This window comes from Camelus bactrianus, chromosome 23 (assembly GCF_048773025.1).
Source record: "Camelus bactrianus isolate YW-2024 breed Bactrian camel chromosome 23, ASM4877302v1, whole genome shotgun sequence".
Lineage (NCBI taxonomy): Eukaryota > Metazoa > Chordata > Mammalia > Artiodactyla > Camelidae > Camelus > Camelus bactrianus.
In genome coordinates this window covers 29,720,293-29,850,000 of record NC_133561.1, presented here as the reverse complement: position 1 = coordinate 29,850,000, position 129,708 = coordinate 29,720,293, and the positions used below count along the sequence as shown (strand labels likewise).

The window sequence follows — 129,708 nt, the reverse complement described above, 5'->3', positions numbered from 1 at the left end:
ACTGATCATGTTCCAAGCAACTCAGCACATAGCTGGAACACAGTAAATATGTTAAACTCCTCACCTTCTGAGCTTTCTTGGGGTGAGATGGAGACCAGGACGGGGCCAGGTCACCAGTCCCTGAGCCCCAGGAAATCCTGCTGGACCTAGCATCAGTTTTGTGGACCTAGTCTGAACCCTGAAGTACCCAAGGTTTCCGGGTTAGCTGGATTGCATCTTGTATAACCCTCTTTTGTTTGTAAAAAGGGAAAAAAAAAAAAAAGAATTCTGGCATCAAATTTATATTATCTTTCCACTTAGGGGAAATGGTTGGCAGAGGAGAAAAAAGATTGCGACATGTTATCAAGAAAGAGGGCTAGTGACCACGAAGGAGATTAGATAAACAATTCTGTTTTATTTATGCTGTTAATCATTCACTGGGCCAGCAGAGTCTCTGCCCATCCATTCCTCTTTGGCTATCCCTGAACAGCCAACCACATGGCTGAAACTCAAGGACTTTTTGGTGAAGCAATCACTCGCCACCTTCAGGGTATTCTGGTAAACTCTTATCTGAGGAACTAAGACAGATCAAAGCAGATTTCTTCCTTAAGAAACTACCCAAGGCACCGTGATAGAGTCGTCGTCTTCTTCCTCAGCTACCTGCAGGTCAGTGGATTATTTGGGGTACCTTGGGGGAAAGGCTGGTGGTTTGGCCTTTTAAGGGGTGCAAGATTAGAAGGATAAGTCAGAGACAAAAACTTGGGAGTGTTTTCAGCAGAAATCTATGCCGGAGTACTGCACTGGGGGGGGGGGCAGTGTACCTTGAAAAGTACTTTTAACCCCTATTGAGCCTCAGTTTTCTATATATAATGGGGAAATGTAAATGGGGAAATAATAATGCATACTAATAAAATAAACTGAAGCAGAAAAGAAGAAGTTACTCTTGTTATTGCATTTAAAAGTCAGGTGTGTTGGTTTGTTGATTTTTTTTCACCATCTTTCTACATAGGGGAGTTGAGGCAGGAGGTAAGCCAGACATCCCAAAGGGAGTGACAAGGGACCTGGTTTTCACAGTCTACATTCTGAAAATTGGTGCAGTTCTCTTTGGAGATGCTGTTAACCCCTCCACATCCATCTCCTCCACCATCAACAGCAAAGACCTTTAAATCTGATAGTAAGGAGAACATGGATGAGCCTGCAGTTAGTCTCTGACGCTAGAAGAAGCCTTACTCATCCTCACCTCTTTTCCCTCCCTCCCTTTTTGAATCTGGCAATACTGATTAGCCTTATTTGTTGAAATCCCCTTCTCCCTTGGTTGGGCAGAATGTAGTACTGCTACTCTGGTTTGCATTTCAGTTTTTCAACCACTCTTCTGTTTGCTGACTCCCTAAACGTAGTAGTAAAGATAAATACAAAGTAGAGTGCCTGGAAGAGGAAGAGGCACCAAAGAAGGTTTGTATTAAGTTATATTATGTTGAATATAATATGGGCACAGAAGGAAGCAGCTGATACAGAGACAAAGAGATTTTAGGAAGGAAGGGAACAACTTGGAAGCAAGTTCTTTCTGGAGTCTGAAAATGATGTGATTGAGAATGCAGGTGTAAGCCAGGAGACACTCCACCTGAGGCTGGAGGAAAATATTATCCTTTCCAGAGGTATCTGAAGTTTTAAAAAGGGAGTTTAGACAACATAAATACGCTAACTTAAAAAGTAATCTCTAATAGGAGGAGAAATTGGGAGGCTGAGGATTTTCCCAGAGCCTCTCAAACTGTACAGCCTTGGCATGTGCTCATGCTGTTTTCCACAAGAGACTCTCCATGTTGACTATAGTTGACTTGAGTTGGTTTCAGTTCTACAGGAATTGATGTTATTGAAATATGAAGGCATTCCCTAGGGAAGTCTTAGCTTTTCAGTGGGCAGTTACAGAATTCTAGACTTTGTAGGAACTAGAAAGATGATTCAAGTTTAATGTCATCATTTTCGGGATGAGAAACTGAGGTCCGAGGAGCTGCTTCAAGATCACAGAAATAGACTAGGATTGTTGGGGCTCAAATCCAGGGCTCCTCGGCTCACAAGTCCTAGCCTCCACCTCCATATTCTGTGGTCGGCTGAGTCCCAGGCAGGTTCTGCTGAGGGACCGCAGTGAGTCGTGAGGATGAACTGTAAATGCTACACATGGCCCACTGAGTCACCACACGTCCCAAGAACCAGTAAGGGAAGTCAAATCACTGAATCATCTCTTCAAAATTTACGAAACACTTCAGATTATTTCATTTGGTCCACAGTAGGTATGTAGTCATTCTCATCCTGAAGATAAAACAAAGTTCAGTTTCATTTACTTCCCATTTACTGGATAACTATTATATACCAGTTAATATTATGTTAGAAACTGGAAAGTTGAATAAACAACTTTGTCTCTGTCTTTAAGGGCCTGGCAATCTATTTCAGGAGGCAGAGGTGAATAGTTACAATACAATGTGGTGTTACAGTGAAAATGTCAGTGAAGTACTCGGGGACCATGGAAGGGACTGACATTTCTTGGTGGGGTTGGGCAATTCTTCACCAAGGAGGTGGCCTTTGATCTGGATTTGATCAGGGAGGAATTAGAGGTAGCAGCTTTCTTGCCCAAAAGTCATCTTCTACAAATGCTTGCAGGTGTTTAGAAAGTTCCAGGATGTGTTTTGGGAAAGGTAAGCACTTGCACGAGGTTGAAGCACAGTGTTTTAAGTGAGCAGAAGTAGAGGGAGTGTTGGGACTTAGAGAACTGGGGACCAGGGGAGTTTTTAAGGAAATCGCTTTTTGGGAATTGTAACAGCATCCGTGTAGAAGCTGGCTTACAGCTGTTTGGCGGCTTTTGCAGTGGTGTAGGGTGGGAGTGAAGGGAACTATGAGAACCTAAGCCTGGGCTATGGAAGTGGGCGTAGGAGAGAATGACAGAGTCTAGTGTTGCTGCGGACAATGTGACAAGGCTTGGTGACTCTGCATATGGAAGGTGGCGAGAAAGCGGAGGCTAGGATGAGTCAGGTTTCTAGTCTAGGAGACTGGGTGGAGATTATTCCCTTGGCTGAGACAGAAAGCAAAGGTCAAGCAGCCTTGGAAGGAAGACAGTGCATCTAGTTTGGGATACGTTGGATTCAAGGTACCTGGGAGATGCAAATGAAGCAGTGGGAAATACTGATCTGAACCCTGGGATTTATTATAAAAAATTAAAAAAAATTTTTTTGTGTGTTTAAATCAGAAATCTAAGAAGTGGTTGCCAGGGCCTGGGAACACGGGAGAAATAAGGAGAGTTTGATAAAAAGGGTATAAGCTTTCAGCTGTAAGATGAAGAAAATTTGAGGATTTAATGTAAAACATGGTGACTATAATTGATAACACTGTACTGGATAATTGTGATTTGCTAAGAGAGTAGAACTTCAATGTTATTTCCAGAAAAAAACGTACACTTACATGTGGAATCTTAAAAATAAAACAAAAAAATGAAACTCATAGAAAAAGAGATTAGATTTGTGATTACAGAGGAGGGGGAGGGAGGAGGAATTGGAGAAAGGTGGTCAAAAGGTACAAACTTCCAGTTATGAGATAAGTAAGTGCTGGGGCTCTAATTTACAACACAATGACTACTGCTGACACTGCTGCATGATATACAGGAAAGTTGTTGAGAGTTAATCCTGAGAGTCCTCATTACAAAGAAATTTTTTTTTTCTTTCTTTTTATTGTATCTGCATGAGAAGATGGTTGCTAACTGGACCCATTATGGTAATCATTTCACAATATATATAAATCAAGCCACCCTGCTGTATGCCTTACACTTATACAATGATGTATATCAATTATTTTTCAATGAAGCTGGGGAAAAAAGATAAACATGTGAGGTGATAGATGTGTTAATTATTTAGATGGGGGATGGAAGTCGTTTCTTAGAGTGTATGTTTGTCAAATCACCATGATATACACTTTAAGTGTCTTACCATATACACACTTGTACCTCAATAAAGCTAAAATTAAAAAAAGACAAATCCAAGAGTCAAAAGTTTCAGTTTAAGTCCAGGATTGCAAGGGAAAAGTGTAATACTTTCTTTTTGGATTTGCAAAGAAAATTCACAAGTACTTATAACTTTCAAAACCAGAAATGTTAATTTAGATAGTATCCAAAACAAAAAGTAATTCCCTGAGATAACCAGCCAGAATTACAGACTTTTTCAGGGTTAAAGGCTCTGTTCACGTGGCAAAGAAACAATCACCTTTGTTAGACAGAACGTTTGCAAGTCAATGTCGTGATGCAGGGATCTGCCTGCTTTTCTGTAGCTGTCGGGGAAGAGAAAGCATTTCCTCCTTATTTTGCTGGGATTGCTTTCATGGACTTTCAGAAAGGTCCGCAGTCCTAAGGCTCAGCACTGGGATTTTACGAGTTCGCAAGAAGAGTAAAGAAGGCAAGCCTAAACGGCTCAAAACTGACATATGGGAAGTAATAGGGCAGAGTTAGATTTCTTATTAACAGTTGACTTTATAGAGCATGTAAGTTTTTGCACCTACAGGAGGCAGTTGGGCCCAGAGGTCTGTGGGTGATGGTCAAAGTCTTGGGGTAGATGAGTTTCCCCCAGGAAGACAGTGAAGGTAAGGGAGGAAGAAGCCCAGGACCGGCCCCCCGTGGCTTGTCACAGAGAGTGTCACTGCTCTGTGTGTGGCACTGGGTCTCACTATGACCATGGGCCACAGTGAAGACCAGACCGATGGCTTCTGGCCCAAGTCCAGCGTGCTTTCCTCTGCACCTGGGCTTAAAGTCCCCTGGTATTGCAGCCATCCGTTGTTACAGTCATTATAATTTTATAGCATTATTGTGGTGATGCTTTTGCTCAAGGAGTTCTGGTTCTGTCAGAATCGCATTCCAACACCAATTCTGCCACTCTCTTCGCTGACATTTCTTATAAATATTTACTACTTGCTGACCGTGCACCAGACCAAAACCCTTCTCAGCTCTTCTGGGAGACGTGAATAGTTATTTTTATTTTGTGAAAAAGGAAATTGAAGCTTAGTGGCGCTTAGAGGGCTGAGCGTCTTGCCCATGGACACACAGTTCCCATGTGGTGGAACCACGAATGAACCCACATGGGTTGAGTCTGACCCCAGGGCCTGGCCGCATACTGTCCTGCTGTGTCCCCCACACTGTGTCTGCAGCCCTGGTGCAAGCCTGTGTGATGTAAATCTCTCAAAATAGTGTAGGGTCTGTATGTGCAACTGCCTATTAGCTCCTGTGATAATCTGTGATTTTCGTTTATTCCTTCTCTCTTTATTGTGCTATGTTGTATGGTTGAGGTTATGATGACTTCAGGTTCTAGAGGAACAGACTAGAGTAAAAGCTCACGGGTCTGGTCTCGTTAAGATAGCAGGTGTGCCTTGCTTTTAAAATCAGCCCAGATCTGGCCTTGACAAAACACTGTAAGAGTAGATATGGACATGGAACAGTCATATTTTTTCTTTAAAACATAGTAGAGCATTAGGTGCTTTTGAATGTGAATTCAACAAATATTTAACTGAGCACTTTGTGTGAGGCACAGTGCTGGGTACTACGTAGGGCAGGGATGAACACAAACCCGCCTTCTGACTTCAAGGACCTTGTGGCCCAGTGGCGAAGACAGACTTCAGATGTCAGTGAAACCAAGTGAGAATCAGCGTTATAAACACTCAAGTGTAACTGGAACTTGGAGACTGGCCTGGAGGCTAAGAGGGAGCATTGGAGAAGGGGCTGCTAGAATGAGCAGGAATTAAAGGGGAAAGGGTGAGAGGGAAGATGATGTGGGCAAGTACAGGGGGTCAGAAAGTGTTTGGAGCTGTCAGGGATCCAGGTTATCTGGACTGGCTGGATTATGAGGGATCAGACCAAAATACTAAAAAGTTAGTCATCCGAAGCCAGTTTAGTAAATGCCAGCTCCTGAAGGATCAGTTCACTGAAGTCAATTTGCTGAATTTATCAAATTATCAATTTACTTAACATCGTTCTAAGAAATAATTCAATTTGAATATATTCAATGGTTATAAAAGTTCTTTTTGAACATAACTAAGGAGCATGTTCTTTGTAGCAGCATTTTAAGTATTTTTGCTCAATTTCCTGATGCTAAGGATTTAATCTAAGGCTATGCTTTTATGAATATGCTCATGAATATTTTTCTGATCCTGTTCAATGTATGTATTTTTCTTGTGAATATCATGACAACTGCAACAATTCACAGGGGAAATTTTCACTTTGTACTATTACCCTCTTGTTGGGAGGGAGGGAATTAGGTTTATTTATTGATTTATTATTATAATTTTTTTTACTATAACTGGAGGTGCTGGGACTGAACCCATGACCTCATGCATGCTAAGGATGCACTCTGCCACAGAGCTATACCTTCCCCGTGTACTATTACCCTCTTGATTTTTTTATAGTCGAATTCTATTTTGCTAACATGGTGGTATTTTTTAAATCTCTTTCTTTAATTTCACTGAAATTCAATAAACAAAACATCTACTGATATCAAAAGTGAAAGAAACTGACTCCTATGGTTTTTATAGTCTATAACAGGTTTTACTGGATGGGAGAAATTTATCATATTTTGTAAATTTCACAGAAGACTTAGTGGGCTGTTTTCATCATATGGAACTTGCCCTACCCCCAGCTGTCTCCAGTTTCTTCCAGTTGCTAGGGCAGAAGGAGTAGAGACTAGGCATCAGGAGGGAGGTGCGGGGCAGAGAGGAGGAAGCAAGAAAGAAAGGGGCTCAGAATGATGGTCCTGGCTCCTCTCACCCTCTTTAGGCCACCTCAATTCATTCAGTACAAATTCCGCAAACGTATTGTTTTAGTAACCAAGACATTTGATAAATTGTTCAACAAGTTGAATTTATTTTCTGGCAGAATTGTCCTAGTGGCCATGTAGAGAGCTCACAAGATAGGACTGTGTGGGGTGGAGTTGTCCACAACTGACAGCAGGGGGAGGACTGAACATTAGAACTGAGTTCGGAAGGAGAAGATTAGATAGTCATTACTCAGTGAAGAGGTTAGGCCCCTCCACGTAGTGTGAAGGGCCGTTATGAACTTTCTTCCCCCTAAATGTGCGACAGGAACATCTTAGAGGGAAATATTGAGGGGGCTGCCTTTATCTAAATGGCTATGCAATTAGTATGAATTACAGACACATGGGGAGTGTGGCATCCTCTGGCTCTAACAGAAATATCGGAATAAAAGGTGAAATTCAAAATTTTATTGGGAGTTAATTTCATATATTCTTTTGAGGACGAAGACTGTTTCTAATGTAAATTTAAGATATATTCTTTTTTGTGTGTGTTTTTTTTTTTTTTTTTTTTTTTTTTGCAACGGGAACAGGAGTGTGGTGAAGAGATAAATGTCCTTCATGATTTTGCTTTAAACAAGTCTTCAGATAGTCTGATTAAATAATGAAAGGACATTTGTCACATAAATCCTTCTTTTTCTTTACATATCTCTATATACCTACATATATCTGTATCTCTATATAAAACCATGTTTTTTTTTTTTTCCCTCAGAGCTTTAAATTGCTTGATGGTTTATTTCCTCTGTGGATAGTTGTCATGAAGAACCCCCAGTGTTGTACATAGTGATCCAACTCCCTTTCTCTGTCTCATCATTTCCCTGCTTTTTTGTTTTGTTTTGTTTTACATTTGTTGCCTCTTGCCTAACTCATCTGCCGTTTCCTTGGTCAGATCACTTCTGTGGCTCACCTTGCCCATCAACAGTCTTCTTAATCAGTCTCACTGTTTCTTCTCTCTGTTCACTTCAATCTGTCAGATATACATCTGCTATGGTGACCTTAAAGCACAATAATGTGTCACCCTAAGGACATGTTAAAAACAAACCAGCTAAAACTAGAATCCAAAACAAAACACAATGGCTCTTTATTCCCCAACCAGTAATGTCCATAAATTCCTCAACTTGGCCCTTACATCCCATTCAGACACATCTGTGAGCTGCCCTGCTACTTAACAACCATCTCCTCATCTCCATTACCTTGCCTTCCAACTGTATGAGTATTATCTACCACCCCCTCAGTTGGCCCTGTGTCCGCTTCTTAACTTTCACAGCATACCTAACTCAGGTTCTGCCACCTCCCATCTCTCCATGGAATTGATTTCTCTTGAGAGCAGAGCGCTTCCGCAGAGGCTAACACTCACTGCTTTGTGTGGTGAGACCTGTGCGCATGTCTTTTCTTCCACTCTAGGCTATAATTTCTTGAAGACATGGAGCTCCTAGCATTCATTCCAGTGCTTTATGACAAGTAGGAAGTCAATGATTGTTTATTAAATTGAGTTTTCTCAGCAGAAACGTGTCGGAGAAGCATCAGGCCATACACCCCTGAAGAGCTCCGATTATGATCCTTCACAGAAAGGGGGCCATGGCATCCTGGCGCTTCTCTAGGCTGTGGGGGGTCTCTGACCCAGCTCTGTTCCAGGTGATGTTGATTGCTGCTCTGTTGGCCACTGTTCTCGGTGAGTAATGGGGAGACAGGTTCAGATTGTCAGCAAATATTCAAAATCATCCTCTTGTTCACTTTCAAGACTAACAGAAACCCCTGCTTCAGCAACAAAGAGTTTTTTTTTGACCAGGAAATCGGAATTTATTTGGGATTTGGAATTATTTGGAATGTAGGGGGAAATTGCTTTTTACCTATAGAAGTGGCAGCTCTGTAGATTCTTCCCTCTAAAATTTATTCTCCAGGAAGTTCCAAAACAACCTGTCTCCAACCATGACTTGAAACGAATCTAAATTATCTATCAGCTTGATTGAACAAACTTCACTGTCTGTGGGTTGATCCAGAATGAAAGGGGACGTATATACTTCTACTGTGGCTCCTGAAAGGAGATCGGCCCGATATTTCATTCTTGCAAGCAAGGCAGGATTAATATTTTTATGCTTCTAGGGGTCCATGTCTCTTCCTTCCTATCACCCAACATCCAAACGGTACAAAACAGTACCAATTAGAAATGTTATTCTTATCCATCTTTCAGCCACCCAGTTTCCGTTCCCTGAGGCAACCAACGTTACATAATGTTACTTCAAATGAAATAATACGTTACTGTTGAGGAAAATTGTAGCACTTCTGGATTTGCACAGATACATCTGAGTCAGCAGATATGGGGAATCTGATAGGTTGATGAAATCTACCATCCTTTTAAGAAAAAATTTCTGCCTTTTATCATATCATTTATCATTATTATTGTCATTGTCAGTAATTAACAAACATGTATTATTAATCACTCACTGGATTCATTGAACAATGGGGATCATAGGAGTTACTATTTTTCTAGATTAGAGAAGAAAAGAATGGTTCCTGTCCTAACATAATGCTACTCAAACTTTAAGATGCTGTGTCCCAGGCTATAACTTTTGGCACTTTTGTCATTTTGGTGTCCAGGCAAGTGTGGTACTCCACCCAATTTACAGTTTGCTTCTCTGATAAATCAGTTGAATGAGACAGAGTTTGAAACTGGAACTTTTCTGAAATACAGCTGCCGCCCTGGCTACACTAGGACCTCTTCAAGATCTTATGGTCTTACCTGTACCTCATCAGGTGACTGGAACTACAAGGTCTTCTGTGTCAGTAAGTATGAACGTTTATTTTTCTTATTTGTGCTTTTTCCTTCTTTGCAAAGTTATCTCAGGCACTAAGCTTTATGAATGCAAATGGGTGTTTTTCATCACTAAGAAACAATCCAGTTTGTCAGTTACTGGTTTCAGTGTACATGTGTGCCACTTTTTGAAAAACATAAGCAAAAAAATGAATAAAACAAAAAATGGGAGCTACCTAGTTGCATTGAGTAATAAGTCTATCCTTTACATCTATTCGATAAGTACTTTTTTCCAGATGTGAACTACAAATTGAATTTTAATGCATTGAAAACTAGATTCACTCTTTACAAAATTATAAAAAATTATGTTGCTAGAAAATAGCAATGTGGTTTTCAAAGAAACCTCACCCAAAATATCTGCTGTGTTTCAAAGAAGATGCTATGGTTCACTCTTGTTGAGAATAAATTCTGTGATATTTTTCTAGAAGTAAAGGTATACACGTACAATCTATACCTTTTTGTTGTTGTTCCTTTTGTGACCAAGGACATGTGCAGTTTTGAGTGGCTTAAGTTCAAAGTACATGCTGGAGACGTAGAATGGCGTTTAGCTGCCTGGTGTTGAATCCTGGGTCGTAGATTCCATGACTACAGTGATCAGTCGGCCCTCTTTTCTAAGAATATCTAAGAATATGTGAAATCACTAACCATCATTTTAATATTTCTCTCAGAGAGACGATGCGGAAACCCAGGAGAATTACTTAACGGGCTAGTGACAGTTAAGACAGATTACTCTTACGGATCAGAAATAGAATTCAGCTGTTTAAAAGGGTGAGTGTGAGCCAATCTAGAAGGAACACTTTCCTTTTAAATTAATTTTTAAAACTAGCTTATGTGTTCATATGTTCAAAAGTAAAAATGATGTAAAAAAAAATGTATACACTGAGAATTCTCATTTCCGTTCTATTGCCATCTACCCCGTTCCTTTTTGTCCTTAAGCAGGGATCCACTTTTACTGGCTATTCATGTACCTTTTATACAAATACAAGCTAAGAAATTAATACATATTTTTATTTTGTACCTTTCCAATTACAAAAGGAGTTTTGAATCTTGCTTTATTTTTTTACTTACTAATATATCCAGGAGATATTTCTATGTTTGTGCTTAGAGAGGTTCTCTCTCATTAATTCCCTTTTACAACTGCATAGGATTTTATGGTGTGATGTATCATGGATTAAGAATCTCTTTGATGGAACCATGAATCTTTCGCTGTTCTGAACCGTGCTCTAATGCTTTATCTTGTACACATAGTTATATCTGTAGGGTAAATTCCCAGAGTGACATTCCTGGGTCAAAGAGTACATGTACTTGAAAATTTGACGCTAAAGGAAGATAAGCATTATTTTTAACAAGGCCTTTTGGTACAGATTTCTCTTGGCCTCAACACCTCATCTCTGGTGACAAAAACATTCTTTCCTCCTGGTGTAGAAAAGGCATCTTTCGCATGGGATTTTGCTCCTCTGCTTTCAGGAAGGAAAGAGGAGGGGTGTGTCAGAGTGCCCTTAAAGTTGCATCTGCTGCCTTTCAAGTGCCTTTAGCTCAAAATAATCCTGATGCTGGAAGTGGCATACTTTGGGGATGGTATATTCTGCCCCGTTCATTGTAGTGTTTTCTATTGTTTCTTCAGGAGTGTTTCAAAGTTTTCCTCACACAGATTTTTGCATTTCTTGAAGTATTTAAACCTGGGTATATTATTTTTGCTATTTTAAATGGATCATCTTTTCATTATATATTCTAACATTATGTATATGTGTACACTATTGATTTCTGCATGTTAAATTTATATTTAAGCTAACTTTCTGAATTCTTTTATTATTTATAATAATCTTTCAGGTGAATTCTCTTGGGATTCCCCAGTTTGCAATCATAGCATTGCAGATAGTGATTGTTTTACCTCTTACTTTCCATTATCTTTCCTGTCTACTTATGTCCATTATGTTACTCCAGGACTCACCCAGAGAAATATAATTATTTAATCAGGGATTTATTTACAAGGACCTAACTTGATACAATGGTGGCCGCTGGTTAAACAGTATATATAGGAGGCTGTTTCTTCTCTGTTTCCTACTTGGCCTGAGGTCAGCAGGGCAGACAGTGAAAAAAGGAGGTTGGGTGTGAGGTGGGTGATGTAAAACCAAAATGAGACCTGCATGGGTGAGGGGAGCACAGATTGGAAGTCACAGTACAGACTAGGGTATACCCACAGGTCTGGACCGGAATTCACATTGTTCTTTCACTGCCTCGTAGCCTTCAACCTAAAAGTTGGGAACGTGTTGTAGGAGAAGTTGTTGCCCTTGACCACAGTGCTCATGAACTTGGATCAGAAGCTGGAGTATGTGAAGGGCATGTCCTCTAGGAGCTGCGTTCGCTGTAGTTCCAGCTGTGCCCTCTGCCAACAAGGTGACAGAACAGAGAGGCAGCAATATGTGTAAACTAAGGTCACATCTTGTGCTCTGTTCTGACCTTTCAAGCATAGAAAGAATTCGGCTACTGATTCACATCCGCCATCTCTTCTGGGCCATTCTAACTTGGCATTAATGGAAGAGAAAATTCCAGGAAAAGCATTTTCAGCTTAGTGACGCTGACACAACACAAATCTATCATAGTCCATCCCTTGTCAAATTTGGTGTTCATATGCACTTTTTAAAAATTAAAGTATAGTCTGTTTACTGTGTCAATTTCTGGTGTACAGCATAATGTTTCTGTCACATGTGTACATACATGTATTTGTTTTATATTCATTTTCATTAGATTTACCACAAGATATTGAATATAAATAATTTCCTGTGCTATACATAAAAAAATTGTTGTTTATCTATTTTATATGTAGTAGTTACTATCTGTAAATCTCAAACTCCCAATTTATATGCAGTTGTTTTAACCATACTTAGCTTAACTTCCAGATAAAACCAGTAGCAAAATTATGCTTCCAGCTTACCTAATGCAGCATACAACTCACAACATGTGAAAGCATGCTAACTCTCCCCAAAAGACGATGCTCTTTGCGCTAAGTCATACTTCCCCTTTAATATCCTGCAATTTAAACACTGAGATATAAAGTAAACTACTATTAACACATCTTATTTCGATGGTAGAGGGATGAAAAAGGTAAAGAGAAAATAATGTAATTCAAAGCAAATCTATTCATATGAAAATAAGTAGAAGTATTTATAACGATTCTGGTCCTTAGTTCTACAACTGGTCACATGGTCGTGGTTGGTATTTATAACAACCTGCTTCTATTAGTCATTCATTGCCTGTTCCCTTTGCCCTCAGCAACCACTTCATCTGATTGTGGTTCTTTGCCTAATGGGATCACTTGAACCGATATTCTTGCAGAGTCTGGGCTGTTTGCAGTCCTGCCTGTATAGACTGTGTCGACTTTAATTAGAGGGCATGAAAGTAGTAAAAAGAGATGCCCCAGGGAACCTCTCGCCTCCCAGACATGCATATTATCACCATTGTTGCTTTTGAGCGATCCAATTTCTTACGGATAATCAGGATTAATCACCCTAGTCAGGAAAGTAAACCTGATGCCAATAAGGATTTCTGACTCTTTTATGGGATTTAATCTTTGACTGTCCAAAGACACTATTCTTTAATCTTTGAAATCAAGTAATCCTACTCTTAGTTGTTTTGATATGGACCATTTGGTTCAATTTTTTGTTGCTGTGTGATGTGCAATTTTAAAATGCAAATTAAGGTATTATTTTATTTCTAACATTCACCTGAAATACATTTAAAAACAGTTTTATTTTGTTGTGTTTTTTGTTCCTTCTCCAGATTGTCCAGCTAAGTATATATGGATTCTCTTTGGCTTTTCATCTATAGCTAACATTTTTTTCTCTAAATTTTTTTTATTATTGTTTCATTTTGTTTGATTTTCTCATGTTTATCTTGTTTCCCTTATTGTGTATGGCTCCCAAGAGGGAAAGTGAGAAGATTCAGAACTAACATGCTGTTGGAACACCAAAATGTTCCTATTGGAATAACCAGAAACAATACTTTTCACTTGGTTTCCTGGCTAGGTTAGAAAATTACATTTTCAAGAAATTTCAAAATAAAGAGATGCTTAATTCTTCTTGTTAAAATTTTATTTTTCTTTATGTTATTATTCAATAAATTTCAGGGCCTCTTAGATTGCTGAAGGTAACATTTACATTAGTATTCAATCACTTTGTAGGTTTATTGCTTGATAATAGCACAATTTGAAATTATACTAACAATGCTTTCTTTTTTTCTGTTACCATAATTCATATGGAGCAGTAAGACAAATTGAAGAAAGCTTAGGACTTGTCAAGAGCTATAGAAATGGGGGTCATGAAGAGGAAGTTAATTGTGTATGGGAAAGAGCAAGCATCTACAAATCAGAAGGGGGCGGCCAACCAGAGGGCAAGAGAGTTTGGGGCCAGTAATCTAGCTGGTACTGTCATCTCCCAAAAATCTACAGAACACATTCAAATGAGTCTTTTACCCTACACTGTCCTGCTTGAGCTCTGGATGAACTTCATGCCTGACATCTAGTAGATGTCCAATAATAGATCACAGAATAAAAGAACAAACGAACAAACATGCACATCTCATTGCAGTGATGGAATTTTACCAAATGGAGTTTTCAATGGGAAGTGTCATCTGAGAAAACATTATTTCTTCATTTTTAATACTGAATAACAAGTCCGTTTGTTCAGACCCCTTTATTCAATTTAATTTATAGTACATGAATTCCATTAAAGTCTTTGATCATATTTTATTCAGATATGTCTTACTTGGCTCAGCTACTAGTTACTGTGAGATCCAAGATAAAGGAGTTGGTTGGAGTGATCCTCTCCCCAAATGTGAAAGTAAGTAAAGATTTTTTTCTGACTTGACTATCAGTCAAAACCATGTTAGGTAATAAAACTCCTATGTGTCTTGGCTGCCGTTAGAATTTGCATCGTGAATGTTAGATTTGTGAGGATGCCTTCCCTGATTATTTCTTCCTCTTTGCTCACTCCTCTCAGTTATCAAGTGTGAGCCTCCTCCAGACATCAGCCATGGGAAGCACAATGGTGGAGAGGAAAATTACGCATACGGCTCTTCTGTCACCTACCACTGTGACCCCGACTTCTCAGTGTTGGGCCAAGCCTCCATTTCTTGCTCAGTGGAAAATGAAACAATAGGTGTCTGGAGTCCAAGCCCTCCTACCTGTAAAAGTAAGTCATGATGAGGAATTTTGGTTTGAAATCTTTGTTTGGAAGACAAAGGAAGGTAAATGTACTGGGGGAAATGAAATGATTCAAAGACAAAATATCTATTGCAATGACACAGTCATTTATTTGACAAACTGATACTTACGAATGCTCTACCGGTATTTAGTAAAAAACAGCACTGACATCTCTCTGGCTTTGCGAAGTAAAACTTTTTTTTAAATTAAAATATAATTGACTCACAGTATTATATTAGTTTCAGGTATTATACATAGTGATTTGATATCTTTATACAGTATAAAATGATCATCATAAGTTTGGTTACCATCTGTCACCATACAAAGTTATTACAATGTGACTATATTCTCTATGCTGTACATTACATCCTCGAAATGTATTTATTTTATAACTGCAAGTTTGTACCTCTTAATTTCCTTTACCTGTTTTGCCCACCCCCTGCTTCCCTTCCTTTTGGCAACTATCAATTTGTTCTCTGTATCTATGAGTCTTTCTGCTTGTTTTGTTTTTTAGATTTCACACATAATTAAAATCATATGATACTGTCTCTGCTGACACTTCACTTAGCATAATACCCTCTAGGTCCATCCATGTTATCACAAATGGCAAGATTTTGTTCTTTTTTATGGCTGAGTAATATTCCGTTATATGTCTTTTCCCCGTTGTATACACTTGCCTCTTTTATCCTAGAATAATTGACCATATAAGGGTTTATTTCTGGACTCTCAATTCTGTTCCGATTATCTGTGTGTCTGTTTTTGTGCCAGTGCCATATTGTTTTGATTACTAAAGTTTTGCAGTATAGTTTGAAATCAGGGACTGTGACGACTTTTGCCTTGTTCTTTTATTCTCAAGATTGCTTTGGCTACTTGAGGTCTTTTGTGGTTCCATATAAACTTTAGGATTATTTGTTCTAGTTTTGTGAAAAGTGCCACAAGTATTTTGATTGGGATTGCATTAAATCTGTAGGTTGCTTTGGGTAGTATGGACATTTTAACAATGATAATTTTTCCAACCCATGAATACATTATATGTTTCCACTTTTTGGCGTCATCTTTGATTTCTTTTATCAGTGTCTTGTAGTTTTCAGAGTACAGGTTGTTCACCTCCTTGGCTAAATTTATTCCAATATATTTTATTCTTTTTTGGTGCAGTTATAAATGGGATCGTTTTCTTAATTTCTCTTTCTGTTAGTCTACAATTAGTGTATAGAAATGCAATAGGTCTCTGTATGTTAATTTTGTATTCTGCAACTTGACTGAATTCGTTTGTTAATTCTAATAGTTTTCTTTGTGGCGTCTTTAGGGTTTTCTATGTACAGTATCATGCTGTCTGTAAATAAGGACAGTTTTACTTCTTCTCTTCCAACTGGGGTGCCTTTTATTTCTTTTTGTTCTATGAATGCTGTGGGCTAGGACTTCCAACATCATGGAGATTAAAAATGATGAGAGTGGGCGTCTTAGAGGAACAGGTTTCAGCTTTTCATTGTTGAATATAATATTAGCTGTGGGTTTGTCATATATGGCCTTTATTATGTTGAGGCATGTTTCCCCTATGCCCACTTTGTTGAGAGTTTTTATCATAAATAGATGTTGAATTTTGTCAAATACTTTTTCTGGGTCTACTGAGATGATCATATGATTTTTATACTTTGTTTTTTAATGTGGTGTACCATGTTGATTGATTTTTTGGATATTGAACCATTCTTTCATCCCTGGAATAAGTCCCACTTGATCATGGTGTGTGATTCTTTCACTGTATTGTTGAATTTGACTTGCTAATATTTTGTTAAGGATTTTTGCCTCTATGTTCATTAGGAATATTGACCTGTATTTTTTTGGAAGTGTCTTTGCCTGGTTTTGGTATCATGGTAATGCTGGCCACGTAGAATGAATTTGGAAGCATTTCCTCCTTTTCAACTTTTTGGAATAGTTTGAGAAGGATAGAATTCACATCTGGTCTTGGACTTTTATTTGTTGGGAGTTTTTTTTTTTTTTTTTTATTACTGATTCAGTTTCATTACTAGTAATTAGATTGTTCATATTATCTATTTCTTCTTGAGTCAGTCTTGGAAGATTATGTGTTTTTAGGAACTTACTCATTTCTTCTAGGTTGTCCAATTTGTTGGTATATAATTATTCATATTAGTCTCTTAAAATTGTTTGTGTTTCTGTGATACTAGTTGTAACTTCTCTTTCATTTCTGATTTTATTTATTTGGGCCCTCTCTCTTTTTTTCCTGAGGAACTTGGTTAAACATTTATCAATTTTGTTTATCATTTCAAACAACAAGCTCTTAGCTTCATTAATTTTTTTCCTATTGTTTTTTATAGTCTCTATTTTATTTATTTTCACTCTGATTTTTATTATTTCCTTCCTCCTACTAACTTTATAATTTGTTTGTTCTAGTTCTTTTGGTTCTTTAGGTGTAAAGTTTGATTATTTGTTTGAGATTTTACTTGTTTCTTGAGGTAGGTCTGTATTGCTGTGAACTGCCCTCTTAGAATTGCTTTTGTTGCAACCCGTAGATTTTGAAAAGTTGTGTTTCCATTTTTATTTCTCTCAAGGTATTTTTTGATTTCTTCATTGATCCAATGTAGCATGTTTAGCATGTTGTTTAGTCTCCATGTGTTTATATATTTTTCCATTTTTTTCTTCTTATAATTAATTTCTAATTTCATATTGTTGTGGTTGAAAAATACTTCAGTTTTGTTAAATTTATTGAAACTTGTTTTGTGGTCTAACATGTGATGTATTCTGGAGAATATTCCATGTGCACTTGAGAAGAACATGCATTCTGCAGTTTTTAGATAGAATGTTTTGTGTATATCTATTAAAACTATCTGATCTAATGTGTAATTTAAAATCAGTATTTCCTGATTAATGTTCCATTTGGATGGTCTATCCATTGCTGTAAGTGAGATGTTAAAGTCCCCTACTATTATTGTGTTACTGTCAATTTCTCCCTTTGTACTTTTTTAATATACAAATTTTTATTGAAGTATAGTGAGTTTACACTGTTGTATCAATTTCTCCATTTATGTTTGTGAACATTTGTTTTACATATTTAGGTGCTTCTATGTTGGGTGCATAGATATTTATAAGTGTTATATTCTCTTCTTGGATTGACCCCTTTATTATTAGGTAATACACTTCTTTAGAGCATTTTGTTACAGTCTTTGTTTTAAAGTCTGTTTGGTCTGATATGAGTATTGCTAGCCCAGCTTTCCTTTTGTTTTCATTTGCCTGGAATATCTTTTCCCATCTCTTCACCTTCAGTCTGTGTGTGTGTTTAGCTGTAAAGTGAGTCTCTTTTAGGCAGTATACAAAAAAAATTTTTTTTTAATCCTTTCAACTTCCCTATTGGAACATTTAGTCCATTTACATTTCAAGTAGTTATGGATAAGAATGTACTTACTGCTATTTTGTTCATTGTTTTCTAGTTCTTTTTTTATTCCTTTCTTCTTCTCTTAGTCTTTTCCTTTGTGATTTGATGATTTTCTCTAGTGTTATGTGTTTGGGTTCCTTTCTCTTTAATGTTTGCATACTTACTATAGGTTTTTGATTTATAGTTACCATGATTTTTATATATATCAACATTTGTTATATGTATCGGTTTATTTTAAACTGATAGCCACTTAAGTTCAAATGAATTCTAAAAGCATTACATTTTTAATGCCCCCCATTCTGTTTTTGAATCAGAGTTTACATATTTTTATTTTTTGTATCCCTTAAACTACTTATTATAGCTATGGTTGATTTTTGTGACCTTTGTCTTTTAGCTTCTATACTAGTTTTTTAAGTGGTTGATCCGCTGCCTTTGCTATATATTTGCCTTTAACGGTGAAATTTTTTCTTTCATATATTTTCTTATTTCTAGTATGGCCTTTTCTTTTCTGTTTACAAAAGACCCTTGAACATTTCTTGTAAGGCAGGTTTACTAGTAATGAACTCCTTTAGATTTTCCTTGTCTGTAAAACTCTTTATCTCTCCAACTCTGAGGAGTATTATTGCTTGTAAGTTCCTCCCCGCCCCCCCCTTCAGCATTTTAAATTTATCATGCTGCTCCCTTTTGGCCTGCAAAATTTCTGCTGAAAAATTATCTGGTAGCTTTACTGGGGGGTTCCCAACCAGTATGTGACTGGTTGTTTTTCTCTTGCTGCCTTTAAAACTCTCTATCTTTAACTTTTGCCATTTTAATTATGATATATCTTGGTGTGGTTCATCTTGTTTGGGGTTCTCTATACTCCCTGGACCTGACTATCTGTTTCCTTTCCCAGGTTAGAGAAATTTTCAGCCATTATTTCTTCAAATGATTTTTCTGCCCCTTTCTTTCTCTATTCTCCTTCTGGGGCTCCATGAATGAAAATATTAGTTTGCTTGATGTTGCTTTTAAACAAGCCTCATTAAAAATTAATTTTTTCCTCTTTTTGCTATTCTGATTGGGTGATTTTTACTATTCTGTCTTCCAGATTACTTATCCATTCTTGTGTATCACCTAATCTGCTATTGATTTCTTCTAGGGTATTATTAATTTTATTTTATTTATTGTATTCTTCAGCTCTAATTGGTTCTTTCATGTATTTTCTGACTCTTTGTTGAAGTTTTCACTGTGTTCCTTCATTCTTCTCCTGAGTTTAGTAAGCATCTTTATGATAATTATTTTTAACTTTTTATCAGGTAAATTACTTATCTGCATGTCATTAGGGTTGTTTAAAATAGGGCTTTTTCTTGTTCCTTTGCTTGGAACATATTCCTCTGTCTCTTAATTTTGTCTGACTTACCATGTTTGTGTCTATGAATTAGGCAAAACAGAATGAGCACGGGCTGCAGAGGGTGGTCCTATCACACACTGCATTGGGGCTGCCTTTGTGGTACAGCTGAAGCTGGAGTGGGTGTGGGTGGGAGGGTGCTCTGCACCAGGGCCACCCTGGTGGGATGGCTGGAGTTGGAGTGGGCATGGGCTGGGGTGGAGGGGTAACCCACAGGCAAATTTAAAGTTGATTCTCTTTTATATTGAGTTTGCTGCATGCCCAGGAAACTCTCTAGGGCAGCTATAGTCTAAGTGTTAATTTAGCAACCATCTCAGCAATCCAGGTTGCCTTGATCTTGTGGCGTCTTGATATCAAAATGTGCTTTCACAATCTCTTTAGAAGAGGAAGAGAGAAAAAGCAAATTATCTCCCTTCTTTAAGAGCTTTGGCCTGAAAGTGATGACATACCACTTTGCATTGCAGCCTTTTGTCCAAAACTAGTAACATGTAGACCCTCCCTACCCTAAGGGAACTGAGGAATATCATCTTTTGTCTGTGCAGGAAGCAGAACTGGGAATACTGATTAGCACTTTTCACGTCAATCACATATGCCTACAGGGCAAGTGAAACCTACTAGACACCAGAAGTTCAACAGGACAAAGCAAAAAAAGTTGAGCCAGAAGAAATATTGTGGCTTTGCTAGCTTGCTAATCTAAGGCATCTTCCTTTGCTACTAAGCACCTATAGAGTATCACTTACTATTCTGAGTCCTCACAGGGTACAGTCAAACCAGGGGATAGACGAGCATGATACTGCAAACAGTTCCAAATGCCTGAAGAACTCTCAGGAGTTCAGAGTGAAGGTGAAGTGGGGACCTTGAAAGGGTTTAACTAGGGGAGCAAATGTGCTGCATCTTAGAAAGATAACTCTGGCTGCAGAATGGACAACAATTTAAAGTGGGATAAAACTTAACTCGTAGTCACCTGTTGCAACTATCCAGCCAAGTAGTGAAGGTAGCTTCAACTGTAGCCATGGCAGTTGGCCCAGGGAGTAGTTGAGGAATCAAAGAAGAACTAACATGGCAGGACTGTCAGGGTTTGATGACTGACTGATGTGGGGATGGGAGGCAGAGGAAGTTTGTTTTTTGCTTGTGATGGTGCAGATATCTCTTGCCCTGGCTGCTTCTTCATCATGACCACTGGCCACTGACTCACCACCAAAATCATCCAGGAGAGTCAGTCATTATAAGGGGAGGATTTGAGGACTTTGAGATATTTTTTTCCCCTGGATTATATACAGTGAATTTTTCTTGAGAAAGGAAGTTAGAGCCACTCATAAGCATCTCACAATTGAACCAACATGATGGGATCTCATTTTACTTTTAAAAGTTGAAATAAAAAAAAAAAGAGAAAGAATGAAATTAAAGTTGAAATTAAAAAAAATACATATGTATATAATCCATTTGTGTTTTTTTTCACACCTTTATTGTGGTCTGGTTCCAGTACAGTAAACGACACCTATTTCAGATGTGCACTTTGATGAGTTTTGGTAGATGTCTACACCTGTGAAACCACCACCACAACCAAGATAGCTAACATTTCCATTTGTCTTTTCTTATGAGTCTTTAGAAGTCACTTGTTCTCGGCCAGCAGTTACAAATGGGAAAATAATCACCGGATTTGGACCCACCTATACTCATAAACAGTCTATTGTATTTGGCTGCAATAAAGGTTTCATCCTCAAAGGCAGCAGTTTAATCTATTGTGAAGAAGATAACAACTGGAATCCTCCTCCTCCCATCTGTGAACTCAGTAAGTGTGGACCATGAAGGAATTTCAATATTTGGCATTTAACGATATCCAGAAACGCTGGTGGCAGCATGCTCCTGTGCCCGAGGCCACTTGAAATCACAGTAGAAATTTAAGTTGACATCAATCCCTTTATTTTTTTCTTGCTAGAAAGAAGAGTGATTTCATTACACTGTGCAAGGTTATATGACACCGCATACGGCTGCCATGTGCAGTTGTGAAGGTTGTGCATACTCCAACCTAAAGAGAGAAATTAGCATTGTAGACATTGTGGATTCGTATGTTTATTTCAACATTTTTCTTGCAGTTGACAGAAAATTGTTTTGTTCTAACAAAATCATTATATTACAATAATTGCTTTGAAAGCTAAATAGCAAAGTGTCCTGAGGGAAAAATGCCTTTTTTTCTAACTTGCACAGAAGTATTGTATAGACTATGATTCTGACATTCTAACATTATAAACTCATGTGGATCATTAAAAATTATCTTAGTAGTAATAATGATAACTTGGTGCTAGTCTAGGTACATAATAAGAATCAATTTAATGAATTCTCCCCAGAATTGTGGGCCCTATTGTTTCCCTCATTTTATCGATAAGAAATCTATTCACAGAGGTTATTTAAAATGTCCCAGAATAGGCATATCTATATAGAGAGAAAGTATTTTAGTGCTTTCCAGGGCCTGGGAGAAGGTGAGACTAGGGAGTGACTGCTAATGAGTACAGAGTTTCTTCTCAGGTTGATACAAAAATATCCTAAAATTGGAGAATGGTGATGGTTGTACAACTCTGCGAATATACTAAAAACCAGTGGATTATGTATTTTAAATGGGTGAATTGTATGTTATGTGACTTGTATCTCAGTAAAACTGTTAAAAAAGAACCTTACCCTATATGCCATCTTAAATGTTTGAAGAGAAAACGTAATAAACATCCCACTTGGCAGATGTTTTATATTTCCATATCGTGTGAACCAGTAGCATCAGGAAAGAGTAAAGAGGACAAGACGCAAGATTTAAGCTCAAAAGTCACTTGGTCTTTGGTTTATTCTTGCCAAATCCTTAAATTCAGTTCCTGAATCTGAACTTTATCTGAATAAGGGGAGTGACTTGTTTATTTTCTCCCATCAATCAAGAAACAAGGCAGTTAGATTTGTTTGCCTGCAACAGTTCTCCAGCCATATCTACCTTGCAAGCCCAATGCTTCGATTTAGAGACTAAACGTTCTAAAATCAATGAAGAGGAAGAAGAATGAACACTTGAACAGTTGGCACAGCAGAGGAGCCACTTGTTAGTGCCGTCAGTGAGAACCTCTCTGGTGCAGTGCACGTGTGTACACATGTCCATGTGTTTCCTGGTGTGGCTGACTCGTCAGCCACGGCAGGCTGGCTCCTGGCTGATTGAACACATGACACCCTTTGATAGGAAAGGTTCACTGATCACTGGTGCATCCCTAGTAAAAGTGTCCTTTTCCCTTGTTCTTCTGTTATGACCAGATAGTTGCATTGGCTTACCAGACATCCCTCATTCCACCTGGGAAGGATATATCTCCTATATGCGAGCAGAAGAGAAGGTGTATGAGGTTGGGACGACGTTGAGGTATTCCTGCCAACCTGGTTATAAACCCGCAGCAAATGAGCCTACAACGGTGACTTGTCAGGAAGATTTGATGTGGACCCCGAGCAAAGGATGTGAGGGTGAGTTTCTGTTTTCAAAATCTTTTTGTATATTAAATCTCCACTATGTGTTAGGATTTTCCACCTTAAATGAATATAGTTTTTTCCTCAAGATAAATTTTAAATTATATTAATTGAACACAATAGTGAACTTTCCAGAATGGACCAGAAAGGTCTTGGGAGTTTGAGGAGCTGAGAAATTATGATCTTATTCCAGTTCAGAATCAAATGAGACACAGGCACGGAAGTCAAAGATTATGCAGATTAAGTATGAGCTTCATTACTGATAAAGGTAGAATGGTGAATGCAGCTCACTTATTGCTAGAGTCAGACCTTCGTCACAGCCCTTTCCCTCCCAGTGTAGACTTTGGGGTGCTTGGTAGCAGGAAAGTCTATGAAACAGTCGTGAACTCAACCAGCCGCAGGGTGACTTGTGTCTCATGTCTCTTGAGCCATGGGACTGTTGCTCTGAAAGAGCTGGGTCTTGTTGACCTGCCTCCGGACGGCAGACTCACCTCTGCCCCGGTATTCTTGCCCCAGTAGGATGGAAAGGAGACCTTTCCTCCAGTCTCACTTGAGAGAATAAGTGAAGGGTTGAGAGACATGTGGTTGCCATTTTATGGGCCTCAGTGGAATTGACAACATGCATTTTTCTACGCATCTATCAGAACCTTGCCATTTTAGAGGTGAAGACACGGAGGCCCAGAATACAGGGAACTTTATCCCCTAGATTAGAATTTGAAAAACATGTGAAATGCACAAATAATTAAAAATGGTGGTTTAGATCTACCTAATGAGAGAATATTCATTTCACATTAGGACTTAAGGTTTAATTTGCAGTTGTTCAGACTCATTTTGGAGAAATAGAATAAAAGGTTTTAACAATATGACTGAATTAAAAATATGTTTAACAAAAATTATTGCCACCACTTAAATGACAAAGTATTGATTAGTATAAACCTTTGAGAATCCTCTTTAATGACTAAAAACAATGACATGCAATTAATACCTTAATTTTTTTCTGTATAAATGAATGTTTATACATGTTTAAACACCTACTTTTAAATTATATTTATTTTTACCCACTATGGTCTTATTGATTTAATTATTTAGTAAGGAACTTTTCAACCACTTCAAAGGCAGAAGTAAAATAGTATTTATCCAAGTTATCATAAAATCTGACTAAATAGGAATTTAGAATCATGACTTAACTATTTAAAAGTATTTCCTATAATGTAAAGCATTACATAAAAATTATTGTTACTGTTTGGAAACCACATGAATGTTGGGTATTTTTATTATAATTCATAAGCAAATGAGTGCTGAGAATATTTGAGTGTGCCTGAAAGACCCCGTTGTCATGCTGGTCAAGATACAGGTATGGAGAAGAGTATTTTATTCTGTTCTGATGTTTCCACTTATATCCAATGCTATCAAGTTCTATCTGAAAATATTTCTACTAATGAATAAAAATTATATCCCTGTATTAGCTCTTATTGTATTAAAAATGAAAGAATTTGAATAGCTAGTTCTCTTAAATTGGGCATCAAAAAAGAAAAATCTGGCCTTAAGCAATAATTTAAATCTATTTTTATGCGTTAGGTGTCAGGCAGCTACAGACTTTTGTGCATCTTCTTCCTCCTGTGACTGAAGAAGTGTAAGTTATTGGAGAGCTTAATAATGAGGTAACCCTAGTGAAGCCATAAGCAGATGGATGTTATTTCTCATTGCTCTAAAACAATTTTGAAAGATTTACATTCTCATTCAGGCTAATCCAACTTCTTATTTTGGAAGGATCCTAATGAAAATATTTAGTTGGAGGAAATGACCGAGTTGGAGTACTTGCAGCAAATCCGGGCCAGGGAGAGCAGACTCAATGTGTCTGTTTTCCCAGCCTCTCTTCAGTGTCTCGTGAGATCTTCTAAAAGTAGAATTTAGGTTTTTAGCCATAGGAGCCTTCTCATGGTGATTTTACTAATCATTAGCCTTCTTTCATATTTTTTAGAGGTATGTTGCCCAATACCAGACCTGAAGGATATCACAATCACTCATCGCAGACCAAGTGGCTTCAACAATGGCTGTGTCTATTTCTTTGGAGATTCGGTTTCATATACATGTCATGGGAAACGTACATTTAGTGCTAGATGCACAGGGGAGGGCACATGGAATCCCAAGACACCAGCATGTGAGCCAAGTAAGAGCTTATGGAATCATGCTATTTTAGATGTTTCTTCACATCAAAATGATGATTATTATTTTTCAATTGAAGTATAGTTGATGTGCAATATTATATCAGTTTTAGATGTACAAGCTAGAGATTCATAATTTTTAAAGGCCATAAGGTGATACTCCATTCACAGTTATACAATCGGCTATATTCTGTGTGTTGTACTGTACATTCCTGTAGCTTATTTCCTTTATACATACTCGGTTGTATCTCTTAATCCCCTACTCTTATCTTGCTCCTCCCAGCTTCCCAACTGGTAACCACTAGTTCGTTCTCTGTATCTGTGAGTCTTTTTCTGCTTTGTTATACTCATTAATTTGTTTTATTTTTTTAGATCCTACGTATAAGAGAAAACATAGAGTATTTGTCTTTCTCTGTTTGACTTTTTCACTAACCATAATACTCTCCAGATCCATCCAGGTTGTTGCAAATGGCAAAACTTCATATATATCACAACTTCTTTATGCATTCATCTGTTGATTGACACTTATGGTTCCTTCCATATCTTGGCTATTGTAAATAATGCTACTATGAACATTCAAAATGATGGACATTATTAAGGGAAAGTTTCAAATTAGGTCAAAGAGACTTGGGCTGGTGGGTTAGAACAATGAACATCTCAGGGAGGTAAGTATTGTTAACTGTCGTGCCTTCTGTTGAGAAAGAGAAAAATACCATGGTTTGTTCTCTACCATGCTTTTTTCATAATTTGCTTTTAGAATTTAGAGTTTAGGAAATGTGTAAAGCTGATGCTTTGTTTGATGTTGGTGTTTTTTATGTGTTCTACTTTTTTACCCCTAACATTGTGTGTGTAATTTGAATGTAGCAAATCAATTTGCAGTGAAAGTCCTTTACTGCAGCATCATTCAGTTGGAAAAATGAAAAAACGCTCGTTCCCATTCTTTTGACCCTCCTGGTGTCCTTTCTTTTTCTCAATCAGTGAAAACAGGCCACATCTAATAGAGAAGCTAGAGTTTCCAATTATTTCCTTTTGTTTCTTGGCATTTATTCTCTTTTCTTCCCTTCCTTCTGGTCCATATGCCTTAAACTGCAGTATCAGATCTGTCCAAATCTGTTTGAACCTGCCTTTCTGAACGTGCTTCTTTTCATCCTTCTCTACCTTTTATATTCTGAAACATCGTTAAGCTAGTGACTTTTTGCTTGTTCAGTGGAATTAACATGATGCCATAGATATGCTGGATCAATGTGATATTCTGTGGATGTCCACATGGTCATGATGTCTTCAGACTCTATTATGACAGGGACAGGTAAGTTATTACAGCCAAGGGTTACACATGCACATATAAGATTTTGACCCTTTCATGAGTGTGCAAACTATTTGTGACCATCTTTTCTGATAAGGATGGAAAAGAAGGCCTCTGTTGAATCAACAACCTCATTTATCTGAAGACTTACTAATCTGCTCTAGCAAAGATATCACATCTAGCACAGTGGTTACAATAGGAGCTAAACCTGCTGGATTTTCAGCAGTCCACTGTAATTCTCCAGAATCCCAATTTTTGTCGTAGACACACTGGTAAGCACATGGGGGTATGATGATCACTCCTGCACCTTTTGTTCTTTAAGAGTGGCACTCATTTCTCCCTTTCTCCTACCTCCTGGTACATGATATTTTAAGGAATTTACCCCCTATGCCTCAAGGGGGAGGGGTATAGGTAATATCAATGGCTTCTTCTTGGCCTTCATGGATATGACAGCTCTTACCCCACAGGCCAAGGACCAAAAATGGGGGTTGTGCCAACTACCAATTTTGTCTACTCTGTTTATACTTTCAAAGGTAATGGACACAGCCACCAGATGGTGTAATAGGGAGACCATGCTGGTTCCAGGTAGCTGTGTCAAGTCAAGCTCTCTGTCCAACAGTACTTGCATTACTGTGTGGCTTTCACTGCTGCACAGTTACCTCCAAAAATAGACATAGGTCCTCTGGGACTGTGGCACTCGGTACTGAGCGTACTTCCCAAGGTGTTGTAGCATCTACTCCTGGAAACTGTCTTTTTCTTCAGTCAGTGATCTCCAGACCTGACGACTGGCACAGGTCCAGGCACTGAGCAAGGGATTGTAACTTCTTATTGGACCAAATGCCATCAGTCTCCTGATCATCCACCCTCAGTTTCTTTTGATGGTACAGATGGGGTGGTGTCTCTTTACCCTGATGAGTGTCCCGTTCCATGAACCACCTCCAAAACTCTCAGGCACCTCTAACTGTCTCTCTAACTTGCCACTCATCATGATGATTATAGTACTTACCTTTAAAGAGTATTAGCACCTCTCAGACTACTACTGCTAAGTGTGAAAGTTGTTCTTTAATGGCCTTCCTGTCATCAGCTCTGGCCTTTGATATATGTGCTCCTTTCATTGGGAAATTCCTTATGACCTTGTTAATGTATCCTCAGGCTGTCCCAGGTAACAGAATCATCTGGTGGGGTTTCTAACATGTGTATGGCGTATCCACTCCAGATGCTCACTTTTCTGAGTCATTTAACCCCTTCTTCTACCACTTGGCATGGCAACTCCAGCGTTTGAATCTCACTTACTGTGGGCATCTGTTTGCCCTGCCTCTAGGAGGCATCTTAGGATTGTCCTTAGAGGTACTATGGCCCATCAGCATAATATTTTCCCTGACATTCCTGCGAATTAAATTAAATTAATTTATTTAAATTTCTCATGCACCGTTTGTGGATCCTGTCAGTGTTCCCTTTCAGAGAGATGCTCAGCACTGTGTCAAGTCTATTATTTCAACATGCAAGTCATCATTTTTAATCATTCTATCAGCTCTTTTAAAAAATATTTTAAAATGCAGTAAGTATATTTTTGGGGGGATGGATGGACAGATTTGATTGAGAGCAATGAGTCAGAGACTGGATTTATTTTGCATCCTTGCAATTTCTCCCAGATGTACTTGTCTGCATTTAGCCTGAAATCAGTGCAGTGGACCACTAGTACCCTGGGACTTCAGCCCAAATGGCTCCTGAACAGTGCAGTTTAGTGAACTTGTAGATAAAATGAAGCAAATCCTAAGTGCTTGTCATTCGTTGGCGTTTCTACGGTTCCCCAGCTTCAGGGCTACAGGAGGGCAGCACAGGTCTTGGGTTTGGCTCAGGGATCCTGTGGGCAGAGAAGACAGGGGGACAGAAGGGAGCCTCGTGTGAACCACACAGATTCTGGGGAGTGTTATTACACGCATTCTATACCCTCACGCTCTCTCACTTTTATGTCTCACCTCAAGGTTGTGATTCTCCTCCTGTCATTGCCCACGGACGCTATAAATTAGTCAGTGCATACTTCAGTTTCAAAGATGATGTTGTATATGAATGTGATGAAGGGTACACTCTGGTTGGAGCGAGCAAACTCACCTGCAGTGCTGCAGTCTGGTCCCCTGCAGTCCCTCAATGTAAAGGTAACTCCAGCTCCCTCCGCAGCGCACAGCTAAGTAGGGGGAACTTCATGAAAGGGTTCAGAGCACAGTTTCTACCTGCCAGAGATGGGAAAAGAAACATTTGACTTGACTTGATTTACTTAAAATACTTACTATATTCGGATGGTACCTGAAACAAAAAGTTCAGAGGGCACACAGAAACATTAATCTTCCCTACTTTTTTTCTCCCAGGTGCAAAATTCAGCCTCTTTGAGGCAGCCCCTATTCCTAGTTTCCTATATATTTCCAGAAATATTCTAGAAGTGGTCCATTTTATCTGAGTGTAACTGTGATCTGTAGCAAAATTTTCATGGAAATGTGGAATAATGAATATTATTTTTATTCTCAAAAGAAAAGGCAAAGCAATCAGCAGCACTTAAGTCTAGTTTATTCTTAATACCTTAGTCTCTCATATCCTTTTTTCTTAGATTTGCAGATTGCTTAAAATTATGTTTCCTTTCTAGCTCTGTGTTGGAAACCAGAGATAGAACATGGAATGTTATCTGTGGATAAGGATCGATATACTGAGCCTGAAAGTGTCAAGGTCCAGTGTGACCCCCGCTATGGTTTGGTTGGTTCCGAAAGCATCACTTGCTCAGAGAACAGAACCTGGTACCCGGAGGTGCCCAAGTGTGAGTGGGTAAGCAGTACAATTCAAGGAAGTTTCTGAGCTATCAAACCCTAAAAAGGGTGCCTCCCCCAAAGCATGTCCTGCTTGCCAGGATTCATTTCTGAGTCTTTCAAAGGAACTCTCATTTTTGCCTTGAAGCCCTCTGGTCAGATAAGAGTGGCAAGTCTTCTGCTCTCACTTGATAACAGGGAAAACAGAGCCCCCTGGGAGTGGAGGGTCTCAGAGACCTGGGGTACTGACTCCTAACTTTACTTTCCTAGACTATATGATACACTGTTGTTCCATTTCTGGATGGTCAGCAGAAATTGCCTCTGTCCCCGCAGAGGCTTTCTGGGACGCTGTCTCAGAGCAGAGCTGTGTCTCTCTGAGGAAGATGATGGTGGGGCCCACGGTGTTTTCAGGTTTTACTGCTCACCCACCAGTCATGCGGTGGGTCTTGGTCCTGACCCTGTAGTCCTGCCTTTGTCAGCATGAATCCTCCGCCCCCTTCACGATTAGGAGAGAAGCCTTTCAAGCACCTCACCATCTGTTTCTCCCATAGGTGTACCCTGAAGGCTGTGAGCAGGTACTTGTAGCCAGGGATCTCATGCAGTGCCTCCCAAATCCAGAGGAGGTGAAATTGGCCCTGGAGGTGTATAAACTCTCCCTGGAGATTGAAATACTGAAGCTTCAGAGAGACAAGGAGAAGAAGACTCAGGAGTCATCAGTATAATTCTTCCCAAAAGAGGGAGGAAAAATGTGCCTTGCTGCCTTTAATCCAATATGAATCACTTCAGTGTATCAACTTTACCATCTCTTTGGCACTAAAATGCATTGTAATAAATCTTCATATATCACAGCAATTTGTCTTCATGGTCATTTAGAACCTCATCAAGTGAGGGTCCTAGTCAAACTTATTACATAAAGTTGACAGAATTTTTTTTTTTTTTTTAGTGTAGGGACCTTGGGCATACGGACTTGGGTTCACACCAGTACGTTTCCCTGGATTGCCTTTACTCCACAGTTCTACACACACAAATCACTCAGTGGTCAGGATTTAGATTAAATATCAACATACTCAAATAACCTTGTCCACTGGCCCCCATTTGTAGCAGTCGTGCCCTTTTCTAACCTGCATGCACTTGGCCTCAGTAATCCTCACCTCCTGACTTTTGCCTCCCAGGAAGTGGGTCTATGTCTCATCTGATCTCCTTCCATCTTTAGGAACAAACTCTGAAAGCCCGATGAGTGGAAACCCAGCCGGCAGCCCCCTGTGAGCTCCCAAGTCTTTGATCTGATTGGTTGTCATTTTCCTTAATAGTAAAGTAGAATGGCTCAAGCAGCTACCCCCAAGGGAGGAGAAACCCCATATTGATCACGTTTGTCTTGGGGGTATTCTGGAGGCTTCTATTCCTTCCACTCACCACATTTTCCAGCTCTGGCATCCTCTGAAATCTCTCTCACATTCATATCTCAGATCCTTTCATTGTCTCTCTTTTGTACACAGAACTCTATGGGGAACATTGGCCTCTTTTGTTTAATGTCCCCAGAGGACTCCCATGAGGCAATGGTGTGTATCAGGCTTCTACTAAACCTTAGATACAAGAGAGGCTTGAACTGCTAGAGAAACCTACTTAACATGGAAAGTATCTATCCATGGTCTTCAAAACCATAATCCACTCCTGCTACTAGGAATTCCTTTTGGCTGATGTTTATTTTAGTGTCCCTGAGTCAAAGATTTATGAGGATATAGTTTCCTTGGGAGGTGACCCCAGGAATTCACTGGGAGCTAGTGGGTAATAAGATGTGGACGAGAGGACAGCCTCAAGAGGGAACATGATTGAAGGGACTATTATTGCTGCCAACAGGAGATCAGCTCTGCTGACTGCCCTCTGAAGGTGTGTGGAACACAACTCAGAATGTACTCTTGAGGATTAGCACCTGAGATATTTATCCACCAACCCCTCCCCTCATTGGGGCAGGCTTCTAGCAGCATTGTCTCCCAGGACTTCTGACCCACACTGTGGGCCAGCAGAGTACATTCCTGAGGACGGAGATGGTGGGGGCCGGTGGGACCATGGGATTGTCTCCAGTACCCTCCAGGGTAGGAGTATGGGTGGAGCACAGATGTCTTCTTCTACAGTTGCCTTTCCTGTATGGCTCCGTGGACATGCTTTTCTTGTCTATTACTTTCTATCTCTGTTTAAGTGTCTCATTTCTCTTTATCAGATCCCTGTATCACTTGCTTTTAGTTGGCTCTAGCACGATTCCCTTTCCTTTCTTAGAGTTAATTATTCAGCTTTTCCACTCCCATTGGACATTGTACCTAAGATGGTAGCTCTTGTTATCTGAATTTTCACAAATTGAGTATTTGCTAATCCTGCCTACAAAATGACTTATGTGAAATTTACAAATATGTAAAAAATCCATTATAGCAAATCTTGAGTTTCCCTTTTTGGCTTAGGGCATGAGGCTGTAGCATGAACTCCTGTGGTGCTTCAGACATTTCTCAATAGGATCACCTTTCTGCTCTCATTGTTTAAGTGTCTTGTGCACTTTCAGTGTCATGTCTCCATTTTATTCAATGAAAACATAAGGAATGAAAGTGGAAGAGACCGTCAAGAATGTAGGTGAGACTAAGGAGCCTAGAGAAGCCTCATCAGAAGAACTTACAAGAGGGGAACTGGTTCTACCTGAAGCTCATTGACTGTTGGTGGAAGAGGAAGAAAATGAACATGGGTAACTTTATGATAAATATTAAAAATAACTTTTAGAACATATAGAAAAATAATTGGCATTGCCTTATCAGGAGGTGGGCAAATTTATCACATGAAAAAACAAAACAGAAACAGAAAATGAATTATCAACATAGTCAGGTTAGCAGGAGCTCTATAACTGTAAGCAAAAGAAACCCAACAGATGTCCATTTTACGTCTGTGGCTTCCTGCAGTGGTTCCTTATAGTCACTTCCAAGGTCTGCATTGCCCGGAGGAGAGGATGTGGACCAGTTCCTTAGAGTTAGGTATGGACAGCTATCAGGCACTAACTGTTTCACTCACTGGCCCTCACTAATTCTCACTCACCTTCTCCCACCAGCAAGAGTGACTGTGTCTCCCCCACCACCAACTGTCACCACTTGCTACCAACCCTCACTCAGAAAAGTCTTCAATCAAACATTCTCTGATGTAAATCATAGAAATGTTTTCCTAGGTCAGTCTCCCAAGGCAATAGAAATAAAATCAGAAATAAACAAATGGGACCCAACCAAACTTACAAGCTTTTGCACAGCAAAGGAAACCATAAACAAAACAAAAAGGTAACCTACAGATTGGACTGGGAGGAAATATTTGCAAATGATGCAACTGACAAAGACTTAGTTTCCAGAATATATAGATCATACAGTTCATATAGTTGATGTAAAAAAAAAAAAACCAAACAATCCAATAAAAAAATAGACAAAAGTCCTAAATAGGCATTTCTCCAAATAAGTTCTACAGATTGCCAACATGCATGTGAAAAGATGCTCAACATCGCTAGTTATTGGAGAAATGAAAATCAAAATTACAACAAGGTATCAACTCACACTGGCCAGAATGGCCATCATTAAAAAGTCCACAAACAATAAATGCTGGAGAGGGTGGGGAGAAAAGGGAACACTCCTACACTGTTAGTGGGAATGTAATTTGGTGCAGCCACTATGGAAAACAGTATGGATATTCCTTAAAAAACTGAAAATAAAGTTACCATATGACCCAGTAATCCCACCCTTGGGCATATATCTGGAAAATCTCTGACTTGAAAAGATACACTCCAATATTCATAGCAGCACTATTTACCCCAATGTTCATAGCAGCACTATTTACAACAGCTAAAACATGGAAGCAACCTAAATGTCCACTGACAGATGATTGAAAAAGTAGATGTGGTGCATATATACAATGGAATATTACTTAACTATAAAAAAGAATGAAATAATGTCATTTGCAGCAATACAGATGGACCTAGAGATTATGATATTGAGTAAAGTAATTCAGACAGAGAAAGCCAAGTATCACATGATATCACTTATATGTGGAATCTAAAGAATGATACAAATGAACTTATTTACAAAATAGAAACAGACTCACAGACATAGAAAGCAAATTTATGGTTACCAATGGCAAAATGTAGGGGGAGGGATAAATTAGGAGTTTCAGATTAGCAGATACAAACTACTATATATAAAATACAGAAACACCATTATCCTACTTCATAGCACAGGGAACTGTATTCAATATCTTGTAATAACCTATAATGAAAAAGAATATGAAAATCTGAATATAAATGAATCACTATGCTGTACAGCAGAAACTAATACAACATTGTAAATAAACTATATTTCAATAAAAAGAGAAAAAAGAAGAGTCTTCAATAATTAAATAATAATTTTAAACATTACTTTCTTGCTTATTTACTTTGTTAAGTGCTATTTGAATCAATTTTATTTCTTAAGCACTGTTCATTTACATTAGAATAAATTTTTTTTGAGAGCAGAATGAAAACCTGTCATATTTTGTGTTTTATACCTTTGCATTCTGCATTTGTGAGGTCATATCTGTGTTGGATAATTAGATAACTGGTGTTTTAAGGTGTTATATATTCCAAAATAGTAGGTGGATTGTTACATATGAGCTCAACATATTTTTATGGGTATTTAAGAAATTGAGTGAGACAGAGAAGGGAAGGCAGCCAATAAGAGGTGCTTTGTCAGGTCACTTGTCTCTATGGGTGACTGGAATCTAAACCCATGAGGGAAATTATGAGGGAAACTATGAGGGAATGTCATACACCTGAGAGTTTTCCCTTTCAGAGGGCAAGGGAGCTGGGGTACTGATACACCATCTTCCATCACTCATGGATATTAAGTCTGCTTCTGGGAGGTGTAAATTACTTGGTACTTTTGACCTGCTGTGCAAGCTGTCAGAGTAGTCTTCAATGGCTCAGGGAAAGCTTGGGGAAAACAGAGTAGATACTGGTTTTTGGAAATTGCGCAGAGTGTGCTGAAATAGTAGGGCCCTGGTGATATTGACTGGAATTTGACAGTGACTGTTACAGACTTCAACAGAAGTGGATGCTCTTAAATCTTTATCCTAGTTTTCCTGCCCTGTCTTTGCTTCTTGGATTCAGATCCTCCTATTTCTTGATTTATTTTCTCATTTTACTGGAGCTACCTAGGAGATGATATATAGAAAGTAAAATATTGAGCTCCTGCAAGTTTGAAACTGTCTATCTGAACACTTGATTGGTATTTCTGCTGAATTTTAAAAACTGGGTTAAAAATAATTTTCTTTTCAAACTTGTAAAGCATATCTTCTTTGTATGATAGTTTCCAATATGGTAATGGAGAAGTCAGAAGCCACTTGTACTACTGATTGTACAGGATTTTTCCTTATCTCTATTCTTCCACAAGGAAACACATATTCTTTTATCCAGAGACATTTCGTTGGTGTAGTTTCTTCAGTGATTTTCTCTTCTTTATTTTTTTCTTTTTAATTTATGGATATCCTACTGGTCAGATTTAGGAACTTTTTGTCAATTCTATAATTTTCTAAATTTTCTCCTATTTCTTATACCATCAACTCTGACTTGCTCTTCCCCTCTGTTCTCTGAGGATATTTCCTTATATTTGTACTTTAATGATTTTATTAATTTTATAAAATGTTCCCATCATTAAAAAAAATATTCTGTTCTTTATGGATGTGCAGGCTACTCAAATACCCCAGAGGATATTAATAATAGTTTCTTTGGAAATTCTATTCACTGCAGATTTCTGTTGATGATGATTCTAGGTCTTATGTTAATTTTCAAAGGTAAGCCCAGAGAAGCTGATTTAAGTTCTATGTGCAGGAGGAGATTAGGAGGTGAGCTATTTTTTTTTTTTTTCTTGTTCTGGGCCATAGAAGAGGCCATTAATTGTTTCCTAGTATGTATTTCCCATACCCACTTTAAGTAATAGAACTACTTTTCACCCATTTAAGTATTCACAGGGTGAATGGCTCCCCAGCAAGAGCCTCCCTTGACCAACCTCCCCATGGGTGCAGCTTCCCAGTCACTTTTCCCATTTCCTCTTTCACTCTATGAGGGCTGAAATGCTGACAGGATGCTGGTGAGCTGGCTTTCACCATGCTGATGAGGACAATACCCTTGGAGATGTTGTAGCAACAAAGAGGAAGGGACCTGATCCCTGGATGACCTCTTTGGACAGAGCTCCTGACAATCCTGAATATGCTCTGCCTCTGGACTGTTCCATGAAAAGATATAAACTCCTGCCTTTGTTTCAGCAGCTAATGTTATGCTAACAAATTCAGAGGAATCCCAAAATATCAGGGTTTACTGGTGTCTTCTCTGCTGCTGTCCAATTTCTTCTAAGAAGGATCCTCCAGTCTCCTGTCTGCTTCTTTATTAACTTGAATTTTTACCATGTAAAATGGGATTACAGCGTCAACATTGAGTATTTACTTTCTTTTTTGAAATAATCCTCCTATCCCTAGAAAGTAGAGCAATTGCATTCATCTCCCTGTTTTATGTGGAATGTTTTTCCTTCCTCTACTATAAGTTCGTATTTGTATTTTCCTTAGGGGTTCTCAGTGCATGGTGAATATTATAACACAAATAAAGAATTAAATGAGATGCTCTTTGATACTAAAGCAGTGGATCAAAAGTTCAGTAAAAAAAATTTTAATTTCCAATAACTTGTTCTTGTTTCCTATATGTTCCTTTTAAGTATTACCCTGTTCTTTCATCATGGATTCAATATCATTTTTTCTGTCTCTGAAAATATTATATGTAATCTCTTTATTTTCTGGGTTTATAAGGAGAGCACCAGAGTCATAAAAAAGTCAAGAATAGCCAAGATAATCTTGAAACAGAACAAAGCTGGAAGACAAATACTACTAGATTTTAAGAGGGATTATAAAGCTATATAAATTAAGACAGTGGCACTGGTAGAAATAGAATCAAGCTAACTATGTAGCTGAATAGACAATTCAGAAATCTATATATAATTTATATTTACCTTAACCGGAAAAATTTAACTCTTCAGTGTGGTGGGAAAAGATGTTTTTTTCAATGCATATTGCCTAGGTTAATTGTAGGGCTATGTGGAAAAATTGTATCTTGGCTTCTACCTTACATTTACCCAAAATAAATCCAAAGTGGATTACAGATCTGCATGTGAAAGGTAAAAATAAATAAGTAATGTGTGTGGAAGAACATCTTTATGATCCTAAAGTAGGCAAACTTCTGATACACAGCAAAGTAAAAAGTTTTATAAAAAAGTTATGTTGTCCAATATCAAAACAAATATTTCTGTTTATTTAAAGACATCATTAAGTTTCCCCAAAGATGAGGTACAAATGGTAATCAGCACATAAAAAGATTCTCAGTGTTACTAGTCTTCCCACAAATCACTTCCCACCCACTGGAATGACTATAATTTTTTTAGTGGAAAATTACAAGTGTTGGGGAGGATGTGGAGAAATTGGAACACTCATACACTGCTGGTAGGAATGTAAAGTTTGGCAATTCCTCAAAAAGTAAGAGCTCTTATAGGGTGCGGACGTTCACTTCCGGCTATGTGCCCAAGAGCATATCTTCAAAAACATGTGTACGTGAATATTCATAGCAGCGTTATTCATAAGAGCCCCAAAGTGGAAACAACGCAACTGATGAATGGATAAACAAAATGTGGTCTATCCATACATGGCATACTATTCAGCCATAAAAAGGAATGAAGCTCTGACATATGCTCCAACGTGGACGAACCTTGGCAATATTACACTAAAGGAAAGAAGCCAGACACAAAAGACTACATACTGCATGATTTAATTTATGTGAAATGTCCAGAACAGGCAACTCTACAGAGACAAAAAGTAGGCTAGTAGTTGTCAGGGAGTAGGGGAGACAGGGAGTGAATAGTGATGGCTAAAGGGTATGGGGTTTCTTTTCGGGGTGATGAAAATATTCTGGAATTACACAATGATGATGGTTGCACAACTTTATGAACTGTAGACTTTAAAATGATGAATTTTGTGAGATGTCAATTATGTCTCAAAAAAATCTACTGAATTGAGCTGAATTGTGTCCCCCCAAATTCATATGTTCAAGTGTGAATTACTCTAGTACCTCAGAATTTAACTGTGTTTGGAGATAAGGTCTTTTAAAAGGTGATTAAGTTAAAGTGAGGTCTTTAAGATGAAATTCTAGTTCAAAAAGATACACGAACCCCAATGTTCATAGCAGCACTATTTACAATAGCCAAGACATGGAAATAACCCAAACGTCCATCAACAGATAGTTGGTTTAAGAAGATGTGATATATATATATATATATATATATATATATATATATATATATACACACACGTATATCATGGAATATTACTCAGCCATAAAAAGAATGAAATACTGTCCTTTACAGCAACATGGATGGACCCAGAGATTCTCATACGAGTAAAGTAAGTCAGACAGAGAGATACAAATATCATATTATATCACTTATATATGGAATCTTAAAAAAGTACAAATTAATCTCTATACAAAACAGAAACAGACTCACAGACATAGAAAACAAACTTATAGTTACCAAAGGGGGAAGTGAGTGGGGGAGAGATAAATTAGGGGTATGGAATTAACAGATACAAACTACTTTCCATAAAATAGATAAGTGAAAGGGATTTATTGCATAACACAGGGAACAGTGTTCAATATCTTGTAATAACATATCATAGAAAATACTCTGAAAAAATATATATAACTGAATTACTTTGCTGTTCAACTGAAACTAGCACAATATTGTAAATAAAATATACTTCAGTTTTAAAAAATGAGACCTTTAGGGCAGCACCTAATTCAACATGACTGGTATCCTTATCAGAAGAGGCGATCTGGACACACGGAGAGGTATCAGACACGTGAGTGTAGGGCGGTGACCGGGGGAGACACAGCCAGAAGGAGGCCATCTGCAGGCCACGGGGAGACCCGGGACGGATTCTCCTTTCCAGGTCTTGTAAGAAACCAAACCTACTATCATTTTGATCTCAGATTTTCAGTCTCCAGAACTGCGAGAAAATGACTCTCTGTTGTTTAAGCCACCCAGTCTGTGGTGCTGCGTTACGGCGGCCCTCGCACAGCAACACAGACGCGGTTAAGGGAGTGAGAGGGCAGGACACAGGCTGGGAAGTGACATTTGTCATATGTACGTCCAGTTAAGAACTTATACCCAAAATGTGTAAGAAACTCTTACAAATCAATCAGAAAAGTATAATGAACCCATTACAAGAATGGACCCTATGAGCCTTCACGAAAAGGGATATTCAGCTGGCCGATGACATATGAAAAGATGATCAACTTAATTTAGTCATCAGGGAAATTAAAGTGAAAACCACAGTGTCATTTTGCCCCATACCCAGAATTGCTAAAATGACAAAATACCAAGTGTTAACAAGGATGTGTTGCAGCCATAACTTTGAAAAATTGCTGGTGAAAGTGTAAATTTGTCCAACTGCCTTGGAAAATTCTTTGGCAGTAACTCCCAAAGCTGAACACATGCATGCTCTGTGATCTAGCAATCCCACTCCTAGGTTTTAACCCTCAGAAACGCACACATCTGTCCAACAATGGACACATATTAGAATGTTGGTAGCAGTGCTGTCTGCAATAGCCCCAAACTGGAAACTACCAAAGTGCTATGTGCAGGAGAGGGAATAAATTAATTGCAATATATCACATGATGAACTATGCCACAACAATGGAATGTATGATTATATGGATGAATTTCAAAACATAAAACATTTAATGAAAGATGCCAGGCACAGAATAGTACATACAGCTTTATTTCATTTATGCAATATACAGAAACAAGCAAAAGTAATCCACAGTGTTCAAAGTCAGAAGAGCAATCCCTCTTGGGAACGGGGCATAAGCAGGGCTATGAAGGCTCTGGTAACATTTGGTTACTTCATCTGGATGGTGTGACATGCGTGTGAGTCAATATATAAAAAGTCAGCTAGCTCTGTACTTAATTGTACTTTTCATGTATCACATATTTTAATATAAATCAAATAAAAAATTGCAAAGGAGGTGATCTTTCATACCCTAGTGATCTGGGGCGGTAATGGCAGGTTTTCCCATTTTCTTAGAACATTTTTCCAATAAGGCATTCAGATACTGGAGAAACTGCAATTTTCCTCCGTGTAGAATTCATCTTTTCAATGCTTTTATTGCCTGCCACTTTTGGCCTTCCTACAGCTACACCTGATGTCCCTAAGGTTACTAAGCCACCAGTTTTGCAGGACACAGCGTCTAAGTCCCAGTGATCAGATGTTTCATCTGTGCTGTTTTGGCTCCCTCTATCGGCTCACTGATTTTCACCAGGGCGGGAAACAATAGCCAGGGTATTAGATTTTATGTTTATTGTTCTCCAGATTATTCCACTAGATCAGCTCCTTGGGAGCTGAGGGCATTCTTATTCTGTATTCTTACAGTTCTGTTCTGTATCTTGACTGTGGTGGTGGATACACAAGCCTACATATGTGATAAAATTATATAGAATTGAAATTCACTCATGAATATAAACATTTGAATAAGGGCTGTGGGTTGTATCAATGTCCATACTCATTTATTTATTAGCTCATGATTACGCCCTTTCATGATTGGAGGAGGGAGAGAGTGCTTTCTAGACTTTAACCCCATTTTCATACCTTCACTGTGCCTACCTAGTTATCTATTTTACATCATTTAAAAAGTACTAGGTTATAGTGCATAGCACATACCTGGTTCAGATCCTGGCCCAGCCACTTACTGTTTATAAATTTTTTGGCAAGTGTTACTTAATATTTTTTGAGAAGAGGATAAAAAGATCTTAAGATTGTCGTAAGATTAAGTAGAATATTTATGTAAAGTGCTTAGAACATTGTAGGTGATTAATAGGATAGATAATTCAAAATTGTCTTCTAGTGAATTTTTTTCTAACTAATATTCAGTATTATCTTGGATTCTCCTTCTAAATTAAAGCAAATTTACTGTGCATTTAGTTGCTTTCCTTCCTCTCTGGGAGGCTGCAATTTGAGTATGCTATACTCAGTATTTCACCATCATTTACCCAGTTAGTGAGAGCCATCACTTCAGATTTTGAACTCTTATAACAGTCTGCAGCTGAACTTGGCGGGAAGGTCAACTTCAGATATCCCCCCAGATTCACTGTCTTCTGTTAATAAACATCAACGTAACTTCAAGTATTACTTCCCATGAAAGGTAAAAATTATGCCTGTACACAATTGTCTTTTGCCGCTTTTGTCAGAGATGTGACACAGGACTGGAAGTATCTCTTGGTATAGAATATATTCCAAATATTCTTCAAGTCTTCCAGAACCTCCCCCTCTGTATATTTCACCACTCCCGACCATGTCAGTGCATGGTGCATGCTGTCTCAGCGCTCCAGGCTCCACTTTCCCCTCTTCTGACGGATAGAACGGCACCAGAGGGTGACCTATTAGGTGTCTTACCTCAATCAGGAATAACAAGAAGGAATCTCCCCTTCAGATATTGTCTGAGTCATTTTTTCCAGGCCTGTTTGTATTTCTGAGTCTTTTCAAACTTCACTTTCCCCACTAGGCTTTAGAACTTTGGGAAGAAAATTTAACTTTCTCCATCAGCTTTTTTTTTCTTTAATATTTTTTGGGGGGAGGGAGTAGTAATTAGGTTATTTATTTATTTATTTATTTATTTATTTATTTATTTATTTATTTATTTATTTATAATGAAGGGACTGGAGATTGAAGCCAGGACCTTGGGCATGCTAAGCAAGCACTCTACCATCAGCTATGCCCTCTCCCCTCCATCAGTTTTTGTTTTGTTTGTTTTAAAATTTCATCCAACTGTGGGCAGTTCAAACTCATAATGAAAGTCGCAACTCTTCCAACAGGGAGTGCTTCTCAGGAATGGCTTCCTCTCTCATTAATTTCCAAACTCCCCTGGACTTAATGTTCATCCTGATCTAACTCAGGTTTTACGTTGAGGATGGTTTGTCGAAACCTCCCACTCCGAACCAAAGTGCTTAAAAAAACCAAAAATACAAACAAACAAACAAACCCTGTTTATCATGTTACTCAGAAATTATTTACATTCCTAGATGGCAATTTCCCCACTCCCACCACAAAAAGATTAGGGTTACACTGCTAGGTACTCTCAGAGTTCCACAAGGCTGCTTGCTCCTGGCATCCGATCTTGATAAAATTGAGGTTTCTTGTTGCCTTTGATTCAGTTGATTCCGGAAGCCCTAATTCTGCCCTCTTCTGCTCAGCTTCTTCGTGACTCAAAGCTCAGTACTGATCTATATGTTACCCTAAGGTTTTGCTGACTGTTGTGCAGCTGAACCCTAGTTTGGAGAGTGTTTCTGCTGGTGCACTCTCTTCTAGACATTTTTCTGGTGAAATCTGAGAACTTGGAGCTTTTGTTCGTGCAAGGTTGTCAACATTTGCCATAAGCCTTAAGCCAGGGAGCAAGTCCCAAGTTCTGTGCCGCCTCCTTGAAGTTCATCTCTTTGGGGTTCCAGCCTTGCTCCTGTGCCCCTCCAGCCTATGGGGTGAGAACAGTAGTTGCTGGTTCTCAGGGCCCCGGGAAAGCAGTAGAGAAGTGTCAATTAACACAGAAGGTAGTTTAGACTAATCAATTGCAAATGTATTCATTCTGTATGAGAAATTTAAACGTATGATCAGATTGAAATAATTTACACTACGTTGTGGGAGGTATCATACTTGTTTTATTAATACTAATTTTTATGGACAGTGAACAAATTGCTTTATCAACGGTTTAATAAATTATTTATTCATTTCCATTATAGAAATGGAAAAGTTGAATTCTAAAATATTTTCCAAAGGTTTTAATACTTTAAGGTTTATACTATTACCATTACTAGAAAAAAAACTGCTATCTGGTATAAATTTCTGGGGCTTTGCTCTAGTAAATGGATAATGAATTGTGGGGATGAAACACACAGGGAAAATATAGCCAATAATACTGTAATAACTTTGCACGGTGACAGATGGTAGCTAGATTTATCATGGTGATCATTTTGAAATGTAAAAAAACATCAAATATGTTGTACCTCTGGAACTAACATAATGTAGGTCAATTATGCCTCAATGAAAAAAAAAGAATGAATTGCAAGTAACTTTCCTATATATGAATAGGAACTCACATGTGCTTATGATTTCTTTATTTTTACATTAGTTTATTATCCTCAGTGATATTTTTGTTTTTGGCTGATTGTCATACATTTACCATCTATTAAGCAGGAGTGACACTGTAATTGTTATCACTAATTCTGAGAAAATTAACTAGAGTCTAAAGTCATAAGTTATGTGTACAAAAGTTATCTGTAAACAGTAAGGTATTTCATAAATGTAAAGTTTTATTTTTTGCAGTTGGTAATTTTCATAAATGAAATAAGAATGAAAAGATTTGACAGTACCTGTAGGACTCCATGGGAAATGTGACCTGAGCATTTTATTATGCTTTATATAAATGAATATCTATGCATTAAAGGTGAATTTTTATTAGACAGTATGACTTCTTCTTTTTCCCTTTAGATAATTTAAAACATATACAAAGCTCCATATACTTATTATTACCCAGCTTCAGCAATTATCAACTCCTGGCCATTCTTGTTTTATCCATATCCACACCCATATTGCCCACTCAAAGTTATTTAGAAGGCAACCTTAGACACATTATTTCATTGCTAAATATTTCAGTATTACTTTTAAAAGATAAGCCTTTAAAAAAACATAACCACAAACCCTTATCATATCTAAAATTCAATAATAATTCTATAATATCAAATATTTTAGTTAGTCTTCCAATTTTCCTCATTGCCTTATAATTTTTTTTTTTGTAAGGGTTTATTTGTTCCGAATAGAATCCAAATAAGGTCTACATGCTGCAATTGGCTGATATGTTTCTTAAGTGTCTTTTAATTTATAGAAAGCTCCCTTTTTCTTGTATGATTTTTAATCTGCATTAATTTCTACGAAGGATCCGAAAGTATCTTTATTTTGAAGCCAGTTGGTTAGAACTTGTGGCTTCGTGAAGTTCAAGGAGGAGGTTGTTGGAACTTCCAGTCTATAGTCGATCAGTCAGAAGCAGAGGTGATAACCTGGGCTTGTGACTGACATCTGAAGTGGGTATCCGGGGCAGCAGTCTGGTAAGGCTTAACTTGTGGGATCAGACACTATTTCTGGCTAGACAGTGTCAGAATGGAATTGAATTGTAGGACACCCAGCTTGTGTCTGAAGAATCTCTTGTTGGAGGTGTGAGGATCCCCTTTCTCCACTTAAATTGGGTTCAAGAACATCAAAAAGAACAGGGAAGCTGGGAATTGCGTTAGATGGGAAGGAGGATCAAGGGAATGGTAGGGAAAAACTGCATAAGTAGAGATGTGGGAACACAAGGCAAGATGGGAGAATGCTCTCTGAGCAGCAGTTTTCAATGAGAAAAGCCAGAAGAAAGTTTCAATGAGAAAACCCTAGGGTTGCTATACAGTTTTAAGCTTTTATTTACAAAAGACACAAAATTCTGAAGACTTTTCTTGTCCCAGTAAGATGTCTTCCCTAAAATCTCTTTTTAAAAATTATCTGTAGTTAACAATGTATTAAATTTTTAAGTTAAATTCTCCAATAAGGTTTTATGAAATTTGATACAATGACTTTAATATAGACTAAATCTTATTTTGTTATCTAAGTAATTAAAAAACATTTTCTAAGATTCTTTCCTATAAAAGATTCAAAAACGCAGAGTACTCTTGGGGTTGGTGTGTAAGGAGGTGCTTGGGGATTTTGGATTTGCACAATCCTTACCAGTTTTCACAGAACAATGTCTCTTTATCACAAATGTTTCTTTAGTAACTTCAGTTTAAAAAAAGACTCCTTCCCTGCTGACTCTAAGCTTTATTACTGAAGGTCCTTCATTGACCCCAAATAGCCCATTTTCTCCAATAGATCACTTCGCTGTGTGCTGTTTTCTTTAATGCATCTATTTTCGAACAGGCCGTCCCAGGTATGTGAACAGGAGAATCTTACTGACCAGAACTCTAGGCTTCGGTACTTTCTCCAATACACGATGCGCTTTTGCTCCATTTCTGGTTGGTCAGCAGAATTAACATGCTAGTTGCTCTTCCAGATATTTGGGGAGATACCCTTGCTGCTTATACCCCCTCTCTGCTTAAACTGACGCTGATTATTACTTAAGAACAGATATGGATTCAGATCTCAGGGAAACATCTTGCTAAGATCCTAAGTACTTTTCTGGGATTTCCTGCCCATCAGTCATTCCTGGTTATACTTCATTTTCCAATCTTCCTTCTTCCACAAGACTTCCTAAAGGAGCACACCGTTTACCAGGATGGGGACACTTTCTGAAATCACCCTTTTGATTTTCTTTTCCAGATAGACACTGAGGATTACAAGATAGTCTTGAAAGGCAAAATCTCTTATAGGGTGTCCCAAGCTCCCAGGACTCAAAAGTGGCCGCCCTGGGAGTTACGTAAATTGTTTCTGGAGACTGTAAAACTGGAGCGAGAAAGAAACAAGGAGAAAATTGCTTGAGGCTTTCACTTGGATATATGCTCAAGAAAGAAGCTGCAGTATCAATATACTTCACTGTGTGGGAGAGTTCTTTTCCTGCCACACTGACACAAAATACAGCATTTTTTTACCTTACTAATTTCTACAGTTGTGACTTCCTATTCTCCTTTGAATAGCTGTAGAATCTGTAGTGATGCTCACTCTGGCTATTGTTAGTTTGTGTCTTCTCTCTTTTTTCTTCCTGGCCAATCTGCCATAGATTTATCAATTTTATTGTTACATGCTTTATGGCTTAGAATGTGGCACTTGCTAAATGTTCCATGTGTTCTGGTAAAGACTGTGTACTTAGCTGCTGAGTCACACTTCCTATAAAAGTCAGTTAGGTAAAATTGGTGGCTAATCTGTCATTTTTCAATAGTTAAATTTTAAAAAGTTAAAAATAAACACATGAAATTAATTTTAATAATACATTTATTAAACCCAAATTTGCAAAATGTTCTCACTTCAACATGTAATCAATATAAAAGTTATTAGTGTAATAGATAACATTCTTTTCATCATACCGTATCTTCAAAGTGTGTTATGCATATTTTTATTTACAGTACATCTAAATTTGAACTAGCCCTATTTGAAGTGCTCAAAACAACATATGGCTAATGGCTACCATATTATATAATGTAATTCTAGATTTTCCACGATACAGATGTTAACAAATATTAAAATAAAATATATATATTTATGTTTTCATAATCCTGGGGATGTATTTGACCTTTTAAAGTATACCTGAGAATTGGGAAGCTGTAAAGAAGAAACATGCAGAGAATGCAATGCCAAATACAAGACAGGAGGATCTTAATCTATGGGTAGGATATGAAATATTACAGGAATGCTAGTACTGGAAGTTAAGGAGTAATCGAGATTAAAATAACTCAATTCTCTAATTCCTCCAGCTCTTGAAGATTCACATAGTAATGGTAAGTTACCAAACCTTAAAATATTGAGTTCTGATTTAGAAACTATTTCTACAATTGTGTACAAAAGTGACAGACTTTTATCTCAAGCCATACAGAACAGCCATTTTGTACTATAGACACCAGTGCAGATTTGGGGAACTAGAGATGGTGTAGGAAGGAGCTCAGGCTTCTGAAGGGTCCTGGGGGGAGTGGGATGAGTAATTGAGTGGATTCACCACCTCCAATCAGAAAGCTATTCAGAGGAGACTGGGTTGGAGACTCCCCTCTTATGGCAGATGGCAAAAAATGTCCACAGATGCTTCCTGGTCTTGTAACTACATCTTTAATAATCCCTTCCATTGTAGAAGCTTTACTCATCCCTTGTGGGCTGCTTTGTCATTTGCTTTGTCCAATGGGTCAAAAAGTAGCAAATATGATGCAAGCAGAGCCTTGCAAATCACTTTGTGCATTAGGATCCCCCCCATCCACCACCATGTGAATAAGCCCAGGCTAACTTGCTGGCTGATGAAAGAAATTTGCCCCTTCTTTGCCTTAGACAAAATAGGTAAAGAAAATTGAGAAATACAAACTTCTATAAGATAAATATGTCACAGGGTTGAACTGTACACTTAGGGAATACAATCAATAACATTCTGACAAATCTGTGTATTAACAGATGTAACTGATTTTATTAATCATTTCATAATGTATACAAATATCAAATCACTATGTTGCACACCTGAAACTAATATAATATTGTATTTTAATTATTACTTAATTTAAACATTCTTAAACGAAACAAAGCTGTAAGAACTTGATGTGGTCCTTCTCTGGACCACAGGGAGGTTGGGAGGAGGTAGGTTGGCTTACGTAACAAATAAATCTCAAATCTCAAGGGCTTTACAAACAAGGTTTATTTCTTGCTATCACACATACCCATCTTGAGTTGGCCCAGTGGGCTTTGCCTGGGGGCCCATGCAAAAGAAGCATCTGCTGCAGAGGGAAGGAATGGAACAATCATGCTGGCTCTTTAAGAATGCACATTTTACTGGAGGAGGAAGCAAGTCACTTTATGGGACCTTTAAAGGCACCAGGGAAGAACAACCCTTCTATGTATCTGGAAAGAGAAGATCAGAAACGTTGGTGAACTACACTAATGACCTTACTGGGAATATAGAAATTTCTAGCAAGTTCTATAATGTATATAGGCTTATTCTTTTGGGGTTTTTTGTGGATGTCAATCAAGGGCAATTTCTTGGCTGATCACAAAGGAAGCAGAGACTATTTTCACAAAAACAGATAGAGAAGCAGAGGCAGAGGGAGTCAGGAAGATTTATGGACCAGAAAACTCAACAGGAAAGGTATGAACTGCTGTTCAGGTCAAGATTATTTGTAAAAGCAATAAACTGAAAATAATCCAAATGTTTATCAATAAAGGACTGGTTTCAAATATACTGTGCTTATAAAAATGTAATTTACTCATTCACTTATTCATCAAATATTCAGAGTGCCTGCTATGTGCCAGGCAATGTCCTAGGCACTAAACATAGAGCAGTGAATATTAAAAAAACATTAAAATTAAATGTATCTATTAAAAAGAATAGGTATATTTTTATGCACTCATGTGGAAAGATTTCTAAAATGTATAAAATGAAAAAAACATGTTGTAGGACAACATGCATCCTAGGCTCCTATTTGCATAAGAAATTTTTATACAGATGTGTGTGTATATATATATATATATTTATATTACATACATTTACACACACTCTTATAGTGATTATCTCTGGGGTATGTATTTGGGGGATGGTTAGGAAGAGAAAGAATTTATTTGACATTTTATATTCATATAATGTGAGCATGTATAATATGTAGATTATATATAACATAATAATCTATTTTTTATACTTAATAATAGTAACGGATTATTATTAAATTTTGTTATTATTTTTATTTATTATTTTTATTATTTTATATTTTATTATTATTAAATTAAAACGTTATTAAAATTTCAAAGACTAACAAAAATTATATTTGGCTGCTAAAGTAAAGACAAAGAGAAGGCAGTAGCTAAAGCAGGTTAGCTGACGTCCGGTTAAGAGATGAATTGGCTACAACAGATGGAGGTGGCATAAAGGAGGCTGGGGTGGGAAAGTGGCCCGCGTTTCCTGATAAAGCCACAGAAGATGAGGGCCAGGGCTCAGATGAAGAAACGTCAGATTGGAGAATGGACGTCTCCATTTTACTGCGGATAAAAGGAAAGAATGGGTGGGGATGCTGTCTGGTTGTATATAAAGCGTCCTTTATTACAGCTTCTGTTTTCCCACTGAAGTATGAAAATGAATACATGTCTGTTCATGTGTGGCTGAAGCATTGTGCTGTGCACCAGAAATTGATGCAACATTATAAACTGACTATACAGCAATAAAAACTTATATATACAATTTTAAAAACCCTAAAAAAACCTAAAAAAAAAAAAGTAACTGCACCTCCTCAAAGAACAGGAAGAAGTAGGGAGGTTTGTATTTTAAGAAACTTAGAGAAAGATTAAAAATGTTGTAGAAATCTTACTGAAGGGAGTTACAATTTCCAGAGGATCTGAGTTGTGGTCCAGGTGAAGTTGGTGTCATAAATTTATAGTGGTACCAATCTGTTTAATTTTTATATATTTCTTCCCCCCAGAGCTCTGTTGGTGTAGAACTGAGGTCTGAGTCATTTAAGCTTTGGGTTTTGTTAAATGGACGTGATGAAAGGACCATGGGAAAAGAGTTTAATATACTGATAAAAGATTGGAATGTGCGCCACTGACTCTTGGTCTGAAGAGGGGCTGGTGATGTTGGGGGAAAAAAAGAGGATTTTAATAGCAGGAAACTATTCAAAATGAACAAACTGGAAAGACAAAAGTGTCGTCACAGCATGGCGTACCTGAATTTTCTATTCTTTAGGCAAAACAGTTGTGAGTAATGACCAAGTCTAGGGTGGCCATTGGAGAGGATGCTGTGTGTCACAGAGTGAGGAGATTATCACAGGAGATACAGAGTTCAAGGAACTAGGAGGCCAGGTCCTCACTGTGGGCATTTCCTGACCTTATATCTCTGAGTTTGGAAGCCAGGCCAAGGGAGTAGAGATGGGGATAGAGTGATGACAGGGAAGGTGAGGCGTATTTGGCAAGCATAATTCAGGCATTCCAGAGTCCCTTGGTCATACGCTATTTATTGCCACCCAAATCCCTGTGGGGTCTCTAATAATGAGATCCCTGATCTCTGGAGATCAGGGTTCTCTGCCTTAGCTCTTGCCTCCTGAGACCTGAAATTCCATCACTGGCCTGTTAGATCACTGCTCCAGGTCCTCCAAAGAAGAGGGCTCAGATGTTTTGCTATGAATCCGTTTCCTTTTTCATGCCATTTACCAGGTCTAGTTTGTGGCACAGCCTATTCACAATGGGGCACCAAGAGAGGATCAGGCCTCCTCCCTCCGGGAGGCAGCAGCCCTTGAGGGCTAATTGGTAGAGGTTCTACTGGAGATGTTTCCCTCTCTCCCAGGCTCTGCTTTTTACAGCCCTCCCTGCCTTCCCTGGACTGTTCTTATTCCAAACTTCAGAACTTCTATGACAGAGTCATCTAAAGTCATTTTAAGGCTTACGATGCAATTTCTATCTTTTATGAATAATGTGGGTTCTTGGGACGATTAGAAGAGATGGTGTTTTCAGTGTTCAGTCTGGTGGAGAAGGTGGAGGAAGTTAATGGTCATCCACATGGAACCTAACATCTGCTCCTAAACATCACCGAATGGTCCTGAATAATACTGGGGGCATTTCCAATCAAGGGGGTCTTAGCTAACGCTATTTTTTAAAAAATTTCTACCAAAGTAAAGAGGATCATGGTAAACCATATTTGATGACTGCTTACCCAGAACCTATCTAGGGATAACCCAAGCAAAAGGGCGCACTTCCAAAATGCTGAGTTGGTGGCAGGGTGGGGCAAATGGGTCTCTGGTGATGTGTGTACAGTTGACATCCTTCCGTTCACCACCACTTGTGACACACGCACCTAGGCCAGGAATGCATGCGCCTGTCCCTGCCGATGCATCCCCCCATGTGGAAAACCATCGCACTAGATCTCATAATAGAACAACTCCCCCTCCAGCCCTGCCATACCATTTTAGTGGTATAGCTACCAGAGATGGAACTAGTAGCCTCAGTACTTTGTCATTTGAAAGGCCAAATAGCTGAATGTCTATTGTAATTTCTGGCATCCCTGAAAGCCGTATCTAATCACATCTAATCAGAGTAACAGTGATGGTAATGTGTAAAAATTATGTTGTTTGGATTTATAGTCACTACTGAACATTTAAATATAGGTAGGTATTCTAGATGTACCTCCGGGTGAAAAAGTCTCCTTATGTGTTTTATATTAAGATTCTATTGATTCAAATGACTGTCAGCCATTTGAAGGAGATATATATATATAAAATCCATGTATTATTATAAATACGCCCTGTGATTAATGATGACTATTAAAGCTATTGATTGTATATACAAAAAACTATTTTAAATATTCAAATAAGTAGAGAAATAGTTTGACAATTGATATAAATACTGAGAGGTCATTATATAGATAACTCTAGGGAAAACATAATTTTTCATCCAACAAACATCTAATATTATTAATAATTACACAAGGCAGAATGATAGATTAGATTGCATCAAAGTGATAATTTTTATAAAACTTGATATAGTGGTACTCATGGTGTTAAACAAAATGACTTTTAATAGCTGTATCGAGTTATTTCATTTCATTTAGGCCACTAGATTTCTAAGAGCAAGTACTGTAAGGGGCTCAGAAAAGCAGAGTGGACAGGAGAATGTCAGCTCTGGCCACTCCAAACGTGATAAAATGGGGAACCTTCTAAATCATATGTAACATTCATGATAAATGATCATCAAGCTGAATATAATCACTTATTATAAGATATATGCAGAAAAGGAGAAATTAAGGAAAAATGAAGCAGCTCCCAAATATCTTGTGCTTCTTCTGATGACAGTTGAAGGTGAGGATCTACGAAGTGTCACGAAGAAACAATTTTGTAACCACAGGAAGCAGCTGCTGGCAGCACCGACAAATTCTTGTTTCTGCATGAGAATACCAAACTTGAAAAATTTGGAAAATTAAATATTCATAAGATATTTACAATAACTATTAAACTGTTTCGGGTATAATGTCTAATTTTGTTTCCTATAGCATCCAAACGCATGCCATGATATTGAGAGTAAAGATTTGGTCTGCATTTTATGCTTTAATTCTTGGACGTTGGCATTCGTGCCAACTTTGAGGTACCCCTAGAGATGCACTTTCCAAAGTGGTAGACTTCTAACTTAAAACCAAACTTCTGCTTTTCCAGGCAGAGTTCAGCCAGCTCCCAGGGGCCACCCTGCCATTTGCATAATGTCACCTTTCACCTCTCAAAATTGACTTTTTAAAAGCTCTCTTCAGTGCTCTCCACATTTGTGTTTACTGAACCGGATCAGACAAAATATATTAACGGATCCTGGAATAAATAATTCCTTACAGTTATCCACAATGCAGGCAGTAATTAGATACCGATTTGCCAGCACAGTGTGTGTTTTTTTTCTACATCATCTTTATCCTCTAGCTCAGAAAGCACCCATTTTATATAAAGTACTGTTTTCATCATCGACACTTCACCAAACCAGTGAACACCACCAAAACCTCAGCTTCTTATAAATACCTGATAAGATCTTTCTGGAAGACCTTCAGAACGTTCTCCACAAGGCCCAAGAGAAGTATGAAACATGCTCATTCAGTCACTCAGAACCTGAAGGGGAGGAACCAAGTCAGTAAACTCATTTCCTCTCCTTGTGCATTTGCAAAATGCCACGGTGGTGAGTCCAAATAGTTGACACAACTACTTCTGATCTTGCAGTACCCAGAGCCACGGGCTGGGACCACGGTCGAGCCACTGAGGCACTCATCTTTGGCATAATATTTAAAGGGGCATCAAAAACTTAATAATCAAATAATATTTCAGCACAATGTTTTTGAAAATAAAAATCATTGCATAAAACCTCATGTTGAACATCTCTGTAGAAAAATGCAAATCAATCTCGTTCCTGCTCAAGTATATGGCATCATTGCAATATTATGATTTATAGCAAATACATATTTTGGTCTTTAGCCACAGTTCTTGGCTCACAGCTCCCCAAACCCTTGGAATTTCCTTAATGATAAGAGCAATGGGAGAGGGAACCTCCATGAAAAAAATTAATAAGTAAACCTAATTACCTCCCCCTGCAAAAAATAAAAATAAAAATAAAAACTTAAAAACGAAGAAAGAGCAATGGGAGCATCTTTTGCTACAATATTTGCTCAATTGCCTTCAGAGCCTGAAATGGTTTTAGAGCCATAAAGGTGAAATGGCAGTCTTGTTATTTATAAAAAGCCTCTTTCAATCACATCTGAGTTTATGTTAGTGGGGTGGCTTTTGGAAATTCTCTAAGAATGGGGCCTGGTTGCCAGGGGAACCAAACTTGTGATTACGTGGTTTGAAATGTTAGCTCCATTCCCTGACTTCCAAGGGGGAGGGGAGGCTGGAGATTGAGTTCCATCACAATGGCCAGTCACTTAATCAAGCATGCCTATGTAATGAAGCCACCATAAAAAGCCCCAAATGTTGGAGATCAGAGCGTGTCTGTGTTGGTGAATACATGGAGATGCAGGGAGAGGGCATGGAAGCCCTGTGCCCCTTCCCCCATGTCATGCCCTGTGCATCTTTTCCATCTGGCTGTTCCTGAGTTACGTCCTTTTATAATAAACTGGTAATCTAGTAAGTAAAATGTTTTCCTGAGTTTTGTGAGCCACTCTAGCAAATTAATTGAAACTGAGGAGGGAGTCAAGGGAACCCTAGATTTATGGCCAATTGGTCTGAAGATTGGTGTCTAAGGGTTGGGGGAAGCCAATAAGACTGAGTCTAGTAGGACTATGAGACCTGATACTACCTCCAGGAGGACAGAGTCAGAATCGAGTTGCATTGTAGGACATCCAGCCGGTGTTGCAGCATTGCTTGGTGTGTGGAAGTTTCAGAAGTGAAGGAGTGTTGTAGTGAAGTATTGAGAGTAGGGGCGAGATAGGAGAAATGTGTTTTTCTTTAGTAAAGAAAATGCAAATTAATCTTATTCCTGCTCATCTATATACTGACATTACCTAGGAAAAAATGAGGTTCCCAGCCCTTGCTGGCTGTGTCACGTCTCCGGGGATTTTTGTGAGATGTGAATACATGCAACTCAAAGCAGTGACGCCAACCATCAGAAAGAACCAGCTGGCTGAAAATCCCTTGTATTTGGCAGTTAGAATATTGAAACCATAGAACACATGATGTAACATTATCATTGCCTGGAAAAAGTGATTTAATTTATTATATAAATTTAAGCATCCTATATATACTTCCAAAGAAACCCCCTGGTTTGGAAAGCAACAATAATAATGCAAATAAATAAATAAAACTGAAGGAAGAATATGAACAATGTTAAAGACAAAACACTTTCGGAACATGAGAGCCACAAATAAAAAAAACCCTAAAAATATTTCAAATACCATTTGATGACTGTGTTCCCAAAATTGACCACTAGCCTTTGTGAGCATGACTGATGATAATTTTTAAATGAACGATACTGGAATTTCAAATAAATTGTTATGCTACATTCAGTGTGATGTTCTCAATGCAGAATCTGGAATCTACTGTCGATTCAAATCGTGGGTCCTCCATCTACCTTCTATGTGTCCTAAACTCTTTGTGTCTCAATTTCCTTATTCATAAAATGAGGATTTAAAAACTATTATTTACCTCATAAAGTTGTGGCTACTAAACAAACAAATATTTATAGACCTATACTGTACTTTTATGGGATAAAAAATAGACAAAGGTTGTTGCCTTGTGGAATTTATATTTTGGAAAGAAAAGACAGAAATGAACAGTAAGCACAGTGAACAAGAAAACAGTGCAGCACGTTAGAAGGTGAAAGTTACTTTGGGAAAGAAGAGGAAGCGTAATGGGTAAAGGTGATTGGAAATGGTAGGAGTGGGTGGGAGGTAACTTAAAACAAGGTAGTGAGAGTAGAATTAAATAGTTTGAGGATGAAATGAAATGGATATAAGGTACTTATCACAGCGTGTAATATATTGTAAACAATAAACGTTAGCTATGGTGATGATGAGAATGCTAATTATGATTCATGAATCCTGTGTTATAAATTTTAACATAATTTAAGTATGCATTTTCTTCTTATTATTATTTACCTCATTTTCCTAAGTAAGTATTGGACTGAAATGAAAATAAAACCAATATAAGCTGGTATCAGTTATTAAAGCACAACATGTCAAACTCCTGTCCAGGATGCTCAGAAAACTCATGGCTCTAAGAACGGTCCAGCCACCACCCTGGTGAGATCCAGTACCTAGTGCAGTTGAAAGGTGGTGAACCCTCCTCAGGTGTGCTCTGGTCTTGCCACGATTATACTGAATAACTATTGTGACACGACATATATAGTAGAAAACACTTAATGCATTCTAAAAAGTGAAAAGCAGGCTTCGCAGATGTGCCCATGGATATGTGGCGGTTTGTCAGTTACCCTGGCAGGCGGTGGGGCAAAGCAGATGTCCCATTAAGAGAAGGCGGTGAGCACAGAGCGCTGTGATGTGCATATGGATGTATAAGAGGTCTGACAAGGATAGAATGAGCAACGTGAAACTTGCAGGCGGGACATGTCAGAAAATAAAATTGGAAAGATGCCACAATAAAGTTCTTTTATAAGTGTGAAGTTTGGAATTTACCCTAGGTTACAGAGAATCATTAATTTAAAAAGGAGAAAGAATATGATCGGATATGCAATATAGAAAGATTACTTTAGCTTCCTGCCTAGAAGATGATTCCTTGAGACAGAAGGGAGGAAGGAAACTTCTTACAAAGTTATTTCAACAGTTCATGAGACAACTGATGTGACTAATAACTAGATATAAATAAGCATGAATTAATAACCAACTCAGTGACCACTGTATGGGGTTAGTGACTTTGTATTGTGAATTGTAGGCAGTGAAATGGGAAAGGGAGACTGAAAAGAAAAAAAAAAAAAGAATTTCAAGATCACCTGAAAATGGCATCATTATCAGGAAAATAGACACCCTTTTTAGGATTAAGCAGTTCCATTCTAGGTCTACAAAGAAAAATAAAAGCAACACTTGAAGAGTTTTATATCAAAAGGAAGAAGAAAAATCGATTTCAGGCCATAGAGTGTTTTAAACTTAAGAAAGTTAATGACAGGGTATAACGGAGGGACAAGGTCCAAAAGGAAGACAGAGAAGGGAAATAAGAGAAATGCGTTCATGTGCGCTAAGCCTGACGTACAGGAGTATGGTTACAGACAGGGATAATCGGAGGCATTAATTCAGTGGGGTTACACTGAACGCATTCCACCTCCGTCAAGCGGGATGGGAGGCTGTCCAAGGGCGGGTTGAGTGAGAGACGTGGAGCTGTGGCATCCACATTCTACAGCAAGAAGTCACGGCGTGTCTGCTGGGGGCTGTACCTTAGAGACCAAGTAGATGATTCAAGAAAAATGCATACCTTTTGTCTCTAAAAACAGATGAATTACAGGGGAAAAAAAGATGAAGAGACAGAGGATTGAAAGTATGATCCTAGAAAAGAGTCGGCCAAATATTTTTAACTTTTGGCTCCATAAAGTTGCTTTCCTCCCACCCCTTCTCTCTCCCTCTTGCGTTGCTTCCAACCACGGCCTATCAGGAACTGTACTATGGCCGTCAGGACAGAGCGGGGGATGCACACAGAGGGTTCTGGGTGACTTTCCCTGTGTCACTGTTTTCCTTGGCTGTTTTTCTTTCCTGTTGTTACTCACTGACCACTACCCACCAGTGCTGGTTCCGATTTCCCTCGTGGGTGGTCACCACTCTGTCGATTCTACTATAATACGGGGTTCCACCCTGCCAGGGGCGCCTGCTCCATGCAGTTTCTCGTCAATAACCCCTCCACTGAGATCTGCTCCATCCACTCCAAGTGGATGAATATGTCCACAGGAAGTGTCACGTCTTTTAGTCTAATTTAATTCAGATAATCCAGCCTCTAAGCAATCATTTTCTTTTGATTACTAAATGGTAGCCTTGCTTTTTAAAAAAGATCTATGTCCTTCTGTCTATGATCAAATTCTCCTATAGACTGAGTTGGAGTGAGGGATATTGGTGTTATATCCAGCCTCTGACCGAACTTGAACTTTTTTTCTGTCTGTGGGCAATGTTCTGGGCAGCTTTTTTTTTTTTTTTTAATTGAAATGTAGTCTGTTTGTAATGCTGTGTTAATTTCTGGTGTAGAGCATAGTGATTCAGTTATACATACATATATTCCTTTTCATATTATTTTTCATAATAGGCTATTATAAGGTATTGGATACAGTTCCCTCTGCCCTACAGTAGGATCTTGTTTTTGGGCAGTCTGAATTATTATTATGATTTTTAATGTAGGTGTTAAACCTAGGCATCCAGGAACCTTACTCTCAGTTTCCGTCAATCGCTGTGGCATTTACCCTGAGGGACTAAATGGTCTGTCTTAATGTCCCAGAGTTCCTACAAAAATATATAAGTCAGATCCCACTGTAACTCCTGATACAAAAGATGTTTAAGCAAAAATTGAAGTCCAGTGGGAAATGGATGTTAGCTAAATATGTGAAGGTATGCTAGAGGCTATGACACATAAGCTCTTTAATTTCAGTGGTTTAATGCAGCTGAAGCTTCTTTCTTCATTTTGCAAAGTCCAAAAAGGTTGTCCCTGGTCAGTTTTCCTCCAGATAGTGACCTGGGGACTCAGGCTCCTGCTCTTGTGTCTCCATTGTCTTCAACAGATGGCTTCCAAAGTCACCCTATTCATCTTCATCAGACTGTCAGGAGGCAAAAGAGAGAATATAAAGAAGGGGGACCCGTGTATTAACCACCTCTCCTTCACCTATTTTTGTATCACCTTGTCTTTAAAGCTGTCTGAGCAGATGCTTCACAGCTAAAGCTGTTTTCTAAGAAAGGAGGGGATTCCAGCTCTTTGGTGGGCAGTCAGCCACCTCTGCCACACATCCAGTGAGTCAGATTTTCCTGGTCTGGGTATTTCCTCAGGAGTACTGTAGCCTGTGCTCAAGTACTGAGTAAGAGATGATACTAAATGTATTCCCGAGTTGAAAAATTGCAGGGGAGGTATGATGCGGGCGGGCAGGACCGCCTGCTTGACATCTCTACTTGGAAATCTTGTAGTCATCTCAAATTTAATGTGTACCAACAGGAGCTCTTTACCTGCTCTGTCTGCCATGTCTGACCCATAGCTACTGTTTAAAAGAAACAGTAGGCACAAAATGGAGTTACTTGTGCTAAGCCCCACATCAGCAAATCATGTCTTGATACTTAACCTAAATGTGTTTTCAGCTTCTCCCAGGAATGTGACTTTTAACCAGTTAGTCTGGAAATTCCTGGTCTGTACTAGTGAGGTAATCTGCTACATAGAACCCTACCTTCCTCCAAAGGAAGGTGACCTTGCCTGAAGTAATCCTTTATTTATGTCCTGGTCCCATCCATCTTCTTAGAGATTCTTTCTGTTTTCTAGATGGGATGCTGCCTGATTCATGAATCGTTCAATAAAGTCTATCAGATCTTCAAATTTGCTCAGTTGAATTTTGTTTTTTAACACTACCAAATCTCTTTTCTTTCCTTCATGACCACGTTAGTATCATTAGCCATCTAGGTCCCAAGTGAGAATCTTAGGGATCACCTTGATTTCTTCCCTGCTTTCAGATTCTCAGTTTAATCTGTTTTCATATTCTGTTGATTTGACTTCCAAAATCTATTTTAAATATTTCTTCCTTCTATCTCTTCTGCCATTTCTCTAGTCCAAGGATCATTATCTCTGATTTATAATAACTATCATAGCCTCCTAACTGTTCTTCCTACTTCTATTTTTGCCATCTTTAATTCATTTTGCATTGAACAAACCCAGAGACCTTTTTAAAATGCAAAGCTTATTATGTTAATCTGCTTAAAACTCCTGATGACTTTCCACTGCACCTAGAACATATTTCAAACACCATAACACAGTTTACGAGATCTTGGATGACTTGATTCCTATCTAACCCTCCAACTTCATTTGGACCCACTTTCTTGCTTGCTCCTGCCATGCTGGCCTTGCCCCAAATACACCCAACAGTTTCCTATCTCAGGTCCTACATTCATGTTATTCCTCTTCATTTTCTATTTCCTCGGACAGTACTTCCATGACCCTCCCAATCTAAAGTGAATCCCTCATTATTTTCTCCTAGTACCTTTCATAGATCTCAACTTATTTTGTAATTACGCACTTGTTCATTTACTCTCCTGTTAGACTGCAAATTCCATGAAGGCAGAGGTCATGTGTATTTTCTTCCTCAATCATATCTCAGTACTTATCACATAGTGAATGTTTAAAATGTATCTGTAGGAAGAATGAATGAATGGGTGGATTATCAGGAGCTATTGAAATATCTAGATTCAGGGTAAAATTGGGAATTGTATAATTATAATAGATTGAATGAAAAAATTTTTGATTGAGAGATTCTAGTGAGAGTGAACAGTTGGCTTAGTGCATATAGGAAAATGGAACATGTGTGGGTAAAGATAGAAGAAAGCAAGGGAATGGTTCAATGGGAGAGTGTGGAGATGGAGTTCAGGAGTTTTGGGATGACTAGGGTCAGAGTGTAGACATAGTCAGAAGTGCAGAGCTGATGAAGATCAGCAGAGCTGGAGAAATAGGAATTGCAGCATAAAGATGTCAAAGAGGACAACACAGTAGAAACAAATAGACCTGGAACATAGGTGATGTTTTAAAAGTGTTAGTTCATGAAGTGAATGAAAGTAGCAGGAATCTGGATGGAGAAGAAAAATGGGAGAGCAAATGTCATCCCTAAAAGCCATGTGGACAGTGAGCAAATTTACATGCCAGAAGTAAGTAAATGTAAGGATCAAGGGTTGGCAAGACTTCTAATAAAAATAGATGAATGGGTTGAATGGCATGACAGGATAGAAATTTCTCTTCTATCATAAAACAGATGGGAGTGGAAGGTGGGGATTTCACAAGGAAAAGCAAGCTGGGCATGAAACAACATCATGATAGCTAGGTTTCTGTTAAGATAAGAGGCAATCAGGGTGAGCCTGTTCAACAAGACCAGCTATGGGTTTGGTCCTTGTAGGAAAGTCTGATGATGGAGGGTAGAGTTGGAGTGGCTTGGCTTATTTTGATGGGAAAACAGAGGTGATGTTTTTGATTTGTTTGTCTTTGTTTTTGTTTTTAGGTAGTAACTAAGTAGCAGGGATGAAGGAAACTGAACGCTTAAGTAGCAGGCTGGGAATAAAATTCAGCACAAGGGCAGGGAAGAACAAACTAGAGCAAATCCTATTGGTTAAGAAGGTTGAGGTGGGTGGCAGGAAGATTCCAAATTGATAGCTTTATTCGTGTAGGCATAGTTTATTCCAAATAAACCCTCCTGAATTTACTTAGATATTTGAGAGCTGAGCAACAAATGCTTTCTAGAGCTCTTTTGTTTTCCAGTGAATAGAAAGCACTTCATTTTTGTCTGAATTCATGTTTATGAATTCGGTAGAGTCAGGAGGTCAGAAGTCCATATCCTGCTTTTCTCAGGCTTCAGAAGCCAGTGAGAAGTGGAGCCTTTTGATTCAGTCCATTCATCCTTGTTTTTAAAGGGGAGGAAGGTCCTGCCATAAGTCAGCAGTTCCTTTTCCTACTCATTATTTTCCTGAGGTTTGTCATGCAATTAGAATGACTGAACTTACAATGACAAATATTAATGACCAAATAGCTAATTCTCTATTTTTGGAACTTCAGCTTGTCCATTGCAGGCCCAGTTTCTTCTGACTGACTCCACTCTCCTTGCAAAGGCTCATGAAACCTTTTCAGATAAATTCAGGTTCCTGTGTAGGTTTGGGAAAGCTGATTTCATGAGACTAGAGTAAAGGAAAGATTTTAGTGATGGAAATCTTATACAAATAAATCAGTAGTAGTCATTTTATATAAAAAGTATAGTGGTGGAAAAGTCATCAAGCCTCTTTGCTTCAATAAGCACTCTAATGATGTTGCTGAAAAACTGGCCTCTGTATCCTGATGGCCAAATTGAGACTCAGAGACAGAGTTTGGGGAGAATTAGAAAAGGGTAGCTTTGTTGCTTTCCCAGGCAAATGGGGAGTCACAGCAGGCTGATGTCTTAGTGACTGTGAATCCATCTTGGGCTTGGTGTCCTGAGGTTTTACAGAAAAAACAGATGGAACAGAAAGGAAACTATAATCAGGATGTTTCCCAGGGTGCTGTATTCTTGATGAATCTTGATAAATCCACCTGACGTCACAGAGAAGCTCAGGAGGGTCTGTTCATTCTTCTGAGACTATCAGCCTGTGACCACCTTCCTGGAACACAGCTTCTGAGTTAAAGGATAAGCTATTCTGGGTAAAGAGCGTATAGGGGGTGGAGAGTGTAATGGGCACGTTGGGGGCTGTTAAGCTCAAAAGCAATTGAGCAAGTGAAGCAGAGATTGGCATTTGTCAGAGAAAAGAGAAAAATAAGTTGCAAGAATTTTAAGTCAGAATGAATCAGCTTTAGCATCAGGGAAGCCATTTTGTTAGTTTCCTACTCTTTCAGAGACATGAGCCCACTGAGGAGCTACAGGGAAAGAAAAATCTTGGTAATTTCCAGTGTTAATTCAGGAGAGGGGAATAGCTTATCCTTATTTTTATGGGGGAAGGTACAGCTCTTGAGCTGCCCTCACCTCCTTACCCACTCTCACTGTATGGACATGGGAGTGCTGTGTTAATTAATCATTGATGGTATTTTGTATCATTGAATCTTTACAGGATGAAGGCATCTTCTGGTGTGTGGGCATGGGAGACTCTCACCTAAGGAGCAGGGCCATTCAGGGCATCAGTCACTTGACTAAGTCTGTGTTTCTTTGTGTAGAGGTGGAAAATTTTCATCTACCCTTCTAGGTTTTTCTGGCTGGTCTAAGAACTAAATTGACATGACATTAATAAGAGAAAATTAAACAAAGGTTTAATAACATGTATAAATGGGAGAGACCCAGGAAAACTGAGTAACTCACCAAAATGGCCTAAGCCCTCACTTTAAATACCATCTTCAGCTAAAGACAAAAGAGGATGTTGGGGGTCGTGGTTTTGGGACTTCAAAGGGGAGGAAGGCAATTCATATGGAGATGAAAAAGCAGATGTTTGATAAACAAATGTTTGCTGGGCTGTGCAGAGACAATGGCACACAGAGTGGACTCTGATACGTCTCCACCACACCTAGCCCAATTTCTTTGTGGATATCTCTGGTAAAAAGTGTATCCCAAGAACAGATCATTTATCTAAATTCTTTGAGGCAGTTAAGGGAGAGGTGGTAACAAGAAAAACTTCCCAAGTCTTCTGTTTCTTAAAAATAATCATTCTAAATTAATCTTCATGCTAGAGAGACCATTTGAGGGGAGCAAGTTTTGCTGCCGGCATTGATCAGAACATAGAAGAAAGCCCTGTCAGTGTTTGGGCGAGATGAAGGGGAAGGCCCTGGGACCTAGTGGAAGCCCATCTCACTTGATTTTGACCACAGTTTAGCCAAGATGTCTAGAAGGAAATCAGCATGTTCAAATGATGTCTTGCACAGGAAGCAGGGCCAGCACGTTGTACGTCAGAACACAGGTAGAAGGCTGTAAATGTATGCCAGCCATTTACAGTTAAGTAAAGCCTTCTCAGACAGGGTGTAAAATAGGACAAGGTCTATAACTCCTGGGTCAACATCAGCACATCTAAAATGAGAAAATTGTAGTTTACATACCACAGAGTTTTCATGTACTTATGTATTTTAGGTTTCCTTTCTTTTCTGGTTTTAATTGGTGTTTAGAAAAGCTTTTGTGAAAGTTTCATTCTGTCTTAGCCATGCTAAGGGAGAAACAGGGAAATGAGTTTGTGTCCTCAATTTGGCCAAAATGAAAGGGCATAGAGTTCAAGTTGGGGTCAGTATAGGGTGGCAGAAACAACCAAAAGTTGAGGGCCTTGAGTAGAAGGTAGACTGGGAAGAGCAAGGCCACTTGGCCAGCTGTGGAACACACTTAAAAGTTCTTTTATAAAATGAAAGCTTAGAAGTACCCTACTTCCTTATATTAATGGATTTGGCAGTTCCTTTCCAGGCAAACCCAGACCTCTAAAGTATAAATATCATCACAGTCTTAGGAAATATTTATTACTGACCCTCAGCTGTTTTCATCCCAGGATACTTGATCACCAAACAGGTGGGTGAGATGATCTCACCCCTTAAAACAACTTTAAGTGCTTTGTGCAGAAATACTTGACCTCTTATATCTGCCCAAGACATTTAGTGAAGGAGTCACAAAATGGCTTCCCTGATGCTAAGGCAGCTCTAGGAATTTATCGTAATGAATTAACTTGCTTTGAGTTACGTCTGACTGACTAACGTGTTTTTCTCCTTGTTACTGCTATTATTTAACTTGCCTGAATGACTCTGTGCTTAGCAATCCCAACCTTATGATTTACGTCCTACCCTAAATAATTTGTACCCAGGAGCTGTTTTCCAAAAAGAAGGTCACAGAACAATAACCAAGGAACAGTCAGATCTTCCAAGAGCCAGAGGGATCAGACCAGATAACACCAAGGCCTTGGGCAACAACCACCAAAAGTTCTGGTGACATGAGATAAACTTTTGTAAAAGTCTCTATTGTTGGTTATCACCGATATGCTCCATCCTGTTTGCCTATATAATCACCAAGCCCCAACCCCAAGGTGGATTCACAGTTATTAAAGTATTAACCTCTTGTGGCTCTCCTTTGCCCGGCAAAGCAATATAAAGTCACTCCTTTGGTTCTCAAACTCTGTTTCAGAGTTTGAACTCACCTTTTGGTGTGCAGAGGCCATTTTTTTCTGTAACATTATTACAGTTTGAGCCTACCTTGTTAATACTTAATGTCAGTAGTTGCTTACCCTTAAATTAAAAAAAACAAAAACACTTTTTTTAAACGTGTACTGGGCTAATTAATGGTTGAATTTCTGTCACTAACAATGCATTTCTGATTCTCATTACTGCTTTTCTGCATCTTCTTAAAAGGATTTTTTTCCCACATGGGAAAAGATATCAAGCTGCATTTGTTTGTAACATACTTTCTGAAGTCAGGAATAATGGTAAATAACTGGCCAGTCTGTGGTGGAACACACAGTGGAATTGGGCCAGGGGGTCAGGAGAGGGGTGGGTATGGAAGAGTGAGCACATGAGTCACACTTAGGACAAACTACCTATGTCTGGTCTGCTTAGACTTGGTCACAGTTGTTTTTCTGGCCAGATTTCCTTTCAGTTTGTAAATGAGAATGACCTTTAAAATTGCCATCAAAGTGTCACGAGAAGAGTATCATTTCACAAGCTTTTCATCCCAATTTTAATTATAATTTATGTAAGTTCACTATTTTATCTGTTTTGCACTGTTTTCAATGACAGTGTGGCTGGAAAACATGTCCTGTCCCCTCCCTTCCTCTGAAGGTTGTTGCCAGGTTGAAGGATGAGAGTGGTGACAGCAAATGGAATGTCCCCTGGTAAGAGTGTTACTGGCCAGTCTTTCCCAGATGCTGCCTGTCTCACTTACTCCAGTCAGTCTTGTGAAGATTAACGAACAGAACCGCAAAAACAGTGCAATACTTGGACTTGTTAAAAAAACAAAATCCAACTGAGTAAATTTGAAAAACTAATTGGCTTTATTAAGTGACTCATGAATCCAGTAACTAAAAGTTTGCTCTGAGGAGATTTGCAAAATGGAAGGTTTGTGTAGGAAAAAATGTGGGGACAAGGAAGCAAAGAAAATATTTTCATTTCAGGACAGCTTTCGGGGCAGGGAGGGAATGCCAGGGGTTTTTCACTTAGATTGCTTCTTCCTGGGTTGGGTGGGAGGGAATGGAGAGGGCCCACATAACAGATTTACCACAGTGGGGCTGATGAGAAAATTCCAGAATGGCTGATTAAGACTATGTTTCTGGGGGAGGTCAAAACTGCAATTAAGTCAGGTATAAAGACTAGGTTTGGTGTCCTGGGCATTGGCGCTAGTGACACCATTGTGGGCCTGTGGGTTTCTTATTTGTTTGTTTGTTTTTTTCTCCCAAAAGACTTTGGCACGTAAAATGTTGAGGGAATCAATTTAGTCTAACGGGACTGTTGGAAGAGGTGAAGGGAGGAAGAATCTTTTATTTGTTAAGCAAATATTTAATGACAGCTTAATACAACTTTATTGAAGCAGGCATTACCAGGACATAAAGGGAAAGCTAAAACAAAGCCTCTTTCCTTTCACAATCCAAAATCCACCTGGAGAGGTCAGACACTGTAGTAGAATCACTAAGCGAAAGGTCAGAGCTGTTTTGGTTGAATGTCACTGCTATGTATGGAAATTCAGGGCTGAGAAGGAGACAGTTTTAGCTGGAAGGCTTTGTGGAGGAGGTGGGGTTTTAGCCACGAAATGTACACTTACTGATTGCCTCTTTCCATTGAGCAGGCCTAAGAATTTTGAATATTATCAGTTTTAAAGACCCACATTAGCCCAGTTCTGAATGGAGCAGAAGCGACATGGTGCTCCCACAGGTCAGTAGGATTCGTGAAAGAAGATCACCCAGAATTGGCATGATTATTTTACATGTGCTGAGTTCTACCGAGGCTCAAACCTCAGGAGAAAAACAGTTTTTTTTTTTTTTTTTTCTTTCAAGGGGGACTTAGAACACAGCAAAAACCTATCTTTGTGACCCTGGAAAGGTAATATAGCTGAACTTTTCCAGTTCTGGTGCCACCAGCCATGCCTGGAGCTCAGCCAAAGGCATTTTAAGACACCCAGAAACGTCTGGTGCCGTAGTTGAGAATTAAGTTCAGACATTTCTGTCCATTCTTCACAAGATCCTGCCCCATGTGAAGCTGTGGCAAGAACAAGCCTGCTAACAAGAGCAAAAGCCACACTCTTCAGATGCTGGAAAGAAATATGCAGAAAAGGGAATGTTCCTATGAGATTTCACAAGGTGGCGGGCACAGGGAGAGGACAGTCTAAGAATGGAGAGCACAAAAGGAAAAAGAACAGAATGATGACTAGTCTGATAGAGATTGCCTGTGAATTATCTCCAATCCCAAGAACAGTGATGGCAGGTAATGTTCTCAGCGGTATCTTAGTTCTTATCTGTGTACATGCCTTTTATTTCTCCTTTAACTTCCTCATAGCTGTAAAAAAGACAGCACATAAAGGTTTGAGTTATTCAGATGAGCGTGACATGTACCCAGCAAAGTACACTTTGTAATCACTTTCCCGTAAGCAACAAGGATGCTTCACAGAATCCTTCACAGCAACCCATATTTCTTTCCTGTAATATTCCTGGCATGTCCCAGAGGCATGAGCGTGCCCAGAATTCACTGGCTTCAGCATCGGCTGAGCCACTATGAGATGCCTGGTTTAAGGGGCTGTTTTGAGCCAAAATCTGCCCTCTCTAGATCTTTGCGCTTCAAATATTGTGGTAAGGGATTTCCCAGATGCATAGTAAGATATTTCCAGTTGAGAGAAAAATGTTAACTGAATCAGTGAAATGGAAGGATGTGGGTCTTGGTCAGCAGTGTTTTTTTTATGGCTCAGAGTCAATAGTAACCAGATTCTCAGCTTTCTAGCAATGACTGCTGATTTCAAAACATAAATTCATAAAGCATTTATATAGGTATCATATGGGTGTGCATTTCTTTCTTTAAATTCTCTCTTCTTTTTCCTTACTCATCTTCTTCTGGATGTAGGGGAGCAAAATTTGCCACAGCAAAATTTGTCTCTTTGGCATGAGGATTATTTTAGGCTGATTACTTTTAAGAAAGAAGAGTCTGGAAGTTTTTTTTTTCCCCCCACCTCCCCCTTAACTGTCTAAAAGAATTCAGAAGAGAGCTGCCATCAAAGATAATGTTGTTTTACACAAGAAAGACTCCTTTAAGTGGCACGGTTAAACTTTTGTTTACTAAACATTTGCTGAATTGTCTTTCTCCCAGGTCCCTGCCCCCTTCCCTTAGCTCAGAGTAGCCTATAATCCTGAATTGCCTGACTGCCCTTTGGGGCCTCATATTCTTAAGGATCCCCTTCCACACAAGACTAAGTTTGATTTTCTTCTATTAATTATACCAGCCAGAAGAACCAGGAAGGGCAGAGGAAAATGTTTCCTCTCAGGCATGGATATTGGTGTATCTATTTTAAAGAACTACAAATTAAAAATCAAACCCGCCCCATGAGTAAGCCATGAGAGTCACAGATGTTTTGTTTTGTTTTTTTAAATGGGAAAGTTGTTTTTTCCACAGATTTTCATCTGGTTTACAAATGACAAAGGACTTGCTCAGCATAATTCTCTTTGGGTGGGCTGGTCACACTCAGGAATTCTGGAGACAGGAAGAGGACACTATTTTTGCTCTGAAATGTTTTATATTTTGACTTTGCTTTAGCTATGCTTAAGTTAACAAGAAAATGAATGTTTTCGTGTCTTTTAGCAACTATATCGTCCTTCCTGCTCTAAAATAACACTTCCAGATTTTGCAACAGAATTCATCTGCAAAACAGACACAGTTTTGTGGAATGGGGAGAGGTTGCAAAGTCAGGAGGTGCTGACAGCATGGATGATAGCGTTGGTGCTGTCACCTGGCGTTTGTGTAAATTACATTTCTCTCCTTAGTGAGAACTAGACGGATTTGGGCATTTAGAGATGATCTCTTGTCTCATTATACCATTCTGTGGCCCCAGATCAATTACTAATTTAACAATGTTCCTTCTTTCTAGAAGACACCCCCTTCCAAGAAAAATACAAGTTCCCTGCCAGCTTTCCCATCTTTTCAGAAATATCGGTGGGGGCGGGGGGGGTGGATGTGGTGGGATTCTATAAACCACAGAACAGTGTACAGGACTTGATGTATCCAAAAACTTTATAGAAAATGTTAATACCGGCCTTATATCTTCAGTGGTCTGTAGTAGGGGTCTGTGGTCACAACTAATGGCCATGATGCTGATGACTCAGGGGACCCCCCCAGAATTGTCATGTCAGTAATTGTATTGACACTGATGCTCCAATCCCCCTGGATGTTACCAAACTCAGGTCCAGCTGCTGGAAATCAATTCTGAGAGGGAATTGTTGGTAGAAAGGATACTTGCTTTTAATCAGAAGCTGGCAGTCTAGGGAGACGGCAGACTCATGTCCCAATACCAACTCTGAAGATTCTGCTTGACTTGGAAGTTTCTAACAGGAAAAGGGTAAGTAATCTTAGTTGATCATTGAGATAGGGGATCAGACTCACAGCTGTCTCCCACTGCCTGCAGGCTTTTTGACTCCTTGTGATCTTTCTTTAGATGCCGTCTTGTTCACACAGTCTGTTCATGAGATTACTGGGGGGAAACCTAGGGAAAAGATTTGGTCACCTGTTAATTATTTATTCTTTATTTTCACGCCTTTGATCTATGGAAAGAACCAACATGTTAGGCAAGGGATTGTGTGATCAAAAGATTTAAAGGTGTGCTTGGGCAGGAGATGAGTACAGCAGAGGGGTTCCTGGTTTAAAGTTAGTGACAATATAGCTTTACAAAAGTGACAAAAAAAAAAAAAAAGGGTATCCTGCTGAGGGTGGTTTTCTGCAAAGAGCTGCTTACAAATCCCCAATCGGGTGTCATTTCATTTCTATGGGATTAGGGACGAAAATCAGTCTTTTGTAACTTCTTCATCCTGAGAAAGGGTGTCTAGGTCTTAGAGTGAAAGATAACAACACGGGCTTGAAGCACCTCTTTGCTGACAGTTTTAGTTTCTTGCCTATATATATGGGTAGAGCAAGCTATAATTATTTTGCTCCCCACAAAGATTTAGGTTATTATGCGCAATAGTGTTAGTCCCATGCCCTTAAGACCAGTTCTTGGAAATGTGCTAGCCATTTCAGTACTGCTCAAGGTGGAGTGGCTTTCATGGCTGCAGTCTGGTCACCATGCAGTTAGCTTTTTCCCTCTGTTGGCAGTTCAGTATCCACAAAACAACTCAGAAGTGTGCATCAGACAGTGAGTCTGTGACTCTATTGTCCTAATCATTAGCTGCTTGAGCCTGCTCTTTTGTGACTCAGGGAGGCCTGGGGGATTTCAGCTTTTCTACAAATAAGAGATAAGGGACCTGGAGGGGGCCTTTGTGCTTGAGGAGGCCCCTGCAGGGTTCTACTCAGTTCCATGGACACTAACACGGACACAGTGCATGTGATCCCACGCAGGAATTAGAATCCATGTATTAGCCTCAGGTTAATTGAAGACAAAATAACCCCTCTCTCCCCCAGGCTGCTGCTGAGCAACCTTGGAGCATCCCAAGGGCTGAGGCAGCCAGTTGGGTTGGGCATGCCATTTGACACATACACCACGGGGACTCTGCAGAGCAGTGCAGCCTATAATTCCCAGAGTGAGAGTCCAAGAGGGAAAGGGGGAAATAAATAGATCTTACCTGAAATACGTTCTAACCAGTCACAGCTCCCTTTGGAAGAAACCAGCTCAGATCTCCCCAGGAGTTACTGAAGTTAAAAAGAGTCCAGTGGTTACTCCATGAGGGTATGGCAAACATATAGGGAAGGTAAGATCTGAATGAAATGCTCTTAACATGGCCAAGGACATTGCCCCAGTAGGCAATTATCTGGAGGGAAATTTTACAGGTGTAGTCTGTGTGTAAGTGGGGTATTTAAAGTTTAGCCTTTAAAAAAATTGTTCCCAATGGAGACCATCTCATGAGCCAGCATGAGCGTTGCCAAGCAACAACAGAAACAAAGGCAAGCTCCAAGAAGTTCATTAAAATCCACAGCTGCAGGATTTTGCTCTACTGTTCTCCACCCTAGTGGAAGAGACAGACCCAGTCAGAACTGGTCCCTCTTGTCTGTCTGACCTCCCCACCTTGCTCCTCTGAGCTCCCATAGCACTCTGTTTACACTGTTTTTAACATGGAATACATTTTGCATCATGCCGTAGCTTTTAATATAATTTTTATATGTTTCTCAGTTAGATCACTGGCTCCTCTCAGGCAGGATCCTTGTCTTATTTGTCTTCCTACAAACTTAGTGCCCCAAACAATATCTTCCTTTACATAATAGGTTTACAATAAACTGAATGTTAACTGTCTATTAACTATCTCTGCCTGTTGAAATTCTAGGTTCCCTTTAAGGCCTATCGTAAAAGTTCCCTTTTTCAAGAAGCCTTTTCTTAACTCTAATGTGCTGTCATTTCCCTCTGAATTCCTACAGAATTTCTTTCTTGTATCTCTTCTTTGAAACTTATTTGGCTTGTATTAAAGTCATGCTAGTTTGGCCTTAACTGTGTGCTCCTTCAGGATAGGAACCATGTCTTTCTTGGCTCTATATCTTTGGATACAAAGACTTTCACACAGCCTTGCTCATTCATTCATTCCACAGATATAACTGCGTATCAACTATGTGAATTCTGCTCTAGGGCTGGGGCTATAAAGCGAATCAAATAGACATGGTTTTTATTCTCAGAGAGCTTAAAGGTCTCAAAGAGTATTTTGACCATTCAACAAGAAATTAAAGCTCAGTGCTTTGATAAGATATAGAGACCTTGAGATCACTTGACCTGATTTAGGGGATCAGAGAAGATTTTCATGAGGAAGTGATATGCTGAGAATTAAAGAATGAAGAAACTGCATGTGCAAAGGTCAGGAAGTGAGAGAGACAGACTGGTATTCCGAAGGAACTGAAAGAAGTTTAGAAATTCAAACTGGCTCAAATGAAGAATGCTTTAAATTTACATCAAATGTTTCCCTCTAAAAAACTGAAATCTACAGGGACAAGACGTGAAAAGTGGAAACCCAAGTTCATATATGTGAGGCTACATTAGCAAAAAAAAACCTCACATATTCTGCCTCCCAGATCAGTTCTCTTTCTGCTAAGTAATTCTCTTTCTACATTTCTGTCAGTGTATTCCCTCAGCACACTCATGGAAACCTGTTGATACAGAAGATAAATATATGCAAGCTTTTGATGTAGTTTACATATCCCCAAATTATTCACATATTTTCTGCATTCTAGTTCAACAGTGTTCTCTCTGATTGTTCATACGTAAGAAAATACCTTAAGTCCAAGAAATACATGTGGAAATTTGTCACAAGTAAGTTGGCAAGTAAGTGAATATATGGGAAACAGTTTTATAGTCTTTGAGCCCATAGATCTGAATGGAACCTGGGCAAAACTGATTTCAGGAAACCAGCATTCAGAGGGCTTTTGTTTTGCCCATCTACAAAGTTTCAGTGGGGAAGGAGGACACAAGACTATACGTAGTATGAACCAAATTTGAGAAATTGAGACTTGATTGAAATAAAAAGGCATTTATCTGGGTTTTGTTAGGACTGCAGTCTGGGAGGTAAAGATTCAAGACATACTTGAATTGAGTTCCTCCAGACTACAAAGTGAGGGAGGCTTATAAAACGCAAAAGCGCAAGATTACCGTTAGTTATCTGGTTTGCTTATCAAGAATTATAATTGGAGCTGGCAAGAAGTAAGAGTGCTTGTTAAGTATTTGCTGGGGTCCAAAATGTTTGTTCAGTTACAAGGAAAGACCTTGAGACCATAAGGTTGCAGCTGGCAGGTGTTGTTCTGAATACGGCTGATGGTGTCCTTGGATCTGGTACAGTTCAAAGAAAGTTCAAGTTCTCAGTGGTGCAGAGACATGTCTGAGACCACATCCTCCATGACTGCCTGGACTTGATTTTTGTATGCCTGAATTATGATTACTCCATTGTAATTTCAATTTGTCATCAGTAAGATGATCAAATAATTTATCATCCCAACAGGGACATTTTGAGACTAAAACAGAGAATTCATAATAACTATGCATCAAGAAAAACAGGTGCAAACTGGGACTGCCCAGGTAAATTGGGACATACAATTAATCTATCTCTAACCAAAAAAAAATTTCACAGATATAGAAATCTTAATATTGAAGGCCTCTCTTTGCCTTTATTCTAGATTGCATTTTACAGAAAGATGTGCTGAAAATAGTTGATGTTCAAAGAAAGTTAACTATACCCTAGAAAACAGGAGAACCATGTCCCCTTTCTTCATACCTAGCAAATTGGATCTTTCATCTCTAATTATAAAATCTCTAAATATTGGCCACTGCAGAGCCATTATTGTGAGTATGAAATATAGCAATACATATATTGGTCTCTGCCACAGGTTCCTGCTAACATTTGGTCTTTGAATCCCGTTCCTGACAAAACCCTTGCAAAACTCTTGTAATTTCCTGAGTTATAGGAGCATCTGACACAGAGCCCCTAGCTCCGTTGGTTGCCTAGGTGATAGGAGCATCTCTTGCTCTAATGAGGTGACTCATAGTGGACTGAATGGAGACTGGTCATCAGAAAGACCAAGCCATGGTTAGAAGCTTGGAACTTTTAGCCCCACCCACCTATTCTCCAGAGAGGGGAAGGACTGGAAGCTCAGTTATCACATCACTGTCAAGAGGGTGACACACCACAACTCCGCAGGGACAAAAACTCCTGTGTGTTGGCCCTTACAGACCTTGCCTTAGGTATGTCTTCTGCCTGCTCATTTGTATCCTTTAAAATATCTTTTGTAATAAATCAGCAATAGTAAGTAAATTATTTTCCTGGATTCTTTGAGCCACTTTAGCAAATTACTGATAACTGACCCACGGAGAGGGTCATGGGAACCTCAGATTGGTAGCTAAGTCAGATAGAAGATGTGGTTAACCACTACTTGCAATTGGCATCTGAAAGGGCAGGGGCAGGGGCAGTCTTGTGTAACTGAGCCCTTGACTTGTGGAGTCTGCATGAACTCCAGGGAGTTAGGGTCAGAAATTCTTGGTGTGGAAAACCCACATGCCTGGTGTCAGAAGTGTTGTGAAGATGAGTACATGAAAACAATGAGTTTTTCCCAGACAATGAGCCTTCTGAACTACCTAAACTCTAGAGCAACGTTGTCCAACAGAACTTTCTGTAATGATGAAATGTTCTATATGCGCACTATCTAGTGTAGTAGCCACTAGCCACATGGACCTGTTATTGAGGTATGACTGAGCTGTACATATTTAATGTGGACAACTTGATGAGTTTGGAGATAGAACGGTATACACCCATGAAACCATCACCAACACAATCTATGCCATACACACATCCATCACCTCCAAAAGTCTTCTCCTGTCCTCTCTGTTTATTATTATTTTGTGTGTGGGATAAGATTACTTAACATAAGATCTTAGCAAAGTTTTAGGTAGATAGTACAGTATTGTTTACTGTAGGCAGTATGCTGTACAGGAGATCTGTAAAAAGTGTTCATCTTGTACAACCAAAAATTTGTACCCTTTGACTAATACCTCCCTGTTTTCCCCTCCCCTCAGCCCTTGGCACCTACCATTCTACTCTCTACTTCTGTGATTTTGACTATTTTAGATCCCTCACATAGGTGGTATCATGTAGTATTTGTCCATCTGTGTCTGGCTTATTTCACTTAGCAAAATATCCTCAGAGTCCATCTTTGTTGCAAGTGGTAGGATTTCCTTCTTTTTTAAAGCTGAGTAATATTCCATTGCATGTACAGTTGACCCATGACTAACACTGGGATTAGGGGTGCTGACCTCTGTGCTGTCAAAAATCCCTGTGTAACTTTATAGTGGCTCTTTGTATCCTTGGTTCTGCATCCATGGATTCAACCAACTGTGGATCATGTAGTAGTACTGTAGTATTTATTGAAATAAATTTGGGTATAAGTGGGTCAACACAGTTCAAACCTTTGTTGTTCAAGGGCAAATTGTATATACCATATTTTCTTTATCTATTCATCTGTCAGTGGACACTTAGATTGCTTCCATGTCTTGGCTATTGTGTACAATGCTTTACTGAACACGGATAGCAGACGTCTCTTCAAGATATTGATTTCAGTTCCTTTGCACATGTAACTAGAAGCAGGATTGCTGGATCATACCATTTTATGTTTTCTGAGGAACCTCCGTATTGTGTTCCATAGTGGCTACACTGATTCACATTCCCAACAGTGAAAAAGGCTCCCTTTTCTCACCATCCTCACCAACACGTTATTTTTCATTTTGTTGATAGTCTCACCATCCTCACCAACACGTTATTTTTCATTTTGTTGATAGCAGTCATCCTAAGATGTATGAGAAAATATCTCATTGTGGTTTTGGTTTGCATTTCTCTGATGATTAGTGATATTGAGCACCTTTTCATATATCTGTTGACCATCTGTATGTTTTCTTTACACAAATTTCTGTTCAGTTCTTCTGCTCGTTTTTACATTTTTGGTTTTTTGCTATCAAGTTGAAAAGTTTCCTTATGTATTTGGGATGTTAACTCTATCAGATATATGGTTTGCAAATGTTTTCTGCCATTTCATAGGAGGTTTTTCATTTTGTTGGTGATTCCCTTTGCTGTGCAGAAGCTTTTTAGTTTGATATAATCCCATTTGTCTATTTTTTGCTTTTGTTGTCTTTGCGTTTGGTGTCATATCCAAAAATCTTTGACAAAGTAAATGTTAAGAAGATTTTCCCTATGTTTTCTTCTAGAAGTTTTACGATTTCAGGTCTTATGTTTAAGTCTTTAATCAATTTTGAATTGATTTCTTTTTGCAGGTAAAGGATAAATGTCCACCAGTGAAATAATTTAAATACTGGGAAAATATATAGAGAATGTTCATCTTTGCTTTTTACAGTAGTGAAAAACTGGAAATAAGCTAAGCATTCAACAATAGGAGAATGATTAATAAATTACTGACAGGTTAAAAATAGACTATTGTATAACTACTTTAAAAGAGTTTTTATTCCAATAAGAAAGTTCACAATATAATATTAAGTAAAAGTCATATGAGAGAAAAAAACTTGGGAGAGAATACATCAAAAAAGGAGTTAAAAATTGTAGAAAAATCTGAGAAAGATATAAACACAGTCTTTTCCTGGAGGATTTGCCGTTGAAAACTGCAGTTGTTTTCAGTGCCAGGTATCCTTGGTGGCCAGTGCCTCCTGAAAGTGTAGAAGCTGCAGAGAGCTGGCTTCAAGCGCTCCCTGAGGGCACAGCTTGTAGATTTCCACTCATTATGGAATCAAATCTTGAGAGTCAGGCCCCAGTCTGAGCACACTGCACTGCCCCACCAGAGAGGGAGAGTGGAGGCAAGAGGGCCTGAAAGTATAAAATGGAAGACACTTGGACAGTGATTAAATTTAAGCAATCTAATTTTTAAAGACAATTCTGCGTCATTTGCATATGAAGAGAAGAGCAGGAGATTATCTGGTGGGCCAGGAGCTAAGCTGGGGAAAGGGATGAAGATAACGAATAACATTTCCTGGGCAGTATTCTTGGAAGTACAGGGTCCACGGCAGTTTCCCAGTTCTCTCACCGCTGGTTTCAATGACATCAAAAGGATCTTTCTTCTTTTGCTTCCTCCTTATTTTTCCAGCACTTATCTCCTAGGTCCCTGGGGAAAAAGCAGTGATTGTCATAATTTTGTTGGACTTTAAACTTAATCAGGCCTGTTGGCATGAAAAGAGTAAGGGCTCCGGAGCCAGAGAAATTTGAATCTGGTCCTCCTCCACCTCTTCTTATTTGTGTGTTCTTGGGAAGCTGCTTAACTTCTCAGGTTTTCGGTCTCCTTGGATGGAAAAGACGATCAATGATACCCACTTCTAAGGACTGTTGTACACAGTAGCCCAGGGCCTGGTGCCCTAGGAACCACATAGTGAATTTCAGTTGTTAGTATACAGTCAACAAATAATATGATTCGGGCTCTTCATGTGCTTAATATACACTGTATTCTTAACATATAGGTCCTGGCTTTCAAAATCAAGGTAAAATCAAAGGTAGGCAAATGCAGTGTAGCTAACAAGTCAAGGAAACTTAAAAAAATGACGAAACTAATAGCAAATAGCATAGGAATCCAGATAAGAAAGAGATGATGCGGATGAGCCCACTCTCCAACCTCCCATTTCATTTGATCCTCACTATGATTCTATTATGGAAGCAGGGGAAGTGATAAGTGCATTTGACAGAACAGAAAACTGCAGCATAGACAGGTCCTGGCTCCATTGCAGCCACTGTGAAGTGATGGATTTAGAAAAACTTGAAGTTCTCTTCCAAGGCTGTCATTCTATTATTCTTTGCTTTTCCTAGTATGAGCCTGTTCGTTGCTATGAGATTTGATACCAGCACTCACATTTCTTGATTCTAAGCCCAGGACTTTGCACCTAAGCCAGGAGTGCTTAGGCAGTAGGAGAATCTCGCTTCAAAGGGAAATGAAATTCCAGCTGTGCAGAAATGTTCTTTTCCCTTTCCTACTGGCATCATTTTCACACAGGCTTCAAACCTCAATACAGGGGCTCTGGCAATGTGTGTTCACGTGGACTCTTGTCTGAAAAGCAATTTCCATATTCGGACATCAAAGTGCTTTTACTCTGTTGTAATTACACCTTCCTCCTAACCTGCTTATTGATGTTTGTTCAGTCCCCTTTCGGGTTCTTCCACACTCGAGCTTCCCCCCCGCGCCCAAATAAATGAATCTTTCCACCTCTTGGTTTTCTTTTCCTTTCAGTTGCTTGCACTATTAAAATAAGTCAATCTTGTTTTCCAAAATAAATATTTAAGTTGAAGTTCTACTCTTCTGTCAAAAGACAAAAATAGGCATCCCAGCAGAAGATGCAGAAGATGTTCTAAAAGTTACACATTTAGAACACTAACAGTGGGAACCCAGTGTTTATATTTGTGGGTGCGTCCGTGTGTATATAAACATATACTATCCCTCTGGGGTACTTTCTGGTTGGCTTCTTTAGACTCCAATTTGATCTATAGGTCCAGAGTGGCCTCAACTCCCCAAGACCTTGGGGCATTATTTTGTTCCAAGAGACAATGCCATAGCAATATCATGTTTGCTTGGTTACAGGGACTTCCACAGAGGCCAACATATTCCTGGCAAGGTTTAGCAGGCGCTGAATTTGAAATAATGATAGCATCTTTATAATTTGGTTCTGACTGCTTTTATCCAATGATTCTGTCAACAAGGAGGTATGTAGTACATCTCTGCAATGTGGAGAAAGGGAAATACACATGACCAGCTTTTAAAAATGGATAAATTACATTCGCATTGAAGGTAAAGAATTACTTTTGGGTGTGTTAAGTCATTGTTTAAAAATTCATTACTTTATCATACTTACTATATCATAAGCACCTTGATGTGTGGAACTTGTTCCTACTGCCCTCGTCCAGGACCTAGAATAGAAATTGGTCCAGAAGGGATGTTACATGATGGGTGATCCATGTAAATGTTAAAAGCAATATGACATCTCATAACAGACACTATACAGTGGAAAAACTAAAAGCCTGGAAGACGTGCTTGGGATCTGGTTTCTTTTAACTAAAACCTTTGCTAAGGATGTCTGTGAATCTTTGGGCTTGGTGGAACCATTTTCTTTAAAACAAATTAATAAACTGATATTCAAAAAGTATTGCATGCTATTAGTTAATAAACTAAAATTAATATTACTTTTAAAGTATTTCTAAATTCATGGTAGCTTTCTTTTTAATCACTATATATATTTTTAATCAAAGAGGCTAAGAAAAGTAAAGCTACTATTTATGCAAGCATCCAGGTTTGGATATTGAAAAAGGATTCTAGTACTGGGTTGGGAATCACTTGTTCAGATTAATAGCCTAGTATAAGATCTGAGATGCTGGCCCAAGAAACGCCTTGATTCACATTATGACAATCTGAGTGTTTCCCAATAAATCCAACAGCATATTTTCATAATAGCATGCACAAATTGTATGAAAATGTTACATAATTTATTTATAAAAGTAAAAAATGCCCCCCCCAACTGATTATCCGGAAATGGTGCCAAATCAATTATTACAACATACAGCAAACATCAAAGAGCCACATGTGGAACTGAGGCCAAAAATGATCTTTAAAATGGAGGAGTGTTCCCCCAAACTTCAGATACACTGAGGTATGAGAGAGTAAAATAATCAGAAAATAGAGATATTGAGAATCTCAAAGTCTTGAAGGGATATCCTTATTTAAAGGAAGTAATTCTCGGCATCTCTGTCTCTTACAGAGCTGGACTCAGCTAATTTCTCTGAGCTGAAAAGTTGTTTGTTTGTTTTTGCACAGGTCCTAGTAGGCCACAGTGGGAGTTTCTGGTCTTGCAGTTACAGCAAGCAGTCTGGAATCAGGAGCTTAGGGTTCTGTTATCGTTTATAAGTCTGTTACCAACTCCTCCTCTCCCCTCCTCACTAGCTTGGTAGGAGATGGGTGAGAATTGCTGCTTCTCAAAATTGTAAGCTTCTTTAATGAAGATGTGTTTATATATGACAACAGGGAGGGAGTGACCCACGTAATTTATGAGGGACTTGACATTAAATTGGCTCCTGTTGCTAAAGTATGTATTAACCAGTATTAAATATATGTTTATGGGTAAATGTCAAGAATATAGCACTCTGTAGGGATGCTAGATTCATGACATGATTTGCACTTACTCTGTTAGTCATAGGTAGACCAAGAACTTCAGGTCCAAGAATAAATGGACATTATAGAAGGTCCACTTGAACTCCAAAGGGGCTATATGAGGGACTACAGAAAAGGAGATAAAGTCAGAGATGGCCAGTGTTTGTCCGAAGAAAATACAAAAATACCCAATATATGACTTAGGCAGAGTCAACATCAAGATGGTCTCCATTTACATCTTCTTCCTCTTTTCTCTCCTCTGGTGCCTCAAATATTTACTGAAATCTTCTCTTTCAAGCTTTGTGCTAGGTCTTAGATTTCAAGAGCAAACAAGACAGATTTGGTCTCTTCCCTCCTGGACCTAACTGTTGCTCCTTTGCATTTACATGTGCATTTCCTGGAGCCTGGTGATCCGATGGCTAGAGCAAACTCCAAAAGTAAGTGGTAAAACTGAAGTACAGCCCTACGGGACCAGGGGCTGATGCCATTCAGTGGGGTCTGTCCAGGAGGGCACTTCTTGTGAATAATTTGACCTTTTCCCTTGTTTTCTCTTGGACTATGGTTACAATTATGTTTAGCCAGGAGTTTTGGTTGCCATCATTTTGTTTTTCATTTGCTTGTCTTTTTAATTTCCCATTACACAATAGGATCTCTTGATCTACCAGTAACTCATCAGAAAAGTTTGATGCATCAGGATAGCTTTACATGATAGTGTTGCAAAGAATAAATGGATGGAGAATTTAACAAGAAAAGAAAGAAAGAAAGAAAAGTGTGGCCTGCCCTACATTTACCCCTTCAGTGAAATCTAGCGTAACTTTGAGGAGGCTGTGCCTACGTGTTCCAGGTGGTGATCGGCAGCAAAGGGAGGTCTTCTCCTGGAGGCGTTAGGAGAAATGAGAAGGAGCAGACTGTGGTCAAGGAGCTTCTAGAGGCTCAAGAGACAAAGCCTTCCTTCTCTTAAAACACTGGTGACGTCAATCTTGAAGTGTGTTTCCCTAATTAGGGAAAATCCTCTATTGAGAGTAAAGAGAAATGTGTTGGGCAGAAGGGAAGGGTAGATATTTGAGAAAACTGGAAAAAGTGTGAAATAGGTGAGATAGAGAAAGACTGAGAGATTTGATGGAAAAACATAGGCAATGTTGAAGGTCCAGTCCAGATGGTTTAGTTTCCACCGGCCTGTCTTATTTTCTCCAGTAGAAGACCTGAAGATTTAGAAAGGGGCTTCAAGGAGGTCCACCCAGCTTTGGTGTTTGGCCAGGCAGGTCCAGTGGGAGAACAGGAGGGTAAGAAAGTTAAGGGCACTGGAAAGAAAAAGGGGGGAAATGATGGATCAGAGAATCTCAATCAGAAAGGAAGGGATGAAAGACAGGAGGTGAGAAACGATAGGAAGTAGAGGAGCCTATGAACTAGAGACCTCAGGGAGAACAAAGAATGGTGGCTTGTGAGTAACTGATTAGTTATGTTCAGAGTCAGATGTCTTAAAAAAAAAAAAAAGTTCATATCTGGAGCAATTCTGGGTGACAAGTTCCAGGGTGTGTCTATGAGAATGGGTGGGTGAAGTGGGGAAGTCATTGGAAATGATTACGTCCAGGAAATAAGTGTTTAGGATGTTAAACATGGATATGACATCATCCTGAAATATGGGCGAGGTTGGATAGAAAAGAAGACAACGAGGATGCCAAAGTCTTCAGTGAATCAAGGGCAGTGGGGAAGAGAGGCCAGTAGCTGACAGCCAGCAGAAGGCGTGGAATCATCATATTGCTCTACGGAGAGCTCCTTCCACAGAGGCAGGGAATCTTTCTTTAATGAGAGGTTGGAAGAGAAAGAACCTGAAATTGACAGTGTGGAAAAACATACTATTTACCATAGAAACCACAGAATTGATAAGGCTGACTTGGTAGTTTTAACTTTCTCTTTTAGAAAATTTTAAATAGAACAAGAATTAGCATCTTGAATGGGGCATGTAGTTTGTTCTCTTGCTGGTATATTTTCTTTACGTCATGTTTTCTGTCCCTTGAGTTTATCCTAGTTTTATGCTCTCCTAAAACTGCTCTGCTCCGCTCTGTGCCTGGTCAAAGGGTTTACTTGTTTGCACAGCCCTGTAACATATCATGACAAAGCATATAATGTACCACACCCAGACCCCAGTTCCTGGGAAAGATTAAGAGATATTTAATCCCTCATTTGTAGCTAAGTGATCTGACATCATATTATTATAAGCCCATAAAATGGTGGCTACTGTGTCCACAGCCCCTTGACAAAGAGTGTTAATGAAAGAAAAGAGATTTGAATTAAATCTCTGCTTTGGCAGCTTCACTCATTTATCCATTTATTCACCTATTTATTGACTATATTTTTTATGTCAGCCACTGCTAGACAAACATAAAGTTAGTTGCTAGAAACATAAAGGTGACAAATTCTTAATCTTTGACTTTGAGAGGCTGTGGTCTAGTGGCATAAAAAAAGACAATTGACCCTTGAACAGTGGTTTGAGCCTCAGGGGTTCACTTTTACAGGCATTTTTTTTTCAATAAATACTACAAGTATTACATGATGGTTGAATCTGTGGATGGTCAAATACAGGAGTCAGAACCATGGATGCAGAGGGTGGACTGTGGGACTTGAGTATCCACAGATTTTGGAACATTCAGCAGATCCTGGAACCAATTTCTCTCTGTTGTTCAAGGGTCAACTGTAACTACGGACCTTTGTAAAGTGTTGTAAGAGAATATGGCACAAAGTGCTATAAATGTCTGTGTGGGAAGGCCACAAGCTCACAGTAGTTAACCTGCATCCTGAAATAAGAGAGTCGTAGGTAAAGGGCTTAGCAGCTGAGGTGAAAAGAGCACAGAGCTTAGGAAAGAGCAAACAGCTCAGCTAGGCTTTAGCACAGGGTGTGTGGGGAGAGGAAGGAAATGATATCAGTGGGAGGGTGTAGAGGGAGCAGATCCTGGAGGCCTTGAATGCCATGCTCAGGAGGTTGGATTCTATTCGACGGAAAGTCAAGGCTATATAGGATTTAAGATAATTTTTTTTTTTTTTTTTTTTTTTTTTTTTTTTAGATGGCAATGCTGGCAACACGATTGACAATGGACTCGGGGGTGAGAATAGGGTTTGCTTGAGGCCAGAAGATCACTTAACAGATTATGACAAAGGAAAAAAAAAAAAAAAGAAATTGGTATGGTAAAGGAAAAAAGAAAAAAAAATAGGAGAGGTTTAGAAGGTTGAATTCATAGGACTTGCTGAATGAGATGTCAGGTTGGAAATGAGAGAAAAGTAGAGGACTTCTAGAATGACTGCCGAAGTCCAGCCCAAATTTACTTGGTGTCTTATGGTGGCATTTATGTCTAGAAACCCTGGAGGAAATGGAGTTTTGGCTGGAGAGGAGATTTGAGTTGCCAGTGAGGGAGGGAGACGATAAGATCATTTTTATAGGATGGATTTGAGATGTCTCTCAGAACTCCCAGCTAATGGTCTCTGTACAAAGTAATTGTTTATTTGAGTCTGGAACTCGGGAGAGAGTTCAGGCTGAAAATATGACTGAGATGTCAGTGTCTAGGTTTCACAAAGAGCATGAAAGTAGGTCCTAGAAAGCAGACACAGAGAACACAGATGTTCAGCCTGAGAGGCTTGAGATGAATTTTGGAGCATCTGTGAAACAGACACCGAGAAATTTTTTTTTTCTCTTTTAATTTCCTTCCTGCTAGTTTGAAAATCATCTTTGTTGAAAAGAAAGAAAATGAGAAAGTGTTCTCTTACCAGCACAAGTGGGATAGAAGTGGGTGCTGCTGCAGAATCAGACAACGCACCGTCATAGCTGGATGAAAGACGGTGGGAGGCTGGAGGGCATCCATCAGCTGCAGGAAAGCCCCTGCTCCACTTGAGGTGATGGTGGGCCTGGGAAGGTGCAGAACCCATGGTGCCCAATCTTCTGACATTTTAAGGAGAACTATAAACACGATGTTTTATGAGAAATTTTCAGATTTTAAAAACCCTGTGCATGAATTCATTTATTCAACAAATGTATGTCAGATACCCACTCTGTGCCAGGCACTATTCTAGGATCTGGAGACTTAGCAGTACAGAAAGGAGACAAAAATCTCTTTCTTGGGTGAAATTTGCATTCCAGTGTGGGGGTACATACAATAAACACAAGAAATGAGTGAGCTCAAAGAGTCCGATGCAGCCAAAGCAGGGAGATCCAGAAAGAGTCTGAGCAGATGAGATCGGAGAAGTAAGAAAGAACAGGATCCTGTGGAGTCTGATCAGCTATCGTGAGGTCTGGGCTGTCATCCTGGGGGAGACGGGAAGCCACTGGTGCGTCTGAGCCCGGTGACTCTGTGCTTGCTATGTTGAGAGCATACTTCTACGGAGTCAGGAGAAGGAGACCTGAGAGGAAGTAACCCAAGCCAAAGAGGAAGGCTGCTTGGACAAGACTGGAAAGAGTGGAGGTGGGGAGATGGAGTCAGATTTGGAATGTATTTTGGAAGCAGAGATGACAGAATTTGCTGATAGATTCCATGTAGGGTAAGAGAGAAAGTGAAGCGTCAAGTAAGACTCCCAGGATTTTTGGCCTGATCTGGAAGGATGTGGTTGTCATTAACGAAGATGGAGAAGACTGTGATGTTAGGGGTGGGGTGAAATACAGCAGCTCAGTATTTTTTACCTGGTAGATTTGAAATAATGCCCATTAGATCTCCAAGTTGGCTTGTCAATTGGCCAATTGGGTATATGTGTTTACAATTCAGGGGAGTAATTCAGACTGGACATATGGTTTCAGGAGTCATAGCACTAATTTTTTAATTTTTAAAAATTTATTTATTTTTTTATTGAAGTACAGTATATTACAATGTGTCAGTTTCTGGTGTACAGCACAATGTCCCAGTCATACATATACTTTCATTCATATATTCATTTTCATATTTTTTCATTAAAGGTTGTTACCAGATATTGAACATATTTCTCTGTGCTATACAGAAGAAACTTTTTAAAAATCTATTTTTATATATAGTGGCCAACATTTGTAAATTTCAAACTCCCAAATTTATCCTATCCCACCCCCTTTCCCCGGTAACCATAAGATAATTTACTATGTCTGTGAATCTGTTTCTGTTTTAGATGAGTTCATAGCGTCCTTGTAGACAAGATGTTATCAGGGAAATAAGTGTTGATAGAGAAAGGAAAAGGTCAAAGGACTGAGCACCGAAGCACTGTTTTTTAGAATTTGGGGAAATGAATAGGAGCCAGCAAAGCCAACCAGCAAAATAGAAGAAAAACCAGGACAACGTGGCATCCAAGAGAATAAAGTGCTTTAAGAAGAAGGAAGTGGTCAACTTGCACCCATGCAGTTGCCAATCCCAAGAAATGACCATGTAGCAATGTGAGGATCACTAATGACCTGGATTAAGAGCAGTTTTAGTAGCGTGATGGGGGGGGGGTGGGCGAACTCTTGATTGGAACGGTTTCAAGACGGAGGAGGGAAATTAGACCCAGGAAGTATTTGTAAATATTTTTGAAGATTTCTAAGGGAAATAAAAATGAAGCAGTGGCTGAAGGGAGAAGTGGGTCAAGAGAGGACTTTTGGGTTTTTTTGAAGATCAGAGAAATTATAGTATGTGTGTATGTTTGCAAGGAAGATCCAACTGAGAGAAAAAAACCGATGATGCAGGTGAGAGGGGAAGCAATTGCTGGAAGAATGTCCTAATGTAGGAGAGGCAGGATGGGGTCCAGGGTCCGAGGAGAGGTTGGGAGCCTAGACAAACGATGCACACCATGTTCCGGGTCCAGCGTGCAAGGCTATCTACCAGTTTGTAATCTCTGCACATTATATCTGCTCATCGTGAAAATATACTGGACACTGTGGGTCCTTAACAGCAGAAAAGGCTTCCTTTGGAAGCACCACCAATATTTAGATGTTCTTCAGTGTGAACATTGCCAAACTAAAACTGCTGCCCATACTTGGTAGGACTTTGAGGGAATCACGTCTTCTAGAAATGGTCAGTTGGATGTGGGTTTGGAATGAAGAAATAAAGATAATGGCTAAATTGATTTCAAACTGCGTCATCCACACGAAAACTACTTACATTTCTTTGTCACATTTTGGTCTTAATCTATGAGGAAGAGGAAGCCACAACATTTCAGCTCCTGGATTAAAACCACCGACATCTCTCAAAGAACCTGATTTGTCTCTAAAGTACATGTTGCAATCATCACAGAAAAATTCTCAACTTGTCAGCTTCTTTTGGAAACTTAGGCTTGTCCCATATTTGAAGTGATGAAAACTGTGTTTGTCAAACAGTACTTCAACTAGAAGTAAAAACATTAGTGCTCTGTGCACAGATTGAGCACCTGTGATCCTTGGCAGCCTTTCTGGATCGGGTGCTTTAGAGAGGAAGGCTCCCCACGGGTCAACGTGCGCATTCCTTTATCCATGGGAGGTACTTGTGTCAAATGGCCAATGAGCCTAGTTCCTCACACAACATGGGGGCACGTGATAAACAGTTGCTAAATTCATGAAAAAAAGTTAGCTCTGTCTGCTATCTGAAATACTGTAACTTCCATTAGATCTTGGACTTTGAATTAGCATTTTGTCAAATGATTTTATTAAGAAACGTGAGTAGAACCAGATTTTCTTCTGTAACTCACAAGTTCATTGGCTTTTCAGGGGACAGGTGTTGATACACTTTGGGGCATTTTAGGAAATATTTTGGATAAGAAGAGCCTACTCTCTAAGTCATTTAAAAGGAAAGAGCTAATCCACAGTTTGCCTTACTTGCTGGATGTTTCTATCCTAAGAACAAAGAAGACTTTTCAACTTTCGCACTCTGTTCTCTATTTTTCATTGATACAGTCAATTTTTTCCAAGGTCCTATCCAGATGCTAAATAAATGTTGGCTGATAAAGAAGTCTCTGTCCTTTAGGTGGTAACAGCATCACATGAAATAGTTAAGCTGAAAAAAATTCATATACACACACAGTGACTTCTGGTTTAAAATGATGATGAAATGCATATTCATGTTTATTTCTACTCTTTCCCAAAATGCCACTGAAGTGATAGGAGAGACATTTTTTAAAAGGCAGAAGAACACAAGAGAAAGATGAAGGGTAAGGAGAGACACACAGGTGTTTGAATGGTTCCTGACTTAACAGAGAGTAGGAAGCTGAGACCTAACTGTCTGTGGAGGGAGAAGCCTGTCTATATGCTGAAGAACCTCACAAAAGCTGAAACACTGGAGGCACCAAGAGCCTCTGAAGATGGAGGACTGAAGGTATGGACTGAAAATAGGAGAATGGATTGAAAATTTACATGAAGTATATAGACCTCAAAGATCCTTCTCATATCCAGAGCATCCAGGTGACCATCCCGGCAGAAGGCAGTGGGTATTAAGTTGAAAAATCAAGCCATAGTAATTTTTGACTCAAAGATACCAGAAAGTGAAAGAAGAAGGGTGGGAAAGAAAAATATTAAGAACACAGGATGTTGGTAGTGAGGCTTAAACCTCTCTGCCCCCTCCCAGGAGGATTTCTTCCTAGAGAAACAAATGAATCTAAGAGAAAATATTTTCAGACAATAACATATGGAGCTACTTCCTACACTGATAAGTTCCCAACCCAATAACCCTACAGTCAAGCCGACCAGGAAATCAGCCTGGACCAACACATACACACAGAGCAGCTTTTTTGAAGCCTTAGTCTTAAATTATAAAGGAAAGTTATAAACCATAAGACAGTTGAGAAAGGCCTCCAGCATGAAAAACAAAAGCCAAAACTAAAAAAAAGAAAAAAATACAGACAAAAAACCAAAACCAAAACCAAAACAACAAAACTCAGAAAACACACACAGACAATGCGAACAGCAGAAGAAATTCCCACCACCAAAAACAAAAGTAGAAAAAATAAACCTGCATAATTAATATCATCAACTATAAAACAAACTACTATATATGTATGAAATGAGAAAAGGATGCTAATAAAAGCAAAAAAGATATTCAGAACGTAGGGGCTGATGGCAATTAAAAAGATCATAGCAATAATAAAAGTTTAATAGGAGGAATGCATAATAAAATTGAGCAAACCTTTAAGGAACTATAACAAAAAGACAAAGTGATAAAAGATAGAAAAAAAAATACAAAGTTAAGAGAACCAATAGGAATCCTAGGGCTAGTGGTCTAACTAGGAGTTCAAGAAAGAGAATATAGAAGAAAAATAACAAAAGAATAATAGGAAAAGCCTTCCTAAAACTGGAGGACATGAATTTCTAGACTGACTTGTCCACACAGTGAATGAAAAAAGACTAATAGCCTAATACAAGGCATGTTGTGATAAAATGTCAGAGTTCCAAGGTCAAAGAGAAGAAACTGTAACCTTCTAGAGGAGAAAACTGGGTCAAACAGAAAGAATTTGGAGTCAGAATGACATCCAAATTCTAGAAGGTAGTAATCCTGGAAATAGATGACAATAAAGAAATGCCTTCAAAATTCTAAGAAAAGGAATTTCAACTTAGATTCTCTAACAACAACAACAACAACAACAACAGAAATCTAGACAAACTTTCCATTAACTTTGTGTGTTAAGGAAAGAGTTTTCAAATATTGAAAAAAATTTTAAGTGAGAAAATTACTTCCCACGCCTCTCACCCTTTTCAGGAAGCTATCAAAATGAGGAGAAACACAAGATGAAGAAGACAAAGGTGCTGGAAGCAGGAAATCCAGTAACAATAATAACGAAAGAGGCAAAGTTAATTCTCAGAATCCGGGTAAAAGGAAGTCCCAAGATGGCAGAGGTACAGATTTGTAGAAGATAATGAAAGACTACACAAGTTTGTACTCCAAAAAGAAGGAACAAAATGGAACTCATAGTTTATTTAATGTTTGAGCATATTTCAGGGGATTTTACAGTTCCGTGTAGTTACTGAAATGTACATAGAAAAACTGAGAAAGCAGTAGAATGAGGCATTTATCAGTGGAACGAAATCTTTAAAAATTAGTGCAAAAAAAGAAATTTAATAATAATAATATGCTACATGCTAATCTGTTAATATTTATGTTCTACTAATATATATACATTTTAATGAATACTAATTTAAGTAAAAATGGTAATGGAACTATATTGAAAGCATGAGGGGGAGAGAAGGGGAAGTATGTGTGGGAGGTGAGGGTGTAAGACAGTTAAATTCTGATCTTCCATCATAGGAAGTCAACAAATAAGGTCTAAAATTGATAAATAGTTCAACATGAAGATTAGAGACATGGAACTATATACCTGAAGATAGAGTTAAAGATGTTGGAAATTGCTACCTTTTCGGGGGATACTGGGTCAAAGTATTGCTGCTTCATGTCCTTAAAAAGTACTATTTGGCTTTTTAAATTGCACACACACACATATAGCCTAAATTCAAATTTAAAAATCACATATAAAGCTGTGTAGGAAAAAAGATGTATTGTGAATATTTAGTAAAAAATAAAAAATGTACATACAACACACAATATAGTGTTGCTACATTGTAGAGTATTAATAAATTCCTAAGATTTACCACTTTGTAATATAAAGGCAGTCTCCTTAACAAAATAATCAACAGATGTACAAATCTTTACTCATTGTTCCCTAGTAAAACAATCTTTACTAAGAGCTGTGGGAGATATACAGAACTATGAAACATAATTCTTACACTAAAATAATAACTGCCATGGCAGCTAATATGTAATTGCTGTAAAGTGAACACCAAGCATTATGTCAAGTACTTTAAATTATCTCACTGTAAGATAGATGTTACCGAGTCCAAACTCGTTCTGCTCACCGCATGACAGGCCAATAAATCGGGAGATGAGGTGTTAGGGCAAGGAACGGTGACTTTCTTCGGAAAGCCAGTAGACTGAGAAGACGGCAGACTAATGTCCTAGAGAAACATCTTTCAAGTCAGAATTCAGGCTCCTTTTATACTAAAAAGGGGGAGGGGTGTGGTTGGTTGTTGCAAACTTCTGGCTGTAGGAATTCTTTGTTCTTGTAGCTGTTCATGTGGGTCAGATCATGGTGCCCCTGTAAACGTCCAACAAAACAAATGTTATTTTCCGTTTTGCAATTTGTTATCTTTATATAAGCGCAAAAGGGTTAATATCCTTAAGGGTTGGAGATTTGAGAATAGGGTCTCCTGTATTTTTCAGGCTAAAGGCAACATTGTTCTGTAAAAGGTGCAGAGCTGGCAAGACTAAGCCTAGAAAACAGGGCACCGGGCTAAAGCAAAAGAAACAGATCTAACATGGGGTCAGATTTGTTCTTTTCTATTACCTAGATACTATTGTTACCTCTATTTTCCAGAAGAGGAAACTGAGGCCCAGTAAAATGAAGTGACTTGTCCAGGTCATGGAGCTCATAAGAGATGAAGCGAGGATTCAACCCCAACCAAGCACAAGGCTTGAGAGTCTGTGCTGGTATCCACTTTGTCAAACTGTTTTATGATCTGGTTGAGAAAAACAAACAGAGCTAAATGCCCTAGTAAGACTGAAAAGAGTTCAGCATAATGCTAGAAGAGATGTCACAAAGGGATGCAAGTTTACTTTAGGGAAAATAAATGTATTACTGTAGGACTCAGGAGAGAGTGAGAACCTGGCAGGCTGATGATCAAGGAAGTACCTACTTGGACCAAGCTGGGCAGGAAGGGCATTCCTTGTGAGTGAGTCAAGACCGGACGTGGGAAACTGTGCCAGAAGTCAGCAAAGAAGGTGATTTAACTCGGTTGTAGCAAGTTTTATTCATCCATAGGAGACCAGTGAGAGTGAGGTAGGAAGCCCCATGAAAAAAGACTGGCAGGACCGCCAGGCAGGGCCACTACTCTCCTGCGGTCACCATCCACTTCCCTGGCCCAGTGGCATTATCTCACTTTTTAAACTCTGAAACGGCTTACTTCTAGGAAAGTGGAACTTACCCCTAAGAGTCTATTGGTTCCCTGAGCTAACTCCTGATTGGTCCATTTCTATAAAGCTTGTTCCTAATCAGTCACCTTTATTATACCTTATTTGCATATGATGTTACAAAATGTTGCAAAGTCTAGACTGGTAGCCTATAAAAGGCTATGTAAACCTATAGATGGGGTCTAGAGCTTGGAGTGTTAACTCCTTTGGGCCCGCTGGCATAATAAACCTGAGTTCTCCATCCCTCGTAGTGCTGCTTGGTCTCTCGCCTGGATCCAGGTTGCTGTCACAACTGACGTATAACACTGAGCTGTAACACACTTTGCTGCAACAAGAACAAGGCAGGAAGGGTTAATATCATATGACAAAAGGCCTTGAGGGGAGGCCAAAAAGACTGGATTTTATCTGGTGGAAATGGGAAGTAATTGTTGATCATTTGAGAGCTTAATCTGGACATAATATGGGTAATCACTTGCCAGGAGCAGAGGAGGTGGGAAGAAAAGCTAAGGGCTGATTGTGAAAGTCTGGATAAGGGTTTCCCAGCAGACTGGGGTTAGTGAAAGTGGAAAGAAAGGTCTGGATTTTGGATGGGAAGAACTAAGACTTATGAAAAAAAAAAAATGTTGGCTTCTGTCTTCTCTACCAAGGAGAAAAATTTTCAAACTAGAAAGGATGGAACAGATATGATTAAAATGTAATTAAACTGCAAGAAGTTCAAGTAGAATACCTTCAAATCACTGGATTTAAATAAATTACAACCCAGAACAAACACTAAGCAATTATGATTTTGAATCAGCTGATAGGATTTCTGTTAAAATGAAAGTAAATATTTCTAGAATTAATAGTAATATATGCTCATATAGGAAATAAATTGAAATAGAAAGAAGAAAAAAATCAGTAAGCTTACCCTACAGATAAAATTTTAGTTAACATTTTGGTTTATTTTTTTCAGTCTCCTTTTTATTTTATTTTATTTTTCAGTCTCTTTTATATATAACTTTGTTTCCATGTTGACACCTAGTCAGGTTGATGATCATATTATGTACAGAATTTATAATTTTCATCTTGTTTGAATAACATTTTAATAAAACATTTCATATTTTGTTACAAATTTATTTGTATGTATACTTCTTAATAATTATACAACATTCAGGAATATAGGTATATGTACTAAAAGTTAACCAAATATAGTTGGATATTTAAGTACTTTCTAATTTTTTTTTTAATGTAATTGTGATAACTTTTTGCTTAAAGTCTTTTTGCTGAATTGTGAAAAACCTTCTTAGGCTATTTTTCCAGATAAAAACCTTTAGGGAAAAACGAGAGAGTATGAAATTAGAAATCAATTTAAACATAATTTCTATTTTGGTGGGGAGGAAACAGTTAAACTGCAAATCTTAGTGAGACAACAAAATGACTGTTTATTTTAACCACTTTGCTGCCCCTGAAGGAAGGTCAGTTGATAATGACACATGGGAAAAAGTCTTAGCAAAGGAAACATCCAAGGAGGCACAACGGCTTGACAATTAACAGCAGAAGTGCACTCTAGTTATAGCTCTACTTGTGTGTTTTTATAGAGCATTTTACATTTATTTACGTGCATTTACATTTAAGTTAACTGGGACAATGAACACAGTATATTCTTAAGTATAGGTATAATTATTCTCTTAATTCATCATGTTGTGTTTTAAAATCCTGAATTCATGGAAACAGTAGATTGTGGAAAAGATATCTGAGTCAGTTAGTACCCACCGACACAGTGAAAACTATGGTGCTTGGGGTGAGCAGACCAAATACACAGCACCCTTTAAAAACCCGGCCCCTGCAGGGGTTGTTGTTTCATCTTGCGGTACCTTACATTGTGAGGTGTTAGAGGTGTGATGCACTAAGCACAAAACCTGCCCTCAGATGATTGAGTTCAAGTCTTGCCCTGATCATTACCAACTGTATGACTCTGGACTAGTTAGGTAATCCTTGAAATCCACTTAAGGATGATCGTAACACCTGCTTCATGAAATGGATGGAGGACTAATGAGATACCAGTGAAAAACACCCCAGAGGCAAGAAGATCCTCCCTGCACTTAAATTGTTGCTGTCATCACATCACCTCCGCGTTATTCTGGCACAAGATTTAGTGGGGATTCACTGAACATGGGAGCCTGAAACCCTCCTCACTAGCCCTAGAACACATTACCAGCTCCTGAGATGGTGCAGTGAGAACAAACTGGGGTCAAAACTGTATGAATGTTGGAATCTCCTTGATTGTCATTCAATGGGAGGTCACACTGGAAGTTCCCATGGATGTTCTGGTAATGATGAGCCCTCTGATTTGACCCTGTGCCTCTCAGAATATAGTGAACAACCTGGGTTATCCTATCCAAATCGAAAGATTGATCCAACCTGCTTATAAATGTTTTTGTCATGTTGTCAACTTTCTTATATATATATATAGTAACTCAGTCAGCAAAGCCAAGTACTGTTGTTCCTTACAGGCTAAGATGATTTCACAAGCAAAGTTAACACTACTTCATTAAAGCCGATCTGCTAAATTAAGGAGCAAAAAGGGAATGGGTATATTTGATTGTGCTATCCTTGATGTTATAACTTACTTGGTTCTTTGTTGCTCAAGCCCACCAACTCCAGAACTGAAAACTTTGATCTCATTTTATGGTTTTTAATCACCTTTATCGAGGTGCCACTTACATTAACCAAATGGAAACATTTAAAGTATTCAATTTGATGAGTGCTGACCAATGCATACACATGTAACCATCCCCCACCGCCAGTTGATACATAGAGTATTTCCGTTGCCCTCATAAGTTCCTTCTTGCCCTTTTGTAATCAGACCATTTCCAGTGCTCATTGTAGGGAGCCACTGAGTTGACTTCTATCACTGTAAACTGGTTTTGTATGTTCTAGAACATCACATAAATAGAATCATAGAGTATGTATTCTTATGTGTCTAGCTTCTCTTGCTCAGCAAGGTTTTGCATTTCACTCATATTGGTGTTTGTATCACTAAAACGTTCCTTACCAGTACCGAGTAGCTATCCGGAAGTAACAATGTATAGAAGCACCAATGTATGGAAGCACTGTAATTCGTTTACCCATTCAGCTATTGATGGACATTTGAACTCTTTCCAGTTGAGGCTATTATGAATAAAGCTGCTGTGAACAGCTGCGTGCAAGTCATTTGCAAATATGTTTTTATTTCCCCTGGGTCAATGCTTAGAAATGGAATTGTTGGGTCATAACGTATCTGTTAAGCTTTATAAGATGTGACCAAAGTGTTTCCCAAAGCAGCTATGATATTTTACATTCTCACTAGCAAGGTATGAGAATCCCAAGTGTTCTATATCCTCACTGATGCCTGTATTTTTAAGGTCTTTTTAAACTTTAGTCGCTCCAGTGGGTGCTTAGTAGTATTTTATTGCTTTTGATTTTCATTTCCCTGATGAATAATGATGTCGAGTTTTTTTTCCCCCTGTGCTTGCTTTGGCCATTCAATATCTTTTTTTTTTTCTGTAAAATGTCTTCAAGGAATGGAAGCAATATATGGGGAGACGCCTAGGTCTGGGTGGATAATGGTACCATTCTTTGAGATAAAACAGGTTTGAAGTAGAGAGAAAGGTGATTAAATATAAAAATGAGCTCACTTCCATATACGTCTCAAATAAACTCAAAATCATCTTAAATAGGTCTTTTATCCTGGAAAGTTCTTTCCAATTGGATATAGCAGTCAGGGAAGATTTACCTAAACTATGAATTATAAGAGAGAAATGGCCAAAGGTTGAAAGAATGTTTTCAGCCCTCATCTTAATAATTATTAAACAAATATTTATCAAACAAGCCAATAAATTCCAGGGCCATCAAGAAGATAGACTGGTAAATATAATTTAACAGCCATTTATTCAGTGCCTACTCTGCGCATGGAATTGCACTAGGGATAAAAAGATACAAAGATAAATTAGACCTTATACTTGCCCTCAATGAGTTCAACCCTCCCTGCACTTAGACTTGCCCTTCAACTAGCCCAGATGTGGCAGAATGAACTAAGAATGTACCAGCGAGGAGAGGCCAAGTGCTTTGAAACACAAGGATTGGTGTGAGGGAGGAGGAAAGAAAGGCTATCACAGGCATCTTAGAGGAGGTGGTAACAGATGGAGACCTTGAGAAAAGAGCAGCATTTTCAACAGCAATTACAGTTTTTGCTTGTTTGCGGTAAATTGCCTTCTTTACAGCAGACTTTTTGGCTTTATATGAGAAAGTGCAGTTTATCCCAGGGAAATGCTCCTCACAGAGGTCATTGGCTTTAATTTGACAACAAAAACAAGAGCTGTAGGAAAATATTTACCCACAGGTGAATCCTGAGAAATATCAAGGAACAGTTAACTTTATGTCCCAACAAATATAAAGTAACCTATGTAGCAAAAAGAGCCTAATTCTAAAGCTAGTTAGACTTGGGTTCAAACCTTGGCTTTGCCATCTGTATCCTTTAGTCCTATCATTTTCTCTTCTGAAACTCTGTTTTATCACGTAATACTAATGTACCCATGGCATTGCTGTGATGGTTAAGCAGCGAGGTTGAACATCAGACTAAGAGTAGCACATGCTATGTGATGCTTAAATGCAAATTTCTTCCTTCTCTCCTCATCCTTGTGCAATTCTAATGAGCTCAGATTGCAATTCTGCTTTTTAATTCGCAAGATCATAAATCAAGGCAAACAAAATGCAGATGGGACTACAGGGGAGTTAGAGAAAGAAGGACAATGTTTAAACAAATCTGAATTTTTGTAAATGACTAATGTTTGCCAAAGAACAAATTCATCTGGGTGGGGACAGAATAAGGAGAGTAACTGAATGATCTCAACACTATTAGAATCTCCTTTGGAAATTTTATATTTCTTTTATAGATTTTTAAATTTTTAAATTATTTTTATTTTTTCATGATATGAAGTCTTTTTAATTTACATTTAAATTAAATTAAATTAAATTTTCTTAAACAACTTTATTGCAGTATAATTTCTGTACAATAAACTATACGTATTTCAGATATACAGTTTGATGAATTTTGATAGATGTATATGCCAATGAATCCATTACCACAGTCAAGATAGCTAACATTTCCATCACTCCCCAAGAGGTACAAATTATAGATTTTTTTTTAGATTATATGCCATCACATGCTCTTTTTATAGATTGCATGAAAAGTGGGCAAGTCCTGGTATATGAAGTGTTCATTCCTGTCTATCATCACCATCTATAGTTGCTAATATTTACTGAGTATCTACTGTGGGCCAAGCAATGTATCAAATACTTTACGTACGTCATCTCATTTATCCTTCACAAAAGCCCTCTGAAGTAGGCAACATTATCAAACCTGAGTTATAAATAAGGGATCTGTGGCACAGAGTGGTTGGGTACCAGGCCACACACACAGTAAGGGAGCTACAGAGTCAGTATTTGAGACTAAGTCAGTATGACTCCCAAACCGGCCTACTTGGTCTTTGTTCTATGTTGTCTCCCATCACACACTCACATCCACACACATGGATACACATCCACATATACTCACACACATATACACATCCCCCGACATATACTCAGACACCCAGCCACATACACATTAGTAAACATACCTACACTCACTTGCATACAGATACATTCAAACACATGCACGCACGTGCGTGCGCACCCCAAAGTTTGCTGTCTCCTCCACTGTACCACCTCCACTTTGGCAAAAATTCACTGCTGTCTCAGAAAACCATGGCTTGGCAAAGAAACATCTGCTTATGCGAGTCAAGCATCACACTTCCATCATACTTCCATCTGCCTGCCGAGCCTTTCCTCACACACACAGGGAAGCCAGAGGCAGGGCAGGATGCCATTGTGCAGATGAAAACGTCACAAGGCATGAGGCCAGTTTTCTGGGTCCTGTTCAACCTCCACCCAGTGGAAAAAAAAATAATCTGATATTGCACACTGCTACCCTGATTAGCGAATTCCTGGAGAATAAGCTTCCCTTATAAGAAATAGGAGTCTGCGCCCTTGTTTTCATTCATTTTTAAAACACATACTTTACTGATCTGCGAAGCACAGCTGCCCTTGACTGCAGCAGCATGACAACATACCTCAAAAAAAGTGTTTTTCCTTGGCCATTTTACAATTAATTGGGGATAATTTGAGGCCGAGTTATGAATGCAAATGTGAAAGACTGGTTTCTTAGAACTGAGGAACTGACAGACACGTGGGGTACTTTGGTAGCGTAGAGGAAGGTTCTGGGTCTGACGTTGGGAGCAGGATGCCTTCCTGGAGGAAGTGATGGCTGAGCAGTGTAACATAGGGGTTAAGATCCCAAGCCCCAGCTCCATCCCTCACAAACCGAGTGATGGGGGGGGGGTTACTTAACTTCCTTAAACACCGTCTCACTTATCTCACTGACAACTAGGGTGATGTTTGGTTCACAGTTTTGTGTTCCTAGGCTCTAAGGAAATTGCATTATTCTCTTCTTTTTCCACTGCTCTCTCCTTCCCCTTTATTATTTGTACTCAAGTGTGTGTGGGAGTAGGGGGTGGTGTGGGAGGCAAGGCTCACTCCTTGGGCCTCTCTGAGTTTCTGTTGACACTCTCTCCCTTGCCTTGCCTTCAGCCATGTCTCACTCACGCTCCGGCTCCATCCCTCCTACACTTTCATCTCATGCTGTCCATCTCCATGTAGACACCTTGCCAAGGCATTTCTAAATTCCACAAGTGTGCAGCCAAATTTGTTATTTCTTCCCTAAATTGCCTCTTGACTTTGGAATAGATAATTCTTTTTTTTTTGGGAAAAAATATTTTTTTAATTGAAGTATAGTCAGTTACAATGTGTCAATTTCTGTGTACAGCATAATGTCCCAATCATACATACATATACATATATTCATTTTCATATTCTTTTCCATTAAAGGTTACTACACAATATTGAATGTAGTCCCCTGTGCTATACAGAAGAAATTTGTTTTTTAATCTATTTTTTATATATAGTAGTTAATATTTGTAAATCTCAAGCTCCAAAATTTAATCCCTTCCCACCCCCTTTACCCCATTAACCATAAAATTGTTTACTGTGTCTGCCAGTCTGTTTCTGTTTTGTAGATGAGTACATTAGTGTCTTCTTTTTCAGAACAAATAATTCTTTCAAATAAGGCTCCCAGTCTCACAGGCACCAAACCTCTGACTCAGCTTTAACGCTTTTTTCCTTTTCCTTATCTGTCAGTCACCAAATTCTATGAGTTCTTCCTTTGAAACTTGTCTGGTCAGAATGAACATAGAAACTCACAAGGCTTTAGTCATTGTGGCAGGGGTTTCTTAGAGTAACAAGATGGCTTCCTTAAAATAGATTTATTAATTTTATTAAAAAATTTTTTTTGGGGGTGAGGAGGTAATTAGGTTTGTTTGTTTGTTTGTTTATTTATTTATTTATTTATTTAATGGAAGTACTGGGACCCAGGACCTTGTGCATGCTAAGCACACATTCTACCACTGAGCTATATCCCCTCTCCTCTGATTTATTAATTTTAAAACTCAAATTAAAGACATTTCTGCCCTTTAATCTTAAATGATTGGACTATTGCATCGTTAGCTAAATCTAGTCTTTGCTCAGTCACTCCCATGGCAACATCTTACACACTACTCCCAAACTAACCTTGTACTTCCCTGATTAACAACTTCAACAATCTTCCAGTCAGTTGTCCAATGCTTCTGAAGATCGTAAAATGTAGAAGCCTGTGTTTAAAGATCTCTCAAGTCTGTTGCCAGACTATCTTCAGCCTCTTCTTTTATTGCTCCAATTCAGTTACTCCTGCTCTTCCTAAACTCAGCTCCTTACTGTTCTTAGAATCAACTGAGCTTTTACTGACCCCAAACTTTGCTCATACCATTCTTATCTCTTTTCATATTTTTTCCCTATTGCATTGATATTCATTTGTCATATTTAGCCGAATCACTAGGCTGTTAGCCTCCTCAACTCCGACTGCCGTGTTCCTTTCTCTTTTCTGAACCCTGCATCACATTGATTCCTAGCATTTATCACATAAAACCTCCCTCTTAGGTTATAGATTCTTGAACACAAGTATTAGTACTTTCTTAGTGTGCTCGGCGTGTGCTCTGATTTATTCAAAGTCTTTGATGTAGTCATGGGATGGTTCCTGGCACACGGCTGAGAGCCGTGTTTCTTAACCTCTGCCAAAATCATAGACCTACTTTCTATATTTTCAAATGTTTTTCAACCTTGTTATATAAACATTTTTGGAATTGGATAGTTCTATAGGGACTATTCTAGTCCCAAGCTCTCTCTTAATCAGTGAGTGAATGAGACCCTGGGAACACATAGCTGGCTCTTGGTAGATCAAGTATGAAGACTCAGGTCCAATGTTGACACCAGACGCAACTGAGAGTCTCAAACCACCTTCCCCCAAAATGCCTAATTCAGTATCCTCCACATAGAAGAAATCTTTGCTGAATGGTTTCAACAAAAAGAATGCAGTGTGGCACAGCAGGATACATAAGTATATAAGTTTGGGAACCAGAAAAACTAAATTCTGGCCTGATCACTTATTAGCGGCACAGATTTGGGCAAATTGACTACCTTCTCAGCTGGTTTCCTCATCTGTAAAATGTGGACAGTTATCTCTATGAAGTTGTGTTGGAGAAATGGTATGTCATATATATGAAGTGACTGGAACGCAACAAATTGAGGCCATTATTTAAAATAGTCTTCAGTAAATTACAAATTCACTTACTTCTTGTTGATAATGCATAGCTTTTTTTTTTTTTTTTTTTTAAATCATAGATCCTTTTTCTAAGTTGAGTAAATTGATACCGGATTTCTTTTTCCCCTTTTTCTTCCTTTTTTCAACATTCTGAGGAGAATGTTGAAATGCTGAGAGTAGTATTACTAACATCTCACTAAAGAGTCCACCCAGTTATTTCTCATAAAAGATCCTTTAAAAATGTACTATGAACTAAGTACTAAATGCTTAGGGAATTAGTGTAGCTAATTATAATATTTTCTGGCATTTGCAGGACTCATGGTTTTTTCTGGGTAAAAGGTTATTATATTCACTTAATAAACACTTAGGTCTAACAGGGCTCATAGTTAACTCTTCTAACAGCTACATAACTGGCCTTGACCAACTATGTCCCATGATGCCACCTTGCCCTTCATACCAATTCTATGAGTTCAAGCAGGAATGAAGACTTCCTGCCTCTACTGGTGTGGCAGAAGGGAGTGGTGTTTAAGGTCATGAGAGGCTCTTTGGAAGAATACATGGAGATCTGGTTTTACTTCTAAAACACGGCTGGGCTCTGATATACTTGGTGACTTTATGTCAAATATGGGAGTAAAAATAAGATACTTTAATATCAAATTTGAGGATCACATGAGAGGATTTTAAAAGCATCCCCCACGCACCCCCGACTTCTAAAATCTAGATTGTTTGAATACTGATAGGTTTCAGTGAAAGCCTATAGGAGTTCCTTTCCTGGAATCCGGCGTTGAGGGGCACCAGGTTCAGCTCAGTAAACACAAATCAGAGAAACCACTATTGTCAAAACTGCTGTTTGCCTCCTTATAAAGCTCATACTAACCAATAAAGAGTGATCAGAAAGCATTTAGGAAGGAAATCGTGATAGGAGGCACGGACCCTACAGACGTCCGCGGATCAAGGCAGAATCCCAAGACAGGAATTTCACTTAGTCTGGTAAAGTGTTTGAGGGGATGGGAAACATAGGCTAGGACTCTGCTAACTGGAGCAGGTGAATTACTCAAGGGAAACATGTTCTTGGGGTTACTCTCCACGAAAGTGAGAAACTGGCCTTTTCATCAATGTTCTTTAGTGTTTTTGACAGAGGTGGTGCTGAGTTGGCTGGGTCTCTACTCTGGCCAGCACCACGTAGATCTCTGGTTCTCAACCTGGCTGCAAAGTAGAATTACCTGGTGCCTTTTAAACAATCCTGATGTGTGGTCCCATCTCCAGAGATTCTAATTTAAGTTGTCTGTAGGTGTAGTTTAAACATCTGGATTTTAAAAACACTCCCCGCGTGATCTTAAGGGTGGCCAGCCTCGTAAATCACTGGCATAAACTTGAAGTTTTCTAAAAAACCTTCCTCTTCACATCCACCACCCTAGCATTCAGCTTTCCAGCGCTTGGTTTGTTTTCTCATCTTTCTCCCTGCCCACCCCGCTCACCGCGCCCCCCCCCCCCCCGACCCCCCGCCCCATGCATACTCCGCAGGATGGTGACTTTCTCTCTGTAGTCACACTACAGTAGTTGCCAAGTAGAATTCAAGAGATGTCCCTGGTAAGAATCCTGGCGAAGAAAGCGATTCTCATGCAAACATGGTACGAACAATGTTCACTCCCTGCTGTGTTTGTCGCTTGACCTGTTTTCTTGGGTGTTTCCCACTTGTCGTTTTCAGATTAGTGTCCTAGGACACAATACACACTGTGGTCTTTCCCCCAGTCCTCCTCTTGTTGGCATTTGACAGACCTCCTAGTTGAACGCACCGCGTCCCTGGGTGGGCACTATTTCTCAGCTCCCGGGAGCAACCTCAAAATCCACCGCACCTACCGCTCAGCTTGCAAACACTCAACACGCTTAATTTCCACTTGAACTAATTCAGGTTCCCAGAAAGCAAAGCCTGCGCCACTTAACCACTCCTCTCCCCTCCGTTTCCCCCCATTCCTTGGTTTACTTAAGAAAGCACATATTTACAAGGCACGTCATTGCAGGCCCCTCCCATGCAAAGACAAAGTTTCAGCGTTCCGCGCCAGGGAGCTCTTCTCCCTCTTTCTCCTGCTGGGGTCCCCGGGGGCCAGTGACGCTAGAGCCCCCACCCTCACCCCGCCCAGCACCTGGTGCACGCAAATCCTTTCTCCACCGGTCTCTACTTCGCTGCGTCTTTTGGTGATTCAGAGCCCAGGCCCCGCCCACGGCGCTAATTTAACTCGGAACGCGGATTGCAGAACTACCGCGCGCCGCTGCTTCTTCCAGCTCCTCGCTCGAGCCCGCCCCGACCTAACCGCGGAGGCCCCGGAATCCCGGCGCCGGGTCCCTGTCCCTGCGCGTCATGAGTCCCGCCCGGCCGAGGGCCCCCGCGGTGCTGCGCCTGCTGGACGGGCTGACCCCTCGGCTGCTGCTGCTGCTGCTGCTGCTGCTGCGTCCCCTGACAGTGCGGGGTGAGTGGGGCCCGGGGACGCCGCTGGCGGCGTAAATCTTTAGGCGGTGTGGGAGGGGCGTGGCCGGTCTTCGCGACGACCGAAAAGCCCGCGGACTTGGGAGGGAATGTGGGCATCCCTAATGGATCCCGGAATCCTCTACCTTTAAGGATCAGAGCTCCTGCTGGCACGATCCCTTGGGACGGGAGGAGTCCTTCCGCCGCTCGCCAGCAATTAGGAAGCTTGCTGTGCCAGACCCAGCTGGCAGGGCTTCAGGCGTGGATGGCTGAGGAAACAAACGCCAGGAAGCCAAAATGCAGGGCTCGAATAGTTTGCATTCTTAGCATCTCTCTAAGGTGGGAGGCCAAACAGTTAACAGCTCTAGCCTCTAAACAGAGTTCAGTCGTGTACAGAGGCAGTGCTCCAAGTTTGCGCCTCACTTCCAGCTGTAATATTTCAAGGGGGTGTCTGTCTTTACTGTGTGCCGAGTATCACACAAACATGTGCAACAGTATCTATGTGAAAGTCTAAACCACTAGATATATAAAAAATATATTTTTTAAATAACGAAAGGGAGGTGTTTATTTTTGACTATTTTAGTCTTAAATTAATTGACAAGAAGCCTGGCAAGTTCTTGGTATGGCAGTGCAGCATTGGACGGACGTGTTATGAGTGCTTCAAAAGCCTGTTTATCTTATTCGTCTCGGGAAAGGAATGTTGCTATGAATTGAAAAGTGATAATTCCTTCAGTTCTGATTTTTCCTCCCTAGGTGACTGCGGTCTTCCCCCAGATGTACCTAATGCCCATCTAGCTTTGGGAGATAATACAAATTTTCCTGAAAAAAGCACAGTAACCTACAAATGTAACGAAGGCTTTGTAAAAGTTCCTGGCAAGCCAGACTCAGCGGTCTGTCTTACCAGTAAATGGTCAACGGTTGCAGAGTTTTGTAATCGTAAGTTCTTCCTTTCTTTTCAGAAGAATTATGGGACTGGAACGTTTCTTAAGTTTAGTTTTAGCCCTCTTTGGAGTGACTGGTAATTGATAGTTTTCTAGCATTATTAAACCCCAGGGTGTATACCTGTTGGCATTTCACAATCTAGCTAATTGATGGCGATGGCATTACTTTTCGAAATTAGTCCTGCCTGTTCATTAACAGGTTTCTCCCCCCCCCCCAACACTGTAACTCCTGAACTGATTAACAGAGAAAACAAACAATAGGTACTGTTTAGGGAGTAAATTATCTGTAACTATGTTTGGCAAATACCTTGAGACACATAACGTAGGTGTTCTATTTTTTTTTAATTTCATTTTGTGAAGTAGGACTTACCAAATAAAATTCTATGGTACTATTTTAAACAGTTCCCTATTTTTAATCTCCAAATCTATCATTATAGGCATAGCCTAGAATGGACATATACAAGTAAAGATAAAGATGAGACTTGATTCCTACCTTTGAACAATTTGGAGCAGTAGAAGCTACAGTAAATATAGAAACTGCCACAAATATTTTTTGAAACCAGGTGTGAAGTCAGCTTTAACTTTTTGTTTGTATCTATCCGTGACAAAAGGCAGGAGGTTGAAGTACATAAATCTTGCACTTGTATCATGTTTTAGAGTTTCCAACTCTTCTACACATAGTACTTCATCTGACCCTCCAGACAACTCCATGAAGTGAGTTAGGGACTTAACCCACGTTTTACAGTCCAGGAAGCAGGCCCCCCAGTTAAATAGCTTCCTTGAGATCAGGAGCTCCTTATGCAGGAGAGCCAGGGTTGAAACTTGAGTCTTTTGACTATAAATCTAATGCCCCTTTTGCTACACTGTATACTATAAATTCACATTTGCCTGGATGTTTACAGTTAGTAAATACTTTTATGTACATCATTGGTGCGTCTGATCCTTCTCCCATGGGTTGTTCTGGACATTAAATGAAAGTACTCGATAAATATTAGCCATTAGTGTTAACTGTTGTTGTTGTCCAGGACTCTAGCCTAAGGATCTAGAAATGTCTGTTCTCATCTACCCCTGTGATTGAGTTAGTGCCAGAACTGTGCCAGGCAACTTAAATGGGTTATATTTTCTGAATTGTAGGCAGAGTGACTTCTACGTACCAAATCTACTTCACAGGCTTCTAGTAATTAGGAAGCGAAAATTTATATGTGAATACGCTTGATATGCTGTAAATGCTATAGTAATATTAATATAGTTAAATACCGAACATGTACAAAGAAATACAGAAAAAGGAGTGATGTAAGGACCAGATAATTAAACATAGATTATAAAATAAAGTGATTTTTTTTGTTGTTGCTTTTATTAATTTTGTTGTTGTTGTTGTTGTTACTACTTTTAGGTAGCTGTGTTGTCCCAACCAGGCTACTTTTTGCGTCACTGAAAAAGTCTTACAGCAAACAGAATTATTTCCCAGCGGGTTCCACTGTGGAATATGAGTGCCGTAGGGGCTACAGAAGGGACCATACTCTGTCAGGAAACCTAACTTGCCTTCAGGATTTTACATGGTCCAAACCCGCTGAATTTTGTAAAAGTGAGTATAATTTTAAAGAGTATTCTTAATCATTTGGTATTTGGGGAAATAAGAGTTTCTTCCTTCATGCATAGCAGAAGTCTGAGTGTACATCATTTAGAATGATTCTTAAAAGAACCATTAGAACCATTTTATTTTAAATTAGACAAACTAAATCCCTGTGAGATAGGAATATTAATTTACTCACCAGCTTCACATTTAATTAGTTTAAGATTACCTAAAGTGAAATAAGTTTATATTCTAAATAAATTTTGGATTTTTGAAATTTTGAAATTGGGGAAATGAAGGTAGGATTTAAATAGTCTACAAAGAAGGAATATCAGTAGTTCAGATGATGAATTTGCATAGGTGTGCCTGATAATTTAATGAGAAAAATCAATTTGTATTCTCTTCTAGAGAAACCATGTCCTAATCCTGGAGAAATAAAAAATGGTCATGTCATTATACCAGACGGCATATTATTTGGCGCGTCCATCTCTTTCTCATGTGACACAGGGTAAGTGTGGTCATACTAAACGCTACATTTAACAAGTGAAAAAACAAATTCGGATTTAAGATGGCAGCTTCTAGATTTGTGGCCGGTGTTCACAAGCTAGCAGCGGTAAAACAACCCATCTGCTCAAAGATCCTTCATCCTGAGCTCTTCACAGTTAAGTTTAATAAAATGGGGCAAGAAAGGAAGACTTCTTATGGCACCCAAATTCTCTCAATTCTTAGATTTTAGTATATATGCATTCATTATAAAATTTTAAGTGTAATTAGTAAAGGAAAAAAACTTGTGATAAGCTGATGATACTTGTAGAAATTAAATCCTTTCACTGCAAATATGTAACTAATGTTTAATTTACTTAAATAATGAATTTGATTATGTTTTTTTCTATATGCAAACAACCTGTTATAAAATACCATAGGTTAAAAACAATTGCTCCTGGTGTGAAAATACCATTCTGACCTAAGGTCTTTCATAGGTTCTCTGTGCGGGGAAAAGGAATGTCCTCATACAGTATCATCAGCGTTTCAGATGCTCCAGAATCTCCATATTCATTTTCACATTTAGTATCTGCAAATTGAATTATGATATTTTACTCTATGTGTGTCCCTATTCGTTATAAAATTAAAAATAACAGCATCACTTGTCTCCTGTACTAAACACGGATGTTTGGATCATTAATATCATTAATATAAAATCTGGGAGTACTTTGAGCCCTTTAAATATAAGTACATTCTATTTTTCTAGGAAGTCTGTATCAATCTTTTAGAACTCAGAAAGAGAAAATATTTAAGCATCTGTATCCTTTAAAAGTGCTTTAAAACACTGTAATAGTTTCCGACATGTGCCCCACCCAAATCAAAAATGTTTTGAACGTCTTGTATTTTTTAGCCTTTGATGTCACCCTTTTAAATATCATTTTTATATTTTCCTTTAAAGGACCATATGAACTTTTATCAGCCATTATTTTATCTCCACCTACTGGTGCCATAAATATTTTAAGATGATATTGTGGAGAATTTAAGGGAAGTCCAAGTATGTGTGCAGTGAACTTAACTTTTTTCTCCCCTCATTGTTTAGGTACAGATTAGTTGGTGCAGATTCTATTTACTGTTCTCTTGTGGAAAACACTGTTGGGTGGAGTGATCCATTGCCAAAATGCCAAGGTAGGACTGGAAAATTCTAAGCACTAAGGTTGTGGGACTGGATAGGCAATGATAAGTTACTTTCTGCTCATTAAGAATTATCCACAGTATATATCTGTGGTACCTTTACCTTCCAACCTGTGAGTGTCTTATCTAATGTAAAGACCTTTATTAGTAATGCTCCTTAATTTATTGACAGTGGGGATAAAGGATTAAACACAAACTAAGGTTTATATTGTGCTTGGTCATTTATAATCTTACCATTCCTTCTAAGAGTCAAGTGAAATAGATATGGCTTTTTTTTCCTCCCATAATTTTTAATTTTATGGATTAAAACACTACTGATCAGAAAGTTTGTATCACTTGACCCTATGTCCCAAAATATGTGGCAAAAGAAAGCATTTAACCCAGATCGCTTGACTTCAAACCTTCATTCTTCATTCTTCTCAAGACCCGGTGTTACCGCCATGCCTCTTTAACGATTATTAACTGAGCTAATTATCTAGAAATGTTTTAAAGTGTGACTATTTTTTATCATTAGAGAAAGAAGCCTATATAATAAGGAATATGGTTTCTGAACTTGGAAACCTTGTCTTCTCAAGGGGAGACAGAGCACAGAGATAATTTCATAAATGGATGTATCAAGTCAAATGTATGTGCATTAGAGCCACGTCTCTTAAAAATTGACAGGAATAAATATATACAACATTTAAAAATGTAAGCTTCCTTTCTCTCATCCTCATTAAAAATATCGCTAAGTTGAAGTTTTTGGTGTTATTAGGAGCAGAAAATTAGGGTAGGTGTAGTGTAATTTATCAAGCATGTATTGATTGACACCCTATGGTAAGGAATGAATGGGATATAAAGACAAAATGAAGCCTTGCCAACCAGGAGTTGACTCCTGCCACACCCACCTTGCACCCCACTCTCTATCTACTATTTCTCCTTTTTTCCTCATTATTATTTTCAAATATCCATTACTGTTCACCATCACCTTTCCTGCTTGCACCATCCAGTAAGGGATGCTGTAAATGATACTAAAGCAAATATGGAAAGCCAGGAGGAGCTGGACCTTATCTTTTTCTGACACAGGCAACTTGTTACAATGTCTGGACAAGCAGTCTCCCCCTCTGAGGCCAGTATCTTTACAAGCAACTGCTGTGATGAGTTTCACAGAAATGTGGACACCAAGCATGCATTCCGGCATCGAAGAGCAAACGCACTCTCTCTTCGTGCTTGCCTGTGGCTAGGCCAGGCCCTGCTCCCTGTCTGGTATCTTCAACTTCATCCTGATGTTCATGTTTTCCTCTCTGACTCTTATCTCCCTCTCCAACTCGGCAAGCACTGACATCTGTGTCCCGCCGGAACGAGTCCTTTTTCCTCAGCAACCCCAGTGCCTTCAACTCTCCCAATAAAGCCCTACTTCTTTTAGGCGCTTATTTTCCACATAGCTTTTCCATTTGACAGTATCCAGAAGATCAAGTGGAAAGTATAAATTCTTAAACAACGAGCTGTTTCACCTCAAGTATGCAGCCCTGTCTTCTGTAGACACACGAGACAGCACTGATGTCCATGTGTGGAGGTGGATATGAAGGTTTGCATACAAAGAAGGAACAAACAATTTAAAAACTATCCTTGGTTATTCATCAATCAGAGGTGATACTCGTTGACCTCTGAACGAAGCCTCAGTGTTAAAAGGATCTGTTTCCCTTTCTCTCTGCCAGTGTTTTCATTTTCAGAACTAATTTGAGTTGCCTGCTGGTACGTGCTAGCCTGGGGTCAATCCCTGTTATGTCATTTCTGTCATCCCGACCCTTCTCTTTATCTTAACTTCCCACTCCTAATCACTATAAATAATTTTCCTTTACCTTCTCAATCTACTTCTCAAATCTGTGTTTTATCCTCCATCTGTGTTACTTCTAATATAGTTTATTATCCCTTATCTGAACTATTGCAGTAAGGGCCACCCCTAACATTTTCAGGGTCCAGGACACGAGTATAAATGGAGGTCCCTGGCGTAAGACCCAGCCGTTCTTAAGTAAGGGGTCCCCTTCTTGCCCTGTGTGGGGTCTCTGATGCATGTAAATGGACAGCTTGGCCTACACACCCAAGTTAGTGTCCCCTATGACCCTTATCCCCACTCCATTGAACTTTGACTTAAATGTGGACACTTCAGAAGTATAGACCATCCTCAAGAATATGGCTCAGGAGAAAGGATGCCCTCAGGCCCTGAAAGGGGTTTGGTTTTGGCACAGGGAGTTCTGGGTGCCAATTCCTGGAGAATGATTTAGAATGGGGTGGGGGAGGAGCTCTTATTGGACATATCCCCTCAGCCCTGCAGATTCTCCATCCAGTAGAGAGAGGCACAGCCAGAGGAGCGCCAGGGCATGGCCTTTTAGGTGTGGGAGCTAGGGCAGGAGTTTCACTTGCTTGAGTGCAAAAATGACACTGATTACATTGGCCTCCAGTCTCCATTCTTAACCCTCTGTTATTGTTTCACTCAGTCTTCCCGGTGATTCATCCAAAACACAAATGTGACCTGTCTCTTTCCTTCTTAATGTCTATTAGTGTCTCCTCATCACGTACAAAGTCTAAACTTTTTCATATAATGTACAAGGCTAGCCGTGGTCTACCGGCTTCTCCACGCACGTCTTGCCTTCATGCTTTACACTCTACGCATGCAAATGGCCCTGGTTTCCATGTACCTCATTGCTTTTCATGCATCTACATCATTCCTTATGCTACTGCCTCTGCCTGGAATGTCCTTCGGCCCCTTTTTTGCTTGGCTTTTTCTTTTCTTACTATGGGTCTGCTCTGGTAGTTCTAGAAGTTTTCCCTGACCTCCCTGCCCCCCAGGCTGGTTAACTGTCCTTCTTTCTTTCCACACCCCTGTGCATCCCTCTGTGATAACCCTCACCGTTTGTATTAAAATGATCTCTTTGAATGTCTCTTCTCACTGTATTTTAAGACACTGAAACTCTATCTTACTTGGATTTGCCCTTCTATTTACAGAACAATGTCTGATATGTATTAAGCGCTCAGAAAACATTTGAACTGAACTGATGGTGATATGTGTTGTCATCAGACACCCAGCCCAGTGTAAATCAGATTAGCTTGTTTTTGTTCCTTGCTTTGATCAACGGCCGAAAAGTAATTTATAAATTGCTAGTGTTCTCTGGGCATTTAAGAGCATTTGCTGTAATATAATTTGATGTTCACAATGTGGTGAGATTGCTTTCTTGCTTAAAAAAGAGGAAAGAAATACAACTTCCTGTTTCCAGAGAATGTGGAACCATTAAATTTTTTATCAGGGCATCTGCCTGGGAGGAGCCTCTTTTTGTAATATAATTAGAATAACTCTGCTTGAATGTTTTTACAAATTCTATTTAACCTGAAAGTCAAAGTGTAATCTTGACTTTTCATTTAATCCATTTAAAATCTTTTGTTCTATTCAGAATGATCTATTCCTCTTTCCCAAGCATGCCACTTACATTCCCAACTCCTTTCATTTGGCATCATTACTGCCTGGAATGAAGAGCCCTCTTCTCTGCTCTTTCTTAGAGGGATCCATCTCAGGTTTAAATTTGAAGTCCATTTATTCTTTAAAGTCTCTGCCCTGCCTTTGCCTCTGAACCTACAGCATTTACTTTTACTAGCACTGGTTTGATATATAACATGTGCAAGCTTTACAATAATTTTTGTTTTACATATGTGTTTTCAATCTTACTGCTTCTATAAATTGGTCTCAAAGTTAGCCTTCATGTTTTATAACACTCGTATCCAAAGCTCCAAATATACTACCGATTACTTAATAGGTATTTAGAAGCATCCCTTGTTGATAATCCTGAATTTAGAAAAATGGTAGATTTTGATATTTTTTAAATAAAATCTTTAACATATTTTAGTCTTACTTATTTGTAAAACTACTTCGCCAGTTTGATTAATTTAAAATGTGTTGGATTTTTTTTTTAAAGAAATTTTTTGTCCAGAACCACCAGAAATTGACAATGGAATAATTCTAGAGAAACAGGAGAGTTATGCGTATAGACAGTCTGTAAAATATAAGTGTATGGAAGGCTTCACCCTGTATGGAGAGCGCTCTATCTATTGCACTGTAAAAGATGACCAAGGAGCGTGGAGTGGCCCCCCACCTGAATGCAGAGGTAATCAGTTTGCAGAGCAATATTTCTGTCTTATTCTTACCCGTAGGTCTATATATATATATATATGAACTCCTTGAGAAATGAATATAAAATCTGTATATATGTATGCTTGTATTTTTGGAGGGGGTTAAAATTTTCACCAGAGTCTTAAGTGGGTCTATGACTTCCAAAAAGGAAGAACCACTGATATGGAGAACATACGGTAATATATAAATAAATAAATAGACACATGACCTCTATGCATTTATCTATGTATGTTTATATACACACACACATGTTATATAGACACATACACACGTCTCATGTTTTTAGTGAATTAGCTTAAATTTGCTGTTTCTTACCATGTTATTTTCAATGAGTTAATACAGATATCTCTTTGTTTACACAAAGTTTATTTAATTTGGAGGGAATCTTAGCTTGAACTGAGGAATCTAGATAATGATCATATATGTTGTGACAACTAAGAAAAACTCTTGCCTGTCTGTTGACTTCATTGAATTATATTTATCTATTTTCCGCCTCCAGAACTTCTCTTATTGAGAATGCTCTCTTCTTCATCTTTCTAGAACTCCCCACCCACCCTTACTGCCTTTTGATACCTGGGCTGTTCTTTCAGAGTCTTTTGAACTGCTTCTTAAATACATCTGTGAAGACGTATTTAGATGATCAGTGAAGCTGAATTGTAACATTTCACAGGACCAGTAAGAGACATTTGCTTAAGCAGTGTCATAGTGGAATATGACTCAAGCAAATGCTACTTTTATAATTATACTTGAAGTCTATTAGCATGCATTTTTAAATATCATTGCTTGTTAAAAATAGTTTTTTCATATAAGTGGCACACATAAACATAATGAAGCAAAATGAAAACCATGTAGATGATTGTATAAAATGAGAAGTTAAAGTCTTGTCTAGTTTTCCTCCAGAAGTAACCACTGTTTACAAATTTTTGTTTTATTCTAGAAAATAAATGTACATACACATATTTCTTTTTTTTTTATCATATCAGTTGTATGGATATATATCATTTATTTAACCAGTGTCCTATTGAAGGAAATTTCGTTTTTGTTCTAGTTTTTTAAAAATTATCACTACAAAGGTTGCTACAGTAAATATTATTGTACATCTGATCACTGCACATGTGTGTAAGTACATATTTTGTGATAAATTTCTTGCAGTGTAATTACTGTATCAAAGGTATATGCCTTTAACTTTTTGATAGATGTCACCAAGGTTGTTTCCAAAGAAACTGTACCAATTTACTCTCCTACCAATCGTTGTGCTGGTTCTCTGCACCAAAAATGATGATGGTTATTATGATATGGAGATGTGACAATATAAGTGGTGAAAATTTCATTTTATTATTTGAATTCACTTAATTATGAGTGAAGTTTGGTATTTTAAAAATTTAGCCACTTGATCCTCTTCATATTTATTTTCCTGTGTTTTATTAAATCATCAGTTATTTAGAGTTTACAACTCTGATAATGCCTAAGGAGGTCATGGCAGATCAATGCTCCCTTCAAAATAACTAAAACACCTGGGTAGCTTTTTTTTTTTCTTCTTTAAATCATATTTTAAAGGAGTAAGTTCTTCTCTCATGGGATCAATTAGGGCTGAATGAACCAAAATTCTTGGAGTTGGGGAGTGAGGGCAAACCATTCTGAGCTGTGCCTGGGCAGAGGATCCATCTTAACTCAAATAAAAGACCACTGCCAGGAAAGAGAGAAACTAGCAAAGCCTTCAATGGTTGTAGTGAGTTAGGATAATGCACTGGAAATTTGAAGTCTTCAAATGCAGACCCAATTTTTCCCAAGAGCCATTTGTTGATTTCTGGGGGTACAGGTGAGACTGGGGAGCTGGACCCAATTCTTCCAAAGTGCTAAATGAAATCTCCCTGAACTTTATGGCGTTTGGACAACAAACCCATCGGAGAAGCAGGCCTGTATCAAGTATGTAGATAGTCTCCCCCTCATGACATCCGAGCTCACTTTGAAACTGTGTGGTGAAGGAGGCTAGGTTGCTGGGCTGGGGCACTGCTAAAGGACAGACCTGGATCTCCTGCAGTCTCTTAGGTCTGAGGAAACAGATCCACCAGGCTGTCAGATTAAAAACCCAGAAGAGCCACTTACAAGGAGCAGAGGCAAGAGTGGAAATCTTACTGAAACTGTAACCTAGCTCAGTCTCTTATAGGCTGAGGATGTGATCACCTCAAACCAATCTGCCTGTCAGAAAAGGAGACCCTCCCTTTGTAAGAGCATATCATCTGAATGTTTTATATACAATGTATGGCATACAATAAAAATTATTAGACATGCAAAGAAGCAAGAAATTATAACCAAATTACAAGAAATCAAAACTAGATAAAGAAAATCTAGATAATTGAGTTAGAGAAACGAGATTTTAAAATAAGTGATCAATATATTTATGATATTAAAAGAAAAGATAAATAGAGAACTACAAGAGAGAATTGGAATCTATAAAAATGGAGTAAAATAGACATTCTGCAACTGGAAAATATATCTAAATTTAAGAACATAATAGATAAGTTTAGCAGCAATTTGAACATAGCAGAAGACAGTATCAGGAACTGAAAGAGAGGTTAATTAAAAATGCCCAAAGTGAAACACAAAGAGGAAAAAGAATGCAAAACATAGATCAGGTTTAAGAGATATTTGGGACATGTAAAATTCTTCTAACATATGTTAAAAAAAAAAAAGGAGAGTGGAGGGTAGGAGAGAGAAACAGAAGAAATATTCTAAGAGATAATGACTGAAAAATTTCCAACTTCGGAGCAACTCATAGCAAGATTTGGAAACTCAAAGCAATGATAAAAGCATCAAGAAACAAAGACACATTATCTTCAAAGAAGCAACAATAATACTGATCAACTGACTTCTCAACAAAAACTATGGAAGCCAAAAGACAATAGGAGGAAATTTAAAATACTGTAAGAAAATTGCTGCTCACCTAGGGGTCTAGACGCAATGAATATATCCTTTAAAACTGAATGCAAAATAATGAAGATGTTCTCATACAAAAACTAAGGGACTTTGTCACCAGCAGACCAGAACTGTACAAAATGAAAAACTAAAGGGAATCCTTCAAGTAGAATGAAAATAATTCCAGGTAAAACATGAAGATGCTTTATAATTATCCTTTATAGCATCCTGTGAGATAGGTAAAGGAAGCAGAATAAATGACACACAACATCTGAGTGCTAGGCAGAATTCGTGCTGATGGTGCTGGCAGTGGCAGTACATACTGGGTGGTAGAGTGTTTTGCTTCAGGGACAGACACTGTGAGATAACTTCGCTAACTTATTTTCCTGGTTCCCTACAATAACGCTATAAGATCTGCTTTGTTTTATCTTCATTTTACAGATGAAAAAACCGAAGCTTAGAGGGATTAGAAAACTTGAAAACAGTCTCTAGGATGTGGTCAAACAGACTCAGGTACTAATAGGTCCTGCCTTGGGGGCAGATGCAACACAGAGTCAAACAGGCACTGAAGACCTAAAATTTTAATGTCGTTAGATTTTTGATTCTCAGAATAGAATCTTTACCGAATTTGCACTTCAGATGGTTATCTCATATAAAATCCAAAGGGAAAACTAAACGAATGTATATAAAGTTGGTAACCAATATCAGGAGAGGGGAAGGGAGTTATTTTATTCTGATTGACTTTATTGCTTCAAAAAAGAAGTGAAACAAAACAAGTTTCCAAGGTCACTAACGTGTCCTGAAAGCTTTGGGAAAAGTAACTGTGTTGGGATTATCTTTGTTGGTTCAAGGTTGCATCCTGCTGTTCTTTGGTCTTGGCAAGGAAGAAAGTCTTTGAGAGAAACTATCTCTATTTGGGTGTGCCACAGAATGAGATCGCTGCCAGCTCTGACTTTGGTTTCCTTTTTTTCCACATAGAAAACAGTTTAAGAATGGTACTACTCTAGTATAAATCTACTTTAGTTTACTATAAATATAATTTATATCAAAATGAAGACAATAGAGCATTTTGGTTCCTTGGGAAATATATGAGAAGACTCGGTTTCCTAAAAGTCATGTTTTGGTGCTTGTGGGGAAGGAGAAGAGTCATAGAGCAAACAATTGGTTCCTAAATCTTAATTTGGATACTTTCTTTAGCTAATTTTATTTGTAACATTTTTCCTCCATAGGAGCTTCTCGAGTATCCGAGTTCAGACCAACAGTTCAGAAATCCACCACAGTAACTGTTCCAGGTACCAAAGCCCCATCAGCTCCTCAGAAACCCACCTCAGTGAGTTCTCCAGCTACGAAGTCCCCACCATCTCCTCAGAAACTCACCACTGTAAATGTTCCAGCTACAGAAACCCCATCAACTCCTCGGAAACACACTACAGTAAATTCTTCAGATATAGAGAACCCACTCAACCCTCAGAAACACACCACTACAAATGTTCCAGCTACAGAAACTCCATCAACTCCTCAGAAATCCATCATAATAACTTTTTCAGCTACAAAGTCCCCACTAACTCCTCAGAAACTCGCCATTGTAAATGTTCCAGCTACAGAAACCTCATCAACTCCTCAGAAACCCATCATAATAACTTCTTCAGCTACAAAGTCCCCACTAACTCCTCAGAAACCCAATATGGTAAATGTTCCAGCTACAGAAGTCCCACCAACTCCTCAGAAACCTACCAAAACAAATGATTCAGTCACAAAACCCCCAAATTTCCCCACACCAAACACTCTCTCTCCAGCAGCCCAGAATCCCTTCAAGACAAATGCTTCTGCTACACAGGCCGTACCAACAACCCAAAAATTCACCACAGCAAAAGCTTCACTTACACAGAATCTTCGAGCAACACGAAACTCCACTGCTCTACATCCCCCAGTGACCAAGGGTTTCCACACAACACAAAGATTGACCTCTGCTCATGTTACAGCAACGAAGAGTCCAACTGTTTCCAAGGCAACCACGCGTTTTCACACAACAAGCACCTCAAAAGGACATAAAAGCCCTTCTTCAGGTCAGTTGACTGTTCAAGTTTCTGAGTATGGATCTGAGGTGTTTGGGTGGAAGTTTCCACTTGATTGGGGTTGTAAAAGTAAACAATCTCTGATGTATTGTAGGCAGAATTTTTCTTCACACTTTTAAGTTCTGACTGTCTTTCAGAGGCAGGCTTGGATTGTGCTAGGGCAAATCTTTAAGAAAGAAACAGTTTGCAATAATATAGAAAAAACATTGTGGGTCCAGAAAAGCAATGCTAAATTAAGGTTGGTGAAGAAATGCTGGTTTTTTTTTTTTTTAATAGTAGCTCTAGAGAGTCATTTAATTCTTCAAGACTCTTCAAAGAACTAAATATATATAACCCTTAAAATTGATTTCTGGGTCTGATTCACTGACAAAGCCACTGAAGGAACTCTCCAAAGCACTAGAGTTGCTAACACGGTAAAGCACCTTAATAGTGTCCTCTCAGTAATTGAAAACACAAAGTTCTTTGAAATAGTTTATATTAACTCTTTAAATGACAGTTTTTATGAAAGCAGAGTAAAATATGCTGTAGACTTTAGAAAAACCTGTTGAGTGAATGAAACTCTTCTGCCTAATTCATGCTGCTTTGGGCCACCAGGATGCCTTCTTGTTTTACAATTTGCCTAATGTATTAGCCATTTTTATGGACATTTCTGTTCTCGAATAGAGAGACTTTTTTTTTTTTTTAGTTCTTTGGAAAATCTTATTGACACTGAACCAGGAGATAATTTTTTAAATTATTTTAATTTTTCATTGAAATCCACAGACATGCAGAAAGCTATGTAAAATATACATTTAAGGCTTAATAACTTTTCTGAAGCAAATAATCATATAACCACCACACATGTTGAGAAATAGGGCATCAGCAGCCCCTCACTTTCCAGATGCTCTGTTGGTCATGGACTCCATCTTCTGAAGTGAGACTCTGGTTTTCTGCTCCCTGTGCCATGTGACATAGGGATTTCCCTCAGCTGCATGTATGCAAATCTCATTCTGGCAGCTCACCTCCGGCCTGAGCTCTCAAGGTTTCGCTAAATTTCTGCCTAAGTGACTTTGCTCTTACTGCCTTCAAGTATTTGTGGATTGTTGTTTTTCAAGATTTTGTCCAGATTTCAGAATTGCTGCTCTCAAGTCCATTTGGCCATCACCCAGAATTTTTAAGAACTTAAAACATTATTATCATTGAAATTCCCTTTGTATGTTTCTTTATTCCATTAGCTAAAAAGCCAAATACACACAGATAGACAGAATCTCATGCCATTTAGTTCCCCTCTTTAAAAGGGGAACTTCAATTCCTGCCTGCTTTTGAGCACTCTTTAGTGGTATCAAATAGTTGTTTTTTAAAATTGTTTTTACCCATCATGCCCATGTTTTCATAATGATTTCATACATTTAATAATGGTTATCTGGAAGCCGATTTTGCCATTACCTGAATCTTTTTAGGAATTTAAATATTACAGATATTATTGGTGAAGTTCCCTTGCACATTTCCCCACTCCCATTTCACTTGCTCTCAGGCCATCACTGCCTCACGTTTGGTGTGCAGGCTTCCTATCTCTTTTTATGTCACCATGCATAATACATAATACTGTTTTTGTATTTTTTTTTTATAATTTATGTCCACAGTATGTCATATGTTTCATTATCTAACTTGACTTTTTGCACTCAACATTGCTTTTCTGGGTTATATTCATACATTTAGATTCAGTTCATTAATTCTAACACTTATATGGGGTTACTGACTTCTTAAGTTTTTATGACATCTCTGGGCCTAAATGTTTTAGGCTGAATATGTCCAATTTTTTAATGAGACAAGGCAGAGAGAAACAAGTTTTATTTATGCAAATTTGTTACAGAGCTAACTTTGTTGAACTGTCTTTCCGCAAAAATACAAGATAATTTAACAAATTTAACTTGAACCTGAGTCAACAATTATTACGATAAAAATACAACCAATGTCTGGATCAAATTTGTCTTTTATGTACAATTAATTTATTCTTTAAATGTTATATACCTTTGTTTGCTTTTATTTACAAAGTCATAGTGGCTATTTATTGACTGTGTAACATGGTGGCTTACACCATGCACCTTCCATTTGTCAACACTAGCGAGGCCTTACAACAACCTTGACTTGCCATCAAGTCATATAACCAGATTTACAGGCTGTTTGTTTCAGTGTTCAATAACTTTTTTTCATATTTTATGTTTATCATGTTGACTGTTTAATAGATCTAGGCACTGGTATTCCTGTTCCTTGATTATGTTAATAATGTCTAATTGTTTTCATTAATTCGTTTATAATTATTTCTTTTGGCTATGAAAGTCTGAGTTACTTTTGAACTTTCAAGTACAGCTGATTGATCTATAAATATATTAAATGGCTAGCAAATCAGTGACTGCAAAATATTTTTATTTTTGTAATTTTTTCTTTTTTTTTCTCCTTTAGGTGCTAGCATCATTGCATCTGGTAAGTTTGGCTCTCCAGCAGTTAAAAGAAATTGTTATTACTGTGGAATGTACCATCCATATTCCTGGAAAAGAATATTGTCTTTTAAATGTCTTAGGAATACTATTAAAATGCAGTGTTTACGGGGGCCAAAGAGAAAGCAGGTAAATGCATTTTATCGACATGTTTTGTGGACACCATTAGGTACTCGGTATGTTCCTAAGTATTCCCAACCATGTTCTTGTTCCAAGGTAATTCTAGGACAACTTCAGATCATTTGGCCAATCAATCGAGTATTATTACATGCCTATTGTCTCAATTCATCATTCTAGTGGCTAACAAATCAGAAAGGGAGAGCATTATCAATACAGTTTTTATCCTCAAATATTTTATAATTAATCATACACTACATTTTGATCATTTCTAGATTTCCATCCTATCCCAAGTAAAACAAAGAGAATGCTACCTTTGATTATATCCTCTCCCTTTTCCTTTCCTTATCAGTGGTTTAAAGCAAAGTTATCTTTAAAGAAATATTCTGTTGCTATAGACATGAAGCCAAAAACAAATACCCGTGTTGCAATTCCTTCTAGCATTTGGTCCAGCCTTTCTTTGTTCATAAATATATTATTTGATGTTATGCATTAACAAGATTCATAAGCTCCTAAAGAAGATGGTAAAAGAAATGTCTGTTGAGAAACAATTACAGCTAAAATTGGCATATTGATAAGTAATGTCTAACAGAAAGTACACTTATAAAAAAGTGTATATTTGGATGTAAGTACTTATAAGCTGAAATCTGATATCTTACACATGCGTGAATTAGCCAAGGGACTCTAAAACTGAAAGCAGGTACTTTATTATTTTTTATTATTATTTATTATAGTTTTTATATTTTAAATGAACTTTTTTAACCTTTTATTTTTTAGATGAAACTTTTTTTAAGCTAAGAGATTTATGTGGAAAGATTCCAACAGTTGGAATTCACTGTGTTCGTTCTATATTTTAAATAAAAAGAAATGCATTCTAAATGAAAATCTCATGATTTAATGATTTACTGTTAACAACAGTGACAAATTTAATAGATGAGCTTTTTCTTACCAGCTCAGCAGCATTCAGTGAAGGGTGGAGGTGCTTACTATTTTCTCTGAAATTCTTTAAGTGTGTGATTTCCCAGAAACCTTCCTTATCTTAATGTTAGTTGCAATTCCAGCTTGTGCTCAGAAATAGAGGAATTCCTTCCCTCTTGAATCAGTCATATGGCAATATTTTTCTTTGGGATCCTATACTTATAAAATATAAACCTGAATATTATCTTTATTTCTTAAATTTGTTATGTGAATGAGGTCAGTTTTCGTATTTTAAAGATAAGCAAACTCTACTGTGAGGAAATTTCTCTTACTGATTATACGGCAAGGTACATGAATGATACAAATGATATTAGAACTTTGCAAGTATTTGAATTTTCTTCCTATTTAATTCTGCTAAGAAAGAGAGACTGACTAGTCTTAGAACTTCCTCATCTGCCGTTTAAGTGAAGCCTGCATTGTGAATTTTAAAGCTAAGTCTACTGGGTCTGTATCAGTGATTTTCAAAAACAATTTTTTTTTTTTTTATCCTTGCCCTTTCCTCCTCAAGGAGCTTTTTAGGTATTTTTTTTCCTAGTCATCCTCATGAAATATTAATACTACAGATACACTGTAAATCTACTTATATGCCATATGCATATCTGTACTTTATATATAAAAAAGTAGTATTTTTTCACTCTTTTTGGATGATATAACCCCCATTGAAAAATACATTCTCCATGTAGTTGTGGGGCTTTCTGCTTCTGTTTTTGTTTACAATGTCTTATGGAAGGAAGGCTTGTGCTTTGGACTCAGACCTTGGTTTGAATTCTGGATTGATTTTTTTTTTTCGTTTAGTAATAATTCAACCCAAGTGATTCACTTAGTCTCTCTGAGTCCCAATTTTCTAATTTATGAGATGGAGATCATGATTTGTGCTTAAAGTCTCAGAAGCTTAATGAGATAATAGATGTGAAAACTACTAGCATAATGCTAAAAATTGAACAAATATTAGCTCAAAGAATTCATAGAATGCAGTCACTATTTTTATCCTAAGATGGGTTTCTGGTAATTTTATCATTCTCTCTGGCCACGCCTTTACTAGGGTAATGTTTGCACATCTGCTGTGTGGCAAGTATTGTACTGAAGATTTTCTATGCATTATTTCATTTACTTCTCACTACAGTTCTATCATGTAGCCGTGTCCCACTTTATAGCTGAGAGAACTGTGGTTTTGCAAGATTTTTAACTCGCTCAAGGTCACACAGCTATTAGGCATTTAAATAGAGGCAGATGAGTAGTTTTTCTAGCACTAGGTCCTTGAAAGGATAGAAAGATTCATGTCCTAGAACGGCTCTACTCAAATTTGACAATTAAGATACTCCTGATTCTTTATAAGTATTACTGTTTTTTCTCCATTGCTGAAATCTTATATTGTGACATTCATAAGTCCTTTATGAGGTTTAGGTCAATTGAAGGAATATTAAAGAAAAAAATTCAAGAATACTTTGTGAAATAGCTAAAATACTTTTTCTGCATCCTTTAAATACCACATGCATATTTACTTATGCTTTATACATCTACTTGAATATGGCGTATGTTACAGACCAGCCCAAATTGAAGCTCACTTTCAAGAGTCTTGAATCATCAGCGGTGATTTGAAATGCATAATTTGTTGATACAGGGATCTTCAATGTGTCATATTACCTATTTTGATGCCTGACAAACTTAAATCCCATTATAAAGTCACTTCAATTATCTAATACACATTATTCAGAGTTAAGAAGTCAGATAATCATGCAATTTTTCAGTGATCTGTTTAGTCTGGAAAGAGAAGTGTGTGAATTTCCCTTACTTAAAAATTTTGAAGCATCACAGAGGCACAGAAAATCTAATGATAACAGCAAGACAATTCCAGGGTCCTGTGGATGTTACTGAGGAAAGGTGTTGAATCCTGATTTATACAATCTAAAAATTTAAGATTTACTCGAGTGCACTCTTTTTCTCTCTACAAAAGTCTCTTTCCTTGTAACTTCACTTGTCCACAGACCTCAGTCCCTTTTATGTTAAATAAGATTATAAAGAAGAACAAAACCTATTCCCAGCTTTCTTAGTTTTTCATAGTATGTAGACTACATTTCCACTTTGTTGGTTATATAAGCGAGGCTCTTTGAAGTGCCAGGATGAATCCACTTCTCTTCAGAAAAGGAGACAAGCATCACTTAATGACACCATATCTTGTGTTTAGATTCTGACTTGGGTTGTTCAGGAATAGAGATGATCATCTAGACATTAATGTAATACCCATCTAATATAAATTCTGTTTGAATAATCTCAGGTGTGTTTATTGAGAATATTATGAACAGTTAAAATCATGACCTGAACTTGGGGTTAGAAATAGGTTTTTCATCTGGTGATAAACTATTTGATTTATCCTTTTATGGTCTCAGTTTTCTCATTTGCAAAAAGAATGTCATTCAGTGCAATTTAATAAATATTTACCAAACACTTCTGAGTATTTACCAAGTACCATGCTAGTTATTGGATGTAATAAGATAACTGGGGCAAACTGCTTTGCGTGTCTTAAGCACTATGTAAATACAGTTCTACATAATGGGGAACATTACTAAAAACCTCCTTTTACTCGGAGGAAAACATATTCTAAAATTATGTAGTTCTGCTACCTAAGAGCTCTTCAATTAATAATTGAGAACATTAGAATCATAATCATAATTTCACTTATGATTTCCTAGTTTCACTTATCCCAGGTTGTGTAAATCTTGACACTGATTCACCGCTGGATGATTTTTAAGGTCATAAACTACTGCCTTTGTACTTTAAAGTTTTCTTTATTTCTAATTGGGGAACTAATACTCTCATTAATTTACTGAGGAATCCTTTACTTAGAATTCTATTTCTTGTATTTCTGTATTTTGCGCTGGTTTTCTGTTAACATATCAACCTTCACACACTTTTCTTCTAGAATTACCCATATGTGCTGACCAGTGACCTAAGAATAGGCTTTTATTTCTGTCATCCAGGTATTCTGATTCACTTTACAATTTTCTATCTTCACTTATCATTCAAATTGAAAATGAGATTTTTTTCTGCGACATTTGAAAATGGTGGGATTAATGGGAAGTGGTGAAAGAAAAAGAAACCCCATATTCTTGAAGAATCATGATTTATTTTAGGAATACAGTCTTTCCAAACTAATTTCATGGTGCTAATGGATCAGTTAAAGGAGTTGATTGGGTAAAATACTGTAAAACCTGTGGTAGAAATAGCTGTGTTTAACTTTGTATCCATACGGTGGTTCAGTTGTGCAACATCTACAGTATTTTGCTCATTTGGAACTAGATAGACTTATTAATCACATTAGCTTCAGTTGCTTTTCTAGTGTCATCTATAATTTTCTTCGTAGTACAGATCAAAAGTAGAGTTCAAGGACTTTGGAGGGTGAAGTGGGGAAGAAAAGGGAGATCAAAGGTGGTGAGGGGAAAGGGCAAATGGGTGGTTTTGAAAAGAAAGGTTTATGTGTAAAAATACACTAGAAAATATTTTTGATGTTGATCAACTTATTGACCAATTATTTGCTGTTGTTCAACTCAAAATAATACATTTAATCTTGAAAGTAAATATTAGCTTCCGCAAATGAAATTTTATCTGCAATGGACTGAATTCTGGAAAACATATTCTGTCGGCAAAGTGAGTTTTACTCTCCATGCTCAAAGGAGAGGATGGAAAAAGGCCACCATTTCTGTCATCTTTGCTATGAACTAAGTAAATGGCTTTCCCATTAACCACACATGTAAGCTTCACACTTCTGAGGCTCAGTTTACTAATCTACAAAATGAGAGTGAACTCCAAGACACCTTCACGTGCTGAAATTACATAAGGCAATCATTAGATTTAAATAATCAATGATCAAAGCCTTTAAAATGGAGCGTGGTGGGGTTGAAACATGGGAGAATCCTCTCAAAGCTGTCCAGTCTTATTTGAGCATCGTGATACTTCATTTTAAATATATCATTTTTCCTTGAAAGATAACAGGATAAATAACATGCAGTTTTTATTGTCAAACTTGTGACATAAGTAAGCCAGATACAAAATACAAATCATGTTTCCTGTTTTTTTCTTGATCTTGCTTCATAATCACTATATTTGTCATTATGAAACTACACTGTATATGTGATTTTGCCCATGTTTCTGTATTAACTGTTTTACCAAATTTTTTCCCTCTCAAGGAATTGTTGCTGCTACTATATTAATTGGTATCCTAATTCTAGTCAAAACTTTCTGGGACTATGGAAAATCAGGGTGAGCAGAAATTCTGATGATTTAAAAAAATTTCTTATCTTCTTTCCAGTAAAACTTGCCACTGTACCAGTAGATTACTTTCTTAGCTTCATTGTATTTTTTGACATTCTCTTTCTTTATTCCTTTTGTGTATAATTACTATCCTGGGTGAGCAGAATTGATATATTTAAAATTTTTTTTTTTAAATTTCTCAATATGTATAAGGGCATTCAGGACAGTGATTTGAAAGCCAGAGTCTCATTTTGCAATCTATTAATCAACTCACCTTTTTCCCGGTTCAGTACAATTTATGATAGTGTCTGTGTGTTGAACAGACGCAAAAGATTCTAGGAAAAGAACCTCTAACATATGGCTAAGTCGCCTGTGACTAGAGCTTTTTCTGAGTTGTATTTATTAGTAGATGCCAGTCTGTTCAAAATCGGCTCAGTGGTTAAGAGAGGAGGGTCTGGAACGTGACTGCTTGATTCCAGTTCTGGGTCTACTGTTTACATGCCATGTGACTGTCAGCAGCTTAACTTCTCAGTTTTCTCATTTGTCAAATGGGGGGAAATACAGTCCCTACTTTGTAGTATCTGCTTCATGAGATCAAATGAATTGCCACCTGTAAAGAGATTAGAACTTTACTTGACACATGCATGGTAAGGACTCGTGGTGAAACGGCAACATACGTACACAAAAGTCAGTATCTGAAGCATCTGATCTGCACTGAATACATGTGTTAAATATGATGTCGTGGTTGGCTCTGATGTATCCTGTAGACAAACAGGGTATTATTTAAATTGACCTTTTTCTGTTTTATAGATTTCATTGTTCAGAAAACGAACTGTGGAGTTCACACAAGCTTGATCTCTTTCCAAAGTGCCCTAATGCTTCTTATATTTTTGTATTAATTTTATTAAGAACAACTATATTTTAATACTCTTACTAAATTGCCTGTTTCAAGTCTTTGGGTGATTTAAGCGATCTGCTTTTTATTCTCCGTCGCTCTTTCCCTTTTCTTTAAATTGATAATATTATTTAAGCTCATTATAAGCTAAAGTATGTAAACGTTCTTTAAATTACTCAATGGTTCCATCTTTTACTAAAATATTTGACCATTACGTCCTGGTTTTTTCTAAATAGTTTTTACAAATATTTGTTTATGGCCAATAAAATATTCTAAATGCTGTAACAGCAAATGTAGAAAAAATATAACTTTCTCTTCAGATTTTTTCAGAAACTTTTTAAGACTGTGGTTTAGAGCCCAGCAAAAACGAACAGAAATTCTAAATCATATGAAGTGAATTAAGTTGGCACAGATGCTTCAGGAAAAATACTCTGGAAAAAAGAGTAAACCACCAGTCTTGTGTACTTTCTTATGTTTTTTCCAGCTCTCCTTTGGAATTGGAGCATTATCAATTTACTTTCGAAAGCCAGTGCTTTGGGGCTTAATAGGTGAGAGGAGGTGGAGTGTGATGAGTTTACAAGAGGCTCTCCCGTGGCTAGCATCAGTTTTTTTAGATACTTTTTGGTAAAATAATTGGCCATGATATTTTTAATAGGATGAAAAGTGCTGAAATGTAGGAGAGAATATTTGTTTCGTATTTCATTGGGTTTTGCAGCAAATCTAATTCTTCTATTTCTGAATCGGGAAATTCATGCGAACCCCTAAGAAAAACTTTGCCTTTTTCATGTGCTCTTAAAACCACTCCACTTGCCTTATTTTGGAAGCTGTGAAGGATGAGAGCTAACTTTATACATTCCTGCTTATTCTCCCAGTTTCATACAGATTTAATTAAAAATTTGATGTGAATGATTGAAGGTGATAATGTACCTTCACCTGGTGATCCTTTGTGCTTGCCTGTCAAAGGATTTATTCACATCTTTTAGTGTTGGGTATGTATGATACATTTTAGTTTACAAGAAGAATGTGATTGTAAGCAAATGCTGATAATTGCTTTTTGATTGAAGTTATACCTTCATAATTCAATGAGTGTTTTCCTTCTCTGCTACTCAGCTCTTACGATACTCGTGAGAACAACAAAGCGCTTAATGTTAGGTTTCAAAATGTAAGTGACTGACGATGCCACAGAAGGAAGACCTTCTGGTAATTTCTAAAAGGTATATGGTATTATAAAATCCCATTTCTGTGTCTTGCAAAATGTCCACCAGTATAGTTGGCTTAGGATTTATCGGTGACTATTTAAGGATAATAGAGACTTAACCCTCTATTATAGTCAGAATTGTTTCTCTTTGTTGAATGAGGGACTAACACATTGACTCTTCCATTAGTATGACATGTCATCCATCCTCCACTCTTCAGCAATATGCTCATCATCTCATCCTGGATTTTGCACTCCGTTTATTGTAATGATTGGCTGCTCACAATGCTACAAATTTGGGGGAAAAAAAAAAAAACAACCCAGAAATACATTCAGGCTTACAAATAGGAATGCCTTCATTGTGACTGTTTGCATCCTGAGATGATTGGCCTGAATTGTATTTGCGTCTCCTTCTGCTTGATGGCTTTTAGAGTTTCCAGTGTTTAAGAAATATTAAATCTGTTTTAACATATCTTTTATAAGTCATGTTTGTAGATCTTGTGAGATACATCTTTTACATTGTTGTGCCAATTATTATGCAAAAGTAACTTAATGTGTATGTATCTATGAAACCTTCTAGGTGTCTTCTTTTGATGAAACTTTCTTCTATTTTGGTGGATTTTCATTGATTTTTAATGTGAAAGTAACTGGGTTGGTTCTAACTTGGCTGCTTAATCCCAAGAAACTAAAAACTTAAGTGCCATATTTTCATTGATGTTACTAAAGCTACTGAACTCTAAACTCCATGCTGGCTGAGGTTGTCCATACTCTGTAACTAACTAACTTTGCATTTGTTTTGCATGCCAAATTAACCGATTAATTCTTTTTCATGGTTTATCACATAGTAACTAAAAAATTAATGTATATCACTAGTAAATAAAATTAATTTGATTTACCTTTTTTTTTTTTTTTTAACTTTCAGGACATGCATGTATAACACTGACAGTTTTGCTTGTGATGCTAGCTACCATTGGCTAGCTGACTTAGCCAAAGAAGAGTTAAGAAGAAAGTGCACACAAGACCACAGATTATTTCTAGTTTCTTAGAACTTTCTGGTGGAGTGGATACAGTGTATGTGTTAGTGCTCTTTGTTTTGCATGCCTTCAATGTCTTCAATTGCATAGGAATGTCCATGAAGCAAGGAGAAACGAATCTGTCCTGGAATCACATTCTCAACACTCCTAAGACTCTTGAAAATAGAACAACTCCCAAGACTGAGAGTGATTACTTTCCTAAAAATGTGGGGAAGTAAAGAGATTTGTTCATGCTTAGAATCGGAGCAAGAAGAAAAGGAAGAAAGGGATTTTTTTTTTCACCAAATCTGTAATGTTACTTTTACTTACAAAGGAAATAAAGTTTAAAAACATTATTTGGATATTGAAAACAAACAGACAAAATACTAAAACTAGTCTCTTCTAAGAAAAATTGCCAAAGAGAGATGACCCACATTATAAAGTAATTTCTTCTTGACTGTAAGGCATTTTCATCTTTTCTTATTCCATTAAAATGAGTTTGCATCATTTGGCAAAATATTTTAAAGAAAAGACATGCTAATGACACGAGTGTTGAGTTTCTTGGGTTAGTTGGTAGCAAAGGAGGAGTACAGAATGAAAGAATAATTCTTTCCTTGTCATACTAGCCCAGATAGTGAATTCACCCCTTATCTGTAAGATGGATCAGCTATAATTTTGTTCTTAGGACTATTTTTTTTTGGAAAAAGAGCCCTGTGAAAGGGCAAAAGATATCTTGTTGACTTAATGTCTTTAAAAGTACCCAGAGATATTATGATATTAATATAAGGAAAGATTCTATATTTCTGAAGTGAGATGTTCATAGCCAAATCATAAATTTTATTCTTTTATAATAATATTAAGATTAATTTATATTTATTTATGTCAGCAAACACATTAGTTTTACATGTATACCAAGAAAAGTTCAAGAAGATATGTAAAGAAAAATTTATTTTCCCTAAATAGAAATAAATAATTGATCACATGTTTGTCTCATGTGGTATTTGAAATTTATTTTCGTAAATGTAGGTAATTTATTTGTAAATAAGAGAGTCCTTTCCTGCTTCCCATGAGCAGTTTAAATGCTATCCTTTGGTTGGTTATCCTAGTGAGAATAATTTTCAGTTACTTTTAATGTATTACTTATTACTGATTTACCTAAAGGCAATCACACTAATTTCCAGATTCTTTGTATGTTCTTGTCATCTTGCATGTGAAGTGTTGGAATAGACTACAATGTACACATAACTAAATTTGACAATAATTATTATGTCATGTTGCTTCATCTACTTTGTTGCATCATGGCATTTCACTATGAATTCTTAAGTTTGTAAATTTCTAACGATACTTTTCCCCCCTAAGTACCACAACCATCACAACTAACAAGATAATTGTTAATTTCCTAAATTATTAGGAAATTGGTAACTTCCCAACAGTTTCTAACATGAGGAAGTTCTTTTAAGTTTCTTAAAAGTTCTACAAATAGATTCGTATCCACCTACTAATTCATTCGTTTGTTAAATTCGAGGGTCTGCTCTGCCTACTCTGTTTCAATCTGGGGCTTCCTGAGGTAGTGGCAAGGGTAACACTGATTCAGTTGCTCAGCAAAGTACCCGAGAGCCTACTATGTGCAGGTTACCATGTGCTATGGGCTGAGGTTATCAAATGACTACCACACAGTATCTGCCCACAAGTTGCTTATTGTCTACCATAGGAAGACCAAAAGGATACACTTACTGAGAGAAAGAATGTAGAGTTGCGTTATAGTTATCACTTGTGCAGAACACAGGGAGTGTTTATGCTGTCTTTACTAAGTGGGTGAGTATTGGTGGGGGAGGCATTCAAGACACGGTGCAAATTGAGAAAGGACAAGTAGGTGAGGTTCACGTGGCAGGATTAGGGGCTGAAAATAGTGCAGCAAGTTCAAAGTAGGAAAGGCTTGGAGAGAGGGTGATGGCATGTCATGTGATCAGTGTAAAAGTAAAATTTTAAATTTCAAGTATTTTATTCTACCATGATTAAATTAAAAGTTGGAAGCAATGATCACAGGTTTATAATAGCAAGAATTTTAGATATTGGGGAAACAGTGAACTTTGACAAGACATACATTGAGTTAGCCTTTATATCTTATTATTTATATGATGGTAAAAGCTGAAAAAGTATTTAACAGCCAGTTTACCTTGAAGAAAATAATAATAGAAACAGGCCTGTTAGGGGTAATGGGATTTTCTTGTAGGGCTTATAATTTGTCTTCTGTTATCATGAAGTTGAATAGTTTTATATTTTCCCAAGGTAAGCTCTTCTGTAATGTGACAGTTTAATTGCAAAGATGGCATTGCCTTTACTCAAGATTGATGCTTATTTGTTGAAGGAAATTATACTTGCTCACCACAGAAGTTTGCATTTTATGTGTAACCCATGATTACTATCTAATTTCTCAGAACACTTGCACGTTACTAGTTTTTGTCGTATTACACCCTAACACTGTTTTTTTGGTTAACGCCCAAAGTGGAAATACCTCATTTTCTACCCACCCAGTTTGAAGGTTCCCTCCACTTCCTTGCCTAAATTGGAAACAGCCTCTTCCCTAAAGTTGGTGCTTCCTTTGCAGCCGATGCCAGTGGTGGCTGGTTCATTTTCTCACTCTGTGTACCTCAGTGTTGAAAGGTGTGGTGGTGTTTTCCTTTCTTCCCCTGCCACTACTTCCCTCTCAAGTCTCCCATACTCTCTTTAAAAGAGTAATTGTTCTTTTACTCTGGTAGGGTAATTTATTAAAATATTAAATTCTTTTCCCTATAGCTTTTCCTCTCTCAATTTCAAGAGGTAGCCAGATTTTGGTCTTCTTTGCCACAGGGGAACATCATGACAAGATGGAAGCAGATGACTTAATGAAGCTTAAAGACAACTCTTTTCCTTGCTTTTTCTTCTCTGAAATCCTACCCTCTCATCATAGACTAAACTGTGGGGCGGGAGGTAGAAGCAAAACCAGGAGGAGAGATTCCTGTAAATGACAACAAAGACAGATATTGCTAACAATCTCAAAGTCTCCAAGCCAAGCACCCTGATAGTTTCTGGGGAAGGGAGGTAAGGATTCAGAGATAAGTGATGGAAAATGTAGTGTTAGATTTTGAAGTTGGGGCTAGCAGGATTTGTTAAATGATTAGGTGTGCTGTTAGAAAAGAAAGAAAGGAGCTAAGATGACACCATGATTTTTAGCCTGAATAACAGTAAGGGGGAAGTTGCCACCTACTGAGCTAAGGAAGATGTTTGAAACAGAAAGATCAGGAGTTTGTTTTTAGGCATGATAAGTTTGACGTGCTTTTAGACATCAAAGTGGACATGTTGTATAAATAATCAAAAATACAAATCTGGAGCTTCGAGAAGCTGTCTAGCTTGAGATGCATATTTGGGAGTCATCAGTTGGAGAGCAGGTCTCAAAGAACCCAGGTGAAGAAAGCAAGATCAAGACTAATATTCAACATTCAGGCTTACAATATGGAGGTCACTGGTGGCTTTGACCAAAGCTCTTCCACTGTAGTGGAAGACTGGGAGGAGAGAAATTGGAGATGGCAAATACAGGTGAATGCAGACAACTTTTTTGAGAAATGTTGCAGAAAAGTCAGGGCAGAGAAATAAGATGTTTGCTGGAAGACAATGTGGCATCAAGAGAGGTTTTATTTTAAAATTTGGGGAAAATTATATCAAGCTGTATGCTGAATGGATATGATGCAAAGAGAGAAAGGGGAGAGAATTTCTAAAGTCCCCGAGGAGGTGAGAGGTAATTGCCTCCATTCCAAGAAGCAGTGTAGCTGCTGATTAAGAGCATGGATTCTGGAGACAGACTTCTGGAGTCCTGCCATTTAACACTGTGTGACTCTAGGAAGTCCTCTTTCTCTGTACCTTAGTTTCTATCTAGAAAATGGTTTTCCATCTGTCGAGGATTGCTGTGAGAATGAAGTGGGTGAGTAAATATAACGTGCTTAGAGTAGTGCTAGCTTCACAGGACATGCAGAATAAGTTTTAATTCTTATCAGTTCACAAGTGGAAAGATTGGCCTTAGAGAGAAGCAGACAGGGCAGATCATTCAGAGCTAACAGGAAGAGAAGTAGCATTTAAGGGCACGTTGCGGGTAGGGTGAGGTTGCCATGGTGGTGGCTTCTGGAAATTTTCTTCAAATTTCTTCTATTTTTTCTCAGCGACCTATAAAGCAAGGTCATCATGAAAATGAGATACACGAGGAGATGTTATGTGTTTGAAGAGAGGAAGAGAAGGAAAGGACTAGAGAAATTTAATAAAATTACTGGATAGTGTGGACAGTGCTAAGGGCCCAGCTGACGTGAGCACTCATGAATCTAGATTGTAATCATTAAGCTTGGAGTGGCCTGGACACCTAAAGATCACCGCAGAAAAGAAGACACGGAGTGGGTGGTGTATTCTGTGACATGAGATTCGAAGGAAAGAGTTTTGTGTTGAGGAAGGAAGGATATTAGTTTACAAGTAGCAATGGTGAAAAATATAGGGCACAAACTTCACGTCCAGGCCAGCTAATATGTGGAGTGAGGGAGATCAATGAGAGAGATTTTTGCCTTACCGGAGATTTGTTTGCAAATTTAAACCCACTGTACATTCCTTTTTCATTTCCTTTCTATCGCAATCAACCTACTTTCTGGACACTGATTTGTGTTAATTATATATATATATATATAAAATATATGTATAAAATCTGTCTGCTCAGAAAGCCTAGAAGCAATGAGATTCCAGATCCACATTTCTAAATACCTTTTTCCAATAAAAGAAATCAGAGTTGCTTGGAGAAAATGACTGATTCCAGTGCTATGACAGAAAAAGTATAAGTCTGGACCATCTTGTTGCATCAGAAATTAAGGGTTCCAACCTCACACCTGTCAGAATGGTCATCATTAAAAAGTCTACAAATAATAAATGCTGGAGAGGGTATGGAGAATGAAGAACCCTCCAACACTGTTGGTGGGAATGTAGCTTGATGCAGCCATTACAGAAAACAGCATGGAGATTTCTTAAACAATTAAAAAATAGACTTACTATGTGATCCAGCAGTCCCACTCCTGGGCATATATCCAGAGAACACTATAATTCAAAAGGAAACATGCACCCCAGTGTTCATAGCAGCATTATTTATGGAAACAACCTAAATGTCCATCGACAGATGATTGGATAAAGATGTGGTATATTTATACAGTGGAATACTTACTACTCAGCCATTAAAAAGACTAAAATGCCATTTGCAGCAACATGGATGGACCTGGAGATTGTCAAACTAAGTAAAGTAAGCCAGAAAGAGAAAGAAAAATACCATATGATATCACTTATATGTGGAATCTACAAAAACGGCACAAATTAACTTATTTACAAAACAGAAACAGACTCACAGACATAGAAAACAAATTTATGGTTGTGGGGAAAAGGGATAAGTTGGGAGTCCAAGATCTGAAGATATTAACTACTATATATAAAATAAACAACAAATTTCTATTGTATAGCACAGGGAACTGTATTCAATATCTTGTAGTAACCTATGATGAAAAAGAATATGAAAAGGAATCTATGTATATATGTGTATGACTGAAACATGCTGCACACCAGAAACTGACCCAACAGTGTAAACTGACTATACCTCAATTTTTAAAAGTAGGAAAAAAATTTTAAAAAAAGAAAACTAGAAGTTTGCTGAGAGAAATTATAAACTTAAACAAATGATATATCACTTCGTGAATTAAAAGGCATAATGTTAAGATGTCACTTTTACACACATTAATCTATA

The 129,708-nt window shown here is 38.3% G+C and overlaps 2 protein-coding genes and 1 long non-coding RNA gene across 18 annotated transcripts; 2 read left to right on the top strand and 1 right to left on the bottom strand.

Moving 5' to 3' along the window:
- Positions 1-466: 466 nt before the first annotated feature.
- C4BPA (complement component 4 binding protein alpha) lies at positions 467-30,190 on the top strand. Of its 2 annotated transcripts, none has more exons than XM_045522847.2 (12): positions 467-645; positions 8,312-8,481; positions 9,408-9,593; positions 10,290-10,389; positions 14,374-14,459; positions 14,619-14,810; positions 21,203-21,385; positions 22,876-23,076; positions 25,061-25,249; positions 28,533-28,703; positions 29,186-29,361; positions 29,894-30,190. In XM_045522847.2, the coding sequence occupies exons 2-12, from the start codon at positions 8,364-8,366 to the stop codon at positions 30,062-30,064; spliced, it is 1,773 nt and encodes a 590-aa protein (XP_045378803.2). In that variant the 5' UTR covers positions 467-645; positions 8,312-8,363; the 3' UTR covers positions 30,065-30,190. The 2 variants fall into 2 exon arrangements, with proteins under 2 accessions (XP_045378803.2, XP_010961542.2); XM_010963240.3 differs by having other exon boundaries at positions 468-645; positions 8,315-8,481.
- Positions 30,191-54,621: 24,431 nt separating this feature from the next.
- LOC123619225 (uncharacterized) lies at positions 54,622-100,381 on the bottom strand. Of its 8 annotated transcripts, none has more exons than XR_012501881.1 (9): positions 88,161-98,641; positions 87,829-87,983; positions 87,324-87,562; positions 81,287-81,476; positions 77,560-77,653; positions 76,239-76,293; positions 68,506-68,572; positions 67,334-67,433; positions 63,754-65,245 (listed from the first exon to the last, which is right to left on the bottom strand). It is a non-coding gene; the product is annotated as an uncharacterized LOC123619225 (long non-coding RNA). The 8 variants fall into 8 exon arrangements; XR_012501878.1 differs by adding an exon at positions 99,794-100,381 and having other exon boundaries at positions 63,755-65,245; positions 87,829-88,759; XR_012501879.1 differs by adding an exon at positions 99,328-99,438 and having other exon boundaries at positions 63,755-65,245; positions 87,829-88,759.
- CD55 (CD55 molecule (Cromer blood group)) lies at positions 99,192-124,893 on the top strand. Of its 8 annotated transcripts, XM_074351913.1 has the most exons (11): positions 99,192-99,651; positions 100,401-100,583; positions 101,982-102,173; positions 102,570-102,669; positions 103,744-103,829; positions 107,783-107,971; positions 112,143-112,979; positions 115,431-115,451; positions 120,745-120,817; positions 122,814-122,917; positions 123,821-123,957. In XM_074351913.1, exons 1-10 carry the CDS (start codon positions 99,543-99,545, stop codon positions 122,875-122,877), a joined length of 1,854 nt encoding a protein of 617 aa, XP_074208014.1. In that variant the 5' UTR covers positions 99,192-99,542; the 3' UTR covers positions 122,878-122,917; positions 123,821-123,957. The 8 variants fall into 8 exon arrangements, 7 of the variants coding, with proteins under 7 accessions (XP_074208014.1, XP_074208015.1, XP_045378805.2 ...); XM_074351914.1 differs by lacking the exon at positions 123,821-123,957 and having other exon boundaries at positions 122,814-123,793; XM_074351916.1 differs by lacking the exon at positions 120,745-120,817 and having other exon boundaries at positions 99,193-99,651.
- The last annotated feature ends 4,815 nt before the right edge of the window (positions 124,894-129,708 follow it).

What these genes read in the sequence shown, in the direction of transcription:
- C4BPA (XM_045522847.2), top strand. Translation starts at nt 8,364, where the DNA reads ATGATCCTTCACAGAAAGGGGGCCATGGCATCCTGGCGCTTCTCTAGG. An exon ending in GACACCAGCATGTGAGCCAA is followed by an intron (nt 25,250 to 28,532) that starts GTAAGAGCTTAT and finishes TCTCACCTCAAG; the next exon opens with GTTGTGATTCTCCTCCTGTC. An exon ending in AGGTGCCCAAGTGTGAGTGG is followed by an intron (nt 29,362 to 29,893) that starts GTAAGCAGTACA and finishes TTTCTCCCATAG; the next exon opens with GTGTACCCTGAAGGCTGTGA.
- CD55 (XM_045522849.2), top strand. Translation starts at nt 99,543, where the DNA reads ATGAGTCCCGCCCGGCCGAGGGCCCCCGCGGTGCTGCGCCTGCTGGAC. An exon ending in TCTTTCTCATGTGACACAGG is followed by an intron (nt 102,670 to 103,743) that starts GTAAGTGTGGTC and finishes CTCATTGTTTAG; the next exon opens with GTACAGATTAGTTGGTGCAG. An exon ending in CCCCCCACCTGAATGCAGAG is followed by an intron (nt 107,972 to 112,142) that starts GTAATCAGTTTG and finishes TTTCCTCCATAG; the next exon opens with GAGCTTCTCGAGTATCCGAG.